Source organism: Papilio machaon, chromosome 25, assembly GCF_912999745.1.
Source record: "Papilio machaon chromosome 25, ilPapMach1.1, whole genome shotgun sequence".
Lineage (NCBI taxonomy): Eukaryota > Metazoa > Arthropoda > Insecta > Lepidoptera > Papilionidae > Papilio > Papilio machaon.
In genome coordinates, this window is record NC_060010.1 from 3,097,046 (window position 1) to 3,241,224 (window position 144,179).

At 32.8% G+C, this 144,179-nt stretch overlaps 7 protein-coding genes and 1 non-coding gene across 10 annotated transcripts; 5 read left to right on the forward strand and 3 right to left on the reverse strand.

Annotated features, from left to right (window-relative positions):
- Nucleotides 1–34,450: 34,450 nt before the first annotated feature.
- Nucleotides 34,451–79,695, forward strand: LOC106716326 (paired box protein 6 homolog). Its single transcript, XM_014509833.2, has 5 exons — nucleotides 34,451–34,528; nucleotides 48,616–48,641; nucleotides 65,336–65,556; nucleotides 76,581–76,782; nucleotides 78,989–79,695. Exons 2-5 carry the CDS (start codon nucleotides 48,629–48,631, stop codon nucleotides 79,672–79,674), a joined length of 1,122 nt encoding a protein of 373 aa, XP_014365319.1. The 5' UTR covers nucleotides 34,451–34,528; nucleotides 48,616–48,628; the 3' UTR covers nucleotides 79,675–79,695.
- A 2,691-nt stretch (nucleotides 79,696–82,386) lies between these two features.
- On the forward strand, nucleotides 82,387–85,654 carry LOC106716328 (protein IMPACT-B). Its single transcript, XM_014509835.2, has 6 exons — nucleotides 82,387–82,529; nucleotides 82,753–82,985; nucleotides 83,314–83,446; nucleotides 83,902–84,005; nucleotides 84,802–85,008; nucleotides 85,356–85,654. Exons 1-6 carry the CDS (start codon nucleotides 82,503–82,505, stop codon nucleotides 85,447–85,449), a joined length of 798 nt encoding a protein of 265 aa, XP_014365321.2. The 5' UTR covers nucleotides 82,387–82,502; the 3' UTR covers nucleotides 85,450–85,654.
- Nucleotides 85,655–85,801: 147 nt separating this feature from the next.
- Nucleotides 85,802–90,570, reverse strand: LOC123720924 (structure-specific endonuclease subunit SLX4). Its single transcript, XM_045684120.1, has 5 exons — nucleotides 90,556–90,570; nucleotides 87,897–90,474; nucleotides 87,401–87,639; nucleotides 86,747–86,899; nucleotides 85,802–86,071 (listed from the first exon to the last, which is right to left on the reverse strand). Exons 1-5 carry the CDS (start codon nucleotides 90,568–90,570, stop codon nucleotides 86,000–86,002), a joined length of 3,057 nt encoding a protein of 1,018 aa, XP_045540076.1. The 3' UTR covers nucleotides 85,802–85,999.
- LOC106716331 lies at nucleotides 90,393–91,006 on the reverse strand. The gene is made up of 2 exons (XM_014509839.2): nucleotides 90,833–91,006; nucleotides 90,393–90,748 (listed from the first exon to the last, which is right to left on the reverse strand). Exons 1-2 carry the CDS (start codon nucleotides 90,958–90,960, stop codon nucleotides 90,577–90,579), a joined length of 300 nt encoding a protein of 99 aa, XP_014365325.2. The 5' UTR covers nucleotides 90,961–91,006; the 3' UTR covers nucleotides 90,393–90,576.
- A 284-nt stretch (nucleotides 91,007–91,290) lies between these two features.
- LOC106716325 lies at nucleotides 91,291–94,186 on the forward strand. Its single transcript, XM_014509831.2, has 6 exons — nucleotides 91,291–91,503; nucleotides 91,747–92,087; nucleotides 92,726–92,915; nucleotides 93,254–93,525; nucleotides 93,912–93,995; nucleotides 94,078–94,186. Exons 1-6 carry the CDS (start codon nucleotides 91,406–91,408, stop codon nucleotides 94,149–94,151), a joined length of 1,059 nt encoding a protein of 352 aa, XP_014365317.2. The 5' UTR covers nucleotides 91,291–91,405; the 3' UTR covers nucleotides 94,152–94,186.
- A 312-nt stretch (nucleotides 94,187–94,498) lies between these two features.
- LOC106716823 (m-AAA protease-interacting protein 1, mitochondrial) lies at nucleotides 94,499–96,224 on the reverse strand. Of its 3 annotated transcripts, none has more exons than XM_045684295.1 (5): nucleotides 96,191–96,224; nucleotides 95,743–96,059; nucleotides 95,469–95,633; nucleotides 95,013–95,131; nucleotides 94,499–94,711 (listed from the first exon to the last, which is right to left on the reverse strand). In XM_045684295.1, the coding sequence occupies exons 2-5, from the start codon at nucleotides 96,043–96,045 to the stop codon at nucleotides 94,570–94,572; spliced, it is 729 nt and encodes a 242-aa protein (XP_045540251.1). In that variant the 5' UTR covers nucleotides 96,046–96,059; nucleotides 96,191–96,224; the 3' UTR covers nucleotides 94,499–94,569. The 3 variants fall into 3 exon arrangements, with proteins under 3 accessions (XP_045540251.1, XP_045540250.1, XP_045540249.1); XM_045684294.1 differs by having other exon boundaries at nucleotides 96,139–96,215; XM_045684293.1 differs by lacking the exon at nucleotides 96,191–96,224 and having other exon boundaries at nucleotides 95,743–96,184.
- A 294-nt stretch (nucleotides 96,225–96,518) lies between these two features.
- On the forward strand, nucleotides 96,519–99,147 carry LOC106716327 (CDK-activating kinase assembly factor MAT1). The gene is made up of 5 exons (XM_045684292.1): nucleotides 96,519–96,773; nucleotides 96,925–97,221; nucleotides 97,582–97,817; nucleotides 98,175–98,353; nucleotides 98,923–99,147. Exons 1-5 carry the CDS (start codon nucleotides 96,650–96,652, stop codon nucleotides 99,020–99,022), a joined length of 936 nt encoding a protein of 311 aa, XP_045540248.1. The 5' UTR covers nucleotides 96,519–96,649; the 3' UTR covers nucleotides 99,023–99,147.
- A 4,381-nt stretch (nucleotides 99,148–103,528) lies between these two features.
- Trnar-ccu lies at nucleotides 103,529–103,601 on the forward strand. Its single transcript has one exon. It is a non-coding gene; the product is annotated as a tRNA-Arg (tRNA).
- The last annotated feature ends 40,578 nt before the right edge of the window (nucleotides 103,602–144,179 follow it).

The window sequence follows — 144,179 nt, forward strand, 5'->3', positions numbered from 1 at the left end:
TAACAAAGAGGATTCCAATAATTGTAGACCATCCTTTTCAGATAATACAAAAGAACAATATCCTCTCTTTTATTCAATTGTTTCTCTACTTTTTCTGCCACGGCGCGTGGTGTCGTGTCAGTAGCCAGCTCGGCCTCCTTGGCAGCGTACAAACTCTCCCGTGCTACCAAGGAGTTTCGATGAGCATCAACATGCGTTATGATCATCTATATTTTATAAACTACATCACTTTACGTTCCTAATATCAGGAAACACTTAATTGTGTCTTCATAAAAAACTTCCGTCGTATATATATTAAAAGTATGTTAAATTCGTGTATTGATGTAACAATGATATAGCATAATTTTATATAACTAAATGATAAACAGATACAGTAGTTTTTACGAATAAACTAATAAAAAGAGCGCTACGAATACGTAACATCATTATTTTCTCATCTATTTAATGTATTGGTATGTATATTTTTTTATATTATAAGGTGGCAAACGAGCAAACGGCCACCTGGATTCGCCGTAATAGCGAGGCGACCGTTGCCCATAGACATCCGCAAATGTAGACGCGTTGCCTACCTTTAATTAACGGAGAAGAGGACGCACAGAAAGAGGATATTTCTCCTTCCTATGCGTCCCCTCTTCCGCCAAATCCACTTCCCCTTCCCATCCTTTCCTATAAAGAAAAGGATGGGAAGGGAAAGAGGACAAAAATTAGACCTCCGGAACCACACTTATCAGACGAAACGCGGAATTGCTTCCACTTCACGCCTGTCTTCTGTGTGGTCGTGGTATTGCACCGGTCGACCCTGCCAATTCGTGCACCCAACAAATATTGTTGTTGCGGGATCTACCACTGTTAATAATGTATTGGTATATAACGCGAATAATCTTACTCATGTTATAAATGCGAATGTTTAGATGGATGGATGGATGTTTGTTTGAAGGTATTTTCGGAACGGCTTAATGGTTCTTGATGAACTTTGGTATAGATGTAGATTGTAGTTCATAGTCTTGAAGAACACATAGGCTACTTATTACGTTTTTTTAATTCCGCGAAGACGGAGTCGCGGGTTACATCTAGTATTAAATATATTTTAGTAGCCCATTACGTATTAAGGAAATAGACGTAACGCCATTTTAAGTAATAGTACAATTTAAATGTTAGTAAACTTTTTTTTAAATATTTATACTTTATACATATTTCACGTAGTCCCGACAGATTTTGTAGATAACATATTGACCTAACTCTACAAGAGTGGTTTACTGTTGTAACATGAATGGGTTAAGTCTAAAACAACTGAAACAATTATATACGTAGTAGTTACAGAGCTTTCAAATTAACTGACTTACCTGATATGACTACATAATATGAAACGAGCAGCTAAATATCATCAGCTCATTGTACGTTCCCACTGAGGGGCTCGGAGCCTACCCTAACTTAGGAGTGACTAGGCCTTAGTCAACCATGCTGGTCAAGTTCGAGTTGGTTAAGTATCTTCTTATACGAGTATTCTGTGCCACTACGACTTATAGAATATCTTTAAGTATTCCGCATGCATTTCACTAGTGCTTGGATTAATTAGACGAGTCGCCGGTACTGGAATAAAATTAAGATGTATTCGCTAGGCGGGTCAAAAGCACTGTACGTTTTAAGTATGTACGTTTGTAAAGGTTAGTTAGATATATTAACTTAAAAAAATTCTCTACTATTCAGTAAACATAATAAAATAATCGCAACAATAAATCCTTTCAAAGAAATCTAATAGAATGATTATAGAAAAGGTAAAATTATTGAGAAATTAAATATAATATCATGGATAGAATTTACAGAAATATTTAGAACAATTAATAGTTAATTAAAAAAACCGACTGACAATAACATTTGTTATGCAAAAGTGTACTAGCGTATGACAATTCACTGAGAAGTCATCTAACATGAAAAGTAAAAGTGTAATAACTACAAGATTTCATTCATTGCGACATTTAAGTATCTATTTCATCACAAGTTATAATATTTTTTTATTGCTCTTAAACAAAAGACTGTAATAAAATATAATAATCGACCTACAAACGTTAAGTTACCGTTAAGTCGTGAAAACTAACCAATATATTGGATTGCTTAATACTTAATGTTACTCGCAATGTCTGTTCTAAGTATAACTGGTGCATAACACGATCTGATATGATGTCTATGTTCTGCACTGGTAGTTAAGGCGCAACAGTTTCAAGGCAAATCTTATGTATTGTTTGGTTTCAACGCTCCCTTGGTTTTTTTGCAACCAAGTTTCAAGATATAGGACGGCTAATGATGATAAATTAGAATCACCATGAATTCCTACACTGTTCAAAAACTTAACGCAATCTCTCACATTATATTTGAAGAAACTGAGATAATGATATATTCTTGTTCGGGTGTTTCGGCAAAAGAAACAATTATTACTTTCATACTGCAGTACTCAGGGTTAATGAGTTACCAAGGAAGCTCTTTAGTGCGAATTTGGTATTAGCAATCTTCGCTTAGCGACTGTTCAAACAACACTTAAAAGATTTTGAATGCAGCAGTTAAAATCGTTTTCATAAGGTTGTACCAATTATTTACCGCGGGTTTTTGAAACCAAAATCTCCGTTTAAAACATATGACTATCTGACTAATATTATTAATGCGAATGTTTAGATGGATGGATGTTTGTTTGAAGGTATCTCCGAAACGGCTCAACGGATCTTGATGAAAATTGGCACTGATGTAGAACATAGTCTGGAAGACATATAGGCTACTAATTACGTTTTTCTTTTTAATTTGCGCGGACAGCTAGTTTGTTATAAATGGTTATTTTGGTCTCAGAAACTCATGGTCAGTTAAATAATTTAAATTTGTTTACAAATACATGTAGTTTTTGATTCGTTAATATTTCAAATGTTTATAATGTGTGCGAGAATAATCTGACCCGGTTTCTAATAATGTATAGTTTAGAATTGTAAACATGGTTATGTAAAACATCGCATACTGACACTGAATTTTCTCGAATGTGAGTTTATTGCTGCAATGTTTTCTATGTAGGGTGACAATCATTTTAATTACACTATTGGACCACTCCTACGTTTTATTAGTATTCATGAAAATTTATCTTTTTATCAAAAACATTCATAAGATTTTTCGAAACTATAATAGATTTTTTAAGTATGTTATTTTTTATTTTGCGTTTTATTTTACAAATTGCTTCTTTATTATCAGCAACGCAAATACATCGTGTGTACGAAATATGTCATTTTTTTCGACATTACATACACACATTTCGATTTAATCAATAGGTAGAGACCCATAAATGCGCCGGAATATCTTTCTTAAATTTGTGTAACATATGGTTACCTTCGCGTACTTCGTAACTGTAATGACTAGGAGTTTAATGTAGGTACGTTATTGGAATAACGTCAAGATTATTTAATCACATAACTATAACCTCATTCGTGTATTGATGGTGCATCTTTAACATACTAAATATAGACGTGTAATGTTTTGTACACGTTGTGAAAGGTTAAATTGTTTGCATGGTACAACATATGATTGTTTTTGCTATATGTTTCTTATATATTTCCATGTATTAAGTTGTTTTATGTATGCTGTTAAAGCTATGCTGAATAAAAGGCTTTTGGAACGAAGTTCCTTATCGCGCGTAGTGAAAGGGGGCTAGACGGAAAAAATTCTTACGAAATATATAACGAAAATTCATAGAAGTAAAATGTACTTCTTGTGAAGACTTAAGTTTTTTATTCATAGAATAAACATTGGTTCCTTCACTAATTAATCGAAAGGAACTTCGTTCCATCCGGGTGTCCCTTGACACCTCTCAAGTTTTTTTATTTTATTTATTTATTTATTTTATTATGTATGCTGTAATGTATGCAAAAATTTAATTCACAAATTCATTAACAAATTGAGACATGGCGGGGAACAAACCAGGACTTACAAATTAAAAGCGCACAACCTCAGGCGTCACCGACTCACTCTGTATATTATTAATAGGATTCAAAATGGAAATAATTAAAATAAAAAAGTTCTCTCTACGTTAACATATGTATGTTCTACCAGAATTAAAGAGGATTTTATTTGCATTAAAAATAAATTACTTTTTAAAAACACTGGTTTGCAACTTTGTCCGTTTGACTAATTTACAATAAACAAATAAGTACATTTATTGACTAAGTTTGAAAAAGCTTAGATACAACTTAGGCACAGTTAAAGTTACTTTTACTGGCCAGTGAAGGGCAAAGACCCCACGTCCTTGCAGTTCCATTCACTTTGCCAACTTATATGTATATATTTGTATGCATTCACGTATGAATCAAATGAGGTCGGCAGAGTTTGGTGCCAGCTATGACATAATTTGAATGTGATAAAATAATAGGAAGAAAATAAACGAGCAATGAATAAATGACTGAATAAAGCTGGCTACACATATGATTATTTTTAATTAATATTATTTTTTTATGACTATTATTTTACAGAATACACGATACTGAGTAACCGCAGCCAAAATAATATATCGGCAGTGGAACACATAGTAAAAGATACCATCGTATAATTTTATTTTAGATCAAAGTCTTTGTAAATCGTTTTCATTGATGTTTAGCTTCGTTCCGAGTTGGAAAAAATAATTTATTTGTCTATTGAGAAAATATAAAATAGTGTACATTGTATAGACAACTTTATTGATAGTATCGTCCACTTCCACGTATTACGCGAAAGTTGTGCAACTTGTTTCCATATTTGCACGATACATAAACATGTACAAGTGGAAGTCAGAACGAAGAGATACTGATCTTTGGCTATTTTTGTTAACCATTTGCTAACTTATTGCTGACTCGCTATCGCCCGCGACTTCGTTAGCGCAGATTAAAAAGTAGCCTATGGTATGCCCACGTGCACAGCTACCTTCCTATCCTGAAGCCGTTCCGGAGATTGCTCGAAACAAACGCGGCCTTTCGGAGAGATATATAGACAGACAAAATATTAAAAATTGTTTTTTTTTGGCTATCAACAACGCATCTTCGATATTACATACAGACACTTCAATTTGATTAACATGTATAGATGATAATGGCGATAGTATTTACATACATTTACGTTTTTTGTCTTTAATTTTGGCAGAGATTATTTCAACATTTTTTTAAAGTTCCTCTTGACGTTTGATCTCTTACGCTAAAATTCAAATCCGAATGGAATTCTAGAAGATACTGCCTCAGAGAACGTGTGTTAAACTGTCTCAAACGTTTACAGATATTGTTATCTTTGTCTCTCCCATGAAATAAGCTGATACCACAACATGGTTGTTTAATTATTTTGGCAGGAAGATGTATTGTAATTTCATCTGACGTCAGTTTAAGAAGAATTCTGACAGTTTTCACTGTCAGAATTCTTCTACAAAAACATATTGTCATCTATCTTATCGTACGTGTGTTTCGGCAGTGGAAACTAACCGTGACATTACGATTTTTGTACCAAATTTTAAAATCTAATACAAACACATAACAATAATCTAACCACAGACAAGTGTAAGTAAGCATGCGTAATTGAGTTGTACGATTTAATCACGAGTTATATTCATAGAAAGTAAAAAAGAGCTAAAAATTTGAACAGAGTAAAGAAATTTGAATCATAAATATAAGTCAACAAGGTCTAATTTATTTATATTTTTCAAGCCTAAATATTTATTACGCACAAATGAAAACATGCCATATAACTATCGAGTTAGAGGTCGTTTTAATTTAACAGTTTTTATACATCCGTTTGCAAATGTACACACGTGAAAAAAAAGTTTTACTGGTCGGAAAGAGTAACGGACAAAATTGGTCATATAATTACATTTAATTCAAAGGTTTTATGTGATAATGTAACTTTCTAAACAAAGTCTTTTCCTTGCTATTTTTTTTTTATTTAAAAATACATTCATAATTATTTCTAAATTCTTAATACTACAAATCACAAACAAAAAATAATATTTTACGGATTTTTAGGATTTGTAATCTAAGATATTTCTTCTTTCTAATAATGTAAATCCGAAAGTTAGGATACATATTTGAATTCAATGGAAATGAGAAACTATATTTAACACATGTTCATTTATTGTCAATTATTGTCTATTGATTTATTTTGGTATATTTAAGTCAAAGGTTTAATGTTTAAATTGATTAAACAAAAATGTTCTATTGCATTTGACTATATATGTATAAGGTACCACGTAGTTATTCCACAACGATTAAACGGATCTGCTTTTGATGGCAACTCAGTTTTTATACAGGTATCATACTAATATTATAAATGCGAGTGTTTAGATTAGATGGATGGACGGATGTTTGTTTAAAGGTATCTTCAAAACGGCATGGATCTCGATGAAATTTGGCATATCTGTAGAACATACTCTGAAAGAACACATAGGCTACTAATTAAGTTTTTTTTTTAAATCGCGCGCGGACGGAGTCGCGGGCGACAGCTAATTAACAATAAAAATATTTTATCCCGTGACTTAAATAGACCACAGTCTTTTTTATGTTGCAACTAGAAATCAACGATATGTTTAGCTATAGTTTATCTTTACAATAAGTCGATAGTGACATCGTACCAAATATTGTCTTGATCTAGGATTGATATTAGGGAAGCATTTTATCTGCACCCATTAGTAAAATACTGTAAAACCAAACGTAATAAATACCGGTCACGTGTTTAAAACTATAAAGTTGCTTTATTTATCTATAGTGAAATTTGTATCGATTTATAATCTATGCTTTATCACGATTTAATTTGTCACTGGCCGGTTGTAAAATAATATGAACAGTATAAACCAGTTGGGTTTTACCAATTTCTATTTTTATACCGTTGATTTTCACTGTAGAATCCCTTGTATATAAACATATTGTTATGTTGATTTTTTACAAACGAATGAGAATAATTTTTGAGAAGGGTTTTGATAGTATAAACTCACGTTTATATACTCATTTAAGGTTACTTATATGTACTAATATTTATAGTAGTTGAAGATCGTCAAGTATTTTTTTTCCCAACTATTTTCTATCAAGCGTATAAAAAATTTCATTCTGCGGTTTGTTCACTTATCATTTGTATTAATCAGGTCGATTAGATTGCTCCATTGGGGTGGATTGGGGTGGAATGGCCATTTAAGGGCGGAAATTCAAAGGGTCGGTGAAATAAAAAGAACACTTTTTATCGTTCTCAAAACGTTCATCCCAATCGATTCGTTCACCTGTAGAATGTTGTCAATTAAGTCATTGTTTGTTTAAAAGATTTATAACATGTTGATATTGTAATGATAACAGAAATTGAATTCAAATTAGTTTTAATTAAATAACTAAACAACGTTAACAACCATTTAACAACGCTGTGAATATATTTTACTTGGCTCGTTAAAAATATACACTATTTTAGAGCATTATGCTAATAAGTATGTACTAAGACTGAAACGGTAAATCGACTATCGCAAGACATGTATATCTATGTTCCAATATTTATTATATATTTTAACTGTATTTTTTAACATGAAAATTTGCATTTTTGCGATTCCTCTGGTATTGCAGATGTCCATGGGCGTCGATGAACACCTTGGTGTTCCCGCTGCTCGTTTGCCCCCTTCTCTTATAAAATATATATATATATATATATAACGAATATTAAAGTTTACTTTCAGTTTACAATTGTATTATTATGTTATTTTTTTGTCAATTATTTTTCATCATAAAGGTGTTAATTTTACTAGTACTCGTTTCATATTTGGGCATACAATAATTTCATTAGCTAATGAAATTCCTTGTCCCCTTTCCTAATTAAACTGAGGTGACATAAGTTGTCTTGTCCCCTCATACAGACATTTGTAGCGGCAGAACTTACCCTTGTTGTTGCTTCTATTACCAAGTTATCAAGCGCGATGTGAACGATAACTAGCACCTGTTGAGATCACAGACTTACGAATTGTTTAGAAGTGACAACTTGCAAAATATTTAAAAGGAATAGTCGCTCTAAAATACTCAGAAGATTATTTTTTGTTTCCGTATAAAGGCTGCATTAGCTAACTTAATAAGCGTTAGAAAAATAGGACTAAGCTTGACCATCTCCCAAATTAAAAGAAATTACACAACACAGATGAAGTGTCAATCAGTGAAAAAAAAAATGCTGCAGTGCAACTTACTACATACATTTTTTTAGTATAAAAAATAAAACCATTAATTTAGCTAATTAATGTAATTTACACTGTATTAAGATTAAAAAAAAAGAAAAGTAGCGTCTTGTCTATTGGTTATTAAAGACCTATGTAACTGTAGGTAACATTCCATTATATTTCTGACATTAGAAGAAAATATACCCTGATAAAAATCAACTCATTCCGATTACATTTGGAATTGCGTACTATTATTATCAATGCTGTTGTTGCGTTTTTATACATATTTTTACACATACCTACATTTACATATTGCTACATTATTAAATATTTAACAAAATTCTAATTAATAGATTAATGTCAACATATTACTATGCTAATGAATTAAGTTTTATTAAATCTAAACAAAATAACTACCGTTCGCTTGATTTATTACAATAATCAAATATTTTAAAGTAGCGCCTGTTGTTTTTTATACGGCAAATATTTGCAATCAAAAAATTTAAACCATAAGATGTGAAGAAGACAAACAAATATACAGTTTATTTGCTTTATATCATTAAATGTATTCTCATCCATACATAATGTTTTTGACCAAAGAAAGTAAACAAAAATTAACCAGTCCACTTGTTAAACATTTGATACGGCAACGTCCGATTGTATCTAACAGCAATCAAAACAAATTAATCCCAAGAGGTTTATTTAAAGAATTCCCTTTAACCCTCAGTAAGACATTTCTTAATGCCAAATTAGCTATCGAGATTTTTTATAAGATAAAATCTCTTGATACGTCATCGTGAGAGATTTGGGTCAAATGTTAAGTTACTTACATATGTATAAACACCACAACTAAAAAAAGATCTGAATTTTTAGGCAATGAAAATAATAATAATTTCATATCATTGCTTTTTATCTGTTGTCACTGTTACCGTGTTTTAATTAAAAACAACAAGTTTATGAACAGGTCTTTTGATAGTGGAAAGTCACGGTCATACAAAACGGTCTTTGCACAATATCATAATTTAAAATAGAGTAAGAGGGCTCGATGAAAGAGTGTCCGAAAGTACAAAAAACCTGCCAACTTTTTTTCTACAAAGGAGCCATCAATTTAATTTTTTTCATTTTTTTTTATCTTAAATGGTTTGTAAACGTTACCAAAGATACGGATTGACAGTTATATCTGTCGGCGCCTTTTAATTTGCACCTATCGATTTCCTTGAAGATAATATTTGGCGACAAAATGTTTTTGTGCGTAGGCGTTTATTAATAGGACAAAAAACATACGACTGGCGGTAAAATTATTTCATTTGTTTTACTTTAAGATTCATTATCATATTGTCATCATTAAAGAAATAAGTAGGTTATTAATATTTCTAATAAATGATGCTAAATTCATAAATATAGACAAAAAAAAAATCACAGGACAATAATTTTGACCTTGGTAAGAAAGGCTATATTTTGAACCGAATCCAAAAAAAAACAGTCGAATTGATAACCTCCTTCTTTTTGAAGTCGGCTAAAAAGACGAGATTCTTAATTATTTATTTATTATCTTAAAATTATATACTTTATATTGAAAAGTTGGCTTGACATTTGAAAGTTACCAACAGCGTCAATAACTTTACTTACTAAACCTACTATGACTACTAACAAAGTTTCTTTTAATTACAACTTTAAGAGATCTTTTAATTATCACACTATATAAAAATTAAATTATGCGTTCAACTCGCCATATAACGGATCGTATTAACAACGAGACAATTTATTTACACAAAAAATATATTTCGATCTCCGTATCCTGTTGTAACAAAAACATCTGATCAATGGACTGGTCGATGAAGGGCAATATTGCGCACACAATCCGAGAAATTAATTACTCTTTAAGAACAATCAAAAAGTATACGTAACTGATTTTATGTTGCCATCACAAAGACGTGATGATAGGTCTAAATGTTCGCAACACGACCCCCACTGTTAAACCATGCTCAAGATTTATTTTACTCCTTTCAAAGTTTGTAAGGTTATCTGCTAACGAAGCATATTTATAAATAATACTAAAATTGTAAAGAGCTGATATTTATTGATCTGCCAAATATGAATCTCAAGAGAAAAGACAATGCTGTATAATAAAAAATAATGTTGACGAATTAATGTGACAGAATACTCACTCTTGGAATAAAGGAAATAAGAAACGGATCGACTCGTGTAGTAGAGCCGTGAATGGCTCTCCCGTATGAGAAATCTACTTGAAAGGACTCCAGTAATGATGTATCAACTCTGAGTGCGGTCTCTCCTACACGTATGAGCGGTAATTTATATAGAAATCTAGAAATTTCAAATAGTACAAGTAACTTTATCATGTCAATGTTGCTTTTATCGTGTGTGGCAACCCTAAAGTGAGGATTCGCATGCAGCCCCGTCGGTGACAACTTGGGGGTCGGCATAACTCTAGTTTTTTGGTGTGTGCCATTCAGCCTACAGCAGCGAGGGCGCCCGGGGTGGTCACAGACCGCACGTATGGCGCTAGTGTGCTAAGGAATTCCGTTACGCGCAAAATATCTTGATCACGATTCGTCGTATAGATAAAGCAGCGTAGAAGTCGAAGTTAGTACTAAGTACATATTTCATTTATGAGCTAAAATTAAAAGAATGATATGGGAATTCTCTGTACTGGATTTTGAAGCAGATTTTCGTGAAGTTTGTAACCTAGGGGATGGATAGATTTTTAAATGAAAAACGGAGTATCGGAAATCATATCTTTTGTGTTCGTAATTAAAATTAAAAAAATTGTACTTAATCATTGTTACGGGGCTATTTAAACTTTTTCTCTAGATCTTAAATTTTTTCTTTCGGTACAAACTATCGTTTGACATAAGTATTAGGTGCGTAGTTTCTTCGTAATGCATCAAAAAGCCATAAAGCCTTTTGTACACAGATAAAGTAAATTAATTAAAAATGCAACGCATTGTGACACAGATAAAAAAAAACTCACCTGGTTGTATATCACCAAAAGTAGAATTTAAAGGACGCACGCGTGGAATTTGAGCGAAATGTCAGTATTTCGAATTCACCGGCCCCTTGTTGTGTTTTTTATTGAGACCTCGTTGGTTTTAGAGCTGGGAGTCGCCACAGGGGGCGCTACTGCGGAGATAACTTTTTTTAAACATGCCGTCAGGCAAGTAATTTAGTTATACGGTTTCTTCGGATTAATTTATTGGTGTCCGTCTTGTTTTAACGTTGTGATGTAATCTTTTTATTTATTAGAGTTTTGCAATTATCTGCCGACTTAAGCGAAACGAATATTTTATGAGCAAACACGCCAAGCCTTGGAATATTTTTTTTAATTTACTTAAAAAAATCATTTAAATGGGTAGTAATTCTAATATATGGAATGATGTATGTAATCTTTGCTTAATTATGATCAATTTAACATAATAGTGATTTTAATTTATTTTGGACATTGTACTTAAAAATGCGCGTGCGCAAATAAAATCAGATACCTGTCATTAATATTATAACTCAGACAAGGAAAAGTACACAAATATTTTCTCTCATTTAATCAAATCTTGTACTGATTTTTTGATGATGCGTTCCATAAAAAATAAAACTATAATCTGATTTTAACAAAGGGGGACATAATGAAATAACTATTACGTGTGAAGATTGTTTTGTGGCAATATGCCACCCCTACAACCCTGCTCCCCTGCACTCTTGCACCCAGTCACTGCATTATGAATATACACATTCGATTATTTTTACTACCTTCTGTTATCAAGCATTGTAATCTACCAATTATATCATACGTTAGAATTTTGTGGATAAGACTGTTGCATTTATAACTTTCCGTATTCGTTGTAGTTATTGTAGTAAAACTTTTATTGATCGGAGCTAAATCAAAATTGGTCGAATATTATGTTGAAGTTTACGTCGAAATGTGCCTGGAATTAATATCTAAATTACACCACCAAATAAAAACGTACTAAAGGAATAAATCAATTTAAGTTGATAGCGATAAACAAAGTAGGGAAATGAAGCATCGCTTTTAAATTTGTGAAAGGTAGGGCATATCCACATTTTTCTTTCCGTCGCAATTCGCACTGCACCCCTGTGACCACAAGTGGGGTCAGAAGACCGCAATGTTGTGACCCCGAGCGTCCCAATTATGTGATTATTTATGTGCGACACATAATTATTACAGTACTGTCCTAACACTTGTTACAACGTCCATTTTACCAAGACCCTACGAATTCATCGTTTGTGTTGAGTTTTCAAAGTTTAATGCATTTTAATGGGTCTTGATATTTGGTTCTATTCTAGTAAGCAGATGTGATGACAGGTTAACGTAGTGTTGTATAACCGCAATAATGGTGTTTATGTGTTACACAAATGTGCATAAAATGATCATTGAATACTACCTACTGTAAGAGGGTAATAGTGCATGGATGAAAAGAAAAATCAGCGACTTTTTAACAGTTATATTTAGGGTTCTTAAGGAGTTGGCAGAAGAAGGCCGCCGGAACTTTTCCTTCCTTGTCGCAGAACTCGGAATAGGTACCATCCATACCATCTGGACGGCTGGCATTCCACAACAGTGCGGTTCTCGCGAAATTTCTTGCCGCGCACGGCCGCGTTGTGGAATGGTCTGTCCTCGGCGGTATTTCCAAACCAGTACGACTTAGGGTCCTTCAAGAAGCGAGCATATCACCATCTCAAAGGCCGGCAACACATTTGCGATTCCTCTGGTATTGCAGATGTCCATGGGCGTCGATGAACACCTTGGTGTTCCCGCTGCTCGTTTGCCCCCTTCTCTTATAAAAAAAAAAAAAAAAAATAGACTCAAAACAACAAAAGATGTAGTGCTGAAGGACATAGGCTACTGCTAAGTCTCAGACGAAGATGTTGACATAGCAAAGTTGAAGAGACTAGTAATAAAAGCTGACCCTACCACCATATGTAATAATAGTTAGGGAGAAACAGAGAGAAACAATTCCTTTCTTTAAGAGGCGTGCGTAGGCGCTGCCGTGCCGGGTGGGTGTAATGAGCGAAACAATAATTCTGTCACTAGCGTTCATTTTATTTTATCAAAGGACACTAGAATCGTTTAAACATAATCTTCCGCCGCGTCGGTTTGTGATTGACACAAGTTTTTTGGCGAATGTCGTCGGCCACGCGACACAATTAACTTTATGTAATCCCGAGCTTGATAGTTTGTTATCTAACGGCGCAGTCGGCACTGGGGGTACGTTTTTATAATGGTTAATTCGGATTAGATAATGTCCCACGGGTGGTCGCCGTTTAGGGGTGACTTTAGGGTTGTCAATTAATAGAAAATGAATACTTTCTTTCCCCTAACATAGGACAACAGCGTATCTTTAAACTAGAAGTAGTAAATTTAAGGTAATAAATTTATACCGTAAATAGTGAGGAAGCCAAAGAAGCGGATGTTGGAATAAATCTTTTTTTTTAAATTTGAAGTTTTAGTAGTTAAAATTCTATTAGTGATGTGATCAGTTTCAATGAGGTGCGAGTCCCGTCTTATAGAACACATTAATATTGACATTATTAATATTGCCAATATTATATTGTTTGCAGTCTTTGAATCAATTAGCACTTTTGGTTTTTATAACGGTGTTAGAATTGTTGTCGCAGTATTATTTAACTTGTAGTGACAACCCTATAATGTGGACGCGGAGGGTGATACCCCACCGCGGCGCCGACAGGTTGAGTGGTTGGTGTTTGTATTGAAGAGCTATTGAGATAGACGAGCATTTATTGCTTAAACATTTAGCTCCCATTACCCGAATTCAGATGTGCAATAAATCTTACCGTAATTGTTATTATATGGATATAAACAGGTGTTATTTTTTGCTTAAATTAATAGACCTTATTAAATGTAATAAATTGTAACGGATAGCATTGGTTTCGTCGCGATTTTTCGTGGCACTCAACAAAGTTATTAGAAGTTTTATTTATCAATTCTGACGATTTTTTTTTGTACGAAATAGGTTAGACTTCGTTATGACATTGTTTTAACTCAACAAAGATAATAATTATAGATGTCTATCGTTTGTAATTAAATATTAGAGAAATTCGTATTTTGTAAAACACAGACTTACACTGATCAAAGCGTTCCAACTCCGAAGTCTCTGTCTGCCAACCCAGAGAGGTCATGGCATGAGTTATGTTCCTGTAATAAACGATTCGTTGAGCTTTTTTGTAGTTTCGAATTTCAATTGATAAGTTTAACGTGTGTCCCGCGAGGCTCTCATCTCTCGCCCGTGCCTAAAATTACGTACCACATTAACATACGAGTACCATCTCAATGTTCCCGCATAAGTATTTAGTTTTACGCGTTACAAATTCAATTTCACGCATTCTACAGGCTGTTGATTTTTTTAAATTTAAAATTTTCTTTATTTGAAAATTGTGAACCTAGTTATTTTAAGTTTATTTAACATTATATTGTAGATTATAAGAAAATAGTGGTAATTTTATTTTTTTATGTATATATCGGCCATTTTATCTACAGTCATAAATTACCATTGAAAAGCGCCTGTCAAAAATAATCTAGCAAGATTTATAATAAACTTAAATGATATAAATATAGGAAGTGCTACAATACTTTGTAAACGTTCATGGCAAATTATTTTATCCTAGCGGAATATTATAAGTGAGAAAAAACAATATGCCACTCTTCTGCTACTGTACCTATAGTCTATAAACCAGTGAAGCTATCACAAACTTGTTACAACTTAGAAATCTCTCTTAAAAACACAAGGGGGAACCCTGTACTCAGATCGGCAGCGTTGTATTACAAGCCGCCAAAACGCAGCACATTAATCATTGGGAACCAGTATCTCTTTAAGTCTATGGCCGCGTAACACCATACAATTAAGTACCAACCATCGGTTCCATAAACACGGCTGCCTAAATTAAAGAGGGCGCGTAATGAAGGCCTCTTGCCTTGTAATAAGGAGAGTCAACCCGAAGGGACTTATTAATTCGAATATAGTGTCGGTTGATGTACGTGTGACATTGTTTTAGCGGGATCACTTACAATGTAGGATTAGTCGTTGGTTTCCGAGACCAAAATCTAAGTTTAACTTATATTGTTATCTCTGTTTTGTCAACGATAATGACAGTGTAACTATATGTTTTATATAGAGGTTTTGGTCTCAGAAACCAACGGTTAATTACGTAGACACACTTTGTTAATACATATTGTCGTCCCTTATATTCTTTTTGTTATAACATAGACAAGAATGTATCTATACATAAAAGAAAGTTGTGTTAGTTACACCATTTATAACTCAAGAACGGCTGAATCGATTTGACTGAAAATTGGTAGGCAGGTAGCTTAGAACCAGGAAACGGACATAGGATAATTTTTACCCCGTTTTCTATTTATTTTTTTATTCCGCGCGGACGGAGTCACGGGTAAAAGCTAGTATTTAATACAAGTGACGTGCCAGTTGAAACCCATAGTAACAACGACATTAATTTTAAGTGAGGGTTTGGTCTGGAAGCTAGGTAATTTCTTTTTTAAGATCAAGGGACATAAATTAATTTATTATTATTGACTGATTTGTTTTTTTTAATACAAGAGCTGAAACAATATGCAAAACGATACTACAAATAGATATTAATATTATAAAGATGAAAGATTTTATTCTATGTTTGTATTGAATAAGCTCCGAAAGTACTGAACCGATATAAAAAATCCTTTTATTGTTTGGTAACTACATTATCACCGGGTGACATAGGCTATATTTATTACTAGATTGTTATAAACTCCATGCGAACGAAGACGCGGGCAATTGCTAGTCGTTTATAATCGAGTTAGTTACATGTCAAATGATAACAACAACTTTTTCACTATATTCTCGGCCTATTCCAGATCCTAAAGCCCAGTGAAATGTGCCCAGTGAAATTGGGAAGTATTGCTGGAAATACGCTGAATAGGTATTGTGTGGCAATTTAAAACATCTTCATTTACTCTCGAAATACTCCTGTTGTTTAATTTTAATTTCAATTAAATAATTATGTGAATAAGTAAATCGAAAAGCAACTGGTACAAAGTAAAAAAAAAATTCACGTTGGGAACGATAAAGGAGTAAAACTAGTTCTTTAATGAATGAATGAATGAAAATAATGAAAGAAATCATATTACTATACAACTATATTTAAGCTTTCTTATAAGTTATTTTTCTCTCTTTTATTACAATTATTATTTTTATATCATAAGGGGGCAAACGAGCAAGCGGCCACCTGAATTAGCCGAAACAGCGAAGCGACCGCTGCCCATAGACATCCGCAATTACAGATGCGTGGCCTACTCTTAATCTACGGGGGACGCACAGAAAGAGAATATTTCCTCTTCCTAGGCATCCCCTCCTCCGTCAAATCCACTACCCCTTCCTAACTTTTCCTTATAAGAAAAGGGTGGGAAGGGGTAGTGGATTTGACGCATTGATCAGTTGAAACGCGGAATTGCTTCTACTTCACGCCTATTTGTATTTCACCGATAGAGACTGCCAATTCATGTACCAGATGTTGTTGCTGGCGTCTACGACTGTTAAAATTATTAAATCGTCATTATTAAATTTCTTAACCTTCAATTTGTCTCTGACATGGTAATAAAATGATAATAACGTTCTTTTATTGGAGCCATCTGAATCCTAAACGGCTCAAATCATTTTGAATGTATAAATGAATTCGTACTCTTCCATCATCATCATTCGGATTTATTTGTTTCTAATATTAATCATTACTTATTTTTTTTAAATTTTAAAAAAAGAATGGAATTTTCAGCCAGCAATTTGTTATAGATCTTTTTTTACTATGATAAATATTCAAATAACATCATTTAATAGTGTAGGGTAAAATACCCAGTAGTTGAACATAATTCGCTGATAGTTCATTAGTTTCGCTTGAAGTCTAAGCTAAGTATTTAAGCAATTAATGACACTAGAATGCGACTCACTTATCACCGACGAACAACATCCGTTTGTCACCAACACTTTTATAAAAAATCAATATAATATAAGCTTACAGTAGCAGATATAGATAATGACTGGACTGCATGTACGGTGAGCAAAAATGTGCAATCAAAATTATAGTAATACAATACGATGTGTTCTTTTCTTCTGTACATTTTTACCGTTTAATATGTCTGGTTACAGAGGTCAAAAATATAACTTGAAATATGTGATGCTAGAGTTTTATCACTTTTGAAAAACACGGATCCATTTAAGGATCACTTTGTTGTCCGTCCTGTCAAGATCCTTTTTCTCAGGATCGTGTGGAGGTATCACACTGAAATTTATATCAAATACTCATGTCTACTGTCTCTTGGAGCTGTGATATAATAAAACTTCTAAGCCAATGCAATCAAAAGATATAGCTGTTTATGCCGCAAAATTTTCGGACACTCGTAAGGGAATCGAAATCTACAGGGAACTTCTCGTGAACTCAGAATCTTGAAATTTTGGTACAAAGTAACGTCTTATAGCACAGATAAAGGAAAAATTGTGAAAATAGCATATTTTACTAATAAACCTTAGGTTTGTGTGGAACCCTCGGAGTCCGACTCGCACGTGGCTGTTTTTTTTTTAGAATAATTTTTTGTTGAAGTCTCACATATGATCTTAAAATTATCGTAATCTGCGTGTTGTTAGCACAAATTTTATTTTTCAATGTTATTAAAGAAATTGCTTTGCTAACCGTACAGTAATCGACGTCGCGTTGCATCGAGGTGTAATATAATTCCCTTTCGATCCGAACACCAATCAAAACCGTCGCCGATACGAGGCCTTTTTACTCATCTTTCGAGATGAGGCTTCATCCATTTTTCATGTAGCGGATGAGACAAGACGTCTTAACAAATCAACGATATAACCGACACAAATGAAAATGTACTTTATTGCTAAGACAATACGGAAGTTATTGAGTACATAAAATATGTTTGTTTGTCTGTTTGATCGCAATTAAAGCGCAGAAACGCACGTCATTAGCGCACACGGCAATATTCCACGCTACTTCTTGTCGATAAACCGGTGCATACGACTTGCAACATTTGTTATGACACTCATATCACAAATCCTACATACAATTATAATCCTTACCGACTTAGCAATTAGTAACATATTCGTCTGTGCAGTTTGGTGGTACAGTGATGGATTATTGTCGTCCAGTGTCACCGCGTCATTTCAAACGAGGCCCCGTAACAGATGCCCATTGTAATATGATCCTCCGGTTCGGTATTTTGATGAGATCCTAGCGATTTTATTGCGTCTCGTAATGGAAAGTTGCTTATTAGAGATATAAGTATTAACTTTGAGTCGGGAATTCCTTTTTTGTTAACTGTACTTCATTACGTCATTACTGGTAGGAAGCTTTGATATTGTTATTAAATAACTGTATACAATGCAACACACATGAGATATTGCGAGAAGAATTAACGACGAATATCTTAATAGTATGCTTTTATTATTTTACTCTTCATTTCATACTAGCTTTTACCCGCGACTCCGTCCGCGCGGAATAAAAAATAGAAAACGGGGTAAAAATTATCATATGTCCGTTTCTTGGTTCTAAGCTACCTGCCCACCAATTTTCAGTCAAATCGATTCAGCCGTTCTTGAGTTATAAATAGTGTAACTAACACGACATTCTTTTATATATACTCGTACCTAATAGATAGATTAGAACCAGAAATTGCACCGCCCGAGAGGAACTTACAACTACAAAGTATATTTTCAGTCGGTTTCAATAATATTTTTACTACCACACATAAAATATTGTTCGACGCCATTTAGTTAAACTCGAGTTGTAACCTTTGACCGCCGCTAATTGATATTATTGACGTCAATGTGGTTTTATGTTTCACCATTAATATTGATTACCACAATGCTTTCGGTATAAATACTTCATTATTTATTGGTAAAAATCTCATTTCGCAAGCCTACGCATGATAATGTTTCAATAAACATGATTTGTCAAAAATCCGCGCCGTGCGCTAAAGTCACGGTATAAAAGGGTCGACGTATATTTAAGCTAAAAATTATTTGAAAAACTAAGTTTTTATGGTAAGGCCTTTAGTATTGTCACAGCTAACTAATATAGCTAATATTGTCAGGTCAAGATTTTAACTTTTATGATTTGTTTGGAACGTGACGAAATTAGCCGGCTCTCGAATTTGAAAAAAAAATGTGCGAAGATCTTTATGATGAACTTAATTCCATGCGAATGAAAACAAAGAACCAGATAGGGTTGTTCCTCTACATATTTCATTTACGTTAGATTTGTGTCATTTTATGGTACATTTTATTTTTATATTGTATGTGCCAACCCTCTACAAGGTAAAGGAAAGGCTGATAATAGTGATACAAAAATCAATGGGAACATCGATTCACTGAAGGCCGGCAACGCATCTGCGATTCCTCTGGTGTTGCAGATGTCCATGAGCGTCGGATCAAATAATTTTAGGCGGTCCGTAGCTCATTTGCCCCCTTCCCTTGTAAAAAAAAAAACTCATGGATCGGAGACTCAACTGACATTCCAGAATTCAAACTCTGAATTCTGCTTACTTTTTAAATTAATTAGCTTTTGAATAGGGTTGGTTTTGAACTTCGCAATGTACACAAATAACAAGACAAATCGACACGTACATACCGTGTGTTTCGTTGTATTTTTCGTCCGTTGACTAATTATAGCATGAAGGGCATCCCTAAGTCGAACAATAGGCGGTCGCAATTGAGTTTTTCTAGAATCCGTGAAGAGCAACGTCGAGCGGCAAGCGGTAAGCGGGATATATCTTGTGGGGAGCGTGGCGTCGGTCATTCCACTGCCACTGCGCGCCGCTCGCCCTCGCCAATCATAACGCGATCCCATCGCACACAGGGCTGTCACAAACTACTACTGACGAAAGACTTACTTACTGACGCAAACGATTGTTGCTTAAAGTCTATGCAAGTTTGTACGCCTTTACGGCTCAATTCAGATTACTTAATCAGCCCTTAGACAATTACATGACTGTAATAAATCTGACTGAAAATACAAATGGAATGATACTAAACTGTTTATCAAGTATTTGAGGCTACAGTGTGAAGTGCAAATTGTAATAACCAGAGAACTGTGTCAAGTAGACATTTATGATTTCTGCTCACCCATCTGATTCAAGTCGCTCAAAATTAGTTTCAATGATCGCTTTATATTAGGGACCTTAAGTAAGATTGCTAACCCTAATTGAATGCGGTCAACAAAAACACCGTCCCGAGCCGGGCTGACCTTTTTATGTCTTCTTTCCGTCTCGCATTTTTCGGACAAAACTGATTGTTTACCGGAAAAAATTACGCCTGTTAGTCGAAACGTTGGACATAAATAAAAGATGCGACCATTGGGAATTTTGATTCGTCGCTTTTTGCTGTAAGTGAATACTGGAAACGCGATACCGAGCAAAAACATCGAAGGATGTACGAGCAGGCGAGAGCGCCGACGGATTTATACGATACGATTTACACTATACGTCATCATCCATACATTTATGATTGATACACTGCTCGATGACTAACGTACACACTGACTAAACCACTTGTAATTTTTCTAATCGCAGGCATGGAGGTTCAATTAATTTTTGAGTGTTTAAATACTAGGTTAGATGGAAATTAACCCTTAACTGTTCATTGAAGAAAACTTGTCACTTAATAATGAAGTCATACTTACGCTTTTACAAAAAGCAAATTTTATTTTGAAATCTAACTTGTTTAGAAATGTGAGCACCTACAAAAGTAAGTGAATTGCTTATTACGCTACAGTTATACTAATATCGTATGGTATAAAGTGTCCTATATTATTATAGTTGTAATATTTCAAACGCTTTAATAAGCGGCAAATTCAGTTATGGAAAACTAAACGCAGAACGACCATGAAGAGGAAAAAACTTTGAAACCGCCACACCGGCCATGCATGTTTCATCGATCGCTGACATAGATTATAAAATAAAATTAATACAAATTTTATATATATAAGAAACATTGAGATAATACAAACTTGAAGTTAGTTAAACCATCAGAATCGTGGGTTTTCGAGACCAAAATCTCCGTTCCAAACATATTGTTTTCTCTGTTTTGTCAAAGATAATGACAGGGATGACGATATGTTTTATACAGAGAACTCTCTTGGATTTCAAATGTGATCTGTTAAATTGGCCCTGGCTATTTCTATAGTAACCATCTCATTTAATAAGTTAGGGTTATTTAATGTTTGATTGCCCACATCCTTGGTGTAAATTTATCTCACAAAATGTCTTAATCCATACTAAATTTCTCCCTTAGTACTGACCATTAAACTACTCTGAGTCAGAAAGTTATCCATTTAATCAAGAAAAACACCAAAAATAACTGAACACAGTTTTTAGTCACTGGAATAAATTAAAGGAAAAATCAAATTCTGGGCACGTGTCAAAACTTGTCAGTTTGTGGGCGCTGCAGATTAAAAATATAAATTGCTTTAAACTGCATCGCGTGACCGGACCTACTGGCATTTTTTTTTTTTGTTATTTTTAAGCTCGCTTTGTAACGGAATTCAATCTCTAATAACTATGATTGTACTTCGATAAAGGCGATGTTAATTTAGACATGTTTTTTATTTGCACATGGCTGGATATTAAATGCGTTGCATAATACGAAATGACATCGCACTCTTTAATCACAACACACGTTCACAAAATTTAGACAAAGGCTTACTAACTTTTTATTTTAAAACGAACAATCATGTGTGATAACTAGATGTAGGAAATAGCCCTTATCAGTTTGTTCTCTTCTCTGTCTAATAACGTATCTGTAAATTATCTTCCCGTTGCAAGTACCTATGTAGTCACTTAAGGTCTGGTTGCCAGCTTTTTCATGGGTGAATGGGGCAAAAGAACAACTATTCGCTTATTGTAAGTGATCCGTCGGACATAGACATCCACAATACCAGACGGACTGCAGATTGGTTGCCGGCTTTTACGATAGAAGCACGGTTTTTTTTTAAGAACTCTGACTACGTAGTAATATCGCTGAGGGCCGATGATTAATTACCAGGTCGTTCGTTTGTCACTTTATTCCAAACTATTGATTAAAAATTGATCCAAATAGTGACAAAGAGGCAACTTTTAAAGTCAACAGGCAAAAGCTTTATTCATTCAGCCACTCGCATGTTTATAATTGTGCGCGCGCCGGTCGCGTGCGCCGGGGCACGCCGCAGGCACCCAATGCTACCAATGTACCGAAATTATCCGCTAATCACATACACCCGACAACAAAACTGCTATTTCATAATTTAATTGCAACTTTAGAATACCTTAGCGCTTAAATACTTGTTTGAAATTACTTTTACGTATTCAGTTTCGATTTTACGTAATCGTTTCGTGAACAGTAACGAGTTATTTAAGTGAATCTTGAAACCTAACCAAATAAAAACATTGTCCATCAAATTATCGTAAATTATGCTAAGCGCGGAATGAGTAAAAATCAAAGAAGCTACCATGTGGAATTGAGAATGGACTGTTCAAAACCTTTTGACAGGTGACAATCGAGACAGCTAACTGTGGCCAGGAAATTAGTTGCCATGAGATGAAGATACAGAGATTAAAAGGACTGAAAAAAGTAAACAATTGGCACTTAAATGTTAGGACATCTTTCTGTAGGTATTCTTCGAGTTTCATTCTAAAACGTTTTATGACAAGAAAGAACATAGTAACTTTTTCATCCTAGTTATTGAAAATAAAATTTAAGTAAGTAATATTTAATATGTTAAATGATTTTTAGTGTGTTTTTGGAAAATAACTCCAAGGTCATTGAACTTGAAACAGTTATCTGAGACCCAGAGGTGATCATCGTAAACTTTAGTTTTTTTAGAACTGGAAATATAAAGATATATATCAAATAAGGATTGGAAATCGTTAAACAATATCGTACGTAATCAAAAACCATTACTTTTGGCATTAAAAAGATGTTATCAAGTACATCACTCAAGATTATTAAGTTAAGTGGATATATTGGAACACTCATTCTATGCATAAAGTTTTCTCTAAGGATTTCGTTTTCTGTGCATAATTACATTTTGTCGTTTCCAAACTTTTGTAAAACAAGATAAATATATAAATAAAAAATTAAATATGTCATTAAAAACTTGAGATTTTGAAGAAATATCTTCTATATATATAAAAATGAATTGCTGTTCGTTAGTCTCACTAAAACTCTGCGCGCGGACGGAGTCGCGGGCGACAGCTAGTAGTCTTAATATAAACTTCAATGTCACACTACGGCTCTATTGAAAAAGCGCATTTTTTGCCTTATCTAACATATCCTTACTGTTAATTTATTGCACTTTGCTTGATGTTACATTAAAAATACAAAAATCTTGGACACAACTATACCGTATAATATAGGTGACTTAATTCTGAGCAAATTGGTTTCGCTCTTTTGACTACAGAGAAACGGACTAGGCAAAGAGCCAGCATTGCACTAAATAAATTCTGCCATACTTGCGGAGGGTGAAATAAAGGGTATTAGATATGTGTATTTATGAACGCATAGGAGTAAACAAATTAATAAAGGGAGAATGCACGTTTGACATGTCCCGTCTCTTAAAAGTCAAGGTTTCGTTCCCATAAAATATTGAGAACGTGCGACGACCGGTTTAGAGGCGATGAGCATTTTTTTGTCTTAGAACGGGACGCATCAATGATTTGGCAATTATGCGATGTCGTGATGTTAATTCACCAGGATTTTAATAACTAGTAATCAAACTTCCGAACTCGCTGATTTTTTTCGGTATATGTATTTTTTATTATCTAAGGTATTTTTAATTAACGTTTATAATCCATTGGTTTCTAATTTATCTATATCAAAATTGCAATCTTACTAATATTATAATTTAGATGGATGGATGGATGGATGTTTGTTTGAACGTATCTCCAGAACGGATCATCGGATCTCGATGTAATTTGCCATATATTTAGAACATAGTCTGGAAAAACACTTGGGCTAGTAATTAAGTTTTATTTATTCCGCGCGGTTGGAGTCGTGGGCGACAGCTAGTAGAAGTTAATAAATCTGACCTATCCTTTAAAAGGCATTATTTTACGTGCTAATGATCGATTCTTTCATAAGTTGGAACTCAAACTGAAGTTAGAAGTAGTTTTAGAATGATCTCGCACAGGAAAATTATTTTCAAACAAAGTAATTAGTAACTGTTAATTAATTATTACTTGAAACAAATTATTATGGCGCATTTTTACGTTTAAAATTCAAGCAACTATTATTACAGCAATTATTAAAGGCAATTTTGTGTCCGCACAATCTAACCACGTATTAGATAAGGCAGCGTCTCAAATTGATTCTGCATCGATTATTCATTCGCATACATAAATTATAGGTAAATTTGATGTACGATTACATCAAAATCATTGATAATTTATGAGAGCAAATTAATAACGAGTAATGAAAGTGATAATTATAAATTTCGCCCATTTACCAGTATCAATTAAATTTAAAAGATCACTTAGTATCATCATCATCATCATTTCATCCTCAAAATTGATCTCTACCTTTTTTGTTCCAGACGGGAATGCTTTATGCATACAACGTATCCTCCCCTGGGACATGAAGTAGTTATTTGGGATTCTCCCCTATTTCTGACCCCTACTAGGAAAGACACAGGGAGCATACTCAATAAATCCCTCTGTTCCTTCTACGCATGGTGGTGAGGCCACGGCACGCTTTCGCTGTGGACGCATCTGCGCCAGCTGCCGAAGCAGCACCTAGGCCTTCCCTTTTCTAATCTCTAAAATATAGTTCAGAACTAACACTTATCGTCATACAGTATCTTTTAATTTAATTAATAATATTACATATATATTTGTATAATAAAAACCATCCATACTGTAAATTTCTAAGTGTCAACACAAGTCACAGCTAAATGCACTCACACAAGCGGATGATTCGAATTATTTTATCCCCGAATTATCAGATGTTTTAAATCCGCTTACTGCTTGTCGCGTCCCCTCGCAAGCACATGTGAATCGTGTGAACTGCCCCTTATAACTGAGTGTGAACACGCCTTTCTCATGTCATATCATATCCAAAAAATGTTCTTTTATACTAGCAATGAATTGGATATTCTGCCCCCTAAATGGTCAGATTTATTCAGTATTATTTTTAAAGGTGATTTTAAAATAATACAATATATTTAGACTAGAATTCATAATTTGTTCTCATTTAAACTGTGTTTAATATTGTGTGATATACCTCTAAATATATGGAATAATGGTACTTCATCAAATGACCACACAAACGAAGTTGATATAAACTGATTAAACAACTCGCTCTGGTTTAAACGGTTATGTTTACGGGCACTGATTACTGGGCAGATGACACACCTTGAATTTTGGTTAACGAATGCATTTTAAAGTCCTTGTTCCACACACAATTATTAAATTGAACAATAAAATCAGAACATCTGCATAACTAATAAATTCGGTATGCGTACACATTGAGTATAGTTTATGCTTGAAACAGGATTTTAGATTCTGTACAATGACATTTGTTTAAAAGATAAGACAAGTTAAGCGAAGTTCAGGTTGTGAAACAAAAATAATTCACAAGTCAAATTAAACATTCAAATGTTATAGTACATTTGAATGTTTAATTTGACCGGCTTACTAATGCTTCCACGTTTATTAAAATTTAACATATTTATTTATTACTAGCTGTCGCCCGCGACTCCGTCCGCGCGCAGTTAAAAAATGGGGGGGGGGGGGGTTATTAAAAATAGATGTTGGCCGATTCTCAAACCTACTCAATACGCTCACAAAATTTCAAGAGAATCGGTCAAGCCGTTTCGGATGAGTATGGCAACGAAAACTGTGACACGAGAATTTTATATATTAGATTAAAAATTGTAAGATCAGATCAACACTAACGTTAATTTTATTTACTATGAATTAACTGTAATACTTGTTTTAATATTTTATGGTGACTACCAGAAGAAAGTATGAAAGTAATTTTTGTATTAAATTTGTGGCTAAATTAGATACTAAATTATTATTAGTACTTACTACGACAAAACCCTTGCAAAAATTGTATAATTGATCAATTAAAACATGCAACTACCCTCATGTGTACTTTTAAGTGTTCAAATTTTCTTATCTTAATCTCAGGAACCCTTAATTTAATGATAGGTGTTCACAAACTTCCGCTTATTAGCAAAGACTTCAACGCAACGAGGCATCCTCGCAATGATATAATAAATTCTGCCACTAATTTGTTCGGATAATCGCTCCGTCGTCCGAATTCTATAATTTGACGTAATACTGCTTCGTAAATTCTTATCGGATGAGCAATAATACGCTGATATAGTATGGATATGTCACACATATCAGTAATGATAGATTTAACAGTAATGGACTTTACGGGAAGGATCACCTAAGCTTTGCACAATTTCAATGTGAAGTCAAGGTGAGTATTTCTGCAATTTGTCATAAAAGGTGTGTATTTCTAACTATGGGTTTGTACCATCCTCTCATTCTAATTGAAAATAAAACACGGATACAATATCTGTAAAATATTTACAGACGTTTCGGTTAGTTTTATCATTTAAAATTACGAGAGAATTAAAAGATGTGCTGGGATCGTACTATTCGTACTATCTCTATCCCTCAGGTTTTTATGTATGCTAAAGGTTTTTGTAAGGTCCATATTATGACCAACGAATGCCTAAGGCGGCACGCGTGGACCTGAAGTGATGGACATTATTACAAATAAAATGTCGTGTTTCCGAGCGGCGCGGGCGCAGCGTCGCCGTCTTTATGACCGCGTGTGAGCGGACATCTGCTCAGAAATGGGTGCCTTCGAAAATCTTCGTATGTTCGGCTTATAATTTTAAGTGCAAGTGTAGTCCTGGGAAGTTTGCAATTGACTGCGTTGAGGTTTTATTGCGACAGACGGACGTAAGTATGATGTAATATGATACAGGAAGATGTTTATTTTAAACGATAGCTTTGGGAATATTGTGTCTATAAGTTTACAAAACTAGTTCACAAGCTGTGAAAACTTCACTACAGAAACAATTGTACTACATACTAACTGTCGCCCGCGCCTATCTGCGCGGAATTTAAGAAATAAACGTGATAAGCCTATGTGTTTTTCCAGACTATGTTCTACATCTGTGCCAAATTTCATCAAGATCCGTTGAGCGGTTCCAGAGATACCTTCAAACAAACATCCATCCATCCATCCATCCATGCTAGATGCATTTATAATATTACGAGTAGTATGAATTTCTCTATTTTTTATCTGTTAGTGGAAACTCATAGTAAATTTGTTTTAATAACAATGGCACAAGAAAACATTAACATTGCATAAAAAGGAAAAAAAGCAGAACAAGTGAAGTAATGAACCTAATCACATGGCTATAAGGAACTGGATATATCAAATATGAACAATTAGCGAAACTTGTTAAGAAGCGATTTGTTATCTGATCAAATGACGAAAATAAAGCTCCTTTACACTGTCCGTATTAATTTATACATTATTATTATTATTGATAAGAATTATGTTAGAGAAAACATACCTAAAATGGTGATTTTCGACAATATTTCTGCCCTTATTCGCAGGAGCATATTTCCGCACTGTGTATTTAATTTCGGCGTAGTACATTAAACAGTACGACTGCGGATCCTTCAAAGCGTACCTCTTACTCAAAGGCTAGCAACGCATCTGCATTTCCTCGGGTGTTGCGGATATCCATGGGCGTCAATGATTTAGTCGTTGTTCTCTTTACCCCATAAAATAAAAGGTGGGCGTATCGGTCAAATGGGAAAAAGTTTCCATTGAGCCGTTAGCTAGGTAAATCGATCGATCCAACGGGAAAAACCCATGTTATCTTTACAAGTGTGCATTACACATTATCAAAGAGCTAATGAATGGCATCATTAAGACACGTGAAATGTTTTTGTTAGCGAATCAAAATGGCGCGCATTCCATCGACGACAGCTGATACCTTTGTGACAGATGATATCCAGCAATCATGTTCTTGTGACCGTTATCGTTGTTTTGTTAGCTAGCAATTATAATGCCGTAAAACGATTGACGAAATTTTCATTAAATTTTGACACACTATTTGAAGACGTCAAGGCGTTTACTTTTTTATAGGATAAGGAATCAAACGAGCCGCGGATCGTCTAACATTAATTGAACCGACGGCCATAGACTTCTGTAACACCAGAGAAATACATGACAGAAGAAGAACATAAGAAGATGGTTACTGGCATGTTACTTTGGTACTATTCACAGTGGTAGATTCCAGCAACAACAACATATGCTGCATGAATAGGCCGACTAGCCCGGTGAAATATCACGACCACTTAGAAGATAGGCGTGAAGTGGAAGCAATTTCGCGTACAGTCTGCTGAGTATGCGTTCCGGAGGCCTAATTTTAATCAATCATTAGGCAACGTATTTCCAATTGCGGATGTCTATGGGCAACAGTCGCTTCGGCAAATTCAGGTGGTCGCTTGCTCGTTTGCCATTATATAGTATAAAAAATATGGGTAGATTCAAAGAGGATATGTGTAAAAACGGAGTGAATTCAGATATGATTACTGATAGTAGGGGACAGACCAGGATGAAGAACTCTGGAATATAACTTTGTTTATTGTGAAGTAGCGATTACTGGATAGGGAGGATACCAAGAGTAGACTTACACGGGCCGATGGTAATGATCATGATAATAAGAAGAAATTATACAAGAGAACCTTTTTCTGCCTATGTGAACTTAATGAAGTAACATGCACACGAATGCTTTATGTAAAAGTAACCTAACTTAAAAACGTTACAAACGTAATGTTTTTAAGTTAGGTTATTTCTATATTTTCTTGCGATGAAGTAAGACGATATGATGTGAAGTGAATTGGGAAGTATATTAAATTATTTTTATTACAATTTAAAAGCGAAATAAAACTAGCATCTAAAAACATTTAAGTACCATACAAAATAATCTGATTGTCAAGTTAAAATACCTGTTTCATCTCGCCGTGCTATTGGGGTCGTCATTAGTCTGTAACAATCGTAAATATTTTTTTTATCTATGCGATGGGACATTTTTTCAAAGACCCACGTGCTCGATGACAGTTAGAGAAAAAAATAACATTAATGTAGGCCACCTTTCGCTACCCGGTGTTCACTAATTGAATATAAATTGCATAGTATTGTAGAATTAAGATACGTTATTTGTTTTAACAAAAAAATAAATAAACAAAAAACCTAATAGTCTTATGTTGGTGATAAACATGGGATGGTTTGAGAAACAAAAATGTCAAAGGCTTTTTTACATTTAAATACCTCTCTCTGTCTCTTGAAGGGAATAGAAATGTGCAATCTATAAATTTCCTTGAGACAAGTTTCTAATGACCAAACACTTGCTCACTCTCATCCCTTTAAAAAAACAGAGATAATAATATGTTTTTGTACATGTATTTTGGCAATGGAAACTCACAATCTTTTCTTTCATTAATCACAGATTATACTCATTAAAAACTTTGAGAAATTAGTAGTTTCTGCATCACACCAAATAAGTAACAAGAAATTCTAACCCGAGGTATTCCTTTTATGTAATCTTTTTTCTAAAAAAACATTGTAAACACACCACAGTAATATTCTCATAAAGCATATGTATATTTGTATACTGACATCGAATTTCATCGCATAGTATTTCTACTACACGAACACAGTGTGACAAGATAATAATGTCAATAATTTAACACAATTTTCATAAACGATCTTGTTAGCAATTACCTTTTTTGTATAATAGAGACAATAACGTAAATTAATTGAATATAAAATAATCGATTTTAATTAAAAAAATCGATTCGAAGTTATCTGATTGCAGTTCAAAAATGGAACACAAATTACTTTATTAAATCAATTTGAGACGATTAAAAAATCAGTACACTCCTGTGTTGTCGCAAAGCGAGTGGTAATAATAACTCAATTATATAAAGGGAACCTGGATTCCAATTACCAATCGTACTTTTTTCTTCCATTGAACAGATAAATAAAAAGCTAATGGGATGCGAATTGAAAATGTCAAGTAGCTATCTATTTGGACACGCCCTCATTGAAGACGGAACTTTGGAATATATACTTACTCTGTCTAACAAACATCAGTGTATATACTCTATCCTTTTCTCTTTCGACCGTTGGATTAAATATGATTTATTAATTTTATTTTTATACTTATTGATCCATCTTTTACATAAGAACTGAGAATAGACTTTCATTATTACCGTGTTCTTTTGACACTGAGCTTTCAGAACAAAACTAAGAGAAGACGGAAAAAAATAATAATTTCCAATGATTATTTTATATTTTATTTTGGTTTGTATAAAGCGTAGTGAAATTATTTATCTATATCTTATCTATATATATAAAAGAAAGTCGTGTTAGTTGCACTATTTATAACTCAAGAACGGCTGAATCGATTTAGCTGTAAATTGGTGGGCAGGTAGCTTAGAACCAGGAATAGGACATAGGATAATTTTTACCCCGTTTTCTTTTCTTTTTTATTCCGCGCGGACGGAGTCGCGGGTAAAAGCTAGTTGATAATAAACATAATTGACTTGTCATAATTTTTATAATTATTCTTAGATTAGATATACTTATTATTGTTTATATCATAACTAACTAGGCTTCAACTCATGATAGCTAACAGGAAAGATCGAAAGCAAATTTGTAAAATATTTAGTACTTGATTATTTGATCTGTCTTTGATCGTAAAGAAGGTAGGTATGAAAGGATACTCTGTTTTCGGAAGTTGTTAAAACACAGGGCAGCTTGCTAAAAACATGAAAGTTGTTAAAATGGTGACATTTTGTTGTGTTGGCAGTGTAATTGTGGCGCCGAGACGGACGCGCGCAGATGCGTGGGACAGTTTTTTTTATCAAAATATAGCTGTAAGCTTCATGCACACAATATAACTGATGACTTAGGTAAGAAATAAAGGTTTAATATTTTTTATTATTGATTATTTTAAAACATTGAAATAAGTCTGCTTTTACAGAATAGATCAAAGGACAGAGGTATACGATTTTATTAATTTTGTTTCGATAATAGCTTTTTCCCGTGACTTATTTTGAGCAGAATTAAAAAAAAAAGGGTGAAATGTATCTCATGTGTTACTCGAGACTATGTTCTAAAATCTGTGCCAAATTTCAATAAGATATGGTAAACCGTTTCGAGTTATTGAGTAAACATAGGAATAAAACGTATCCCACAGGAATAGAACACATTTCTGGGATCATAGCCTATGTATTCTTCCAGACTGTGTTCTATATCTATACCCAATTTCATCTAGCTAAATGGATTAGCCGTTCTGGAGATACTTGTAACAAGCATCCAACCATTTCGCATTTATAACATTAGTAAGATGTTTAACACTGGAACTACCGCGCACCATTATTTTAATAAGATTTTTGATATTTTAAGTACAGTACCTAAATGTAACCAAACTCGAATTAGATGATAAAACGCGGAGATGAACTAGAGCCTTACAATAAGAAAATGTTTACTTATAAAAATGGCTATAAATTTGTTTAAATTTAAAAAAAAAAAATCATTTCTTTGTATCCCAAGTCCATTGTTTTCGTGTTGATCCAACAACGGCCAGTCCCCCTATAATTCGAGGGTGCTCATTCGGGTGCAAACGCTGATTGTGACTGAGATAGTCGCACGACGGACGGACGGACGCTTTGACATTTTATATGAACACGACACCGAGACCAGTAATTTAGGAACGTTGTTGCAAACATCTTTTTCAGTTATTATAAGTCTTGCATTTATTACAAGAGACGCAGAATAAATAATTTTTTTATCCTTTAACTTATTGTCCGACTAACAAAAGGCAAGAAATTTGTAATCAGTAAACTAAACAGTTTTATCTTTTTGATGTTTCGATTCTTTTACTTTCACAGATTGTTTATCATTGTAACGTTTTCCTTGCGATCGGTCGACATAGTTATGTATAGGTACTATCTAACATCTTGGTCTTCCCTTCGATTAGATAAATTTCTATTCTATGTGGGGTCGACACACCAGGTTTTTGTCCTCCAGATTGATCTAGTATTAATTACTTTATCCATAGCTCCCTTCGTAAGGTCTAAAAACTGCAATGACGTTACGTAATACTTCTCACAGGTACCATCATCATAACAGTCGTAACCATTATTGTTATAGTAGGCGTATAAACACTTCGTAAGCCTCTAGTCGGTACTAAGTATTACATTACACGTATTAAATGCATTGTCTCGTTAGTAATGATGTTCGATGTAAATCATAATGTTATTGTTGATAACATCACAAGTACCGGTAGTACGGTAATCAGGTCTATGCGAGAAATAGCTATGTAATTGCCATGACTTTTGACTAGCGCTTATTTTACGGTCTATGCTGTTTGTAGTATAAAGGTTGCGACACATCACTATTATGGTTTTATAATGCAGTTAAAAATATGAAAACAATGCGATGTTTCTTTGTTATGTGATTTAAAAATATACAACGAATTAAACTGATATGCTTCCAATAGGAAATACAACATGACTCTATAGAATGATTCTTTTTTAGATTTAAAATATTAATTAAACGGGTTAGAAATCTTACTTTCATTACCATAATCCTATGAATATAAATATTTTTTGTAAAGAAAGATAAACACAACCAGCAATAGGCAATAGACTTACTTTGTTCTCTAGGTACTTATTTTACGGTCATTCGACACATCATTCGGCTCATTGACACTTGTACAATTTTTGATTCCTACCATTGAGGCAATAAGTTGATGAAACGGCTTAAAAAAAATATGAAGTTGACTACATAGAGAGCATTTATTATCACAAAAGTGATGCCAGCCAACGATCTATTTTTTAGGGAGTAAAAATTAAAAAAAATAAAAAAAAAATTATTGTGTAGGAGGGGCGGCAGACCCCCCGACGCTCCATGGCGATGCCCATGTATTATCGCTAGTGTATATACTTCAATCTCACTCGTTAATTATTAGAAAGCGGAAGTTAGTGCCTTCACTTGTTACCGGTCAAATCGGACGTGTAAGGAGCAACCGTCGAAACAACTTTCCTATAAAAGATGTACTGATTAAAGTTAATGTTAAATTTAAAACCTGTTTTATAATAGGGTTGATAACGAAGCTGAAGATTCTAATGGGATATTTCAAATTTAGAACAAAAATAATATTCCTGCTCAGTTTTATATTGTACTTAAATTGTTACAAGAAAACAAAAAAGTAAAGAAACAGAAAATCAATATTATCTTTACGTTACTTTACTTTTTTTATTAAGAATTAGGGTATAAGAGATAAATAAAATAAGAGTTCATAGGAGGTGTGTAAAAGTAACAGTTTTTTTAATTATTGCTTTGAGATTAAGTTAAGTAAATCTTAAGCTGTATGTAATAAATTAATAAAAATATTTCAATGAGTACTTAGGATTTAGCGTATCTGTCCGTAAATATTTTAAATATACATCTAATCTACTAAAAAATGATCATGGTTAATACTTTTTTACAACTTTTTGATACCTCAACGTGATAAAAAAATTATTCGATAACCGTTAAAATTTCACTTATTAAAGTGTTAAGAAATTACGAAATCGTTTTATCACTCGATCCGCATATTTTTCAATTACACAAAACTACAATAATTTAATCCATTAAAACACTCCAAGGCACGAATAGAAACCGTTTATATAGTACGTACTTGCCTACTGTATTCATTTACACGGCCTTATCTTCCCGCCCAGATGTTCCTAAAGTACTTACACATTTATTAATACATTTAACACGCCTTTATTCCAACACGATAAAGTCTAAATTAGCTAAACCAATTGATAGAATGATTTATCAATAATAACCATTATAATATGATCTAAGTTTATAATATGGATTACCCTGCGAGGTCGTAAATTGTGTGGTAACAAAGGGGGTGTGGTAGCTCTTGTTGGGTGGTCATTCTAGTAGGTAGAGGCGAAGTGTGAAGAAGCTAAGAGGTGTATCGTCCCCACCGTTGAGAGGCGGGGCCGGGAGGCGACGACACGGTGACCGGCGCGTTACAAGCTCGCCACGCTTCGGTACGAGCTTACGTTCGTTCGCGCTTTCCAACGCCCAGTGGAATATCGCTACTTTTTAATTTATCGTGTTAGTTGCCAGTGATTTTTAAAGTGTTTTTTTTTTAATAAAAACTTTTTGGTGTGTAAGAATGAACTGTATATGCCTATGATACTGTATTTCAAGTAGCAGTATTCTTTGCTGGTATTGTTGAAAGGTAAGTTTTTATCCACTGTTATCCAAAACATTATTTTTATTTTGTCAACCTTTAGTACTTATCTAAGAATCAGAAAACAATAAGAATAAATTAATTTATAAAGAGATGACGAGATAAACTTCCTTTTTTTGAAGTTAATGAATACAAAACTTATTATTCAAATCAACCCCTTTACAAACATTATATGCCTAGGTTTGTTTCGCCACGATTCCGCGACTTGCTGCTTTTTTAAATTTTATTTTACAGTAAAATTTGTATAGAATAAATTCCGGAGTAAGACTTTTGCTCTTAAACAAATTATTCTTATAAGTTCTTATAAGTTACGGCATTACTTGAAAAGAATGCAAAAGCAAGTAATAATAAAAAAAATAACTTTTAAATGAAAGTTTTTTTTTACATAGAATCAAAATCGTGTTCAGTGGAGGATATTTTTAAATTTTAATTTACTCTTTAATATTAATTCATATTATTCAGTGGAACAGGTAAGACATGTTTTATAACAATCAAGTTTTAAATATCATGTATCGGAAACAAGTCGGGATGAAAGAAAGACAAAAAGTTCTTCTAAATATGTCCAACAAATATATGCTGGAATAAAAGACATCAACGCGACACATCTTCATTATCAACCTGTTTCCATCATAATGTTCGTTGTCTAGCAGCTTATTTTGTGCTTAAAACCTTTTATCGAACTCCGACGGTCTTCATTTTTCTTATAAACGATGAATGTTTTATAGGCAAATCTTCTCGTCCTTTTCAATTACAGTGATAATAAAATGCTTCTTTACAAATGTTAAAGATTGGCCGAAATTCTTTTAGATATGTCTAATTAAGGCAAAATTAAAAATGTGAAGTAACAAAATGATATAGTAATTGGATCGTAAGGACGATAGAAGTGTATTTTATTTAGTTATTTCATTTTATCACACCTACCATTCAGTACAATCCAGTAATAAAAATTCCAAAGCCTATTTTCTAACAAGCCGTGTAAACCCACGGCTAGGTATACTATAACGGAGTATTAGCTATTAAGAAGACAAATTACGTTCCTTTTTTAAATCGCATTGACTTAATGACTGGTATATTTTTCTTTATAACACATAAATAGCTTAATGTACATAAAGTTAAATTTAAAATGTATTTACATAATTTGTTTTAGAATATAATATCCCTATATTTTACACACATCAGGGGTGTTTAATTCACAATTATACTAAATAAGAATATTTATCTTGAAAAAGGTGTTATATTTTCATAATGCGGGTAATTATTAAAATCTACCCCTATGCTTTTAAAAATAAAGTATCGTAATACCATCATATTAAATCTAACATCCAATAATATATAACTTTTATTTACCTTTTTTCTTATTTAATACCGCCAGATTAAATCTAACACCTTTACGTAAATCTTACTAAGATTATAAACTAGCTTTTACCCGCGACTTCGTCCGCGCGGAATAAAAAATAGAAAACGGGGTAAAAATTATCCTATGTCCTTTTCCTGGTTCTAAGCTACCTGCCCACCAATTTTCAGTCAAATCGATTCAGCCGTTCTTGAGTTATAAATAGTGTAACTAACACGACTTTCTTTTATATATATAGATATAGATGGGAAAATTTAGATGGATGGATGTTTGTGTCTCGGAAATGGTTGAACGGATCTTGACGAAATTTGACACAGATGACATAGTCTGGAAGAACACATACAAGAAATTATTCACTTTAAGTTATGCTTTCACTTAAGTTAAAACTAAGTTAGTGTATTTTAATATGTGAGACTACTTAATAATATTTACCCGTCGTGTAAATATATACCATAATAATTGTTCATGACATATATGTAAATAAAAATTTTTAGTTCCATGATAATGGAGTGATAAGATAAAAAATGTATTCCGCGATAATTTAATTGCTCATAATTCTAGTTTTTATTAACATTTATCATTCCTATAAACATCTGGTTATGTTTGACACATAACATAATAAGTGTTTAAATATAACAAAAATTTAAATGGAATAAATTACATCAATCTCCTTACATATTTTTTATTAAAATCTCACTAATATTAAAAATGCGAATGTTTGGGTGGATGGATAGATGTTTGTTTGATGGTATCTCCGGAATATAAACAAATCTTGATGAAATTTGGCACACATGTAGAACATAATCTGGAAGAACACGCATATGTGACAGATTCGCGGGCGACAGCTAGTTTTACTATAAATTGAGTACATGAGGCCATAAAAATATGAACATATAATGAACATTCTTGATGATAGATACATAAGAAGTAATTAGCAACGTTTTGTTGACTTAATTTATGTAAATAATGGGTAATTACACAATTAAAACATAGTAATTAAAAACTCAACAACTAAACGTCCAACAAAAAAATCTGCTTTTATAATACATAGTTTCAAATACGACTTATGTTACTTACTTCCGTTTCATTGTAACCTGTAAGTTTAACAATTTGATCGATTTTCGAGACCGAGATATTCGATATGTAAATACCTAAGAGAAGAGGCTTATGATTCGCTGATATATTTCTTGTAAACGTAGGTTTGTATGTCAATTTCATTGCAACAGTTAGTAATCTAAACGTATGAATCGATTTTGATGAGTCAGATGTCATTCGATCAATTCCCAGTGTGTAGAGCTACAGTCCGTCGGCCTTATTTTTTAATTTCCAACCAGATATTGCTCTGTATATATGTACATACGAGCTGTCGCTCGCGACTCCGTCCGCACGGAATTAAATAAATACTTAATAAATAGCCTATGTGTTCTTTCAGACTATATTCTACATCTGTACTAAATTTCATCAAGATCTGTTTTGCCGTTCCGAAGATACCTTCAAACAAACATCCATCCATCTAAACATTCGCATCTATATATATAAAAGAAAGTCGTGTTAGTTACACTATTTATAACTCAAGAACGGCTGAATCGATTTGACTGAAAATTTAGAACCAGGAAAAGGACATAGGATAATTTTTACCCCGTTTTCTATTTTTTATTCCGCGCGGACGGAGTCGCGGGTAAAAGCTAGTAGAAAATAAAATGGACAATGTAACAGTAATAATAAGTCTATAGTAATTTGTTGCATACAGTTTAGTTATATAACAAATACTTTAACCATTTGTTAAATTAAGTTTTTTAAATTGAATTCTTGTTATATCGATTTCGGCAATCAGATATAAAATCGATTTATGATTTTTTTTGATGTAACATATTATTTGTGAAATCTAAATACAGAATCGGCATAGATCAATCAATGATATGAAATCATTTATGTATTTATGTAACGATTGATTTTAAAAAAGAATGATGAAAGGAGGCAAAAATCTGTTTTTTTTATGTATTAGGAAATTATATTGCATTTGAATATACTGTTATTTGTTAGGGGCTTGACCTTCTTAACAAGGTAATTTAAAATTGCCTATAAAATTTAATTAAAAAATCAACTTCTTACTATAATATTAGGATGATTTGGAACATATTTATAAATAACCCCATTTTCGTACACTCAAATATTACGTAATTTGACATACAAAGACACTTAACCATGCAAATTATTGATCGCGTCAGGTTTTAAGAAAAAACAAAATAAGTCGATCAAATTACTCTCCGAGAAACATTGATTTCACTTTTGGGGAAATAATTAAACAGTGTAAGGTGAGATAATGGCGGGCATTGGTGTGAAGTCGATGTACACATTACTGCAATCGCGTGCTGCCGAGTATAATATGCCTACACACTTTTACACCCAATTTTCTCACCTTCACACTGCAGGAATATGTAATTCGGATCAGTAATTGGCTCGTTATCACCACCATAAGTGCACACCATCCCCTTCCCGCTTATTAAGTAACTTAAAGTGTGAAAGAGATGTAAAATACCGAAAATTGTCGTGAAACATGACAAAAATTATTTTGCTGTGTAATTTTTTATTTGCTTTATTGTTTTAAGTCTTATGTGAATGTATTAAGAGTTATTATATATTTTAACGTATGTAATTTTATGTTGGTGATGCTTCAGGCATCAGCTGGTCTTGGGTACCATGTCAAGTCGCTAATTTGACTGAAGAGGTGCTAAAAGTGGCTACTTACTTTGATGAGCCGTGGGGTGACGGAAAATACTGAGAATTAGTGATTTGGTAACAGCTGATGTTACAAAAAATAACGCAAAATGTTACGTAATAAACGTTTTTATATTTTCCGGTATTTTATTAAATATGTTTTATTTTTGCATTTAATACTTTCCTCTTAGTCAACATTTGTTCTTAAATTCATAGAAGGCTAAAAAAAAATAAGGAAGAAATAAAAAAATAAGCTTATTTTGGAAAATGTCCAAATCATAGATGTGAAGAATGCCTCCATGGATCACTTTATGATGCAACTAACTGTAGCCCGCGACTCTGACCGTGCGGAATTAAATAACTTAATAAGTAGTCTATGTGTTTTTCTATACTATGTTCTACATCTGTGCCAAATTTCATCAAGATCCGTTGAGCCGATCCGGAGATACTTTCAAACAAACATCCATCCATCTAAACTTTTGTATTTATAATACGAGTATTAGTAAGACTAGTCAACGTAAATGACATCAGTAGTACATTTCTTTGCGTCGTGTTTCACTACAATCACAACTGTATAAGAATAATATTGTCTTCCCTTTCATTCTCTTTGAAAAAAATAGAGAAATTCACACATAGTTCAAGTCGTAATTGATGGATTAAATTTAGATAATGATTCTTTAAAACACTAATACATAAATACATAAAACCTCTTCGTTAATTGAATGGATATTGCATAATAAAACAATAGAATCAATTTAATTTGATTAAAAAGCTAAAATTCAGAATAATTTGTTTAAATTTATCAGTAAACAAGCTTATATGTTTTCCTATAGCCCATTACATTGGCTGCAAACATTGTATCGATTACAATGTACGCATTAGAGGTGTGTAAGTCAGAACTGAACTAGCTCAAAAGTTCAGGTCCCATTGACTTGAACTGCAGCTCAACGACTAAATTGGCAGATTAAGTTTCAACGCGATGTACAATAACTATGTGGCTTTGATATCATGTGTTATGGTGACACAAAACATGCCATTAAAAGGTCTGACGACTCGGGGCTTGTTGAAAAAGACCGCGTTTTACTAGTCTTACTGCCCGGTGACACGCAGCTCGCAGCTCGCTTCTCAAAACGCAAATCAAACTACTATGCTGGTAAAAATTGAACTGAGTTGTGAGTCGGTTCACTTATCTGCTTCACACATGAAAACCACGAGGAACATTAGAAACATATGAATCATGAGCTGATCTGCAGGTCGTCATTTTATATTGAGTTACCCATGACTAGTGGGCACGTGTTAAGATGCATTGCATTTACATTAAAAACATTAAATGTCGCTTTAAAACTTTATATCGCGTTACCTGATGAGAATAATGTAACGTTGGTCATCATTATTCATGAACTTGTTACTGAATTCATAACACGGAATGAGCATGAAAGTTCTCTTAAAAAACTGCCCGCCGAAAAAGCGAAGTAATCGCTAATCGTTTGCCCATAAGCTTGCCGCTTGAATCTTTCATGATACTCTTCAACGAAGACGGCGCCATCTTCCGGCCAAGTTTTTTTACATTATATGATTTTATATATACTATGACCTTAAATGACCTTGTGTCAGTAAAAAAAAACTTCATAACGATAAAATAAGTTTAACAATAAACGAGTTATTAATAATTGTTTTGTATAAGATTTGCGAAGGACAGCTTTGCCATAAAGTGTAGCCAACTTTCAGACGTTTCAAACATTTTCATTTGATAGTATTATTTTTTATAATGCGTAATGTAAAATTCGTATTTTAGTTCAAAATATGAATAAATCTTTTACTTAGTTTTGATGAAAGAATTTCGGACAATTTAAACATCATTTTAAGCTCGACATGTGCAAGTGATGCAGAAAATGAGAGACGTCAATTACCAATTTCAAGTAATCGCTTACGTCAAAAAAATAAAGCTTCCCTCATTGTTACCAATACTAATGCAGTTACAGCATCATTCGAGACAAATCTTTAGCGATCAAAGAATATTAATCCTTATTTCATCGTGACAGAGTAGGAAATTGCGCTGGTATTATGGTAACCCGGAGGCGTTCATGAATTGATATGGTATGGGAACGATTCTCGTTGGGGAAATTGGTAATGAGGCGCTTCGGAGGGACAGAAGTCACGTGATCATCGAAGCCTGCCATACAATTACATGGTCTTAAATTAGGGACGCGTCTTCGTACAATGTTTGGCATTTTGATTTCGGTTAAGTTGCTCTGTGATTGCATTTACGTGTGGAAGTTAATAAAATAGTTACGCTTTCACAATATCCGGTTTAAATGTATTGTGGTCTATGAATAATGTTGCTAGAAGAATTGACAATAATAATTTTTATGATTTACACCAGACCAAACCAGAGAAATTTGGAGTAGGAAAGGAATAATTATATTGCTACTGAGATAAATAGATTGGCTTAATCGTTTTGTTGTTTATAAAAGAAAGGGAACATTGAAGTGATGATCGACTCAAATGGACATCCGCCAAACCGGAGGAACTACAAATACATTGCCGACCTTTGTGATAAAAACTTAGTAGTTATTTGTTTCAAAATAAGTATAATTACTATTACCAGTTTCATCGACTTCAACACCTCAAGTGGAATAGAAGCCATCACAAAATATTACACCCTGTGTATAATAAAAGAAAAGAAAACTAAACGTATTTCGCCACCAGGCCCACCTAACTCCAAGACTGTGCTATGGTGTTTGCTTTAGAAAAACACGTTAAAGTATAAACATGTAAATTTTGTTGGTCTCATTAAAATATTTCGAGCTTACACGCTTTATCAGCAAGTTTCATGCAACACGGAAATGCAAATATAACCCTGTAATGCCATTTTTCCTGACGTCCGATTTACTAATGAGTAACTTTTAACGGGAATACCTCAGGCGTGCTTAATAACTAAACGATGTTAATAAATATAGCTGATTATTGCATTATTTTAAGTTTAATCTTGATTAATGTATCGTATAAAAGTTTTATACCTAATTGATTCTATGGTCAACAAAACATAAACCTTAAAGTTACTCAACACACTAAAAACTGACTGCAGGATAGTATCAAAAACAACAATAACCGATGACTACTCTCTTTAAAGATGTATCCTCAACATTATAGTTTTCGAAAGACATAATAGGTAAAATAGCAGTATACAGTATACTGCTATTTTACCTATTATGAATTTACACAAAGGTCTGTGTTTAAAACTAGACGTCTTTTAGGTCATGTTAATAATGTATTTTTACTAACACAATTGTCTATTAAATTATTACTTTAATGGGACTTCAAAAACTCAGGAGTGAAATGGCGATAATTAGTAGCTTTACAACCTTATACGTACATATATAAGTTAACAAGTCACAAAATACGTAGGTCTTTTAAGGGTGGTCTCTCTCTGTGTGGCATATAAATGCAAATGCGCGCCCGTCGGTGTCGCTATCTCTATCTGCCGCGAACGAACACTCGCCGCACCGGCCCTCTATCACACCGTCGCGTAACCAGATTACACACCGCCTGTGGCGTTGTCTTGTAATTTCGGTGCAATTAACTTATCTGATTTGTTGAGTTCAATCGATTAAGCTTTTTTTTATTCGTTTTACCATTTGGAGAATTCAATATCCTTATTTTAATTAGTATCAGATGAAAATACTTTATGATTTAAACATACTTTATTTAACTTCTATATAGAGTTAAACCATGACAAAAACAAAAGGTATCTGACAGATTAACCTAATCTATAATAGAAAATTACATAGTTTAGTTTCTTGATATTGTTAAAACCTATCCTCAAATAACTATTTAAGAGTTCATATTGAAGAGAATATAGAATGTTCATTCAAATTTTACGTGTAACATTTATTACGCTTCGGTGTGACATGCGGCCCAGCTTCTCGCCGCGAACCAGTACGCGGGTAATGAAGATATATTTATCCGTTAATGTGTTCGAATGGCGCTCTTGTTACGGCCGCGAACCAGCTCACTCCTTATTAATTAATCCTGAGATACGCGCTAAGATAGCACTGTTAACACACCTCATTGCCATTTAAAATACTAAGAATATCATACGGTTTTAATCGAACAATCTTAAAATATTAGAAAGTGTCACACAATGTCCCTGTGTACAGTTACAGATACAAAATACAAATTAAATAATGTTTTCATATCTACAAGGGATTGGAAGAAGGAAAGTTATGAAAAATTCTTTTATATTCTCGTTCGGATTACGAGTGTAACAAACATACATACAACGACTTTTTTTTACTATGACAGTTCAAGGCTTTTTATATTACAAGTATATTTTATGGTTTGTTTTAAATGTTTATTTTAAACAGAAGAGATTTATTTGTTGATTAAGTTGATAAGTTATCTGGATTGTTCGGTGTCGGTGTAATGGGCGGTTCCGTTCTCTCTCCAACCCAAAAGATCCGCCTTCTGTTTAATCAAAATATTCATTATATCTTTATTCGAAACTTGTTTACTAAATTTGCATAAATAAAATAAATTAAACAAAAAAATAAATATAAAAATCGATATAACGAACGACTACAAAGTGACTACAAACAGGTAAATAACCAGTATGATGATCAACTAGATCTTACCGTGATTTTCTAATACATCAAAACTAGCTTAAAATATATTGTCATCCCTTTCTTTGCTTTTGGAATAACAGAGATAAAACATGGTTTTTGTATACGTATTAAGACAGTTGAAACTCACAATTATCAAATGCCATCGGATTTTGAAGATCGCAAAATATCCACAAATGTTATTTTAAAACGACTTCAAAAAGGAGAACTTTATCAATTCTTTTGTATTTTTTTATTTCGTCGCATAATTTCGCTCCTGTTATACTGTTTTTTTTTTAATTCGTTAAATAACCATGGCCGGTGTTAACGCCTACGCTATTGATCAGAAAACGTCGTAATGCGACACAAGATCTTTAATTAATTTGTTTTTCCGCGACATCAAAACCTCAACCTAACATATAATGAAACTAGTTATTTTGACCAAAGCTTAATTGCCATTAAATTAAAATAAATAAATGCTTATATATTTAACCCAGCCAGTTTGAATGTACCTGTTTGTGTCAAATTAATAACTAAGATATCGTAATAATTTTATATATAAATCATCAGTTTATAAATTTTTAATTTTTATTTATATCCACACAAGTTCAAAAACAATTTTATACAGTTAGTGTTAATATATTATAGTTTTTTTTTATGAAAAAGAAATAAAAATAACTTTTAACTTTGTTAACTTTAAGCACAGATTGATTCTATACTTTTCTCCCAAATTAAAATCAAGACGGATTGAATAAAAAAATAAAATAAAAGATATTAAGACTATAAGCATCTTTAAATTATAAAGTTTAAACACCGAAAGGTAAAAATTAAATCGAACGCCTTAAAGTGTCTAGTATAAAATTCAACAGAAAATAAAGTTAGGCAAGCAATCGCGATAACACGCTCGCCCACGGAGCTAGCGCGAAAGGACAAGTGGCTTAATTGAGAGCTGACCTGTGGGGGGTCCCTAAGGCGTCGCTTATGCTAATCAATTCAACTACTTAGTTCTTTTGTCAACAATCGCTACAGGAATCGAACTGTGCACTTTTTATACGGGTTCCGCGGCCGGAAAATGCGCCATGTAAGAATTCACTCGTTTCGAGTTATCGGAATTGTTACCAAGTTTTAGTATTTTCTTATGTCATTTACAACATGACTGTCAATACGTGATTTGGAAATGTAATGGAGGGAATTTGAGAAATATTTACTTGTTGATGGACGGTAAAGTTGAAATTAAATTAGGAAACTCTCATTAAAATTAAAAAAGCATTATTGAAATTAATGCCGTACCTTTCTCCATTTTGGAAATATTTGAAACATATTTTGCGATGGTTGTCATGAGGTATACAATGGTTAGGCATCTAAAAATTCGTGAAGTTTATACGAACTTTTTGACATTTTTTTACGGCTATGAACAAACCGATTATGTGAACAACTTTACTTACAAATTAAGCGAAGACTAACTTATTTCAAAAACTTTTAAATTCCTGATTGATTTGAGATCAATAATTTTCACTTAGTCATATATAAATATTGGAACTTTGGTATTATACGCTTAAATTATAACATCAAACAGAACCCTAACAATTAATTGGATTCTTTATTCGGTTATCTTATAAAGGCAAGCGTATAATTTAACTCTGTCGCATTCGACTTAAGATATCTCAGTAACTTCAAGCAAATGAATATTTCTCTGAAATAAATTATATTTGCATACGAAATAATATGCACCACAATTAAGCATACATTTTACCGACGAAATACATTAAAACATATTCTCATCTGTTTTTATTCAAAGAGAACGAAAGGGTTAATATTGCATTCTTCTACTTCTAGTAAAAAAAGGCACTGAAAAAATAGAATACATACATACATACCAGCAAAATATTTTGCACTAGAATCAGGAAAAAATTAAAAGTACACTACTTTATCGGTACTAGGTGAGCATAGAATTACAGAAGGTAAAGATTGTGGTGTTAATGTTTTTGTTTTGCCATCCAATGGTTAGCAATATTTGAACACGTTTTAGTCGCGTGCGTGGCGAGGCAAGCTTGATAAATTTCACGCATACTGCCGACTACAAAAAAAATATTTGCGCTTTAGCACGATACTACAGCCTTCGTTAAGTGATTCTATAAATCACTATTTTAATAGCGAAAACATCATTACATATTTAGGCAATAAAATTTTAATATGTTTTTCTGTTCCTCAAAGGCCAACATCTGCAATTCCTCTGGTGTGCACGGGCTTCAATAATCATCTCGGTGTTACTATTGCTTATTACCTCCCTTGACTTATATATAAACATACTAGCTATTGCCCGCGACTTCGTCCGCGCGGAATTAAAAAATAAAATTAATAAGAACCGTTTCGGAGATACCTTTAAGCAAACATTCATCCATCCATGGATTTAAACTTTCGCATTTATAATTTTAGTAAGAAGTAATGAAAAGTAATAGATTCACAAATTTTTGCATATCTTTTAGATATTTCATCACATATTTTCGCAGTCTAAAACAATTCTATGTTATTCTTTCTAAAACAAATTGAAATTTATACATTAAAATAACACTTAACCACAAAACATTTGTATCGATTAATTTTTAATAAATTCAAAAACCAAAGCAACACAATCGTAGCTTTAACCCTAACACGTTAAATAAAAGTATATCGTTCAAATTATACGGTGTCACGACCCTGACATGGCAATGTAGACCTTGACTGGTTAGTTAACGTTACAACTTTGAGTATAGAGAAACGGACTAAGCAAAGAGACGCGCGCCGTTGTACTTAATAACTTCTGCTACGTTTCGCAAAAGGTGAGGTATTGGTGACACTTACGTAAAATTGAAACGTCTTTATAAATGCATACTGACTAAAATTCACACACTAACACAAAACGAGTTCACAAGTAAGGAAATTTAGAACTTACTCGTTTTTATTTGACATAGGGAAATACGCGCGCGCGTCATGTCCTGTCTCTTTAAAGTCAAAGTGTTACACTAATAATTGTTAATTTGAACGCACCAAAACGCCTCTACAAAGCTCCCATAAAATGTTTTAAAACGATATACGCACAAATTATTACAATCACGCGAAACTCATTTCAAACCACTTTCAAACGCGAAAACTCAAAAACTTACCCTCGCTTAGATTTTATCAACGACATCCTTGGGTTTATTCAGTACGTGTTTGAATTTGGAATCATATTTTTTTTTAAGTGATAATTTATATTACTTTATTTTAAAGGGTTAGAAGTGGCCAGTATTATTTCTTCAGTTTAATTTTTTTATAGATGAAGATATTTTTTTATAACGAAAACTATTGTCAAAATAAATTGTAAAGCGGATATTCGAAACATTTTGCTACAAACATTTGAATCATAAATGGCAGTAGCGCAAGTCATTAGCAAACATATGCCAATTCACTAAAGGGTTGTGTCAAGACTTTGCCGTACTTAGTAGGTACTCTAAATATACTGTTTATGACAAAGAAACCATGACCTAATTATAAAGAAATACTTGAGTTAGGGGGTTAAAAGTACCTCATTTTATAGTCCAATTGTCACGTAAAAGCTTACCGTATCGAAAATATTGCGGCCTCTTATTAACATAATGTTAGATGACAAAACGTAGTGTTACACTGGGGCGTGGGTCTTTTGACACGCCAACTAATGCCTGGCCATAACAAAAGAATTAACTGTTAGAAAGGAAAAATAATTTAAGCTATTAATGAAGGTTTTTCGTTTGCCATAGAGTTATAATTTGTTTTGTTTAAACGTTATTTGTGTGATTTGTACTTTGTAATATCTGCACGCAAAAATACTCGCCGTTTAAATTGGAATTAAAATATGATTAATATTTGTTTTTAAAAATATGAAAAAGATACAAACATTTTAAGATATCATTTTACTGTAATGAAATTGATAATTTTCGTTTTAATATTTTGAATCTTTTAATGAATTTGCTTACAATAATTTATTTTTAAAAAATCTACTAGTGAAAAATGTAATAATATTAAAAAGGTAATAAAATACACGTACCGTTGAAATAAATTATATATCAAAAATATGAAAAAGATACAAACATTTTAAGATATCATTTTACTGTAATGAAATTGATAATTTTCGTTTTAATATTTTGAATCTTTTAATGAATTTGCTTACAATAATTTATTTTTAAAAAATCTACTAGTGAAAAATGTAATAATATTAAAAAGGTAATAAAATACACGTACCGTTGAAATAAATTATATATCAGTGGGAGCAAAAATAAACGAGAAACTTTTACGGTTTAAAAATCACAATGTGATCTTGATTGAATTACTAATGCTTACAAAAAGATCGATAACATTTGGTAACTCAAAAATTCGAATCAATAACCATGGGTCTGAGAGCAAAAAGTACGTTTAAATCATACTGTTATCTCAGTTTTGTCAATAATAATGACAGGGATGACGATATGTTTTATAAAGATATTTTGGTCTTAAAAACCCACGGTTAGTCCGGTAAGTCCCACGCTTTTTAACTTATTATTCGCGTGTTACGCCCGCGCTTTGATTTATTCATAATTTTTTTCGGTTTTCACGGTGATCGAGGCCTCCGATTAGCTCGCTTACCGCCGCGCACGCACCGGTTCACTTAATTCATGACTTACTACCGCATCACTACCGATAAGTATTTTTAATTTGAATAAATTATTATTTAAGGGTGTTATCGGTGCGTTATGGCCGGTTTAATAATAACCGTGTGCTGCCGTAACGTCACAGTTTTAGTGATGGGAAATGAAGTAATTGTAACTGTTTTTGAAGGAAGAGTGATTTGTTAAGACTGGTTGATAACTATTTTTTTTATGTTTCGGTGATAAGGGTATGTCTAAAAACTTTGACGTAAACAATAGTAAAGTCAGCAACAACTGTTAGTGTCCCACATGAGTCCAGATTTGAACAGATATCTTCGCGTATTGAATGAAATAAGTACTCAGGTATTGAAGGAGTGAATGAATCAGACAGCAAGTTAATGAACGAACGACATGTCATTCTTTCATCCTCTTAACTCGGTAATCTGTCAAAAGTGCTACGTTGTGTTTTCGTTGCCATATAGTACTTACAATAAATAACATCACTATGAAGGTTTAACATTACGCACGGTAGGTCTCGTGGCGGTCGCGGCGTTGGCGGGAAACTAACAAAATGGCCGATAAAGATGTCACGCGTTTTAATAATTTCGGTCTCGGGGTACGATCGCGCCACCAGATTGGCATATTTTAATGAGAGAAAAAGAAACTTCTTTTGTAAGTCAATAAATAAGGTCATTAAGTTCATTTGACTACTGGTTTTACAAGTGTACTAATGCTCTGCGATGTTCCCTAAATATGAGTTTTAATTGTCATTTTTTTTTTCAGATTCATAACAGCGATGCCACACACAGGTAAGAAATATTCTTTTAATATTTGTACAAAATATTATAAATTTTCTTTCCATGTTAATACAACCAAGAGACACAACTTAACAAATGCACAATAACAGTGAAAAATTAAATAAAAAAAATTGTGTATTTGCGCAAAGTAAAAATACCCAAGAAACCCGTAATTCTATTATCTGTATATTTAATTGTAAACAATTAAAAACGACTGTACTGCAATGATTTCCATTTGCGATCCAAAACTAAGTGTTACAATTATTCCATGATATCTGTTAAAAAAAAACAAGCTCGAATCTTAATTAAACTAAACGTCTCACATATAAAGCTCGCGCCGACAAACCTCGAATTGATAATGTTTTTAAAAAGAATCCTCGCGCTTGAATCATAAGCGTTTCAAAGAACCCTGACCACTGCCCCTGGACCATAAACGGTAATTAAGGCAATCGGCAGTCGAATCTCGTATTAAGATAATATCGGATCCGTATCGAAAAGCGGCCCACCCGGGCATAAGCGACCAGTTCTCTAATTCATTATACATGCTATAACTTACATTAGTCTCTTACCAATCAAGAATCATTTCATATCTCGCTCGATTTCCTTTAAAATCGTTTTTGACTATGTCGTTGGTATATCCATACTAACTAAACTATACCTATGATAAATGCAACTGTTTGTAACGCTTTTGCGACTTCGTATTATTCGCAACGATTCGTATTATTTAAAGACTATTATTGATTATATAGAAACATTGTAACTTTTATTCCAACAATACAACTGCTTAGTGTGGGTTTTTGAGACCAAAATCTCCGTTTAAGACATTCTGTTATCTCTGTTTTGTCAAAGATAATGAAAGGGATGACGATATGTTTTATACAAAGATTTTAGTCTAAGAAACCAACGGTAAATCGTGCAGAAAATGTGAAAGAAGATCTCTATTTCCCATAAATAACTAAACTATATGAAACATTTTTTTTTTGTAATTTAGTAAGACGCCTTGGAAAATGATATATTACTTTATTGCTAAAATAAATCTGAAATATAAGGCTTTTTCAAGTTAGGGTCACACCAAAAATCATATTCATGTACATTCACTGACACAATATAAATTTCAAAACTTATTAATATTATAAATGCGAATGTTTGGATGTTTGGATGTATGAATGGCTGTTTGAAGATAGCTCCAGAACGGTTGCTTAAATCTCGCTGAAATTCGGCATAGCCTGGAAGAACGCATATAGGCTACAATTAAATATTTCTATAAACAATGACGATACGTTAAAAACATATTTTCCATGTAACTGTCCTACGTACAGTCGCGTGAACCAACTAGTAAAATTTAAACGATGTAGTATTGCTATTAAACATGATATTTATCGTAATTTCTTATAATGTACCCATAAACGCGATGATATCACAGTTATAAACATATTCAATCTCATAGATACGGCATAATATGTTTGAAGACATTTCTTTAAAGGGATCACACACGTCGTTTCCGGATTTTTTTAGACGCCTCTTGACTTTACTTGTATCTAACTAGCTACCTAATAATCTTAATGAGCGTGCTGAGGTTTGGATGCGGCGAGGCTAAAGGTTTATAGATCGATAGAGTGAATAACGATACGATACATTCCAACACTACTTTTATTTAGAGAATTTTATTCCTATTGATGTTGGAGTGAAGATAAACGAGATGGTAGCGACTGGGACAAGGAAATCGAATTACCTGTTATTGATAAATGTTTACTTTGTGTTACGCAGACGCCAGTGTAACATTTGCAAACAACTGAAAATAGCGACGGATATAAAATGCGGGAAAATGCGCATTCGTCAAATGCAACGCCGAATTATTTTGACATCTTGATGAATTGGAAATTATAATGATCATTCGAAAAAAAAGCATTAGATTAATTATATTTTGTCAAAGGAGTTAAGAAGCTTTTTATACTTTTAAAATCATGTTAGTATTCGTATTTTTTAAGATATGACTGCTAGAAATAAACATAAACTCTGGAATGAAAATGTAGATTTGGAAGAGGAGAGAACCTGTGCCAGAAGCGCACAATCTCTTCCTAACCCTCTTGAGTTACGGGCGTGAGTTTTGTTTGCTACGTTTTGTTCTGTATGTTTGATTGGAATGAAATATCTGTTTCTTAAGTATTATACACTAGCTGTCGGCCGCGACTCCGTCCGTATGAAATTAAAAAAAAAAACTTAACTAGTAGACTGTGATTTCCTCCAGACAATGTTCTACATCAGTGACAAATGTTATCGATATCCGTTGAGCCGATGTACAGTTACCTTCTTACAACAATGTATCCATCTATCCATCCAAACATTCGCATTTATAATATTAGTAAGATAGTAAGATTCAAAAGATTGCATATTACGGATACTGATCCATACGTAGTTTCGAAATGATATTAATAGTTGTATGTATAATAATTCATGACTCGACCGGCGACATAATATACGTTATCAATGGTATGGATCTAACGCATCGCAATGAACGCGTTCGTCCGGTTTCTGTGAGTTTTTATCTACGTCATGACGCCGCTGCCGACGGCCGAGCTTTTGACGCCAAATTAACTTATCGGATTTTCTGGGCGGCCGCGATTCTAACCTATGCATATTAGAATAATGTGGATACGATTAATAATAATTGGCAGACTTAAGTCCTAAGTGATCTCTCTTTGCATACATTTAGTATGAGAAAACACCCTTCGTGACTAAATAACAAGACTAGAGCTAATAAATGATGAAGAAACAAGCTATAGATAATAAAATAAAAATGGTAATAGTTTTTTTATTATTATTATTAGAACAAGGAATAAACGGAAGGTGGTTGCAAAATACAGTTACCAGTTATGGATTTTGTTACAACAACAATCTCTTACAAAATTTATTAAAGTACGGTTATTGTTAGACTTTTATTCGTTATTTCAGTCGTCAGTCCCTTTTTGATAGTTTCACATTTCACCGTTTAATCTTATCCATGTTAATATAACCAGTTATCAGTCCTTCTATATCAAACGGATCTAAAACATCACATTCGATTTTCTACTTCGATGTTTACAACTGTGTTACAATTTAACGTCATAAACTTTTACATTTTATTGTTAATTAATTGATTCGGAAAAGAACCTGATCTTCAAGACGTGTACCAACCGAGAGGTGCAATCCCATAATATTTCACACGTATTTGTAATAATCGATTTTATTGTATTCATATTAATAAATATCGTATCGATGTACGAAATATCGAGTCGTGAAAATTGCAATTGTGAAATTATTATTCATGTTAAGATTATTTCTTAATTGAATTTCGAAATTTAACTTCAAATTTGAGATTTCTTACATAAAGTACAAAATCTTCAACTTTACTAATTCAACATTGATTATTTTATTACAAATATCTATCATAAATGAAAAAACGTGTCAAGTTTCATATCTCCTAATTTTATTGCCGAAACTTATATGTAAAAATTTTCCATTATAGATGTCGCCCGCGACTACGTTCGTGCGGTATTAAAAAAAAACTTAGCAGCCAGCATACTATGTTTATGCTACATTTGTGCCAAATTTCATCAAAATCCGTTGATCCGTTCCGGAGATACCTTCTAACAAACATCCATCTAAACTTTCGCATCTATCTATCTATATATATAAAAGAAAGTTGTGTTAGTTACACTATTTATAACTCAAGAACGGCTGAATCGATTTGACTGACAATTGGTGGGCAGGTAGCTTAGAACCAGGAAACGGACATAGGATAATTTTTACCCCGTTTTCTATTTTTTATTCCGCGCGGACGGAGTCGCGGGTAAAAGCTAGTTTATAATATTAGTAAGATAAGATTTTAGTTATTTCAAGAAGAGTGAAAAGGATGTCAATATACTTCCAGGATTGTTTCAACCAGTGGAAACCTACGATATGTCATAAACTGAAATTAGTCAAATTTAAATGTGAAGACGTGTAATAAAGCCCTGAACAATAAGTACCACACATAAATAAGAACTAATTAAATGTGACTTACTGTAACTTCGCGAGTGCGCTTTCATCTTGGCGTTCGCAATAACTTCACCTAATTAAACTTTTATAAAGACAGCTCAGATTTTAATTAAGACTAAGCAATAAAAACCGAATACGGTAACGAAACTTACGTAAAACTTTTTCGTGCTTCACAAAACTGTATTCAGACGACAGGGACGGATTTCTTTTGTAACGGCTTAAACTCTCAAATATACTAACGTGTTTTGTTAAACTAAAAAATATTTTTTTTTATTTTCGTGTAGCTTGTAGAAAAGAAATATAGATTAAAGTAGAAATTGTTTTTGTTTTTGGTTACAGAAAAATTAGATATGTTTGATAGCGATACTGTACCGGTACTGTAAATGTTTTGTACGATTTCCGCAAAATTTTTCAGAAATTAAAAAATAAAATCATTTGAAATAAGCTATCTATAAATTAGAACGTCTTATCAAAATTAAGTTTATGATTTTTTATAGGAAATTGTAGAAAAACACCACTAGTTTATACTAGTCCGTCCCTGTGATGTTTTGATATTGATGAGTTCTTAAAAGCAACGCGAAGCTTTGTAACACGGAATGTAAAAACATTTAGTACGTTGTAAAAATTAAATCGAGACAGATTATATTTTAGCAAATTTTATCTGATTACGAATCAAAGTGAAAATATTTAATACTTTAACTACTTGTGGGTTTCGACAGCGGTTACACTTGTATACATATTGTTGTCTTTGTTTATTAAAACTCACCGTAACACTATATTGTATAATAAAATTGGAGTGTCTGTAATAAAGAAACAAAATCCTATTTTCAAAATTAAAAAAAAATTGTCTATCTGTCTATCTGTATGTTTGTATGCAAGTCGTCGTTTGTTTCGTGTAAATCGAGATTTTGTCTAGAAGGTAGCTGATGTGTGCAAGAAGGAGTTCTTTGGCTATTTAGTGTTTTTTTTTCGTTGAGAAAAAAATAGAAAAATTGTTTTAGAGAATGAAGTGTCTGTCATATTATGTAATATTATTGTGCGTAGAATAAAGATAATCTTATAATAAGTTAGGTTTTCAATTTTGAAGAAAATAAATTAAGTTCTTCTTTATTATCTAGAAGAAACAAGGTATAAAGATGCCAATTCGAAACATCTGTACTAAAAAAATTGTCATCTCATGTCATCATTGTATTTGAAAAAAATAACCATAAGTTTCTACAAGTGTAACAGCAGTGGAAACTTACCTTTAGACAGAAAATAGTCTATTCCATTTCAGTGATATGCTTGATACCCTCTGGTCTATGAAGGTCATCATGGTCACATGGTCAATATGGTGATTAATATGGTATATTAGAATAGTGTAATTTGAATTTTTTAAGTCACGGAACAACTTTTTTTGAGAGAAATTAACGTGTGTGGTATTCGTAAGTTATAAACTTAAGACTTTATAACTTAAGTTGACAACTTAAACTAGTTGCGATTATATTGAACAAGATAATAATCTAAACGTCGTGATAAATATATATTTTTAAGTTACATGATTTTTTTTTTTTTACAAAAAAAGTTGTTTAACATCCTAAAAATCGTGATTGAAAAAATCCAAAAAATAATTAAGACTATTTAAAAGTTAGTTTAATGTTTTGAGAAAGTTTTAATAATTTCATGATTAAAAATAATATTAATTGCCATAGGAAAGTTTGAAATCTGAAATTAATACGAAGAGACAGATAGAATGATTTTTTTAAAAGGCAAAAATTATATTCTGATTACTGTCTTCTAATGATTTTCAAGTAAGGACACCACATCTGTTCGACCTTGCGTCTCTCAATCGTTTTGGGATCTTCGGCAACTTGTTTTCGAATTTTAAACGCTTTTGGTTTCAAAAATTTAAGATCATCTCTGCTAACACCTTGTTTTACCCATTTTACACCATATCCAGACCCTGTAATATTATCATTAACTACTGCAATATAACGTAGAAGAGAAAAAATATCTCTTTTCCACTATACTAGTCGGGCATAAATACTATTTCTAATAAGAAAGTGATATTATTTCCACTTGTACGGTTGCTACTACTCATGGAAAAAGGGTTTAAATGTTGAAGCTTCTGTAGATGTTTTAACCTCGGACGAAAAAACCAGTTATGGATTTTGTATGTCATATATACATTCATAAATGAATGTAAGTATATTAAAAAGGAATAATATAAAAATTATGTAAATTATGATAATGAATGTTTTGTTTGCTGTTTTTAACATAAGTGACATTTCAAAATATTTGTCATCAAGCTTACTATCATGATTTTCGATAATATCTGGCCTCAGAGTGCCCAATGTGTAATATTTCAAATTGTCGACTGCCGATGTATACTCCTCGCATCTACACCTGTCCATACTGACAAATATTTAAACATGAAAACATTAAATACACATTCATAACATACGTAATCAAAAACAATCTAAATCGACTTGACAAATTTCGAAATGTCAAATTGCACAATGACGTTTGCGGTAAAATAATAAATAGTAGTGATGTAATCGTAACCGATTTTTAATATCGATAAGAATCGATAATGTTGTACTCGATGCATACTTTTAAAAACGACATAATTCATTCGTTAATTAATGAAATTATAAGTGTTACAGATGAACTAAATAAAGTCACTTATTAGATCCTTCAAGTGATACAAAACGTACTTCTTAATGTCTTATTATTCTCACTTAATTTATTTTTTTCGGACTAGATATTTTTTTGATGAATCTAATCAAATTTTCTATTCTAAGTCTATATTTTTATCAGAAGTAAGCTCCAGATTAAGACAGTAATTTCGTTGTTCATTACACCGAAAAAAAAAACCAAATCAATTGACAAAAAACACTCGTTAAAATCGGCATAACCGTTAAACCATATAATATGATCCCTGTTATTACAAATATGAATATGAAAATGTTTTTAAATGTTCATATTCAACTTTATAATTGTAAAATTCATGAAAAACATATACTAGCTGTCGCCCGTGACACTGTCCTAGCGGCATTTAAAAAACTTAGTTAGTAGATTATGTGTTTTCCCAGGCTATATTCTATATCTGCGTCAAATTTCATTAATATCCGTTGAGCCGTTCTTAAGATAAATTCTAACAAACATGCATCCATCTATATATTCGCATTTATAATATTAGTAAGATAATACGATATCCCTTCCGCAAACATAACCTTTTGACAAAAGCACGCATCGTTTCAAACGCGACAGCTAAGCCGGCAGCCACCACAGCGCCAATTGGCGGCGTTATAAAATCAGTCACAAGTTATAAACCGTGCAATAACTTGTGCGATATACGAGCTATATTCTCGCCAACAACGAAAAAACACTAAACAACCTTTTACGGCCGGCCGATTGTAAAACTGGAAGCATATTAGCGATACAGCAATCTCCTTGCGCGTGCAAATCGTATTTTTAGAGCGATTCCTCGAAACTTACATCATAAAGTGTAAACATTTCGATGGCTCCATCGCATATAGTTGTAAGATAAAAATGCGATTTTTCATAAATGCTTTTAGTTTACGTTAATGTTAAAGAAGTGTTCCATTATAACCGTTGGTTTCTAAGTCCAAAATCTCTGCATAAAACATATCGCCATCCCTGTCATTATCTTTGACAAAACAAAGATAACAATATCTTTTAAACGGGGATTTTACTACCATTTGATTTTAGGAATAAACAAATTTCGAATGGAAAAAGCGCAAAAAAATTCTCAAAAAATTAGTTACTACCTTTTGGTTAGTACCTGTCGGTTTGCACACGTAAAGGTCTCGTTATTTCAAGCCAACGGTGTATACTTAATTATCACTAAGCTTGGATAAAGATATAATCTATTATTATTAATATAAAAAGTATAATATATATAAGTATAATAGTATAAAAAGTTCTTACTATAATTTTATTCACAAATAAAACAAAGAAACATCATTCATTTGTAGAACAGTGGGTCTAGCTCGAATATTTGTGACAATTGCCATTGTATACTCATCGGCAAAATTTCTATGTACAGCGCTCTTATCGGGCGTAAACTACACCGAAGATCGCATTCTAATTTTGACGTAATTGACTTCGTAGTCATATCGTCGTCGATATGAAGGCGATTATCACAAATATAGGTAATATATTCGTGCTAGGTCCACAGCTAGGTACAATAGCTGGAATAATCTCATTTTTGTCTTCACTGTTTTAATTATTGCGACTTACGCCGTTACAATTTAAAGACTGAATAGGTATTTAAGTTCAAATTGCATTCATCATATCATAAAATGATGTCTTCAAGGAATCTTTTAGGATGCAATAAGCCGAAATAAAATCAAAAAGTAAGGCCAGTATTATTCCCTAATAAGACTACATTATCGTCGGTTTCGTTATTTCATACGCGAAGCTCGAGCGTTTAATATTTAAACATCATAGATGGGGAATTTATTTCATTATCCTCACGTTTTTATAGCTTTAAGGATTAGCACACTTAATATGTAATATTTACGAGACAAGTAATGAGCGTGATAGTGGTGAAAATGTTCCGACTTAGCAAGTTGTGTTAAAGTATGGATAAGTCAAAAATATATTGCCCCATAAACAAACAGCGTTTCGATGAACATTAACCTTTTGATGATGTATATAAACATAAATAATACATAGCTTATATACAATCATCTATATATATAAAAGAAAGTCGTGTTAGTTACACTATTTAGAACCAGGAAACGGACATAGGATAATTTTACCCCGTTTTCTATTTTTTATTCCGCGCGGACAGAGTCGCGGGTAAAAGCTAGTTATTAAATGAAAGAAGGAAACTATAACCTGACCAAAAATAACCTTGTCATGAGGGCGCCACAATCTCCATTGATATGGCAATTATTTTACATTAATTAATATTATATAAAAAATTAAATCCAGTGTTTTAAACTTATCCTACGTTAATTGACAATTAATTTTTCTTTTGTATAAATATATTTTCAGCATATTAACACAACAAATTAACAATAAAACAAAATGTTAATAACATGGTACCAAATTTATATTTTTAATCAAATTTCTGTTGCCATTATCACAAATTATGTAGTTACTAGCTACGTAGATTTTCCGCAACAACGCGAGGGTATTTTCATGGTAAAGCTACACCTGATCTTTCTGTATATAAATATAAAGTCACTTTCATGGGCCGTTATTTTTTTTTTAATGAACATAAAATAAAATAATGTATGATCGAGGACGTTTATTTTTACCCATTTCGAATATCATTTGAAGCAATATAAATATGTACATGATAAATACCCCTTATGGTGATTTGGCAAATATTCGATCCCAAGTGGGAAGCAAATTTAATTCTTTTACTGCACATGTATTTTGGCTAATTAACTCACGGTATGACATTTTCATAACATTTAAATGCGTGTATTGTTCATTCTACAAGCATGTTCGTTGTCTAAAATAAGCCATATCAAGAAAGAACATCTCATTTCAACGTCTCGCATCACAACAACACATTTTACAAATAGCAAATAGTTTTTGTGCACGTCTATAAATTGGAAGCTAAGAACAAATTAATATCGTCGTCACGTAATTAAATATGTACAGAAAAGGACATTTTCGCATTTAAATGGCGACAGAAAACAACATTAATTCCTTGAATTAAACTATCCGTTCTTATAAGATAGGACATTTGTAAAGAAACTATAAAAATTCAACGGAGATAGATTCTTGTTGGTGTCGTCTTATGGTAGGTTTTTAAATGCAAATTTGAATCGAAATTGAACTCTACAGTAATTGGAATTAAAGTTCAAATTCATTTAAGTACTGTTTCCTCATTATAGCTCTATCTGGAAGAAGAATCGTAAATTCGAATAGTGATGTGCTGTGACTTTACTCGAATGCAGTTTTTTAATTATAATTCTATTTTTTTATGCAAATGCTAAAAAATTTACACATTTTAGCAAAATAGCAGAATAATCGTCCTTGGTTTGATAATGAAAAATTAATCTATATATATAAAAGAAAGTCGTGTTAGTTACACTATTTATAACTCAAAAACGGCTGAATTGATTTGACTGAAAATTGGTGGGCAAGTAGCTTAGAACCAGGAAAAGGACATAGGATAATTTTTACCCCGTTTTCTATTTTTTATTCCGCGCGGACGGAGTCGCGGGTAAAAGCTAGTAAGACATAAATAGTGATCGAAGAACAGCTTTAATGTGAAACATGTTAAAAATGTGTTAGAAATCTGACCAATATTCACTTCTACACATAATATGAAAGGTTTTCTATATTCAAATCATGGGCATGGACATCTCTCATAGAAATATAAACCTGGGTCTAGTAAATATTTCGTAAAAGTTCAGTTACCTTGTCTTAATATGAATTAAACCTATCGAATGATAAGCAGTCAACAGATCAAAGGACGTAAGAGACAGTCATTCGTTCTTCACAGCCCCATCACTGGGCGTAAAGCAAAAGCAATTTGCATCGGGATCGGCAGGAGGTTTCAATCGACAATAGCCGTGAAATGGCTCACTGCGAAGCCGGGAGCGGTGTCGGTTAAAGAAAAACTCCATAAAACCAAATTGCCCACGGACAAATTAGAACGCTAATTTTATTGCATTAAGGTAATAAATCGATAGGCGTTTGCGGATTGTTTTATTGCTATATAATAGGCAGCGGTAACAGTAGCTGTAAAGGTTGCATACCTAACCTTAAAAGGTGTTATTCTGGACTTCGTTGTGTTTCGATTAAGAATTCTCATCCAACACTTTTGAAGTAATGTCTACTTTAATTTTACACATTATTTTTAATAATTTTTTCCCTAAACTAATTAAAAACGGCTCAACTAGTAATCATTTATCGGCAACGAGTGCTGGACTTACTTAAACTGCTGAACCGTAATATCGTCCGACAAATTGAAATAGACACAAGGAAATATTTTTATTCCATGGAGACAGTGCGAAAGTGTATTCCGTAAATTGTGTTAAAATTTATGAATTTCATTTAAATTTAATAGCTTTTTATAACTTTAGTACTTATAAAAAATAAAGTCAGTTAAAGTCTACTGTTTAGATTGTAACAATTTGTAAAAAAAAACATATTACTGCAGATCGTTATCGTATAATTTACAACTATTGTCTCGAATATTCGAAATAAAACAATCCAACAATACAAATAACAAATGAAACTGGCAGTCATAAAACAAAACAACAATAATTTAAGTTCATTAAATATATTTTTTTCCTTTCAACGAAACATTGAGTTATTTCGCATTAACGTCTTCAATACACCTGTTCCATTTAGTCCTAATATTTATTTGATTGCTAAATCCACGGGGTGAACTTCCCCTTAGGAAATCGCCAATTATAGTTAAAAAAAAAACTTCGTAAAGATCTGATAAGGGCAGTGGAGTGACCGCCGTGAATTTATGTGTTAATACGAAATAATAATGAAGACCTCTTTATTTATGAATGTTACGTGACATGTTAATGGTTCATTACGTAAGATATTACAATAGTTGGATAACTAACTTGTTAGATGTTGTCAAGAAACACTTGTCAAGACGATCGATGTTTTTAACCCTTTGGTCGCCGACCCAAAACAACTCACTCTAAATTATTTATTGCATACAAAATTTTGTCGTTTAAAAGGGTTCGTTAATAGTAATAATAAAATAAAATAAAAAATAAACAAGGAAAAATGCAGCAACCCAAGGGCAACAATTCCAATAGTCCCATGCAAGTTTCGGCCCCCTCCGACAATTCAATCGTTACTCGTCGTAAGGCTCAGTATCTTTCGCAACAAGGAGCCTCCAAAATTACTTTACCTAGCGAAGGCTACGTGATGCGATCCGAGTTAAGGGAGATTATCCGCGAGGAGGTACAACTTGCTGTCAGAGAGTGTATGTCCGAAATAAACATATCCTTGACAAGTACTCTCTCTAAAATTAATGAACAAATATCTACATTCCAAGAATCTATGAACTTTCTTAACGGCGAAATTGAAAAGCTAAAAAGCGATATAAAAACTTGTCAAAGTGACATCACGTCGTTTAAAGAAGAGAAACAGGCCTGCACCAGTATGGGTACACTTTCTAATAAAATCATGGAGATCGACCAAATAATGCGAGCCGCCAATATCGAGTTACAGTGTGTACCTGAGCATAGAGGTGAGAACCTTGCGTCCCTGACGAAGCAGTTGGGCCGTACGGTGGGCTGTCTAATAAACGACACCGACATCTATTATTGCTCTCGAACAGCGAAAATGAACCCCAACAGCACGCGTCCTAGATCGATATTGGTCAAACTAAGCTCTCCACAGTTGAGGGACTCGCTCCTTGCTTCCGTGCAGAAATATAATAAGGCACATCCACAAAATAAACTTAATACGAGCGATCTTGGTATAGCTGCAAAAAGTTGTACCCAAATCTACGTTGTCGAAAATCTATCTCCCGAAAACAAATCCTTGCACGCTGCAGCCAGACTTCGAGCTAAAGAACTTAACTATAAATTTGTATGGGTGCGTGCCGGCAGAATCTTTATGAGAAAGTCTGAGACTACTAATGCCATTTTGGTGCGCAATTTGGATGTTTTAAAAAAGTTGTTATGAAGGTTAAAATTACTGGATGGGGTCAATCTGCTGCCAGTCCGGCTCGACTACAGTGTGGTCTGCTCTTGTGTAACACCCACTATAAGGAGTGAGGTGAATGTATTATACTCGGTACTTCTAATGGTTCTTTTTATGTTAATTTCAAATAAGGCAATACATTTTATGTTCTTTCGCCAAAATTTACCAGTGCATTTATTAATTGTTGATCATATATTTTATTGTTGTTTAAAATACGATTTTGCTCATATCACTATTTTAGTTTTTTTATTTTTTTTATTTTTGTATGTTATTGTTATCACAACTCTGATATCTATAACGTTGTATTTAAGTACAGAAAGATATAGATTTTTTTCCATATGTAAGGCATCTACTCGGTTACAAGATAGTGTATTAACGATTATAATATTATTACACATTCATATAAAGTTTCAAGTTATAACTTATTACAAGGCTACAGGACATTTACATTGCACTGATGGCTAATACAACATTAGGGATTTTTTATCAAAACGTGCGCGGAATGAGAACCAAATGTAACGAATTTTATAATAACGTACTGTGCAATAACTACGATGTTCTACTAGTGACAGAAACCTGGCTTAAAGACGACATATCTAACACTGAAATTTGTGATAACAGGTACCAAATTTTCAGACAAGACCGTGATTTAAATTTAACAAGTAAAAAGATGGGTGGCGGCGTTATGATGTGTATTAAAAATAATCTACAGCCACGTTTCCGTGATGAATACTCTTGTGATTTCTGCGACCTTTTGTGTGTATCTATACCGGCTCAGAAAGCATATCTCCCCACTGACCTTCATATTATATTGACTTATATACCTCCTGACAGTGACAAAATTGCTCCCAGTCTGAATATTATTAAACAACATACACGCAGTCTCGTCGAAAACTACCCTGAACATCCTGTCCTTGTGGTTGGGGACTTTAATTTGCCCTGTCTACAGTGGTTCGATGAGGGGTATACTGTGCTCAACTTAAGCGCTCGAGAAGTACAGGATGCAGCACAATTATTTGTAGATGAATTAACTTACTTAGGCTTATCACAGTTTAACCTTGTCAAAAATGAAAACGGTCGTATATTGGATTTAAGTTTCTGTAATCATTTTCTCACAATTAATAATCAGTGCTCTCCCATTCTGCCTATCGACCCGCACCATCCGCCCCTAGAGGTAATTATAGATGATTTGCGTTTCAAATCCATGAAAGAAAAAGCTAGGATTAAACGTAATTTTCATAAATGTGACTACGACGCAATAAATAAACATTTTCTAAGCTTTGACTGGGACTTAATACTGAATCACGATATTAATACTAGTCTTCAATATTTTTATGACGTCATATATGAAAGTTTTGATCTCTTTGTTCCCACGTCTAAGAAGAGGAATAATAACTACCCAGTTTGGTTCAGTGCGGGGCTGATAAAAGTAATTAAAGAAAAAAGTAAATTACATAAAAGGTGGAAAAAGTATAGAAACCCGCGTGATTATTACGAATTTTCTTTACTTCGGACTAGACAAAGACAAATACAAAAGAAATGTTATAAAAAATATATATTATATACCCAAGAGAATATTAAACGTAATCCGAAAGCGTTCTGGTCATATATAAAATCTAAGCGCGGTGGCAGTCAATACCCTAGCAGTTTCACTTATAACAACCAAACCTTAACGGACAGCGAAAGTGTTTGTGCTGCATTTAGTTCATTCTTTCATAGTGTTTTTATATCTTCGCATAGTTCTGGTTCTGAAGATAATAATGTTGATGATTGCATGTTTAACAACACTTTGAGCAAGGTTCACTTTCAAGAAAGGGAAGTCTTCACTGTGCTTAAAGAGTTGGACAAAACTAAAGGAGCGGGTGGTGATGGCGTGCCGGCTATATTTTTATCTAACTGTGCTAAAAGTTTATCATACCCCATTTGTATCCTATTTAATAAGTCGTTACAGGAGTGTACTTTCCCAAATATCTGGAAACAGGCTAATATTGTACCAGTTTATAAAAAGGGCCTTAAAAATTTAATTATTAACTATCGTCCTATTTCCATCCTTAAAACACTAAGTAAACTAATGGAACTACTTGTTTACAGAAGGATTTATCCCATTATAAAACAAGGTATTTCAGAAAACCAGCATGGTTTCTTGAAATCACGTTCTACTACGTCTAATCTTGCTATATTTTCTGATGATGTTTTTAACGGTATGGAGCACTCTGGTCAGGTCGACGTGATCTACACAGACTTTGAAAAGGCATTTGATCGTGTAGATCACGCCATCCTACTATACAAGCTTAACAAGCTAGGAATCCATGGAGATCTTCTCAGGTGGATCAGTCTTACCTGAAAAATCGTTCCCAGGCTGTTACCATTGGCGGTCATCGATCCAACTACATCGAAATCCCTTCCGGTGTGCCCCAGGGTTCACATCTTGGACCTTTATTTTATTGTGCTTACTTATATGATATAGACAAATGTCTACAGAATGCGAAACACTTGATGTATGCTGACGACACTAAGATATACATGACAATAAGTAATCTTAACGATTGCAAATTGCTACAAATGGACTTAGATTCATTCACTCCGTCAATATTAAGAAGTGTCACTGTATAAGCTTTACGAAGAAGAAGGACCCTATTGTATACCCTTACAAATTCGAAAACGTGGCTGTAGAACGAGTTGACGAAATTCGCGATCTTGGTGTTATATTCGATTCTAAAATGGTAATGCAAAAGCACGTAGAATATATCCGAAATAATGCTTATCGTAACCTAGGTTTTATCGCTCGTACTTGCAAACCATTCAGTGACCCCTTTGCCCTTAAAGTCGTCTACTACGCCTACGTCCGAAGCCTCCTCGAATATTGTTGTTCAGTTTGGTCTCCGCAATATAAAATCTATATTGATACCATTGAACATGTTCAAAAGAAATTTGTGAAAATTCTCAATTTTAAATGTCATAGGCAACGTTCCACTTACCGGGAGGATTGCAAGCACTTTAAATTACTACCGTTATCTGATAGAAGGCTCCTATTAGATATGGGTTTACTTTACGACATCTTACATAAATTAGATCATCCAACATTACTAAGCCGTATAACATTTTGCACTCCTAAAAAACGTACTAGAAATACCGTATTATTTTATACAACATATCACCGAACAAACTATGGAAAAAATTCTATATTAACCAGATTACCTCACCTTTATAATGAAAACTTTAATAATATAGATATTTTTCACTTATCAAAAAAGAACTTTAAAAACAAAATTATTTGTAATATTAATATAACATAAGTCACAGGTATAAAGTAATGTATAATGTCTGTTCTTACACTATCATTTTGGCTACTTATAATGTCGTTATACACACTATTAGCTAAGTTATCACTTGTATGTATTCTTTCCGCTGTTATTACTATTTTAAGATAATTTTAAGCTGTTGTGTATGTAGATAAAAATAAATAAAAATAAATAAATAAAAAAACTTTGAGGTCGCTATCAATTAAATACATCGTTCGTGTAATGGTAACATAGATTGCCTTTGTGTTAAAGAAATTACCGGCGATATATCTTGCAATTAATTTGGCTATAAACTTCGTGGTGACCTCTCGTGTGTAACAACGGTACTTGCTTGTCATCACCTAAACATCTGCAAAAAAACATAGTCATCTCTTTCATTCTCTTTGAAACAAACAGATCATGTTTATGTCATCCCTTTCATACGCTATGACAAACGAAAGGAAGTCGATACCACTGATCTCTGTAGATGGATAGGTCGTTGTTAGGAAATTACAGCTTTCGCTTGTTGAACGCGCCCGTTGATGTTACTTACAGTTAATTCTATCTCTATAATTAGTTCGAATTCTCACCACCACTACCAACCTCTACAGACAGCGCCAAAATGTCGAATATCAAATAGCCACTAAATACCACGTCCCGTAGCCTCTCTATGTACATACATAGAGAATTGTCTATACCAACCAGATATCAGTAATAGAAACAATATTCTTTTTAAAATTAACAATTGCGTTCCAGGTCAAGCTGGTGTGAATCAACTGGGAGGCGTTTTTGTCAACGGTCGCCCTCTCCCCGATGTGGTACGGAAGAAGATAGTGGAACTAGCAATACTGGGCGTCAGGCCATGCGACATCAGCCGACAGCTCCTCGTCTCCCACGGCTGCGTGTCCAAGATACTCACCAGGTTCTATGAAACTGGTTCGATTAGACCTGGCTCTATTGGAGGAAGTAAGACTAAGGTTAGTTGAAACAAGCTTGACAATTATTCATGTTCATTTACACTAAGGTTAACTGTCGTACTCATAGTTGTTAATTGGTCATTATAATATACTTTTATATTGGTCGCAATATTCATTTGAATGAATCTTTATCTGAACAATCCTCACGGCAAAAATTAAATTATTAAAAAAAAAAAAAGTAAACCAACATTGCAACCGTATGGAAGATCGGTCGGGCGCTGACTTCAATAAAAGTCAGAGGAAGCGAATCGTACAGGTCACGCGGCAATCACTCGTAATTATAAACTATAAAATGACCTGAGCTTTCGGCTTCTTGTGCTGGCCATTCGATACGCATATAAATACGACCATTTACTAATACCATGAGGGGTCCGTAGATATTTTACGGATAAAAAATATAACGACTTCGTAAATGTTTTTCATTTCCATGTATTACTTTAGAAATTGGAAAATTGAGAGGTTATGACTTGGGACGCGATTTTTTTTTATTTTGACCAACGCCAAAAACAATGGAATATGCCATAAATACGCTTCGTTTTTATCACTGTTTCTATCTGATACGTTGGTATTTAAGGCTTTTGAGATAATTTATCTCATGTACAGTATAGTCATCCCACTAACAATGGCAGATAAATTCATCTTGTGACATTTCTTAATTCTTAACCGCGTGCATTAAAACGTGCATTAACGGTGATATTGACAATTCTAAAGTTTGCAGTTTGTTTTTATAAGTCTTACTATTGCGTTGTTATAAGGATCTCTAAAATGTTAACATATATCGATTTGAAATAGTAAAGATACACCTACAGACGTAGAGGCGCAGTGAACCCATAGCCATACCGACCTCACCGAATTCGGTACGCCAATAAAACTTCCATTTTGTGGTTCGACAAACGAACGCCGACGTCAAGAAATTGATTACAACAAAATACATCGAAATCACCGAAAACTTTTATTGGAGCTGTTATGGGAACACTTAATTGACTACTAATCAAAGCACCTCGGATTCATCCAGATTGGCCGACGATTGTGTCGAATGTAAATCGAGATTGCCTTCTTGAATAATTGCCGTTTGTTTGATGACCTCATACAAGGTACACGGAACTAAATAAAAATTTTGCGCTCGAAAATTTTCCGATATTTTGCCTTCAATAAAACGATAAAAAAAACGTATACGTAATCGAAAACAAAACAATAGCGTATACGTTGCGAATCATAAATTTGATTTTAGAATAATGAATAATTGATGGAACTTCGAAAGATTCTTTAATTATTAAAGAATCTTTCGAAGTTCCATCAAGACTTTTTGATTTTGACAAGCGTATAATTAAGACAAAATTTTGACTATTTGTTTCAAAATCATTTGGCTGGAACAAATTATTAATTTCATTTAAATATTAAATATTGTAATTAAAGAAACGGTTCCTTGTATATATTTTTTAAAAGATTTCATCGAGCTTAGCTTGGGTAGATTACGTGTAATGATTTCCTTGTTAAAAGAACTTATTATGCGAATAAGATTATAAGAGTCATCATTAACCCAAATGTTCAAGTTGATTTGGTTGATTTGGAGTCTTTTCGATTAGAGTTTAAAATCACCAATTTTACAGGTCACGCTTGTATCTCATTTACAAATTCGTTGTTATCATAAGCATAAGTATACTTGTAGCGTTAGACTTTATCTTAGCTACGTCAAAATTTTAATAAAATATTAAAAAAAACATATAGCGAATTTCAAGATAAACATTACGTATTCAATTGCTTTCGATGCGTAATTGAATTATACGTGAAAACTTTACCGAACTGTTTCAAACAACTATTGTGGGAAAACACGCGAAGACCGCATATCTTCCATATCCTACAAATATTTACCGTTATTAACACCTGTTACGAATAGCGAAAAAAGCACGCTATTATAGCTTTTAACGTAACGATAAACGATGAACAGCGATTTTTTACCTATAATCTATGGTTCACGTCACAGAAGCTTATAACTGTGTCAGTCGATTTGGCTTCCATTTTGTTATAATTGATCTTGAGAATAACGATCTAGTATTAAAGTTAATAGCCAGTATACACGAGATGCATACGATTCGATCGATTAGTAATGAATGAAAACAACATTTGATAATTATGGATACATCGTTATTTTGTATGAGAATTCGTCTTTTTGTTTCGAATCGAATTTACGTAGCGTTACGACTTCGATTCGAGTAATAGATTTGATGCATTTTTTTCATTTTTTTTTCTTAATAATCTGGCGTTAAATTAATATAAAAACTTCATTTTATCCTCTCGTACGCAACACCTCAATCGTTAATGTTCTAAAACTTTGTAAAAAGCTGTTACTGCTTTGCTATAGGTTTAGTCTTCTGTTTCTTTAAAAATAATGAAACGGATGACCACATATTTTTGTACATATGCTTCGCGAGTGGAAACCTAGATATTAATCCACCGATTAACCTCATAACGCATAATTGACTTTATTAAAATGCTTTAATTAAAACAATAAGTAACTGTGTTTTCATCGTTTCGTATATAAAATAAACGTCATTAAATTAATCTTAGACTAAGATAGTACTGATATAGTTGTGTCTGTGAAAACAGAAGTAACTTGTGCACGAAATGAAATATATTTTTTCTCAATAAAATAATAAATCTAGACATAGAACAGTTATCCGTAAAGATTCAAATGAATCGTGCAAATTATATTTTGCACGGTCGGCCCAAACACACGTGGCTTTGCCCCATCTTTACGACTTCGAGTTATGGCGTTTATGATCGATGGCCGCATGTTTATGATCAAATGACCATAATTAGTGGAGCCGACGCCGCTTCAATGCACTTTATGGTCTAGGGCGGTTGTTCATCGTCCACTTTCACGCCGTGTTCCAAAGGCGAATGCATAGATTGCAATTAGTTTGATTTCGAATGTTTATTACTGTTATACTATTATTTTAATTTGTTAATCTTAATTTATTCTTAAATAATAACAAAGGTAATTTAATTTGGAAATAATGAAATAGTTTATCGGGTAAGTTTATACAATCTCTTTTTCGTGGCGCAAAATTATACGAATTCAATGTGCATAATAAACTTAGGCATCTATAAAAATATCGGTGCCATGTCACATTTTTTTTATTATTACACAAGCAGTTTCAGAATACCTGAATAGTAATAACATTTTAGAATATCGTTTAAATATTCCCATCACACGTTCTTTAGACACTAAATATGAAACGTTACGAGCAATTAGTGACTTCGCGCACCTCTGTGAAATTCATTAGTCGATGACATTCGACCAGGGGTTAGGGATACGGCTAACAAAGATTTTATGACAGAATCTCGTATGGCGGAAACAATATACGTACATAATAATATTATAACGCTACTTTTATATAAAAATTTATATGAAAGAAAGATTGCAAAAAATTGCAATCGGAATAGAAGCGCAGTTATCGCGGTAAGTTTTGTTCGAAATTATGAACAACGATACTTAGGCATGGAAATAGACACACAAAACAAGATATGAGAAGAAAGATACTATCCGGTAATTTGCCGACAAGGATAACTGACACTATTGTAATTAAGTTTCCCTTTATTCACCCGGTCTTACAACTTTGTCAATAATTGTATGAAATTTGTCGAATTTATTATAATAAATGCTGAGGTGAATTACAAAAGAGAAAAATAAACACATCCCAATCTGCGGGCAACGGCCAGGAAAAATGTAACACTCTGATATAAAAAATATCGTGTAAATCGTCGTGTAAAACAAATAAAACTAACCCCCATGTTGTTTCCCGCCTAATTAAATGTCATCAATACAAGTTTGTTATCGCTGACGATTTCCGGACATTCGTAGGGATGTGACACGACTAGCAGTGTTACCAGTGTCGCGTCCGGGGTTAACTATTATTATCTAACGTTCAATCTTATTATCACTACAGATATGATTAGAAAAACTATTTTAATAGTTTTATTTAGTGGAATTAGATTGATAATCTTACAGGATGTTTTTTATATTTCAAAAACAAAAGTTTTAGTATTGTTTCCACGAAGCAAAATATTTTAATAGGTGTAGTTGGTAATACATAAATGTACCAAAGGTTAATTAAATTGACAGACTAACCTTTGGTTTCTGAGACTAAAGTCTCTGGAGAAAACATATCGTCATCCCTGTCATTATCTTTGACAAAATAGAGATAACAATATGTTTTAAACGGAGATTTTATCCATATAAAGTTTTAGCTTTGGAATTCGTACTTTTCCGACCTACTATCTTTTTATTAAAAGTTTACAAAATTACAAAAATACTTTTGAACACATTTTTTATTACCATTCTAAATAAGTTTGATACTTGAGCTAGGTTTACTTTAGTAGTCAAATGACCGGATTCGAACCAAGCACCAAAAGATCGGCGATCCGAATTTTTAACCATAAGGCTATTGCCGCTTGATTTTATGTAAGATATAGTGTATATTTTATTCCATTTTAACCTAACCAAGAATATCAAATTACAGAATAAAAAAGGCTTCTATCAGCTTCGTTGTAATGTGCGTACAGAAATTCGTCATAATGCGAGGGTTTTTTTATATTCCTACAAATTACCAGCTAATTAAATTTTATAATCACTGATGGTAAATAGATAGTTGTACTGTGAATTTAAACAACCAAACGGTTTTTTTTTTCGATATTATTGAAAAGTGAGATACGATCGCTACAAATGCAATAACATGCCAAAAGGACATTAACAGTTCTGTCAGACAATATAACGTTGATATCAAATATTCATCACTGGCAACACGTTACCGTGTTTGTTCGCGCAAGCAACACCGAAGCGCGACCATTATTTACAAACTGACCAGGAAAATAGAAAGTCTTGCCATGTTGCGGAAAACTTATCATACTAATTTCTTGTAATAGCAACAGCAACTTTAGTAAAACACTCAGTAGCTTACGTATTCCACTTCTATGCCAAACTTAAGGGAGATCCATACAGCCATTCTGATGATACCAAAATGATATCCAAAGATTCGCATTTATAATATTAGTAAGATTTAACGAAATAGATGTACAGAGTTTAATATCAAAGGGATTGCGACTTCCTCTCGATAGGTTTTCTATATTTCAGGTCAGGCTATATTTCGAAATAAACTCGGTGTTGCGCGTATTAAAAATGATAATAGACGTTTATTCTACACTGGTAGCACACTCGCATTCGTTTGCTAGGAATCGTTTAAACACTAATCATATGTGTTGAATTCAATGTGTTAATGGTTATTTATTGTAGGTACTTACTAGATATGAATGCACGACCAGTCATTTCATATAGAATTATTGAAAGTAAGTAAACTGTAATAAACTGTCTTTTTAAAATAACATTTACAGAAAAAAAAACAGTTGTTTTCTACAGACGAAACTTCTCTCAGTATTTCATAGAAAAGAAAAAGATGAAATTATTTTTTTTTTTTATATTTTGGTAGTGAGAATCGATAAGACTACATAAAAGATTTTAAAAAAGGCGCGAACGAAAGCATTGGTTAATAAATAAAACAAAGGCTTAATTTCGAACAATTAGTACGTTTTCGATGTCACAATCGCGGGACGAATCGGGTGGCAATTTGTAACAGTAATGAGTCGATTGGTCAATCGTCCGGTTCATGGGAGCGACGGCACCTGTCACCTGTCACCCGTCCTCGTCGATTCCGAACTTTAATAACATTGTCCCTAGACAAAAGTGGGGATGGCCAGGTGTAGGAAACGCAAAAAATATGTAAGAGTTAAGTTTTTCTTTCATTTTAGTGGGGATAATTTACTACATCAATAAAAGTCTTAAGTAATGCTATATTACTTTTTTGAGATAGACACTGTTTAGTTCAATGTTCATCGTTTTATGTCGCACAAAGGTCTTAAACATAGAAGATTTTAGGTGCAATACAAGCGTTCTTCTTCGGATTAACTTCGATCACCTAAACGAAAGATGTAACATTATTTTTAAACATTTTAAAGAAAACTAAATTCAAATATCTACTAAGAACTTTTTTCAGAATTTTTCTGTCTGCTAACACTTAATAGATAGTCATATGTTTTTGTCTTCTAATTCTATCTATCATTTGTCACATCCTTCCTTATCATGTCTTCTTTTAAGCTATTCATCCATGTTCCTTCAGTGATGTTCTCAGACGAATTGTTTGTTCGGTTAAGTCAGTCAAACATTACGCATAGCGTTCAGTATCATAGCATGGATTAGTCCATGCGATGCCGGATTTGCAACGATAATATCCTCTTTATGGTCCTCCCGACGGATTACGCTGTCAATATTATTACGCGCCTCTTAATACCGTAAAGCTGATTCATAAAACATATTGGTAATATTTTCCTATACAATCGAGTATCGATGGAAATTACCGCTTTTGTGGCATATCGATATTCCTGTCATAAGATGTCTTATTTCATTTTATATGACCGTTTATCATTTTTACATCATTTTTTTTTGCTTTGCACGTATATTTTTAAGCTATAAATTTAAATAAAAAAAAATTTGAGAGGTGTCAAAGGACACCCGGATGGAACGAAGTTCCTTTCGATTAATTAGTGAAGGAACCAATGTTTATTCAATGAATAAAAAACTTAAGTCTTCACAAGAAGTACATTTTATTTCTATGAATTTTCGTTATATATTGTCACGTCGTTGCCATGGTGAAGTAGCGCTCATTCGTCGTTAACATACTTACTATAGCAAAAAGTGTCGTGACAACTTTTCGTAAGAATTTTTTCCGTCTAGCCCCCTTTCACAACGCGCGATAAGGAACTACGTTCCAATATAAAAAAATACTAAATTAAAACTTTCATACCAACGATTACCATACGGATGATATCAAATATATTCTTCCTTATTTACATTACTACTGTTACTTGTAAAAAAAAGGTCTTCAACGTCATTACGGATCTTGGCCTATCATTAGTAGACCGCTGTACGCAAATTGCGATTTACTGTCTGACACCTGTATCTGACACTTCCCGCAAATATGATATATATATATTTGCGGTTGTCAAATCGAGTCAAAAAGACAACTTTTACAAAATCGATAGCTTGAATTGGGATTCCTCAAATAACTAGACATTTACCCGAAAAGGTAGACAAACAATACTAAAGGTACAGTCAGATATAAACAGTATATAATTATGTTAAAAAAAATATCAATTTTGGTCTACTACTGCTAAGATAAAAAGTCCGATAATCTTACTAATATTATAAATGCGAATGTTTGGATGGATGTATGGATGTTTGTTTGAAGGTATCTCCGGAACGGCTCAACGGATCTGGATGAAATTTTGCATGGATATAGAACAAAGTCTCGGACGGAGTCGCGGGCGACAGCTAGTTTTTTTTAATCCAAAATGTTTCATCACATTTGCCTATACTTTATTAAAATGTTTACTAAGAACAAGATTTTATTAGCGTATACTAATGGATTGCATCATGTTCACTTTAATGTAAACTTTAAACTTAGTAAAGTTATTAAATAAATATTTAATAACAATTTATAACTAACAAAATCAAATTACCATCGAAGAACGCATTCTCTATAATAACGTTATGCAGTAATACACGAACATATTAATGCAAAAACTAGTTAAGTTTGTAATACACCTAAATTGGTCATAACTAAAGCCTTAATTAATGCCTTTAGAGAAACGGTACTTTTTTGATGTCAATAAAAACTCGGCAGCTCCTAGATAACTAGCGAAGGCACCTGCAACACTGCATTAAGCGAATATTAACGGAGAAACGTCACATCTTCCTCCCTCGAATTAATATCGAATCAATCCGTCATTAAAGCAACGGGTCTCACGCCCCGGCAAATTATCTTTCACCCCATCAGGAAGGTGGAAAGTCTAATAGAAATCGGTAATAAGAAACACTAATCGTCCACGCGTTTGTGGACAGTTACGAGCGCCATTTTGTTGCGTCTCGCGTAGCGGCCGGCGCAAAAACCGATATTGGATGTGTCAGAGTATGATTGATGCGCGCGCGCAGCAAAAAGCGTCGCGCAGAGAACGGGATGCCGTGACCGGCCGCCAGAGTCCGCTACCGGCGTACGCGGTCTCAGGCTCCGCACTCTACTCTGTACCGTACTCTACACCGTATCGCCTAAGCCGTTTCAAATCGCAACTAATTTATTGCAAAGAATAGACTAAAACGGTTTTACTATAACTGCACGTAGTGCTTAGAAAACGATCTACTCGTCTGACAAACTATGTATTTGTCTAATGATTTGACAGCAAACAATATTAACACTCTTGTTAATTTTTGAATGTTGAAATGTTTTATGAATATCTTGATTGATGAAACAAATTTGCCTAAAAAGTTTGCCAGCGAACAATACGTCTTACGGTTTTAAATATGAAATAAGCATCAAATGCCTGCATAATTCTAAAATATTATGTTTTGAATAATTTTCATACAAAGTGTTCAAAATATTGTGACAGCACCTTTTGTGAATACGTCAAAATAATTACAGTATGACTGGCAACCTGCGCGGCCTACGATTAGAAAAAGAAAAAAAAAAGATGGCGTTAAAATTGAGCGTTCAATAGGATATCGATTGAGCTTCTAATAGCGTAATCACTAGTTTCCTACCAAAATTAACGCCTACCATATGCGGAGCGGTCTCGCCACACCTTACTACCGAAGGCTACTATTTAAACATTATCTTTGACAGCCTCCTTAAAAGACTAATAATTATTTTTTAAAGCTCGCATGCGAGTGCGTTCATGTAGCAAAAAATAGGATACGTTTAATGGATTTCTGACTTTGAATTTTGATAATTGGCCTATTGAATAAGACAATTTTAAGCGCACGCAGTTTTTTGGAAATGTTTCTGATAGAATTTTGACATTTGATATTAATAATTATGGTAAAAAAAACACAAGTTATATTTAAACAATTCCATTAAAGAAACGAAAATGTAACCTAATAAAAAATGAGCGCACTTATAATTAACTTGGCGACTGGCAGAATAAAAATGTTGCTTTTGACTATTACGTAATTCCGCAAAAGTTTTTTTTATTTTTTTAAATTTTTCACAATACAATCGGCTGCATTCTGCCAAAAAACAACAAATATTTTGATGAAAAGCCCTGGAATATTTCGTGTTATTTATGAGCAGTTTATTAGTGTTGGAATTCTCATTAGACTGTATTATATCTTTAGTACACTCGATGTGTAATAAAATATTGGCAGTGAAATGAAAGTCCGTGAGAATGGGACATCTGCTTGCAATAATAACTCGGCTTAGGCTCATTAGGCGACGTTAGAGTGCGCCTCTATCGGTATATCAGATTGGATACCACTGTGGCCCTATATCAAGATAGACGAGTTTGTTTTTTTATTTCTGGCGTACGTTACTAGATTTTATGTGACGTTTGTTTGTATTCCGGAATTTAGACGAAATAGAAAAAATATAAACTAACAACTAGTCATTACTTTACTCGGATCGATGGATTCTCTTATTTATCTAAATAAAAGAAATACAACTTATCGGTAGAAGATTTTTTTCTCGTTTTTGTGAATTTGTTCATAAATATGTAGATTTTTTTTTCCTGAACCTATGTCTGTTACAATTTTTTTTTTTGTATCACGTCTAAATATTTTGATGTTGTTCATGGCTTAAGCATCAAACCCTCAAGTAGTAAAAAAAATATTTGCAGAACAATGCTATCGAAACTAAGGGACTTTCTTTGTGACTAAATCACAACCATAAGTGCGGTACTAAGCAAGGGTACTAAGGAAGTGTGTACAGACAATACTCGGGTCCCGTTTATCCCCTACCACGATGAACATTTCGCATTTCCCATTATAAGAAAAATGTATGACTTTCACACTTTCGAGGCGGTAAATGACACGTTTCCCAGTAAATACAAACATCACGGTCGAGCGGCGTTATTAAACAGACATTAATGCTAGTTTCACACGAAGACGAAACCCTGAGTTAGTGCAGTAGGATAGTACAGTCAAAACAACAATTGAAATGTCAAAATTGTATGGAAATGACATTAACATTCGATATGTCACATAATTGTCAACCATTCTATTGAGGATATCTCTAACCGAAAGTTACATTGTTTACGGGCTCTATTTTATCTCTGTTTGTTCAAATAATAGCAGAACTTCTTCTACTTCAGATGCCTCTCCGACTAGCGAAGGTCGGCGGTCAGTTCTCCATATTCAACTTTGTCTCTTGCGCGACGAAACAGTTGATTGGCACTAGTAACTCCTGTCCACTATCGGATGTTGCGTAACCATCCGAATATGTCGTATAACATGTTCTGAACACGTGACTGATACCGTTTTTGGTGGACTCGCCACAGAATGTCTTCTGTGTCACTCTCTGTGTCCAACTCATGGCCAACTTGTGCCTATATGGCCACCACTATTACCACTGTCCTATTGCTCAGCCTCACTATTCTGCCTTCGTGTGAAACTAGCATTAACGCGCGTGCACCGCTCATCACCGCCTCATGACATGTTAGTAATTCCGTGTTATTATCGATCTCTACGCGAATATTTACAGCTTTTCATCAACTTTTTTAACGGCGTAACGTTCACAGAAGAATTAATAAGTTGTACTTTTATTTCTCATATTGGAAGTTTTATGTAAAGTTTACATAATTCCAGTTTAAGATCGAATCCGGCGCTGGATAACAATTGGAGAAATGTAAACCCACAAGCAAATCCACAAATGCCTACCAGTGTGTGTTTACATATTTTCCAGATGTAAGCATTGGATTTTTTTTTTGTCAAATTCTTGTAACAACAGATACATCAATCTTTGATAGATTGATAATTAGAAAAACATGTATTGCAAAACATATTATAAGGGGCGCTTTTGTAATTTTTCTAAAAATTTATTCCACAAAATTCTGACATACAATTTCAAAAGGATTACAAACACTGCCTTATTTTCTCTCACGATCTTAAGAAAAATCAATAACATTAACATAATATTTCTTTCCAGCAAGTGGCAACACCAACGGTCGTAAAGAAGATACTGCGGCTTAAGCAAGAGAACCCAGGAATGTTCGCATGGGAAATCAGAGAGAGACTGCTCAGTGCGAGAGTGTGCGAACCCCACTCCATACCCTCCGTGTCTTCAGTCAACAGGATCCTAAGGAACAGCGGCCTCGCCTGGAGTGACGAGGAACCGAGGAGTGGACATGGTAAGCTATACCAGAGATTTACAAACTTTCTTCTCTTCCCTTTAAAAATTTTACTGGTTTCGGTGAACCTTGCTTCATTTCTTCTCCGTCATTACACCCTGCCCGGTCTCGTTTAGACTCCAGGGGTACTGAACCATTTTACCAATCGCTGTACTAAACTAACAAGTTTAGTATGCCTTTGTTACTAAGGGTATGAATGGGGTTTTCGCAACTCCTCAACTAGTGCCAACCCTCCTGGGTTTTGGATGGATTAGGAGTAATGATGATGTTGGCACGACATTGGTTACGGTTACACGATAATAATGTAATAATATTATAGTTCTACCATTCAGAATATATTTGCAAAAAAGCATGCTTATTTACCTTGAGCATCCTCTGCCAAAATAAACCTGTAACAAAAAAATACTGGAATAAACGGAGATATCAATTTGTTTGTTTTTCATTTCTACAATGGAAACTTTCAGAAACGTGTTTAAATAACATATATTTCATACTCTATTTATGGATAAGCTTACTAATTGACATTTACCTACAGACATAAATTATAAAAGTAATAAAAAAATACGTAAAAAAATTTATAACATGAAAGAGGTTATACTAATCCTAATAAATATTACGTTTGGACATTTGCCGTTTAATCTATCTATAGTTTTATCAAAAACAATTTGATATTTAATTATTAAAGTAAACGTATTATTAACACTTCAATGAGACACACCTAATGTTTTCCTTTAGACAGGTGCAAGGAAGTCAAACTTTATAATTTATTTTCTTATTTAATTATTCAGAAATGAGATAATCAAAGACACGTAACTATTAAAATACCTTGAATTACCACCCTATTTTAATTTATTAATACTGATAATGAAAGTTAACAAAATTATTCTCACCAACGAATTGAATTTTTATACAAATTTATAAGTTCATATTAAAAGCAGGAAGTTTGTTGTTCAAACTATTATGTCGTTGCGCAAACAACTATAAATTATGCTGATTATATTGTAATTTGTTTCAACAATTACCAACATAATTTAAATAAATTATAAATTAATTATTTAGGTTTGGTAAGTGATAGGACAATAAAACGACTTTCATTTGAATAGATTTTTAAATTTAATAACCTCAAAGATAACACACGATTACAATAACAGATTATAAATACCATTTACGTTGACATATGCGTATCTAAATGACATATACTTTAGTACTTATTCATCCAGTTCTACTAATCATTTTACGCATTCACTTAATTTCGGAATTATACAGCGTCTTATTCCGACCTTTTGATATAATTTTCTCGTGTCTGTATTGGAAGCAATATATAACCTTAAAATTATATTTTCTCTTATCCTCTATTTTTGTAAAGAGATTTCTTGTCTAGCTTGTTCCGTTTAACTGTTTTTTACTCTGGTGAGTGTTCTAGAATTCTAAAGAAATTGTCTGAAACAATTCTAGTTCGCCAAGATTTATTTACATTGTTCCTATAAACAATATGTCTGTTAAGATGTTCATCTATTTTAAAATAATATAACCGAATAATTTATTGCGTATCCTGTCTATTTCTTTGTCCAAGACACCTTCTTGCGTGTTATTTAGTGTTCTATTATGCGACCAAGTCGTAAAATGTCGACTGTCTCGATTATTTTCTATGCTTTCACGTGTCATTTGCATGGTTATTGATTAATAATTTAACAACACCTGTTTTTCGATTTCTATTCGTTTAAAACTTGTGCTAATATTGACAATACTATAATAAGAATTTTGTTAATATCAATTTTATTATGATATTCTATAATAAAATAAAAGAACCACGTTGGTTAGATAATTATTACAGCGTTTAGCATTTATATTATTAGGCATGTTATAGCGTAGTAGGAGCTTCTCAAATTCTTTGACCAAGGAAACCTTTAGGGAAGCAGTCTTTAACGGAACCTAGACTCTAGGTGATTTTTCTATGGCCTAGAATAATTAAACGCCGATTTGTTTGTAATTATTTTCTCACGTCCCTCGTTCAGTTTGTGTCCTAACTTTTTGTTGATGCGTAATATTCAACTTTTATTTAATTTTTGCTCCAAATTTCCATGGCGCACATTTTTGGAAACGCTTTCATAAATAATAAACAAACGATTTCGTTGAATTCAAGATCATTTTGATTTTAGGATAGAATATTATTAATGTATTTAAATAATATTTTTCTTCATTTCAGAACCATATCCTCAACCGGAGTTATCCCCAAATGTTATGGACTACATGGCATTGAAAACTTCATTAACTCCTACTTCACTACCTCCACAACAAACAACACCGTACTTCGCTCATTCAGCAGTCAGAATACATCCATCGCAGCCGACAGACCCCGCCCAGATCTACGACAGGAGACTCGCCACGTCATGGCTCTTAGCCAACCAAGTCCAAGCTCAGGGACTATTAAAACCTTACCCAATATCTCCTTGGCAAAGGATCATGATGCCATACCATACGGACTCTAAAAACTTTACCCCTTACCTCAGTCTACATAGCGATCTCCTAAACAGAATAAATTCAGATGATGTTAAATCGGAGAATTCCGAACACATATCGGTTGAAGCTAGTGACGATAGCACTGACCGGCCGGACGATGAACAAGACCATAAAACAAAAGAGAAAGAAAAAAAGAAGAATCCATATTCTATTGAAGAATTATTAAAGAAACCAGATAAAATATCCAATCCATACCCAATCGCATTCCAGAATATACCTCGACAACCGAGCGGGAGTATGGTTGAATATAATAATCAGGAAAAAAATTCTAGCGATAGAAGTTCACCAGCCAGTTATTGTTCCGTCCAAAGCGGCGTGTCGAATGACTGTTTCAATGAAACCGTGAGTTCAGAAATAAAGGCGGGAAACTAAACTTTTTTTTTTAATAATATAAACGGCATTGGAATGAATACATGTATTTAGATAATTTATGAACACTTTATATAGTTTAATTTTTATGTTCAAATTATTTTTGTTTTCTTTCTACATATTTTCTTATAAAAAATTTAGTAAACAAAAATACTCTTACTTAGTAATGTTACGCGAATATAGTCTGTAATTGTAATTAATTCTTATAGTTATAGATATACAGTTATTTATTAATTAAAATTTTAATTTAGTTAGCGCAAGAATTTAAACTATTAATTTATATAGGCACTATAATATTAATTAAGATTAAAAACATTCTATGTAACTCGAATTCAGAATTCTAATATCTAGGTAGTGTGATTTAGTGATTTTTTCAGGTAGGAAAAAGTAGATATAATCCGTACAAAGTTCATTCATTAGTTTAGTAAACAATGACGCTGGCCAGTGTGGATTGGATGTCACAATTTTTTTTTCTTTTCATAGCCATGCACAGGCTGCATCAAAATGGTTCCTTTTATTCACACACACACACACGTGATATATAAAATTCGATTAAAAAAACACACACATCGTCACAAGTTGGGATTTAAAAAACATGGCACTTGTAAATAACAATTTAACAGCCTTTGTAACACCGTCGCTTCTCCTCTGTATTAACACATACTGTATCATAGCAATACCTATCCTGTAGTTTATTTGGCACGTCAGGAACAAGAGTGCTCTTGGGCACGGTGTGCCAACGCTTGCATTGCGTACTTATTTTATTTACCTGCTTTTCCGTCGACAATAAAAAAAACTTAAAGAATGGACTTTGTATTATGACTCTGTGATACTGTATATATTTATATTAAGTAAATTTAGAATTAGTACATTATTAGATAGCCATATCAAGTATTGCTTTATGTAATAGATAAATAACCATTTAGATTGTAGTAAATTGTAGAAATTATATATAATAATTGTAAAAAAATCCTCTAGTGTAGTGACAACAGATTTCATTGATACAAAATGGCGGTAATCTTAAAATATTAAAAAAAGGGCAAAAGCAAACTCTTCTCTAAATAACTATAATTCTTAAATGCAAATACTAATTTTTTCAATAATTTCGAAACTTTAACGTAAAAATTGATTCTAAATCACACATAAATATGATATTCAAAATTCGATATTTTAGTCATGTTTATTCGTTACTTTTAATTTTTTTAAATTCACAGTGACGCCATTTTGTTCAATTCGAGTTAATAAATTACTATGCAAATGTTGGAAATACACAACTAGTTGTTTATTACAGCACAATAAACCAAATATTGGAAAAACTGTCTTTTATTTTTCCTTTAGACTTAAAAGATTAGAAATGATGTTGCTATACGTAGGTTTTCTAATCTCATAAATCCACAGAATTAATTAAAATTCTAATAAAGATACAATGGAATTGAAAAAGAAATGGAAATAACATAATGATTATGGTTACGGATTGCCAAAAATAGGGTCGTAGGTTCGAATTCCACATTCGACTTTTGTCGTGAAACATTTTCGTAGCAAAAATTCGAACTTACAATGATGTCTTAAAAGAAATAATAAGTTTAAAATAAAAAATAAAATAGTAAGAAAAACAGTGTTTCATTGAAAACAATTTCTTTTGTATTACGTCATGTGACTGAATCAAAGCTTTGCATGAAATAACAAAGTTTCCGGTCTGCGACATATTTCCATAATACGCCTATTACGTTTTGTATTTGCATACTGTTGTAGCAATTACATCAAGCTTAACAGAAGTTAATGCATTACGATAGGTGTTATTTGACAGGGAATTTTTAATGACTGTGGATTTCCTAATAGCATACCTACTTGACTTTGGTAGCTAATGAATTTACGGGATACAAGATTGAATAGAATTAATATTTTAAAAATTGTAGGCTTTTTCTAATTTCAAAAATTAAATTCAGAATCGGCAAGAGTCAACGGTTAGTTTTATAAAAGATATGTTTAAATTTTTAAACTTAGAGTTTTATTTAAATGTCGCGTTATCTGAATTTAATATTAAAGTCAAACTTGTAGGTAAGTTCAAGTGAAAAGAGCATAGAGTTCTGAACAGTAAGAAGAAAAACTTTGAATTGAACTGATGTATAACTTTTAAATACCTGGCTTTTTGTGATGTTTTTCTTTTCGTTGGTAGATGGCAATGAGGACTAGCACTATCACATACTTTATATCACATATTTACCATTTCTTTGAAAAACCTGTACCCAAGTTAGACTAGAAATTTTGAAAATTTTATTTACACAATGACACACAACTCATCAACACTAACAAAGGGAATTAACGGAATAAAAATACTCTTGAAGCGAGTCCGCCAAATAGAAACCTGGCGTATACCTGAAAGCTGAAGATGTTTCATAAGTTAATTAGAACTAAAACGACTAATTTTGTGAGTCGAAAGATATCTCTATTTTTCATATAACGTTACGTAAAAAGCCAACAATAAAGGCGAAAAAATATTATATGGTATTAAAATTCGCAAAATTGAAAATCATAAATATTTATTTTTTTACTTATTTATTTTAAGCACCCTAAAACAAAAACCAAAGGAACTTATTCATAAGGATTGAAAATAACTAATTTAGAACGAAACTTTTTTTCTATTATTAATTTTGACACTTTTGACATGACATGTCATTACCATGAATGACAATATGAACAACATAAAGTAATTGAAGATTGTACTGATGTGTAACTCTGTGCCTTTTCATTAAATTTAGTCAAACTAACATAAATGAACAGATCTTAAATTGTAAAGGCAAATTGGGTTTGAACTGCTATTAAATGTAATCATGGACGCTGACAATTTAACCAAACAAGTAAGTTAAACTATAGTATTTTGAGACTATATTCGAAAGTATAGCTATTTCATGGTAAGATGAAAAGAAGTTGTACTTTCAAATCACACACATTCACACATTCTGAAACTTGTTTTTTATTCCCCGCAAATCGGCAATATTTTACTGAGTTCAGAGGATGCAACTGAGGACCATAGTACACAGAAATTATAATTTAATAACAAATTATTCTCGCACTTTTTAGATTGAAGAGGTAGAGGCTTTAAGTTCTATTTACGGAGAAGATTGGACAACAGAAAGTGAAGTCACTAGGTCATATAATATAAAAATAAAGGAAAATGACCATGAAGTTATATTGTATGTAACAATGCCTTTGGAGTACCCGGGACAAGCTCCACCTAAATATGAATTATCTGCTCCTTGGATGGACAGGAAAGAAAAAGAGAAACTGCACCAAAGCCTTGATGAAGTATATTTGTAAGTGGTATATTTTTAACAAATTTTTCACCAATAGATTTCCTTTCCCTTTGTTTCCCTTTTTTTTTTTTAAAAGAGGGGAATGCTTTATGCATACGTTTTGTGAGATTCTCACCTCTAAACTCTTCGCTTCACCGTGGGAGGCGACCACGGTTACTAGAGCCCCACTGTCACAACTAGGCGGGAACCGTTGCTGGGGACCTTTGTTTCCCTAACATAACTTTTTTTTTAAATTATTTACATTGATTCCGCCAGAAGACACATTTATAATTCCCCTGTAGGAGTAAGTAGTTTGTAAATATGTTTATTATATATTCACACTTTCCAGAGAAAATATTGGTGAGACAGTTATTTACCAATGGGTAGAGAAAATAAGAGAAAAGCTACTACAAATAAAGCCTAAGGAAAATAAAAAAATTAACAACAATATACAAGTCGAAGAGATATTGGATCTGTCAGAGGTATTGCTTTTTAATATTATAGGTTCAACTAACATTTATGACCTGCAGATCAGCTCACAGCTCAGCTCAATTCATACTTGCATAGATGAGATTGGCATTTCGAGCTGCAAACTGTTTGTCACCTGGTAGCTCTTTGCTAATCAACTCACAAATTTATAGTACATTGCAATGATCCATGAACAGCTTTAGATGTTGAATCACAGCTCACCTGTTTAAGTTTACATGAGCTGAACATTTGAACCAGTTCAGAACTGATGAACACATGACTGAAATAATTAACATATTTCAATTTAATATCAAAATTATGCCAATTTCAAACAGCATTTAACTTCCATATTGAATTTAAATGTGAAGTGAAGGATAGTTATGTTACTACACTCATAATAAGATGAAAATATTTTTTTTTGTTAATTTAAATAGGAATTGACTTCAGATTTTTTTCTTGTTTGTTGCAGCTAGTAATAAATTGTCCAGAAATAACACATGGTGAAGTCATTGTTGATAGAAAGAGTTCATTTCAAGGTCATGCAGCCGAAGTACACAATATTGATGATGTCAAGTGAGTGTCCTAATCTATATATATAAAAGAAAGTCGTGTTAGTTACACTATTTATAACTCAAGAACGGCTGAATCGATTTGACTGAAAATTGGTGGGCAGGTAGCTTAGAACCAGGAAACGGACATAGGATGATTTTTACCCCGTTTTCTATTTTTTTATTCCGCGCGGACGGAGTCGCGGGCAAAAGCTAGTTATTAATATTATTAACATACAATTTATTCTGTTTATCAAGCTTGTGTAAATCTGAGTTTTGCTCTAGTCATATTTTGAGCCTCCTTTTGATGTGACGAATTAATCATCATCAGCTCACTAAACATCCCCACTGAAGCTAAAGCTCAAGGGCTCAGAGCCTACCCTAAGTCAAGGGTGACTAGGCTATAGTCAACCACACTGCCTTAGTGCGGGTTGGTTGACTTCAATCATATCTTTGAATTACTTTGCAGGTTGCACCATAATGTTTTTCTTCAGTGTCGGATAAATGTACGTTTGTAAATCGAAAATCGCATTGGTACATGACGTGATTCGAACCCAGGACCTGCAGATCACAAGTCAAGTGCTTAACCTCTGAGCCACTTGTGACAAAATAAGACCAATGTATTATTTTCTAATTTATTTATAATTACTCATTCACGAAATATGATGTCCACCTATAAACATGGCTGGGTTCATCTATTGCCAAAGAACTTTTGAAAATTGGTTTGAGCCATATCAATTTGTTTACCTTGTCTTATTCCTTATTAACCTCTACTTCGTTTAATCGTATTTTTGAATTGGTTACTCTGCTGTCTATTTCAGTGCAGTATTGGCAAAGTTAAAACAAAATAAGAAGATATTGAACGCGACACACAATATGTACGCTTACCGTATTGAACGGAGTACTGACAAAGGTGTGTCAATATTACAAGACTGTGACGATGATGGCGAGGCTCATGCTGGTGGAAGAATGTTGCATTTACTACAAATATTAGATCAGAAGAACACTTTAGTTGTTGTTTCAAGATGGTATGGCCAAATTTAATATTATAACACCTCTTGTTCCACCAATCCAACATATAATTTCAACATAAAAAGCCGTATACTTTACTTGCTAGACCTAATTGTAGTCTTTTCCTTCCCGCACTTTTAAGGTAAGGATGGGAAAGGGAAATGGATTTTGCAGGGGAGACAAATGAGAAGAGGAAATATTCTGTTTCTGCACGTCCCCTCCTATAGATTAAAATAAGGCAACGCATCTGAAATAGCATATGTCTAATTTTGGCGAAATTAGGTGGCCTCTTGCTTGTTTTCCACCTTATGATATATAAAAAAAACTTTTAACACTATTAGTTTATGTTAATCTTTTTTTGTAGGTATGGTGGCATACAACTTGGTCCGGATAGATTCCGTCACATCAACAATGCCACAAGACAGGTCATTCAACAAGCGGGTCTGCTCAAGAAATGACACCAACTTATATCATAAATGTGATATCTGATGGAAAGATTTAGATTTAATAGGGAGATTATTTAAAAATAATACACATTATACTTCAAGTTTTTGAATATAACCAGCTTAGTAGTTACTGGGGCTAGTTGCTATGGCAACTGCAGAATATTGCTGAATGTATGTATGTGTATATAGTAAATATATTTTGTATATAGTTATATAAAAATTGTGATCTTATTATAATTGAATCTTGACTAATATGATGTTTTTTATTTTATTTATATCAACTTTTTTTTATAGCAGAAATTGAAAATATTAAATAATATTACAGGCAAATTTATTTCATAATAAATTTTCTTAATTACAGTGAATCATAACAAAAAGTAATCATATAATTAAATAGGCTTATAAATAGTTTAAAAACGTAATTGAGTCTCTATGTCACAGGCAAATTGTCAACATCGTCATATATAAATCAAACTAGCCATGTTCTATTTTAATCTGTACACAGAAATTAACTTGTCACATGATGTTATATATTAGTTATAGGTTAGAATAGTTAGATAAATTATTTATTATTTCTTGTATTATCAGCCGTTTTCACAGTAATGCATTTTCTATCCAAAAATTTTAGTAGATCCTGAAACAAAGGTTTGGTTGAATAAATTGTGCATTATATTTTAACTAGATGTCGCGCTTGACCCCGTCCGCGAGGAATTAAAAAAAATAGCCTATGTGTTCTTTCAGACTATGTTCTACATCTGTGCCAGATTTCATCAAGTTTAGCCATTACGGAGATACCTTCAAACAAACATCCATCCATCTAAACATTCGCATTTATAATATTAGTAAGATAAACGAAATCAGTAACTTGCATAATATCTATTAAATTATAAAAAGGGTTGACCGATTTTAAAATGTGAAGTACTGTTTTCGCCGAGTTTCGTCATCGGACGACCCGACAGACCGCCAGATACCATCCATACCATCTGGACGGCTGGCATTCCACAACAGTGCGGTTCCCGCGAAATTTCTTGCCGCGCACGACCGTGTTGTGGAATGGTCTGTCCTCGGCGGTATTTCCAAACCACTACGACTTAGGGTCCTTCAAGAAGCGAGCGTATCACCATCTCAAAGGCCGGCAACGCATTTGCGATTCCTCTAGTATTGCAGATGTCCATGGGCGTCGATGAACACCTTGGTGTTCCCGCTGCTCGTTTGCCCCCTTCTCTTATAAAAAAAAAAAAAAAAAATACTTCCCTGTACCGAGGTACAATTAATTTAGCTTCATGATTTGTTTAATTTTACTAATTACCTTAGGATTGTATTTAAATCCACATGAAACAAGATCTTTATGTATAACATCTATATTAATGGGTTCATAACGCAGTATTGCCTCCCGTAAATGTCTTCTACACGACACATAGTTGTGAAATGCTATGTGTAATGGTACTGGACAGGAATACACCTGAAGTATGAAAATATTAATTTAACCCTTTGAATGCTATCAATGTAACATTTGTATTGACACATTTTGTTGTATTTTTTTTCAAAGAAAATAAGAGTGTCGTGGTAGCCGAAACTCACAGTTAATTTAACAGTCTAAACATGGTTAAGCGAGAGTTCAAGAGACCTTCCTTTCCGAGGGAGGTTCCTCTCTAACCCACTTTTCTTGCTTATGGAGATTGTACAGGTTCGACTGTATCCATTGTATTTGCACTGTCCTATAAGGCAGACTTTTATAATTCTACTAGCTTTTACCCGCGACTTCGTCCGCGCGGAATAAAAAATGCACACAAGATAAAAAAGTTCTTATGTCCGTCTCCTAGTTCTAAGCTACCTCCCCATCAATTTTCATCTTGAGTTAGAAATAGTGTAACACGACTTTCTTTTATATATATAGATTTATATCATGAGATTTATAAGGAAAGATCAAAACATACTTTAAAAATATTTGAATTTAACAAACCTTAGCTTTCTCTCTCTTCTGAAAAACCCAATCATCAGAACAACATTCAATATTTCTAATATCAGGATTAGTTTTTGTTTCACTATAAATATTTTCTTTATCCAATATAATATTGTTTTTTTGTGAACTATGTATCTCTGGTGAATTAGGTTTAAATTTTTTAAATGGCACAGGATCTTCTGAACATTGCTCTATTATTGGATGTGTTTGGTTGTATAAGTGTGTTAGAAGTTGTATGGCTGAAAAGATAAAAAAGAGGATTAAATAAAAAAATGCACTCATACAATATCCTTCAATTAAAATGGACATCAATGTTTCATTTCTTCGTTTAGAATCAAGAATCACTACAATTTAAAAAAAATATAGATTTATGTTACCAGTTATCTTAGAAATAAGACAAAAGAAATAAAGATTTAAACTGTAAATTATTCTAACCTGATCACATCTAAGTTCTATGAAAATTATCTCAAAATTACATTAAAAAATTAACACTTACCTCTTTTCCGTTTAAATGGTTTTAAACCATATTTCTCTAATTCTTTATTCCTTTCCGGACTTGACATAGCTTCATAATCTAACATTGGTGTAACTTCACCCAATTTAACAACATATTCGGAATTAGTTGGTGTTTTTATTGAAACCCTATCATTTGTAATAGTTGCTTTAATTGGAGTAGAACAAGCTGATTTATTCAAAGTTATATTGTACTGTTTATCTTTGCAATTTGTTCTATCATTAATTGGAAGATCACTCTCACTTAATGATCGATTTATAGTATAATTGTTATAACAGGTTGTACTTTTTGACTTATTAATGTAATTGACGTCATTGTTAGTATCAACTATTGAAATACCTTCATAATCAATATCTAGTCTTGATTTATATAAAGAATAGTTTAACTCTCTATCACAAAGTTCAAAATTATCTGAAATATTCAAATTGTTAGGTGATTGAGAAAAATTTCTTGCCCTTGATTGAATATGTTTTCTTTCTTCATCTATTGGACTAACATTTTCTACAACTTGATTGATTTCATCATAATCTATAGAAACATCGCCTTTCTTACCAAGGCTATCACAATCATTGATTTGTAAATTTTCAGATACATTACCAGTAGAGCTTTCATGGTAACCATCTACAGTGGAATCTGATGATTGAGTCAAATCAATGTTATCCCCATTTCCTTTATTTGAACTTGTTGCAATTTCTGAACTAAATGATTGACTTTCTGCAAAATCTTCAGTTCTATACTTTGAATTGTGAATGATAGTTGACCTATTTTCTGTTCTAGAAGGACTTCTTCCAGTTAAAATATCATTCGAAATATCTAGAAAATCTTCATTAACTTCTATGACATCATTATTGAGTTTTATAGAATTTGAAGGTGCTACAATATTTGTTTGAGGTATGTCACCACAACCATCATATTGTACAATAATGGTGTCATCTGGGGAAAGTTTTTGTGTACCAGGAATGTTCACTACGGGTAAATCATCATTAGAATTAGATGATTGTGTAAGATCCATTGTTTGCATGTTATCATCTCTCAAAGAATCTTCTACTAACACTTTTGGACCACAATTCTGAGTAAGATCAATATAATCATCCTTCAGAATAATAGTATCATCTGAAGAGTAGTCTAGCTCTTTTTCTAATTCAGAAACTACAGCTGGGATACCATTGCGTGTTTTATCTTCTTCCTCTAAAGAAACACACTCTTCAGTACTCAAAGAATTTTTCGTTTGTTCTTTGCTATTGTTACTATCTTGTGAAATGGGATTTACACATTTTGTGAATTCCATACTATTATGTGCTAAGTCAACTTTGTTTGTTGTTTCTAGTAATTTTATTTTACAATGTGATTTTACAGGAACACATTCTGTTAAATCCATAAAATCATTTGATTTTCTTTTAGTTATGTTATCTGAAGATTGAGAACATGCATCTACTTTATTAGTAACTTCTGTTGATGTCAAATTTAATATACTAACATTGCTGTCTCTAATTTTGGTACTTTCTTTTTCAACATTTTGATTATCACTAATTGAATGATCAATTATTGATGTGTCATCATCAAAAATATCTGGTGAATTACTTCTATTTTGCTTATGTTGCATTGTTAACAGATTATCTTGACTGCTTTGTAATTCATTCAAACCTTCATTATTTTTTGATTCAGTGTTTTCAGAGGTAATATTAATCTCAGGAATACTGGAGATTTGATTAATTGTATTGAGATATGAATTATTTAATTTTGATTTTAAAATATCTTTTGCTGCATATAAGGGTCCACTTAAAATTATATCAAGTTCATTTTGGGAGCATTCTATATCTTGCATAGATATAACATAGTCTTCTACAAGTTTAGGGCTTTCTGGTCGACCAGGTATATCTGACCAATCTCTAAGTAGATTACCTTTAGAAACTGAAATTTCATGCAATATTTCTGTTATGTATATTTTATTTGTTCTTATAAGGTCATATGTTGTATTTGAAGCTAAGTGATAAAGTTTACTATCAATATTACAATCATTTGTATCTTTTTCAAATGATTTATCTGGATTGTCAAACAATACTTGTGAATATCTGTTACAAATCTTTTGAAGTCTCTCTTCTTCAGTTATCTGTAACAATTTGTATGGTTTTCTATACTTTTTAATTCTTTTACAAGCTTCCAATTTTATCTTAGCTTGTGGTATTCTGAATCCATATTCTTGCAATGTTCTTCGGATCCTATTTGTTCTCTCTTGTGAGGTTAAATTATTAGTTGGAAAATCCTCAGTTTCTGTCTGATCTGACTGCTGAAGTGATTTTGAAAGAGCTATGGCTAGCTGCAACTGCTGGGAGTCAACATCTATGCCACCTTGAGCACACACATTATTGAAATCCTTTGTAAACGTCAAAAGTTCGTTTTTCTTTGGTCTTACCAATGTTCTAATATCTTTTTGACCTTTTAATCGTTTCTTGGAAATTAGCTTCTTCACTCTAAGTTTATTAGTTTTAGGTCCAGTACAAATTTTTTTTCTCTCTTGAAAGTCTGTTAAGCTTTCGTCCATTCCAGATTTTTGGAAATACTTGCTATTACATTAAATATATCCAAAATTAAAACAAACATAAGTCCTACAGATTTATTAACTACTGCTGAATAAATTTACAAAAATTATATACATTTTCTCTTATTTATCAGGGGTATCAGGCCTGGCTTCCTCTTCTCTAAGTTTACGAATCATATCACCCGATCTATTTCTTAAGCCGCTTGCTATCATCAGTCGTCTTTCTACTTCTGGTTCAGAGTCCTCATAAAATGGTTCCAATTTTTTACGAAAATTTGCTGTTATACTTGAAAATCTGTAATGTAATTTTGAAATGACAACATAACCTCTTGCTACTATAAAAGCAAAAATTTCATTAACAAATTTAGTATATACTTACTGGTAAAATACACCACAAATCACACCGAAAGTAACTACACTTATTCCAATTATATTACTGACTTTTGCAGCGGGAGTTCCTTTTAACTTTCTAGGTTTCCACTTCGAAGTATCAACACCTATAGCCATTTTTGTAAACAGAACGAGACGACAAGACAAATTGATATGACATTTCTACATAGAGTGTAAAGTCAATAGGTGTTTCCATTCCAAGAAAAATAATTGCATATTGCATAAGTATTTGGGATAACCGTTTTCTAAAGAAATACTTATAATGTTTATGAAACAAATAATAAAACTTCATGAAACGTTCACCTACTTGGCGACCACGACCAGCTGTAAAGACTGAAGCGACTGAGAAGAATGGAACTTTGCTTCCTAATCTGTGATCCGTAGCTTGTCATTGTCATGTCAAAGTCAAAACTCTATTTAAAAGTCTATTTATTCCAATTTCGATCAAATCAACGACGAAAATGAAAAAAAAAAAAAAAAACGACGGGGTTCACTCTTAACTAAAAGAAGAAGAGGAAAATTAATATTGTCACTATTTTGCTTCACATTTTAGATTCTCACAATGTCACTATTACAAACAATATCCTACGCTGAATATCAAAGAGCTTTAGCACTTAATATTGAATCATGTGAAATCTTAGCAAAACTTGCAAATTTGAAGTAAGTAATGTATCGTTAGTTTTTACATATTTGTTTTATATATTTACTCTAACAGCGTAAGACCTATCTATCTTGCTAAGGTTGTTTTGTTTATGAGGGACAGTGACTTTTGTTACAAAAAATTGTTGAAGATTTGAAAAGTTAAAAATTTAAAAAGGTTTTAATTGATCAGAGTTGATTTTTGCATTGACGATATAATCAAATCCGAAAATTTTACTTATTTACAACAATGTTTTTTCACAGATTAAATTTCCAAAGTAGTAAAAAACCGGGAGAGATTTTGATGAAAACTCTGGACCGGCATGGTTACTCGGTGCAACAATATAGACAATTATTGACCACAGCATTGAACACTAAGACAATTTTGACTTACTACAGACCTCAAAGCAAAGTTGCAATACTCATAGGAAATGATAAATATAGACAATTAACAAAACTTGTAACACCAACAATTGATTGTGACTCTTTAGCTTCCAATTTAAAGAAACTAGGCTTTATAATTGTTACTTTAAAGAATTTGACTGCGGCTGAATTGAAATCATATTTAACAAGAATATTTCAATTGATACCAGAAGATTCTTATAGTAAGTTATATTTTATGGCTGTTAGATATTAATAGTATTTAATTTTATAGTTATCATTTAATATTATGGTTTTCCGATATCTCACTTACTTAACTTTGTGTGAGTTTCTGCGCAGAACACAATTTAGGTGTGTACAGTAGGGCACTGAGCTATGTACCAGTGACCTTAAGTTGCCAAGATATTTGAAAAGGATAATCAAAGGATATTAAACTTCTTTTACATAAAATATCTTACCAATCTTGCCAATGTGGTCTAATGATGGTACACAGTAGTTTAAAAAGTGACTATTCTCTCACTCTTACTCACTCACTTCACTCTTACTCTTGAAGGACACTTACTTAGATGGAAACACTGGTGCTGACAACTTGTTCCACTCTTTCTCTACAGCAAGTGCCAGTTTCATTGATGCTATAAATAATAATAATAATCCTCTGGTATTGCAGATGTCCATGGGCGTTGATGAACACCTTGGTGTTCCCGCTGCTCGTTTGCCCCCTTCTCTTATAAAAAAAAGCAGTTTTGACTACTCAAATCCAATTGGTATTTACTGAAATACAAACATTCAAATCTGATTTCTATATAAATCTTTGTGTTTCTTAATGAGTTGTGGTGTGACTTATTTGATTAAAAAATTGCAGCTTTTATTTTCTATGCTGGACATGGATGTGAACTATGTAATACAAGATGTTTGCTCTGTGTGGATTGCCCTACGGAAGATATAAGTGTAGAACATTGTGTGACAGAGAATTGGCTGCTTAGAGAGGTGGCCAAATGTAAACCCGAACTGTGTGTTTTGATTTTAGACATGTGCAGAAATGTTTTAGATAGGTAAGATTTAAATTAAATAATGTTAAGAAACCAGTTGTAACTTAATTTAGTTTACAGTGAGTTCATAATTTACTTGATTTAGATATATAAATAATTTATACTAATATTATAAAGAGATTTTGTTTCTTTGCTTTGAATAGGCTCGGAAACTCCTAAACCAATTTGAAAAATTCTTTCACTGTTAGGTACACTATACCAAGCTGACATAAATTATACTTATTACTAGATTTTTTTAATTCCGCGCCTACGAAGTCGCGAATAATTGCTATATTAAATTTTAACTGATGATAGAAGAGATAGGTTCCAATGGAGTAATAGTTATTAATAATGTTTTCTAGGTTTACCAATCCTAAAATCTACACATCTATGACTACAGTGGAAGACTACACAACCCATTGTAACCTGCTTATAAGTTATTCAACACAATCGTCTGAAGTTGCTTACGAGTTGTTACAAATTGAATGTTCTACAACCATAGACTGTACATATGAAGTAAAGACTGGTGATACTGAGAGAATAATACCCGGGGCTAGTTTATATGCTAATGCTTTATGTACAAGGTTGGTAGAGAACTTGGACGTCAGCTCAATGTTGGATAGAGTACATGGTGGTAAGTGTAAATTTAGTAATTTATTTGGTGAATAACATTTATTAATTGAGATTATTGCTTGGAAACGCAATGTCAGCCGGCCAGAAGGTGGGCTCAGTATGTACTAATCTTCCATACATCTCTATCTGCCGTCATATCTAATTTCCTTATCCACAATCCATGCTTTCTTCAGTCTTCCTCTACCTTTGTAACCCATCACAGTTTCTTCTTTATATTCTCAACAACTCTCCACATGATATGTCTAAACTTATGCTATAAATAATTTCGTTTAATTCAATTACTTGTAAACTAGTTGGATTTATAGTTATTCTGCGATGCATATGCATCTATCATTTTGTTAGCATCCACAAAATTGTTCAACTTTTAAATTTTTTTTTAAATTCTAGATATGGAATCTTGTAGTAAACGACAAAGACCTATAAAGGTACAATGTGGAGTTGCCAAGAGGTCATTATATGATCCTGCAAAAGGTAAATAGTTTTTTTCTGTACCATTCAAAGGTCCTGTTCTTACCTTTGTTAAGTCTATAATATACAATTATTTTATTTTTAGGAGATTCACAGATAATCTTAAACAAATTGAAAGAAGCATTGGAAGATGAAAAGGATAATTGTGCTGTATTTTAACACATTCAAAATAATATTAAAATTTAAAAATAATTGTGGCGTTGAATGTGTTAAGTTTAAAAAAAATCGTGATAACTCTCTAGGGAGTGACTTATTTAAATTTAAGTAAATTTTTTATTGTATATAGATTAAGAAAAATATTTTTATTCTTAAAAATAATAAAATGCTCCTAATCTTTGTATTGATTAAATTTTAGAAATGTTGGACAGAAAAAAGACATTTATTTTCAACCTTTTGTTCAGCGGAAAAAGGAAAATCTGAACGAAAAATTTGCATTAAAGATAGATAGATTAGATATGCAGTTAGAAAGTTTAAAACATTATAAAAGAAAAAGAAAAACATTTAAGTATACTTTATTTTGAATCAAACACTGTACTGCTTCATCTATAAACAAATTACAACTTCATTATTGTCTTAACTAAAATGACTTCTTGGCAATTGACTGCGGCTGAAAGTGATTCACAATATTTACCCACCAACTGTCTTCAACACCTTTCGTAAACTCTCTTATAAATCTGTAGTTAAGTATAAAAATCTTGTCACGAAATTCCGGTTGTACACTGAAATAGGAATATACATTTTACAATATTTAATTCAGATAAAATGTACATATTTTTCTGTTATGGTGAAAAGGTTATATAACTATGGGTTTTCATAGTTTGAACCTTATACACAACAGACTTGAACTGTTCAGCTGCGGCTTAACAACTAAAGTTCATTGTGAAGTACTATGACTATGTGTGCTGAATAGCCACCAGCTGCCTGGTGAATGCAGCTCAAAACACAAATCATAACTATGCAGGTATGAGGTATGAGGTAGTGAACTGTGAATTAGCAGAGCGGCTAGTTTGTTTCACTCACCCTAATGTAATAGGTGGAATATCCCCAGTTTCTTGCATTTGTTTCAGTCCTTTTAAAACATGATAGCACATTGTTATCTCAACCCATCTCTTATCTGATTCATCAAACATTACACCTACCTGAAATTTAGATAGGAATATTTATAGTTGTTATATTAATCTTCATCTATTATATATTATGATATAACCACAAGTGGAGAAAGTAAACATTAATTTTTGGTATATGTGATTCTATATTATTTTATAACATGTATAAATTCTTCAAAGCAAATTTACTGTAATGAGCCAGTTAAAAATAACATACTCATTACAAGCGAAGACAAAATTTAGGTTGAATTGTAGCTAATACAATGTAAATATATTAGTCCATGAGTAAACTATAAGTTTTCATCCCTTAAAAAACAGCAGTTCGAAAACAAGACGTTTTTGTTTACATTTTATAATCTGTAATAATTACCTGGTAAGGGAAAGCATAAAAAATATCTTCCTTATCTATAGACAATAATTGTCTTTGTGAGACTGAGAGCTTGGTTACAGCATTTTTAAGAGCGGCTATAGCATCCTTTTCAACTAAACCTTCTAATGTTTGGAAATCACTCTTTTGTAGACATTCTGAAACAACCTGACACAATATCTTAGTGAAATTTAATACTAAGTACTGGATAGACACCCTTTCAGATAATAGGATGAAAACTTTACACAACAAAAAGCACAAGGTTATGAAAACAAACCTGAACTGCACGCTTAGAAGCCTCAATGAATTCGTTCAAGCTAAATTCCTGGTCAAAATAAGGCCTGATGATGAAGTTAGCAAACATCCAGTTTTTGATATATTTTATAAAAGATGGCCACATTACTGGCGGGAACTCCATCAGTTGAGGCAGTTTCCTTGATTCCGCATGATCTTGGCAGTAAGTTCGTTGATGTATAGGAGGGCATGTTGAGGCAATTGGGAGTTGAATACTTTTTGGTGAAAACTTCTCACATAACCTAAAAGTCCTTGCACTTAGGAGCTGCCTAAATGCTAAATTCATTGTCGTAAATTTACCTGAAAATATAAAACCTATTTAAACTATGAGTTGCTTAAATTTGCTTCAAGTTTCACAAATATTGTAAAAAACACAAACAAAAACATTTGTTTTTCAATCTTTGTGAAAATGATTACGCCAAAAATAATACTCTATTTTTGATTGGTCAGAAAAACAAGTGCCTGAATTCCTGCATGCGTATTGGATAATAAATCAGAAATTGAAAGACGTTCAATAACTCAGTTCGGAACAGATCAAAATAACTTTATTTTGGTTGATTTATTATTGTCTATAATGTAATAAAAATAAATTAATTTTGTGTGAAATATGATTCGTAAGATAAAAATCTAATGGCAATTAACCCCCTCTTACAAATTACACAAAATAGGTAAAGTCCTCAAAATCGGAGTCGATGTAACAAAAAAAAATATGACATCTTAACTCTCTGTCAAAGCAAAATGTCATTGTCAAAAAAACTGTCTCAAGAGAAACTGTATTCAAGGGGCGATTTTTAAAGTTCTCAATATTAGAAGATTTATACAAATTAAAAAATAAATGGAATAATTTGTCGATATATATATTTTTCATATTATCCGAAACTAGTACAAAAATGGACGACCAAGCGTGCCCCCGTTGTAAAACAACAAAGTACAGAAATCCCTCACTCAAGTTGATGGTAAATGTATGCGGCCACGCTTTATGCGAAAGTTGTGTGGATTTATTATTTTTAAAAGGTTAATTCATTTATAGTTATTTAAAAACATTGCTTTTACTCTAATTAAATTGTTTTTCAGTATGAGTTACGTTACGTTATGAAACATTCCAGATCTAGAAATTGTTCTAAAATTTTGATTTTAGTGAAAATATTATTTTCGTATATTACAGGTTCTGGTTCTTGCCCTGACTGTAATGTTCCCCTTCGTCGAAGTAATTTTCGAGTGCAGCTATTCGAGGACTCTATGGTTGAAAAGGAAATAGACATAAGAAAGAGAGTTCTTAAGGATTACAATAAAAAAGAGGAAGACTTTGCTACTTTAAGGGAATACAATGATTATTTAGAAGAAATAGAAACAATTGTATACAATTTATGTAACAATATAGATGTAGTAGGTACTAATAAAAGGATAGAACAGTACAAGAAAGATAATAAAGAATTAATTATGAAGAATAAAGTGAAAATAGGTATGTTTTTTTATTTTACAGCACAAATACATGTGTCCTCAATGTCAGTGAAGTGGATTAAGGTTTTACAATAATCTAGTAATCCTGCAAATATTCTAAATGAAAAAGTTAAGATGGACGAATGGATGAAGAGATACTTGATATACCCCAGAATGGTTGAACAGATCTATATGAAATTTGCAACTGAGTTAGTAGATTAAAAGCTCTTATTTTATGCCGAAAAATTAATAGTACCTGTGAGATAGACTTTTTTAAAATCCACACAGACAAAGTCCAGCTTCTGTTACATATTTAAAAAAAAAAATCTTAAATCTATTTATATATAATATAAAGAATCAACAATATTTTTCTTAATTCCAGGTAGAGAAGAGATAGAATTAGAGGAGATTTTAGAGACAGAGAAGCAGATGGAAGAGTTACGGAGAGCAGAAATATCTAGACTAGAACAGGAAGCTAAAAAGCAGAAGATCAGAGAAAAGGAAGCACTTATTGATGAATTAATGTTTGCGGAGGGTGATGCTAAAGAGATATTAAATACATTTGCTCAGAATATTGCTAAAAAGGAAGAGATTGATGTAGTTCCAATAATTCCCAAGGTATGCATTCTGGTATTATCTTTTCATGTCACTCGATTATTGTCATAAACTATGTCATGTCAGAACATCCTTTAAGTGAAACATTTTATAAATCTTATATATAAAATTCTGGTGTTAGGGGGTTCGAACTTGAACTCCTCCGAAACGGCTTGACCGATTCTTATGAAATTTTATGAGCATATTCAGTAGCTCTGGGAATCGGCCAACATCTATTTTTCATGACCCCCCCCCCATTTAGTTTTTTTTTTAAATGCCGCGCGGACGGAGTCGCGGGCGACAGTTAGTTGGTTTATATTGAGGTTCTCTGAAAATTCATCAGCTATCATCAGTGCTATAGTTTCTAAAATTATTTTTCAGGTGACTCAATTTTCAACGGGAGTTAAATTCTCGAGAGGTTCGGGAAGTCAACAGGGTGTTCCAATATTAGAAGAAGGGCCTTTATACAAATATGAAGCACCCGTAATACCAGACAGATGTGGTCCTGACCCACCTTCTATACAGAATATAATCTCTAAAGGGTATCTGCAACATGTGAGGTAAGTATTGCTTTATATTTTGTTCCAAAGTAACTTGTAATCAAAAAATTACGCTACATAAGTATTTTATGGTTAAATTTGATATATATAAAAGAAAGTCGTGTTAGTTACACTATTTATAACTCAAGAACGACTGAATCGATTTGACTGAAAATTGGTGGGCAGGTAGCTTAGAACCAGGAAACGGACATAGGATAATTTTTACCCCGTTTTCTATTTTTTATTCCGCGCGGACGGAGTCGCGGGTAAAAGCTAGTTTGATATAAAATCCAATTATTTGTATAAATGAAATATTAGTCATTAAATTTACATTTCTTTTGACGCACTAAAATTTCATTTCTAAATTTATAAAAAAACTAGCTTTCGCCCGCGACTCTGCATCATTTAAAAAAAAACTAAGTTTTTTTTTAAGTTTAAGTTAATTGACATCTGTGCCAAATTTTATTAAGATCTAGTAACCCATTCCGGAGATTCTGTATTATCTGTGCCTTTTTTTGAACTGTAATATTCTTAACAATATGTTTTTTTACAAATATTGTGTCAGTGAAAATTTACAATTGTATTCACAGAGCAGAGAATGAAACAGAGAAAGCGGGTGGGTACACCTCTACATTACCTTGTCTGCGCGCTCTACAGGATGCTATGGCTGGTCTGTATCATGCAAGCTGACATGAGAATGGTGAAGAACCTGTTATTGTATTGGAGTAGAATGTATACAGGATGTCCAGATACTTAGATACCATATACCAGATACTAAGTGATTAGAGAAAATGTATTGTTGAACACGCTGTATATTGAATATTAAAGATATTACTGGTCATTGTTCTAAACATTTGTACATCCATTGGATTGTTATACATTATACAGTATGTTCGGATATTATTAATTGAACGTAAATTATCTTATTTTTGAACACCCTGTGTTTGTATAATAAAATTGTAAAAGTTTAATATCAGAAGGTATTGTATATAAAAAACAGATGTAAACATATTGAAGAAAAGTTAATTTTTTTTTAGGTTTTTATTATCCGACTGCTCAAATGTATAACAGTTTGAAACCACATTGTAACTTGTTTCTAATTAGTCTGTTTGGTTTCATTTTAAGTTCATTTGTTAAGGAAAAACTTAAGTTGTTAGTTTAAAGAAATAGGTGCAAAATATATTGTTTAAATTAACATTAGTATTGTTTAGTTTTCTTTGAAGTAAATGTATCTGTTTTTAATTTTTATTATGTCTGTTCTATTAATTCTCAAGGTAAATTTTTTGAACTTAATTATCCGAGGCACATTTTGTGAACGTAATCTCCGCGAATATGATTTGATCAATCGTTGCGTTTATCTTACCGTCAGTTTCTGAGACCTAAATCTCCGTTTAAAACAGTGTCTCCCAAAGTGGGCGATAACGCCCCCTTGGGGGCGTTTGACTCCTAGGAGGGGGCAATAAGGGGCCCAATGAAATTAATTAATGAAATTGTGGTTTTTAAATTTTAGGGCTGAATAAAAATTAGGGGGCTCTGAAATTTTCAAGGGGGGCGGTGAAAGAAAATAAGTTTGACAATCACTGGTTTAAAACATATTTTTATCTCTATTTTGTCAAATATATATGTTTTATACAGAAATTATGGTCTCAGAAATTCATCTTTAATAAGTAAATTTTTCCTTTTCAATTTTTTCCGTTTTTCAAGCAATGTTTTATTTTCCATAATTAAAAGTTATTGAATTGGTTTTACTAAAAGATAGTCGATTTAAAAATTTTATTTTCAGATACAATTTTATATTTCGAAGTTTGTTATTAATTAAAAGAAATAATCAAAAACTTTAATTAAAGAAGGTTCTATCTTTAGTTCACATTAAATTCTTTGGCTACGTCTGTCTGTTGATTTTTCATGTTGTTTCAAGTAATGGATGACAGAGGTATGTTTTGTAAATATGTCGTTAATGTTTTGTAAAGGATTTTGAGCTGTGAAACCTAATTAAAAGTAAAAAGTTATGAGTTTTTTTGTGTTTTATTAACTACCTTAATAACTGTGTAGTAACTAGCTGGCGCCCGCGACTCCATCCGCGGGGAATTAGAAAAAATCTAATTAGTGTTCTTCCAGATTATGTTTGACATCTATGCCAATTTTTAGCAAGATACATGCAGCCGTTCTGTAGTTACCTTCTAACAAACATCCATCCATTTAAACTTTCGCATTTATAATATTAGTAAGAAGTATGACAGGATTTAATTGTTTTATTTTTTAGATTTATGTCCATTGTCGTAAGGCACAGCTGCGCATACTAAACTTTTTTGATAGTCTTTTTTTTAGATTGCAAAGCTTTTTAGGAAGGTTTTATCGTGCGATTTTCACTGGTGAAACATCAAAAATTTATAAATCCTTATAATAACATCAACGAGGTCTGTGTTGAAGCCAAAAGATGCTAACAGGGGTTACCTAGGTAACGGTAAATTGAGAGTGACGATTATAGAAGTCTATGCTTCATAATATCTCTTCGGTCAGATTAAAGTGGTATTTTTATGTTCCCGCCCCTTCAGCCGCGCCGGACGCACAAACGAGCGGGCAAATATTGTCGTTGCGATAACGTGTCAAAGCACCGACCGAGGCTTTGAGCCACGACAAATAATGCAACGACGTCGCTGCGCCGCGCCGGGCATGCTCGCTGTAGGGCTACCATAACTATACCAAAATGTCGGACATCAAAATATTTGAATTTATAAAGTTATCTTGTATTTTGATTATCTCTTGAAAGCCGGGTCGATCAGCTTTCATAGTTTATACATCACATTTTGACAAAAAATTTGATAGTTTATAGAGCGCTTTTAACGTGCCTCGTAAGAGAAAAGACAAAATTCATTATGCACGTCGAAAAACTGGAGTATTATATGAGAAGCGAACACGAGTTATTACAACGCTTCAAAATATTCACAATAATAACAAAGTCAAAATTATTTGATGGCACGTCTATAACCTCATTGTACATTTCTTTAGAAAAATGGCATGTTAATACGTAAAAGTTCGCCACCCCTAACATATGTTTGTGCGTCCACTACATATGTGCGTGCGTCATGTAATAATAAAAAATGAAGCGTCTAACTATTTCAGCCCTAAAATATTCTTTATTCATATAATAACGATTATTATCGATTAATCTAAAATCCTTGTGACCCTATCAATGGATGTGTCGAGACATCGCGGCTTAGAAAATACTGTTTAGTTTGTTGTGGAGATACCGTTATTTTACAATGTTCAATGCCTGCGTTTCCGAACTAAACAGATTATGGAGAAAACTTGTAACGTAATTTATTTTCAAAGTACCTTCCCTTGATGTTAAGAGTATATACGACAGTAAACATAATTCACTAAGTCTACAAGCTTACAGACAAGTAAAGTCTATAATAGAATATTAATAATATATAATTTATGCAATCTTTCTTCTTATAAACGATTTCATATTTCTGGAATAAATACTAATTAATAAACGTGGTTACTTTGATAGTAACTTTAACACTAGAAACATCAAATCGAACATCAGTACCCCGCAACTGTTAGTGCAAGCCACTGCTTGGAAATTGATTAATTGAACTGTAAGTGCTGTGTTAAATAAGGGGTAAGTAAGATCTAATCTTACTTACTCCTTATTTAACTTAAGAATTTTATTACTTGAATGTATTGTATTATATGTGGTATTTATACGGGAAAGTCAGTTGACACTTGCGTTGTTATCTATCTATATATATAAAAGAAAGTTGTGTTAGTTACACCATTTATAACTCAAGAACGGCTGAATCGATTTGACTGAAAATTGGTGGGCAGGTAGCTTAGAACCAGGAATAGGACATAGGATAATTTTTACCCCGTTTTCTTTTCTTTTTTTTTTTTTTTATTCCGCGCGGACGGAGTCGCGGGAAAAAGCTAGTTAATAATATATAAAAATTAACGTAAAAGAAACGTAAATAACTTTAATAACCTTTAATTTTAAGATTGTCCATATTTTAGTTTGTACTTACTTCGTTAGCAAAGAATCCTTTAATAATCTGAAAGTAATGTAGACAATTACAAAAATGTTGTTAAGAGCATAAAACCACAGACAACTGTTACTTCTTTTAATTTTAATAAAATATAGAAGTCACGTTATCGTTCGGTCGCAGACAAAGACAGTTTAGGAAAATTATGTTTGTGTCGTCTAAAGTTTTCTAATACTGCGGAGATAGCGAGTCGTATCTATTACTCCGGGAGGGTACAGGGTACGGTACATCGTATAGGGTAGGGTACAGGGATACAATTAGCATGTGAACAGGCTGCGTTGTGCGGCGTAGCGCCGCGGGCGCGCACTAATTGGCTCTGTGTAAACTTGCCCTGTTATCGGACTGCCCGAAGCGGTTATAATATGGTCGGGTAATATGGAATTAACTTTTCTATTGTGTTCTTGACAATTTAATTGATTTTTGGGGTATTATGGATGATCTTGGAAATTAAAGTTTCAGAATATTTTCAACACTGTATCCATAATTTCGCATAAAGCATACGAAGGTGATTTGCAAGTCTATGATCTCGTCTAGATTGTGGGGGGGGGGGGGTGAGTGAGTGTAATCTAACCTACCATTTATATAATCTTATTCGAAGTAGTTTTTATATGTATTTAACATATTTTGATTCGCTGGTCTCGCTAGGCCCTGGCGGCGCACTTGGATTTTTAATATCGGCAAAAAATTATTCGAATAACAATTTATCATGGTTAGCGAAAAAAATCTTAGCAGACTAACCAGTCTGCCAATTGAATACGGGTCAATGCAAGAAAATTTTTGAAGAAGCTAACAAGGACTTTTGTATATAATTTTTTTTTTTAATAAAATTTGAATTGAATATAATTCCTTTCCACACTTAGCGACTTTCAAATCCGCCCGCCCAGCACACTAATATTGACTTCTTATTACCGTTCCGACCGCAGCCACGTCCACGTCGACATCACGTCAGATCGCTACACCCAGCACCAAACACGACACGACAAATTGTTACCATTTCACCGTCTTTGTTTTTTTTTTCAACTTTTCAATTCAACAGCAATTAAATATGAAAAACATTGTCTAAACTTTCGATTTATAGGTTGATAGATAAACCGAGTAGCTCTGCAATTGATTTTTTGTTAAAAACGATGTTTAATTCAAATTGCTAACCGCCCCTGTGGCCTAATGGATAAGGCATCGGCCTCCTAAGCCGGGGATTGTGGGTTCGAGTACCACCAGGGGTAAAAACGACATAAAATTTTACTTTTAAATAGCCAAGTTAATGAAAAAGAAGTTAAATTGTGCGGATAATAAGATAATTTAAAGATTTGATTTAATCAAATTGGTGAATACTTTCCCAGAGGTTTTGAAGATAATCGTTGACAAGAAATCAGATAATATAACGCAATACAGAAAAAAACAGAAACGACCTCGACTTTTCTTTAAAGTCAAAATTGGTTTTCAACCTCAGTTATCAATAATGTCGCTTATCGTTTGTTTTAAAATAGTTTGTGCAATTACGAAAGTTGGTGTTCCGTAAGCCACAGGACGTATAATTTTATGTTCAGCAGATAGCATCCGAGTCTTTGAATTTTAAAAGACAGGACTTGTCAAGCTCACACATTCCCCTCTTTCAAATAAAATCGATCAGAAAGTTTAAGTTCAACACTTTGTTACATGTGTGCTAGTTTTGTGTGTGTACATAGTTGATAAGTTAGGAATTTATAAAGACCTAACTGGCATCATATGCAAATGTGTAATTGTCATCTTAACCTCACCTTTGCGAAAAATGGTCGAATTTATTTAGTACAATGGTTAATTTTACAGAGTCCTTTTCTCTTTAGTCAAATATCCGACTAGACGTGGAACCAAGCTCTTTGGTAACATTTAATTTGTAATATTGTTTGAAATTTAGTGGAGATACGCTCAGACTGAAACAGTTCTAGCTAAACCCTGCACGGTTATTATAACAAACAGTGCACACGTGAGCTTTCATAAGATTAAGGGAAAAGGACAAAAGAAATATAAGAATTTATAGAATTATTTTAGTCCTCTTTTCTTTTCTACCCTTTTCTTTATGAATGAAGTGGATTTGATGAAGGAGGGGACGCCTAAGATGGGGAAATATTTTCTCTCTGTGTGTTTCCTCCTCCGTCAAGGTAGGCACCACATTTGAAATTGCAGATGTATATGGGCAGCGGTCGCTTCTTCATTTTTGCGAATTCAGGTGGCCGCTTGTTTGTTTGCTACCTTATAATAAAAAGAAACTTTTTTACCTTTATCAAAGGTTATTCGGTATTTCACTAACGATCGTGGCTTAGAGGGGTAGGCAGGGATTACGGTTTTCGATTAGCTCGGTCCAGGTACACCACTCTCGCCTCTTCCATTTTCATACTTCCTCTTTTACTACTCATGCATGATTGTTGGTTTCGATTGTTCTTAATATAAATAGAAGACTAAAGTAGTTTGCTATAAAAAAGCTTTTAATTGCATATTCGGTATAATCAAAACAATAATACACCTTAGCTACGCACGATCAGATAATCGATCCCCTTTACGCCAGTAGCTGTTGATACTAAACACAAAATTAGCATATTGTGCATCGCAATCAATATAATCTTCGATATCCATTTACTACCCATTGTGTTGAAACTGGAACCCCTTTGTTCCGTGCACGGGTTTCGGAACGCAACCCGAGGCAACATGGCGTCCAAACGTCATCCAAAACAAAGATGGCCGCCACGCATATTGTTAACAGTTTTGCATTTCGAACGGTGAATTTAACTTTTATCAATCTCGTATAAAACTACTTTTAATGATTGTAAAATGATTATTACTTTAAAATAGATTTAGTTTGTTGGTCTGTTCCCATGCCATGTTTAACTAACTCATTTTCTTTTTTTATATTTATGAAGGAAATGCAGATCTTATAATCTCTAAATAAGTTAAAGACGTTAAATGAAATCCGCTTTACGTAGCGATTATAGGAATTGTTTCTTCTTCATTGCATATGAATTAAAATCAATATAGTACGTGGCAAAAATAATAAGAATAATTTGTTTTATAAGTTTTGCAATCAAATTAGGTTGTGTTGTCGTTGATAAAATATCTAAATAAAAAACTAACAAATTAATCTGTTAATATTAATGCGACTTGATATTTTAGTGTCTATTTCCACTAATCGCACAATACTGCTATACTTATTGGAATATTGAGCAAAAAGGATATAAAAGACTATAGTTAATAAATGATATCTGGCCCGGTAAGAGAGGCGCTACTATCGCTGTTAAATTTGTCAGAAGTATTATGTGAAACCTACATAAAAAAGAACATGACACTTTTGATGTATGACACGAGGTTGCTAGTGAGCTATCATAATTTAGTTAGACTTATGCCCACCGGGTCACATAATATTGTCAGCCTATAATATAATTTAATATTCATCCAAAAGTTTAGTAGCAATCGTAGTTAATATGTTAGTTCTGTTCAATGAAATATCAACCTTGTAACTAAAGTAATAAAATTTGATTAGTTGGAGATAGCAGTTTGTAATACATTGACTGGCAATTACGTTTGATACGAGACCAGACGGAACGACGGCCAAACAATAACATAAAAGAATCGATATTGCGAGATACAAATGAATAATCTATAAATGCCTTTAAGACATTGATAGTGTGAGTTATGAAACTCACAGACAGTAACTTATCAGTTATTTTACTTTAGCATCGAATTTAATTTTGTATGAGTCGTCAGCTCATATTATACATATATGTACCCATAGAGGGACTAGGAGGGTAAAAGGTAAAGCTTTTAAATCTGCAAGGACAAGTACTTAGGTGTTGATCTTTTGAAATGACTGGGTTTTCAACTTTTAACTAAAAACTAAACTAAAGATGTGTGTTTTTTTTAGAAAGTAGATGTAAGAGTCTATTGAGATAAATTAAGTTAGATACATACAATTTACATACTAGAATCGTGGCGTGTCTAAATATTGTTAGGTCTACGTGCAAAGTTAATACGATCCGGTTATTAGGAGTATAATAAGTCGGCATATTCCATACTCAGCTCGTTCCGCAGATATCATCTCGCGCTATTTTTATTTTATTCATAGAGAGAGAATCTTTATTCTTTTGTTTACTCCATTTCAACGCCAGAGGTCGCTACTGCGCGACACACATAAATTCCCTTTTGTTTAGGGTCCCTTATAGAAAGCTCTATAAATCAATATATAGATTTTCGAGTAGTAACTTTTATTTATATTACTAGCTGTTGCCCGCTACTCCGTCTGCGCGGAATTAAAAAAAAACTCAGTAAGTAGGACATGTCTTCTTCCAGACTATGTTCTACATGCCGTTCCGAAGATACCTTCTAACAAAAATCCATCTAAAATTTTAATATTAGATGCTAGCTTTGATCCGCGATGTTTTCCACCACAACTATATTCTTCAGTTACAAACATAGTCGTAGTATGATGCTATAAGTAAATCCTTAACACTAATATTGATAATAAATAACTCTATGATAATCGATTATTCTTAATTGATAAGTGGAAGAAACACTATCTATAATATAATAGAGAAATAATTAATAAAATCGGCTAGTAGCTAACTATAATTGTAAAAGGAAAAACATATGGAACCCACGGAGAATGTACCTGGCTTATGTTATTGTTTTACTGTTAAATGGCTCTTACTTCAACTAACATGTTGAAGGTCGAAGAAACAAATACATCATGTTATATTTATGGTATTGTTTAATTAAAATAATTTGCTTTCATTGTGATTTATATTATGTAAAGGATGTCTACGTAAATAAATATATATATATATATAAAAGAAAGTCGTGTTAGTTACACCATTTATAACTCAAGAACGGCTGAATCGATTTGATTGAAAATTGGTGGGCATGTAGCTTAGAACCAGGAATAGGACATAAGATAATTTTTACCCCGTTTTCTTTTTCTTTTTTTTTTTATTCCGCGCGGACGGAGTCGCGGGTAAAAGCTAGTGTTACATATTTTTAATTGATCAGTGAATAATTAATGCCCATTGACAATGTTTGAGCGGAATTAAAAAATGTCTAGTATAAAATATAGTCTATGTTACTCGGTAATAATGTAGCTTTCTAATGGCATTAGAATTTTGGAAATCCATCAAGTAGTTTTTGAGTTTATTCGTTACATGCATAAAAAAATGTTTCCTGCTTTAGGCGTTAAGACTTGAAGAAGTTTTCAGCCTTAGGTTAGGAGTTACTGGGAGCAAGTTCTCACTTCCTACATTTAATTATTTAAGTTAAGCGTCTAATTATTATCATAGACATTATAAGCTCAACTAATAGATTAAGATCGTTTATCTATATGCTGTCTAGATCTAGATAATATGAAGTAGGGTAAAACAAACTGGCACAATAGATTAGTTATCTGTGGATCTCGTGTTTTTATGAAAAAACAAACTTCAAGCTGTAATCGATAAATGTCAAAAACGTCAAACTTCGAAAAAAGAACGCGGTCGGCGGAAACGGCGGCATTAGTGCGTTTTATACTTTTTAAATTGATCATTTGTTAGCGGCCTGGCGCAGACGTCATCGCCCGCCGAGCGCGCGCGTTTAAAAACATCGCGGTTAGGTAAACGCGCTTCGTTTACACTAGACTGATCTTTTTAAAATAGTGATGTTACTCTTCGTTTCGATATTTGGACCGTATTAGATAAATTCTGATCGTACTTATAACTGCTCAGAATGTTCAGTCTTTATCTGTCTCTATCTGTGTTATAATACAACATTCTTTGCAATGACTGTTGTTCTATATTCATTTATTACTTTCCTTATCTGCCTTTACCTCTGTTCTAGATAGAGACATCAGTAACGCATCTATAATGTCGTCTAAAGGTATGTATACTTGTAATTCTTCATCAAAAATAATCTTTCAATTTTGTACATGCCGGTACAGCAATATTTTTTATTACATAAAAAACATTTTATACGTATTCAAGAACCTAACGGGCAAAATTTTAACATGACAATGTTTTTAGGATTCCGTACCTTGAAAGAAAAAAAATGAAACCCTTAAAGAATCATTTTATTGTCCGTCCGTCTGTCTGCCTGTCAAAACACCTTTGTTTTCTTCATACATTATTTTTAATGCATTTAAAGTTAGATTAATTTCACTCAATATCACTTTATCGATATCGACAGAATATCATACATAGTCATCCCTTTTATGTCTATTTATTTATCAAAATACTGGTTTGTATCAGCGGTCAATCATCACTGTGTTTTCAGATCACTCAGCGCTAAAACTCCCGAACCATACGTCTCTATAAAACGTAGCGTAAACTCTAAAGTCTATATTGTACATTTTTACTGCGTATTAATTTGTTTATCTACTATTAACATGCTTTAATTTATGGCAGTAATAAAAACCGCACGGTATGTTTTGGAATTTGCTCCCGTCTGTTGTTTTTTTTTTTTTTGTTTAGTGCAGTGGAAATATTTTTTAACGTATACAAAGGTTTTATAGTTTTAAAACCTACGTGGCATTGTGAAGTTAGTTTTTTACCTATGCCTATTTATAATGTTTCTAGAAAATATTAATTAATATAATCTAGATAGATTAAGAAATAATCATCTGTTCAATTTATTATTTGATAAGGGCAAAGTTGTAAGCAAAAACTAGTATCTATTTCAAATAAGTATACTTTTATTGCTTTACTTTTTAATTTTGTTTTTAACAATGTCTTTTTATTGGTCGTTTAAGGATCGCTTTAGGCGATAAAACCGCAAGACATTTATACGGCTTTATATCATCCAAGATCGAGGGAAGGCAGTTCTCACGTCTTTAAACTGATCTTTAAAGTGTATTTAAATCTCAATTGAGGCAAATCAATGTCTATCTTACATCAGGAAAGACATGTGTAGTCCGACAAATTTATCTGACCCGATGGGTATACGTGAAACTAATTCTTGTTGAACCGTATTGTGTAAGTTTTTTATAATATCTGATCGAAGTAACTGCTATAACAGCGCCACTCTCGCCGGGACAGTAATGTTTGTAGCAGTATAATATGTAATTCGTGCGGATCTCTCAACTGGCGAAGTCTTAATGAAATAATGTGCAAAACAATTGAAAATCGCCATTCTAACGTTTAACGTACATTGGCCGCAATAGCTACAATTGAAGTCGCTGTTAAAATGTACGTAATAGTCGATAGCATTTAAACTATGGTTGGAAATAACTCTGCTTCTTATGACCTGTTTCTCAATTTACTATTAATCAATACTTGAACACTGTTTAATATAATTTAGTATTATTAAAGTGGCATTGACAAGGGGATCTTTAAATATGAATTGGGTATATCGAGGTAGGACTAGGAAGAGATGGATTGCGTGAAAGGTGACATGATTGAGAAGAAAGTGAAGACTAAAATGACTATGATAGTTCTCTCTGGATGGAAAAGGATAGGGAGATAATGATGTCTTCGTTCTTTTTCCAAAAGGAGGTTCTTACTTCGTCTGTACGTTTATGATTGTTACTTGTTAGCTCTGCTCCTGGCCATCCGGTGTAAATGATACTTAATTTATTGGAAAGGTAGCACGTGTCATGTGGTTCTTTTTTGAATTAAAAAGTATTCAGTTGTTTTTCTCTTAAACCGTCTTTTCACTTTAACTACTTCTTGCTTAAATACAAAGATAATGCAATAATGTTTGCTCAATTTCGCTTCGTATGTAAATAAAAGCCGACAGAAAGAGCTTAATGGATTGGATACATCGGTAACAGGGCTAGTTGCATTCATAATCTCGCGGTATCAAGTATTCTATGGCTTCCGGCTTACTACATGTTAAAATGTCGACTAAAGTTTTATAAAACATGCGGATAGGATATGTAAGGACGAATATATGACATAACATCAGTAATCGTGTAGTAAATTTTGGTTCATTTACGATCTTTATATTTACTGCTATTCATATGCAGCTACAAAACGTTAACTTTACATTGATACAGAAACAAGAAATAACTGGAAACTTTTTATAATTATTAGAAAGTTGTATACAGCAGGGGTTGTTAATTATATATATAAACAGCTGATGCCGCGGTCTGTCGGTCCGCTTGATCGGATGCAATTACACTTTAGTGCGGCCGTAAAAATGGGGTAACAAAATGGTCCGCAGGTAAAACCCCATTGTTGACCACAGCTTTTTTTTAGGCCAAGTTTTAAATAAGTTTCACTTAAGTGAACATCGGTTTTAACAATTCTAGTTTATTTTCATTTCTAATCACGACTGTGGTATTTAAAACGGATAGTTAAACTAAATTAAAGTTTTACAAAATGAAATTCTTTGATTTCCCCTTCAAGTAAAGTATCTTAATACTGTAAATAGAGATCTTTTTCACAGATTAGCAGTTCACGGTCCTCATACGCGGATCACAGTTTACATTCGTCTATGAAAAGGCTGCTTTTGTAGAAGTAATGATAAACATTTTAAAGCTGTTACACCAATTCATTTATTGTAGAAATTGTTTATTCTATCTGACTTAAATAAAGAGGTTAGTTGATTGTTGATTCCATGTAATGGTAATCTTGTGAAATGTTTTGCATAGTTGATAAGATTGAGACTGTCATATTTCTAATTCAACTGACTGCAAATTGGTTACATGATTAGATACGTCCGAGTAGTAAATGGAATTTCTAGTAACCTTATAATTTGAAATGCACCGACATTAAGACTGATTCGAGTTTAATAGTTGGATAAAATGAATATATATCTTTTAGAGAAATCAAATAATTTCAATCTAGTATTAAATATCTACTTGACCGTGTAAAGTAAATTGTATTGTTAGAATTCATTGTTTTTACATGACGTTGTTATGAACATTTGAGGGTCTATTACGAATTTGCTTATCGTATTTAACAAAATTTGTTTGAGATTTGTGGCCGTACTTTACGCCCGATAGAGTGCAAATCGCGGTGTAAATCTAATACACAATTTGTCGATGACTTTACGAACATTTTCTCGAAAATTTTCGTGCTAGGCACCGCCTTATAACAGCTTGACAATTCTTTTCGAAAATGGACATCAATAGTGGTTAGTTTTTTGCAGTTATCTATAGTTTTTATAGACTTTCAATGAGTTTTGAAACGACAATGCTTTTTTTAATTAACTATAGACTAAGTAAACTCATCTGCATCAAATGTTTGCACCCACTATTGGTAAATGTCAACTTTAGAAGGTTTATAGTCAACTTTATGTTTTAAATAAATACAAGATTGTTTTCAAAATGATATAATAATTTTGATAATACTGTTAAATCAACCAGGAGTTTTATCAAAGGTTTTTGGATAGTGTAATATTAAACAATTTGTTGGGCTGCGAATCTCATTTCAAAAATGGTGGCAGCCCAAAGAAGTGAAACGCCTTGACATTTTGAAGTGCAGCGCAGTGGATGGTGGCCCATGGTAGGGCTTTTAAAGGATGAACTCGTGCTTGTATTGCATTTACGCGCCCTCCAGTACGACCCTTCCCCTTACCGGCGAATCCTATGGAATACTTACAAACGATTCAAAAGCAAGCCAGTCTGGTTTTGTATTTCCATGCGCGCGGATCGCAGGCGCGTCGCTCGTCCAAACGTAACCGTTCCAAAGTCTCTTTCGAATTTTGAAAAAGGAACACTACAGCTTCTTTTTGTCTATTCATTTCTTAATATGTCTGGCTATTGAATTTTGACGTTTCGTTATTTTTTTTTTCGTGTACGAATTTTGCGTGAAAGCCATAAACTTTTAAGAAAGTTTTTGAAAAGTTATTTTTTCTGTTCTATATTTGAATGTAATTAGAAATTCTTTGTGATTGAAATGTTTTATGTGTAATACTGTTTCGTTTGGTTCTTTTTGAAAAAGATGCAGATTTATTTTTTTGTTATTGTTTTGATGTTTTGCTGTGTTTTTGTGAAGTGAGCAACTATTTTTAAGTGATTTAAATACACAATAGGACGATTTGAAGTGTTAACGGTAAATTCAGTTTTGGCTAACATTGGAGCACCATGAAGCTATTTTGGAAAGTTTTGTGTTTTTTTATTCTCTTCGTTGAAGCTGTCATCGGTAATTGGTGGTAAGTTTAATTTGCATTTAATTCCATTTTTTAAGTGAATTAAAAAAAACTAACTTTTATATTTTTAAATTAGTTAATAATTCTAGTTGATAGAGTCTTAACTCTCTCTAAGCTAGACAATAATAATAATACTTCTAGTTTATATATAATATTAGTTGGTACATTGCATAAGTACAATCTTTTGAAAATCTATGTAACTGGCAGTTTTTTTTTAGTTATCTATAAATAGCGTTTCCTTAACATAAATAACGAAATGTTTACCTTTAGCTTTGTTCTCTACATTGTTGTTTGATACGTGATGTAAAAACATACAACATTTTATAAAACTCACAACTTTATTTTTAACAATACATATTTTCAGAAGTTCCTATTTTAAAGTTGACATCATTAAAATCTAAGTTGTAGTTTAATTTAAAATTAAAACGAAAAAAATTTTTTATAAAAAATAAATTACCTGTCTAATGATTATATTTTAGCAACAATACAATACAACTTATTAAAACTATGCTATCTTTCTAACGAAATCAAATTACATAAATTAACTTCAATTCAGTAGGTTTACAGTTCCTGGACGTGCAATTAGAATTTTATATATGTAAACTTTTTAATATAGTTTGCGCGTTTTTTTAAACTTCATTCATAACTTCATGTTGATATACAGAGAGAAAAAAGCTAGGATTGCACTTAAGTCGAGATTGTCTACACCAGCCTTGTGGAGTCCTCACTCCTATGTTTGCGGCTAATTAGTTACGAGATTTTTATGACGTTCATTTTTTTTTACTTTTTTATTCTCACGGAATGCTGAGTGTAGACTTCATTTGAAAATGGAATTTCATTTTTCTTTATAATTTTGTATGTTTGTCAAAAATTTCATTTGATACGAAAATACCTATTATGTCTTTTTTTGTCACAAACGTTTCATGGCTTCTTCAAAATATCCTGCCAAAGTTTCATAAAAATCTGTCCAGTGATTTAGGAATGCAAAGGGAACAAGCACATCAACTTTTATTTTTATTTTTATAGACACAATAGTAGGTGCTATCCGTGCTGAATTATAAAAATCTAGTAACCAATATAACCTATTTCACCCTGGAATAGTGTAGCTTCCCAACAGTGAAAGAATTTTTCAAATCGGTTCTGTAGTTTCGGAGTCTATTTAATTAAATCAAACCTTGTCTAATATATAAAATTCTCGTGTCGCGGTGTTTGTGGTTAAACTCCTCCGAAACGGCTTGACCGATTCTCATGAAATTTTGTGAGCAGATTGAGTAGGTCTGAGAATCGGCCAACATCTATTTTTCATACCCCTATTAAGTTTTTTTTAACTACGCGCGAACGGATTCGCGGGCGATAGCTAGTCTCTATATAATATTAGTAAATATGTAACTTGTGATTTTAAATACTTGTTCTATTTATTCATTGATTATCCTTCTTATAAACATGTATGTGTGTATATTTAAATACAGTTAGACATTTGTGTCCGAGAAATCGATTTAAATTGTATAGAAGCGTAGCCAATCGATCTATTAATCGATACGCTACTTGCTAACGAAATCACTCCTAAGCTACCGTTTATATATATAGATGTATAAAATGTGCGCCGTTATTTATAGTGAATTTCCACTGCCGAACAACCCAAATAAAACTCAACAAAAACATATTTTTGTCTTTGTTTCTTAAAAGACTACGTGAAGGATGAGATTATGTTTTTTGTTCGAGTATCAGCAGTGGTAATCCACTTCTTATTTATAACTAATATTATAAATGCGAATGTTTAGATGCATGTTTGTTTGAAGGTACCTTGGGAACGGCTTAACAGTTCTTGACGAAATTTGGCACAGATGTAGAACATAGTTGGGAAAACATATAAGAACATAGCGCGGACGGAGTCAGCGACAGCTAGTGTTTTATAAAATCTGTGTTAGCCTATAACACGTGAGTGGTATAAGGACAGGGAGATGAAAGCTATAAGAGGTTATTATTATTATTTTCATTAGTATTAAATAATTACAAGATGGAATGTAACATGAGTACTAAAACATATCTATTTTACTTGTTTTAAGAAAACATCTATGTACATATTAACATCCTTTACATATTTCTATCAACATTATATTTGCCAAGTTTAACAAATATGTTTAGTTAAATTGCCTTGCAACGGTAAGTATTGTTTGTAATCTTTGTTGTCTTAGTGTCTGCATACGTTTGTTACTCAGTTTGGTGAAAATTGAAGTGTAAAATCAACACGTATTTATATGAAAGGTTATCTTATTGTAGAGTAGTAAAATTGTTTTCAATATTTTTTTATTTCACTATGCCTACCTATAATGTTTTAAGTTAGCAAATTTAAACGAAAACTTGTTAATGTACGGGTATAAGGTATTTACTTGTATGTTTATAGCTAGTATGTTTGTTAAATTATGCTTTCATAAACCACTGGATATTTTTATGAAACTAATTAATGTCCGGAGGACTTCAGCGGACATTTGTGGTTAAAAAACCTAAGTAAAATTAAATATTCAAGCTATACTGTAATTATTATCATAATTGTTTGTGTTGTTCTTCAGAGTGTGATTTTTAATTCCTTTGAAACGTAAGTAGCTTAAGAAGGCAGGTGTTGTTTATAATTTCTTGTAACATGTCACACCGAACATTCTTACCTATCCCGCGAATTCGCATCGCATACATGAAACGCGATCCCCGTCCGTAAGTCAGTACAGTCGCATGCGTTGACATCGAGGAAGGAAATAGTTTTTTATTTAAGTTTTCTATATTTTATTGTTGATTGATGTGATGGATTTTTGATTCGAACGGTTGAATAAATTCAAGGTCGGCGGGTAGAAAATAATAGCTGAATTTTTGGACCTTCTAATGAGTTGACTAGTCGCGTTTCCTGCCGCTGCGCTATAGTAAGATCCTATATGTCATAAGTGTTTTTTTTAATAAAATATAGCTTTAGTTAATAAATTAATCTATCAAATGCAAAAATCGTTATTAGCATTAGAGATATAGTTTTCGAAATTAAAACCTTTCAAAAAGTTTTCAAACATACAGATACTTCCGTGTTGTAAGCTTGCTAAATGAAGGAATGTTCTTCATTAGCATATATGTTTGATTTCTTTTGTTTTAATTGAAAGTAATAATTTTTAAATTTAAGTAAATACTGTTTAATGTGACTGTACCAATGCATTTGTGCGGCACACGAGTGATTAATGGGAAAGATCCCGTTGTTTGCAGGTCGTGAGAAGAGGCTAGCTTTCCACAGACACGAGAAAACTTATGCCTTGTCTACCCTTTACAGGTACTATAGGGTTTCATTTAAAAATACCATTTAATTGAAAATGTATCTTGATGCAACAAGTTTAGTTTTATTTTAATTTAACTTACCAACGGCACGTAGGTATAGACTGGTAATAGGAGTGCATAAAATTAATGAGTTTATGCATACATATACAGTAATATATATGTATTTTTTATATTGAACATTTATAGAACATTAGCAAAAATCATAATTCATGAGAAAGGTTTGGCAATTTAATGTATGACAATAACATTTTTAGTGTATAAAATAATTTTACTAATGTTATAAATGTGAATGTTTAGATGTATGGATGGATTCTTGTTAAAGTTTAGTACCTCGAGAACAGTTGCAGTCTAAAAAGACACATATTAATAATTAAGTTTTTTTATATTTCGGCGTAGACGGAGTCGCGAGCTACAACTATTATAACCTAATTTAACTAAATAGTGATTTCTCGTAGTTTATAATTGATAATATAATTGTATAACTTGCACGTTAATATATCGTAAACATTGTATTTGATATCTTGCTTGTTTTGTTAACATGTTACTCGTTACATATAAGATAATTTCCTATTGTTCAAAGTTGATTAACATTCTAATAGTTCTTTGCTTGTTATATGTCGTTGTAATTAGAGCATATTCAATTTGTACCTATTCAATATTAAACCTGTAAAAAACTTGAGAGGTGTCAAGGGACACCCGGATGGAACGAAGTTCCTTTCGATTAATTAGTGAAGGAACCAATGTTTATTCTATGAACTTAAGTCATCACAAGAAGTACATTTTATTTCTATGAATTTTCGTTATATATTGTCACGTCGTTGCCATGGTGAAGTAGCGCTCATTCGTCGTTAACATACTTACTATAGCAAAAAGTGTCGTGACAACTTTTCGTAAGAATTTTTTCCGTCTAGCCCCCTTTGACAACGCGCGATAAGGAACTTCGTTCCAAAAAACGGCAAAAGATTAGTAATTGGTTTCTGAGACCAAAATCCTTGTATAAATTATCTTTGTTTTGTCAAAGATAATCAGATGGATGACGACATGTTTTATACATATTTTGGGTCTCAGAAACCAACAATAAATGACGTTGCGTAAAAACGTGTGATATTTTCATATTTTTGTTCGCACATTGGTGTACGATATTGGTTATTTGTTTGTCTATATTAAACTAAAACTAAACAATTGTAAAAGAAACTAAGAAAACTAACTAAGTAAGCGAAAATAAGCAATAAGTGAAAATATCTATTTAATTTTCATTTTTTCGATGGTTCCTACGAATAAGGGTCAATGTGTAGATTGACAACTTTACAGGAGAGGCTCTCAAAGTTTCAACCATATAGGAAAAGATGCCGCATATTCCCTTTTACTTCAGCAAAATAACACGTTTACATCCGTAAATGTGTATTTGTATTTAGTGCATGTTGTTAACTAGACTAAGACGTAAAAAAGTTAAAATCATCAATTTGTTACTTTGGCCCTTATACATAGGACCCATCGATTTATATAATGTTGCAATTTTTGAGAAATTGTAAGGAAAAACTGAAGTTGTATGTAATTATGTAGTTGTATATTGTATGTGAATATTTTGTAATTCAAAAGCGTTAAAAAACTTTCCCTTTGTTTACAAATTTTTAGTTTTGGTTTGGATTAGACTGTACTAGGTTGCTAGGAACGTTTTCAATGTTTGTCAACTGGCGTTTGATGTCGCACGCCGCGATTTCCGCACCGGCTCGCTGTGGCGGCAGTTAAAATTATTTATACCCCAGCCGGCGTACGGAATAACTTTCACCGCCTTTTGCTTGACTATTTTGTAAACATGCTAACAAACGAAAACTTGCATATTGTACCTTATTATTTAATGAGCATCGAAAGAAAACATTTTGGCAATAATTTAATTTACAACGAACTTAATATTACCTACTTCGTTTTACAAAGAAATTCATCTATAACAACAGATGAAGTTGTCCAGTTTTAAAACTACCACTCTCGAAGTAAGTTAAATTTGACCAATAAATAAAAAAAGTGGTTTAAATCAATTTGAAATGTTGCAATGTATTAAAGGGAATTGTTAAGAACCGTGACTCGATGTTTCGTAGACCATTACACTGTCATCGTAATATTAAGTGCAAATGAAAACACGCAACAAGTTTCTGTTATGTTATTTTGTGCAATAAAGTAATAATTATTAAATACTTGTTGTCGCCCTTGACTCCGTCCGGGCGGAATTAAAAAAAAAAATAAGTAGCCTATGTGTTCTTCCAGACTATGCTCTACATCAATGCCAAATTTCATCGAGACCCGTTGAGTCGTTCAGGAGATACCTTCAAACATCCTTCCAATCATCTAAACATTTGCATTTATAATATTAGTAATTATTAAATATTCATATCAACATTTAATATAGTCGTGATTATCGATAAGTATGATAATGTATTAATTAATTATTATAATAAGTATAATTTATTGTCTAACTAGCTGTTGCCCGCGACTCCGTCCGCGAGGAAATAAAAAAAATTGTAGCTTATGTGGTCGTCCAGACTACAATATATATGCTAAAGCGAGAGCCGTTGAACCGTTCTAGTGATACATTCTAATAAACATCCATACATCCAAACATTCGCATTTATAATATAAGTAAGATTAATATACAAAGTAGATAGTTGACTGGATTGTCCAATACAATTATCGATAGTAACTTTTAAAAAATTACTGTGGTTTTAAATTTTAGGGCCTAGCACGAAAATTTGTGAAAATCACCTTCGGATCACTATCAATTATGTCAAAATTAGTATGAGATTTTTGGTATATTTTACGCAGCACAAATTTTGTCGATGGCAATTCTCACAAATGTTCGTGTTAGGTGTACAGTTTTTTGCATTACTTGGAATGACGTCAGCGGTTATTCTAAACCGATGCAACTTACTCAGAGCCAAGAAAATAATTTATTATTGTACACAAGTAACTTGCTTGCATAGGAAATTCAACATAAAATTGGTTGTTTTATTCAAAAATTACGCGAGAATTGAATTAATTTTGTATTAGTAAAATGTGTTAATTACCAGGTCGACATAAATTTAAAGAGTCAACCGCACAACCCGCAAGATAATCAAAGCTATAATGAAAACGAGTTCCAAGCCCGTTCACCTATAGTTGGCCACTTTTATTTAGCTAAAATTAAACTTTAATATACCTGAGATCTTTAACTTTGGAAATTATTCAGATGACGTTAAACATTAGTATTAAAATTTAAGATTTTTGTAACTGAATTGTCAGTAAGTTCAATATAATTTAGATGGATGTATGAATTTTTGTTACCATGTAACTTTAAAACGGCTGAAAGCAATGAAATTTGAAGTGGGATAGGTTACATTCTGAAAGAGTTTTTTTTTTGAGAAACTGACCTACCTCAGTTTTTAAAAAATGTATGATATTGACGACTATCTATGATATTATAAAAAATACAGACACTAATTAAATACGTTTTTTATCCGTTTCTTAACCTTAAATATGTATCACAAAATCTGCTACCAGTATAAATATTGTGTTATATATCGATATGTTAGTTAAAATTAAATCATCAACCTGCCCTTATCCCTATGGAGGGTCGGCACAGTATGTACTACTCCTCCATACATCTCTATCAGCCGTCATATCTGAATTTACCCCCTTCTTACGCATATCCTCTTTCACACAATCCATCCATACTTTCTTTGGTTTTCTTTGAAATAGACTGAAAAAAAAACACTGTCAAGTTTTTTATAGTTAGGCCCTAATATGTTTTCGTATTATGTGTCGGCAGATGAAAACTCACGGATAGTGAAATAGTTAAGCTATTAGATAGATAAACATCTTATGAGATCATAGATGAAAACTTTAAAGGGGCACTAAATAACTAGTGTTGTCATATTCACAAAAAGACCCACAGACACGTGTCTGAATTTGTCGCCAACGTAATAATAAATTGTAGCTAATTACGCCGAGATTTCATTGCTCAGCTTCCTTTAAAGCTCAAGTGAATACATGTTTCTAATAATAGTTCAAAGAAGCATATTTTACGGTTACAGGACAAATGTAGGCAGATGTTAATGTTGACGCTTGGTTGCTTTCAAACGGAGCCGAACGAATCATTTTACTAAGAATTTCAATACAGTTTTTTGTGTTCGAAATGTATCAGTTTGTCAAACATCCGAAATTCTATTGAAGTTTATTACGATATATATGAAAGGGAATTAGGGATGTTCTTTTTATCGATGCAGATTATTTGTGATAGGTTTGTTTACGGATTTAACAGTTGAATAGTAGATATACGAGTGCTTAAGTTTGGTATTTTTTTTAAGGATTTGATGTCTTATAAGATGTTCAACGTTTTTATATGTGTGTTTTGTTTTGTGATGTACCAGTAAGTTTTAGGATAGAAAATGATATTTTACAATCTCAAATGTGATTGAGAGATAGATAGATAAATATCAATCTTACTAATATTATAAATACGAATGTTTGGATGGATGGATGGATGTTTGTTTGAAAGTGTTTTCGGAACGGCTGAACCGATCTTGATGATATTTGGTACAGATGTAGAACATAGTCTGGAAGAACACATAGGGTACTTATTATATTTTTTTTAATCCCGCGCGGACGGAGTCAAAGGCAAAGACTAGTCTTTATATATTTTAAATAATATTTAAAATAAAAAAAATTATAAAACATAGTCACTTCTACACACACCTGTCTTAAATTATTGTTATCTAATTTTTTCAAAGAGTATAAGCGAAAGGGCAATATGTTTTTGTTCTTGTGCACCAGTGGAAACTCACAGTTGATCAGCTTAATGACAACTGCAGTCAGCTGTGCGTAAACAGAGAATGTAAAGACATAATTATCTTTACTGACGAAAGCCTATGATAACAACCGACTCAACGTTACTTGTGTGATTAAAGGCAACGACACACTACTGTTATTTTTTAAATAAGGCGATTTTTTTAATTACCCTTGTATTTTTACTCTTTACTATAAAACGAAGTATTGTCATTTCACGGTAACCATTCATTAAAATATTTTAAGTTTACTTTAAGTTATAGTATAGGTGGCAGGATACTTATAAGGCAATATTATGTAGATACATCCTAATTCGGTGAGAGTAGAGCCTTCAAGTATTTGTAGCCCTTTGCTACGGTTTCTGTTTATTTCTACTAGTATGAAATTCTTATAAAACACAAGTGCTATTTATAAAGTTTATTTGTAACAAACGAGATTGACAAGTCTATTATATTTATAAAACAATAAATATTTTTGTAGACTGGGTTATTATTTTTATGTTACAGTAGCGATTCTTCTTGACTTCTTACTTATAGGGGTTCGGTTTTTTTTTTTCGTTTTTTTACACATCCTTTAACAGATATAGAGTTTCTAAAGCGGTAAGGGACATGCTGTATAGTACATTTTGTATTACTACAAATATATTATGTAGTAGAATTGATGACAATCCGTAACAAACTAATAATAATAACCATGGATACATTTAGAATTTAAACTCATTATAAGTTAGTGTAGTTAGTACAGGGATAAAAAAATCTAGCAATGTAATTTTAAATTCGCACCTTCTTTAACATATTAAGAAGAACAATGCTCTAAGATTAAAAACATAATTGTCATTCCATTCTAGTCGCATTGTTAAGGTTTCCTACCTGATTACATGACACCCTTTTAGTTTTCTAACTAACTAACATGACTTTTAGTTTTCTAACTAAATAACTAATAACAATTAGTTCTAACTCATGCTAAGATTATTAGCAAAATATTTAATTCACTGGTCATTGACATAATTTGATTGATCCAATAAGCTTGAAAATACTATTATAAAAGCATTATTAATTTTAAAACACGAATATCTAATTCCAATCTATTAAAATAATGAATTTAATATTTCTAACATTACGAATAAATAATTAGGTTATAATAATAATAATCTATTTATACTGAGAAAATAAATATTAATGTAAAATTTTACAGTAATTAACATGTGATCGTTTGTTTCAATGTTATGTGGCATCACCTTAATTCTTTCGAAACAATTAGGCAGGTATAGCAACAGGAAGTGATCTATCACTCGCTTCACGCTAATTACATTAAAAGGCATTGTATTCTAAAATAGATTAAAAGGTAAGCGGCTAATTGAAATGCATATAACAAGATATGAGTCAAGATTAACATTTTACTAGAATACAATTAGGTTATTGAATTTAATTGACTTTGAAGATTATAATACTGGTTTCTTTAACATTCACACATGAATATTTGATGTAAGGGATAAAGTGTTGTAATATAGGTGAATTAACGTAGGTTTCTGAGATCTAAATCTCTGTATAAAATATATCGTCATCCTTGTCATTATCTTTGACAAAATAGAGATAAGTATACGTTTTAAACGATGATTTTGGTATAAGGAACCCAATGTTTAGTTTTATAATTTTTAAGTGTAAGATTTCGAGACATTTAAAAGATGTGAAACAATAATCTTGGTATTAATTACGTCAAAGAAACGGTGTAAAAAAATTGTAAAAAACAATAAGATTAAAAGTAAATATTGTAAATAACTTTGAATATTTTTCTTTCGCAATCTAATATATAAAATTCTAGTGTCACAGTTTTCGTTCCCGTACTCCTCCGAAACGGCTTGACCGATTCTCATGAAATTTTGTGAGTATATTCAGTAGGTCTGAGAATCGGCCCACATCTATTTTTCATTTTTTTTTAACTGCGCGCGGACGGAGTCGCGTGCGACAGCTAGTATCTTTATAAAGTCTATTCTGTTTCATTATCATATCAATACCGGTTGCATTTCCCATCTCCCCTTAATCGTGCAGAGTCTGCAAATATGGCAACATTCATTTGTCAGTGTTGCTATATCGCGCCGCGCAGACTTTCCCCTAACAATAAACTACACCAGCGCTTGACGCTAAGTAGGGTGTTACCGGGGTTTTAATTTGTTCAGAACAGAATCATTACTTATGTAATGTGGGGTGGGTTGTTGACATCGATGCGACCGCAACATGCAACTGTATTTTTACTCGTCTATTTATTGGTAACTAGCTTTTACTCGCGACTCCGTCCGCGCGGAATAAAAAATAGAAAACGGGGCAAAAATTATCCTATGTCCGTTTCCTGGTTCTAAGCTACCTGCCCACCAATTTTCAGTCAAATCGATTCAGCTGTTCTTGAGTTATAAATAGTGTAACACACGACTTTCTTTTATATATATAGATTTAAATAAGGTGTGCTTAAAATGTAACCAAAATTATCTTTAGATCAGTGTCAATTTTTATAATAAGAAAGCAACTGAAAATTGTCGAGGGTGCACGATTTTTGTTTTCTAACCCAAAGGTTGAAAACCACTATTCTCTACGTAAGTATTAGAATTATTTACACGCTCTTAAAGTGATACTCTCGTTTTACTAATATTATATGGATGAATGGATGGATTCAAGGTATCTCCAGAACGGTTGCATGGAACTCGTTGAAATTTGACATAGATGTGGAATATAGTATGGAAGAACACACAGTATTTTTTTAAGTCCACACGGACGGTTTCGCGGGCGACAGCTAGTTTAATTAAAGACACTGACCCCTAACGATTATGCTAATATTCTTATCTAGATTAAATCTTATCCGGTAATTAATAGTGTTGTATAAAACTTATGTCTTCTATTAACACCTACCATTTAGTAGATTTCATCTCAGTGATAGTGTTATGAATAAATTTAAATTATTGTTTGCAATGAAATAAATAAATGTTATTTACTAATCATACTTATAAGATACTAGCTGTCGCCCGTGACTATGTCCGTGCGGAATTAAAAATAAATTTTATTAATAGCATATGTGTTCTTCCAGACTGCTCCACATTTATGCCAAATTTCATCAAGATCCCTTGAGCCGTTCTAGAGATACCTTCAAACAAACATCCATCCATGTAAACATTCGCATTTATAATATTAGTAAGAAAATATGTTGTTACTAACAAAATATAAACGCAAGTTTTAAATAAACTACCTTTATTTTATTTGATTATTATTTATAGTGGAACAATATATTTGTTGTACGTTTCTATAATTTTATATGAATCTGATTTTTATACTTTATTTAAAATAAATATAGGGTGTCTCAGTAAGAGTGCACTTTTTAAAATTGGAATAATTTTTTTTTCGTGCAAGTGGCGAGTCTGAAACTTTACAGTTGTCACCTCTGTTTATTCCGATTATTAAAAAAGGTGCGCTTTTCGAAAGAACAACGCGTTATAATTGTGAAAACTTATTACAAAAATGGGAAAAATTACAGCCGAGAAAGTGCACCTAATGCGTCAACCATTCGAAGAGTGATCAAAAAATTGATATGGTAATAAGAATCCTTTGCGCAACGTACCGGTCGGTCTCTGAAAACATTGCTGCTGTAAACGAGAGTGTCGCCGAAAATCCGAAAACATCAATACAACATCGTTCCCAACAACTTAAAATTTCACAATTTTTCGAAAAAAGTCATTTTCTCCGATGATCCATATGGATCCATGAATGGCTTAGTGAATACACAAAATTGTCGAATTTGGGACTCATAAAATTCTCATGCAATCCATGAGAAACAAATGCACCCCACAACGAGTAACTGTCTGGTGCAGATTTTGGTCAGGCGGCGTGATTGGACCTTACTTTTTTGAAAATGAGGCCGAAATTGCAGTGACTGTGAACGGCATTCGTTACAGGAATATGATTACGGACTCCTTGTGGCCTCAACTGAACGGTATGAATCTGGACAACATGTGGTTTCAGCAGGACGGCGCAACCAAATCCAACGCGTCATCGGTGATATACAGCCACATATCTGTGCAAAAGTCATGGAAAAATTCATGAAAAGAGTAATGGCCTGTCATCGGAGCCGTGGGGGTCATTTGCCAGATTTTTAATTCCATACTTAATCGGAACATGTCTTCTTTACAATACAATAAAAATATCACAACTCTGTCATAAAATACTTGTTTTTATTTTAAAATGAAAAAGTGCACTCTTACTGAGACACCCTTTATAATCAAAAACGATTTTTTAACCCGATTCCAAAATATTTTATTCATCGTTCTATAAAAATCTGGTATAAATTTTTTAACAATAAATGAGTTTTAGAAAATTTACTAGCAGAAAGATTAAACTTCATTTCCTATATTTAATTAGAAGGTTACCATAATTAGTAGGTATTTCTAAATTCAATTTAATTGCAAAATATAGGAAGGAAACTATATCTTAGAATGTCGTTTTATCTTAATGAAGTGAACATTTGTAGACGAATCGTTGACCATCAGGTTTGATAGCGTGCGAGTTGCGTGCAAGTCTAGGCCACGTCCGGGAAACTAAGATTGTGATCAACGATTATTATTAGAGATTATTAATACTATTGAAATTGTTCATAGCAATATTTTTGTATACTTTACGTCAAAATTGATAAGTACACTTTTAAATTTTTTTTTTCCAAAATATTTTTTTGTTTTTTCGAGTTAATTTATTTTTACTAAAAATATTACTTTGAAAAAATATGTATGAGTATTTACTATAATTTTTTTTTATAAAATTTCAATACTTCATACTCCGGGTAAATTAAGGAATTGAAATGAAAATGACCTAAATAAATGAATAATAATTATTTTAGGCGGTGAGAATTTTTTTTTTACATTTTAGTTACATAAAAAATCTGAATTGCCATTATTTCCAAATTGTATAACTGTAATATTGTGGCGATGGGAAACTAAGGTTAAATTCCTTTAAAACATGTGATATACTTTTAATTTCCTTAGCCATGTGTGAGTCAATAAATGGGTTAAATCCCCCCCTATCTTTCGTATCCAGGGCCAGGGGTACACAAACTTCACACATGTTACCTCGCTTTGAGCGAGATTGCGTCCAATTCAATTTGGTTAACGTAATATTTTATACTAAACGTGGAACAAAATCATTTATAAAGGCGTTACAAAACATTTACATGTTGATGAGGTTAGGGTTGGCACTAAGAAGTATGTTTCACTATTTTTTAACACGTTTCATGCAACTGTGATTTTTTCATATGAAGATGAACTCGTCAAGAGAGTCAGTGGCATTGGAAGGGTTAATATACTTTTCTATTTTATTATGTTTCCTAATTAGAATGAAATAAATTATGACTAATATTATGATAAGAATGTGGAACAAATATGATTTTCACGTTTAAGTGATGAAGGAATTAAGGAAAGGTAGACATGTCGATAAAAAGTCCCATTTTCAAACATTGTAATAGGAATTCTTTGTATTTACTTAAGATAATGCTTCCTTTTGGGAATACCTTAGTTAGTAACTATTGCGTTGAAAAAAAAAGAAAACAGAAGTGCATAATTTAGTTCAGAATTTTAATTTGTAAATCATTGGATGTGGCAACCCTATTATAGCCTAAGGGCTAGTGCACATTGGCTGACTAATTTGGTGATGTAATACAAGTCGCTTCACTCTTTACCCTGCCTATTACGTTATTGAACTATTGTAGTGCCGTCAAGTGAGTTGTCGATAAAAATAATATATTCTTTTGGGTTAATTAAATACATCCGCCTGCTTTTAAAATTGAAAAATGAAATGATAGATCATCTATACGAGATTATAAGATAGTAGGACCATCTTTAGACATAATGATGAATGAAACAAATAAGTGAATTAAAAAAAAATATTTCTTCTTAATTAAATTCCTTAATCGCCATTCTTATTTTACCGAGTTCCATAAAATGTAGAGCCTTAATTTAAAATGTTTTTTTAAACACCGGAATTAAATAAAATATCTAAGAATTTAATGCTTTATTATTCTCATATCGATAATATTTCATTTGAACGGTGTCACATCACTAGCTATATGAATATTTAATTTCACCCCTTTCGGCGTGTTGTTTATTTATTAGTCGTATATTTCATAGCCCCGGGCCGAATTTGCATACGTTACCTCGTGTACTTGGGGTTGCAACGTACCATGCGTCAATGTACATAGATAAACATGAAATGATTGCTTTTTTACATCGCCATCTGTGGTTACTGAGATAAAATATTACGACGTTTTTATCTGTTGACAGTTGACAAAAAACATCCTTGTGATTTTGTTCTCAAATGGGGTGACGAAAAAAATACTACAATCTAGTCTATAATATTGATTTTGCTATTATTACCAGTATTTCTTAATTCGAAGCTTAGCTAACTTTTCAGTTTGTAGTCCACAGTTAGAACACCATAAATACTAGTAGTATACGGGTGTCACTCATTTATTCGACCCATTCCACATCCTGTTCTTTTCCTCACTGGATGGTTTTTGTAACACTTAGTACTCTTTCATATATCTCTTTCAGCCGTCAGATCTAAATTCCCTTCCTTCTTATGTGTATCCTCTTTCACACAATCTTTATGCGGCCTTTATCTACCTTAGTAGCATTCACATTTATTCTCATTACTTTTTGTTTATTTGCCCTCCATCACCACATAACATATCCATACCACGCTAACCAATATACTCAACCAATATAGCTACAAAATTATAATCGACATATAACATATTGCATCAAGTTCTCAGTATTTAAAAGGTCATCACGTTAACTGTATATCGGCTTCAAAATGTTCTGGGAAATAATTTTAAATGTAGGACATTTATGTGCAGTATTTGATGAAATAAGCTGATGTTGATATAAATTTTTATAAACAAAATTTAATGCTTAGACAATTGCTTATGTTTCCATACAATGTAACATAATAGAGTATTACTTGTTTTTGATTTAGTTCTCTGAAGTAGGTTTTGTGGAGTAGACGGAATCTATTCAGAAGACAACATTGTCAAACCAAATATATCTTACAGTGAAATTTCACTGCCGTAACACATTTATTATTACATCACATTGTTGTCTCTTTTCTTTTCAAATAGAATGAGAGGGATAACGGTATGTTTCTATACTTGGACTGTCATCAATTACTTATTTTCGTAGCCAGAACAGAAATATAAAAACCCTGGCCATATTGTGAAAAAAGTGTAACAATTTTTTTTCTCTTATATTAGAGAGTGATGTAACGAAGATAATAGAGGAACCCCAATTACAGAATTCTTATATTTCTGGTTATGCTATAGTTGTTTTAATGATTTACAATAATGTACTGATTAGTGTTAGAATAAAAACGGTACCCGTACGTGGTCAAACAAGACTTTGTAATTTCGATCACTAAGATGTTCGGTAGTTTTTAATAAGATAAATGCCGAAAGCGCATAACTGTGAAGCTGTCAAAGGCTGGGCATTTAGACGCGGGATAATTAAAAAGGAGGTTGGAACGCTATTGGACGTGTAAAAAGTGGAAACGACGTTTCTTAATGGGCGGCGCGCGAGTGGTTGCTTGACGAGAAAAAAGTAATTGGACGACCATCCAGCCAATGTTAAACATGAGATATCGGTTTAATACGTTATAATTAAATTTAATTCTTTGTAATTAAATTTCCGAACATGTGAACTCGGGAAAGAAAATATCGATATATTCTTACCCGAACATACTTTGTACAGCCCTAGTCCTAAGTGACATTACTTTATTATTTTTTTTTGTTAAAAATTAGACTGAATTTCTTTTTTTGTTATGCGATCTTTAATGTTAAAAAGTAAATAAAAATGGAAGACAGAAAATGATATTAAATAGTTTTAAGACAAATTTTAGCCTTTTTCCCCTTACCACCATTCTAATAATGAAAAGATGGCAGTGGATGTAGATTTAGCAGGTGATGGAAAAAATCCTTTTTCATCATCATTATCATCAGCTCACTACCCTACCCTAAGTTAGGGGTGACTAGGCCTTAGTCAACCACGCTGACCCAGTGCAGGTTAGTGGACTTCACACATATCTTTGAATTTCGTTTCAGATATGTGCAGGTTGCATCACGATGTTGTCCTTCACCGTTAGAACGTCGGATAAATTTACATATGTAAATTGAAAAACACATTGGTACATGGCGGGATTCGAACCCTGGACCTGCAGATTACAAGTTAAGTGCTCATCCTTGAGCAACTGACGCTTAGAAATTGGCTCAAATTTTTAAAATTTTCACAATCTATGTTTTGCTTATTTAATTGAATAGGTATACAATATTTTGCTAAGGTCAGATATTACTAGTTCTGGGCACTATGTTTTGTAGAATGGTCGTCTCATATTCCTTAGTTACATATTAATTTACAATTTCGTTAATGTAATGTACCGTGAGCCACAATACATGGACTGTTCCCACGGCGATTCTCGGAAGTTTATGAAATTATGTGCTAACAAAAAACAACTGAGAACCCCGGGAATACGGGTAGCAATTGTCATGTACTTTAACTATATTGTTTGGTTTATGATATTGGGCTTTATTAGTTAACTTGATTGAAATTTAATATATTCGAAAAAAATTAAAGCAAAAGTTTGATGCTTTATCTTTGGTTTCTGAAATCAATAAAATATCTTGTTATTTCTGTTTTTTCAAAGATAATGTGAGGGATGACGATATGTTTTATACAGGGATTTTAGTCTCAGAAACCAACGATTATTGATTTAATTATAACATAGTATGTTGTAATAAGTTAAAGAGAATAAACCTTATTGCGGAATTCTTATTTTGTACTATGATTTGAAACGTACTTTTTGTTTTTGTAAAAGACCCAAAACTGAACATCCTGTTTATAAATTACTCTGTGCTTTTTATAAACAAAAAATGATAATCAAAATGTCGTCATCATTACGTATCTTTTTACGTGGTCTTCGTCTACCGAAATACATTTTCATAAACATACTGTTATTCTCCATTTTTTTTTGTTAAAAAGAATGAAAGGGATAGCGATACGATTGTGGTGTTGTTTACAAAAAGACGTTTTTCTAATGCTTTTAAGTATTAAAAGGGGAGTCAACGCAGTGAAAAATGCAATCATTTTAACAGTGAATTTAGTGGCGAGAAAATCTCAACGCGTTGTTAGATGGTATATTTTTTTTCTTAGAATAACAATCTACGATTTGTATAAAATATGTCAATAAAAATATAAGATTGTGTTTTTAAGCCTAAGATTTGAATTTTAGATTCTATCCCATACTATATTTCTTTGATCGTTCAAAGGAGCGTCGGTGGCTCGGGGATAATCACTTGAATTGTAATCTGCAGGTTCTGAGTTCCAATCCTGCCATGTACCAATGTGTTTATCGATTTTTGATTTACATATGAACATTTATCCGACATTCTTACGGTAAGTGGTTGACTATGGCCTAGTCACCCCTAATCTAGGATAGGCTCGGAGCCTCTAAGTGGAGACGTATAGTTATGTGATATATATTAGGTCCTTACATATGAAATTGGCGTTTTTCGTACTGGCCACTTTAATCACGAATTTCTCCTCTTTGGTAAGGAATTCCAAATTCAAATTTGTACAGCTATAGACTCATGTATCTGTGGTTCGATGACCGTCATTCGTTTGTTTTTTTTCTTCTGTTTTTTTCTGTTTGCGTCACTCATTTTACAAAATGGAAAACTAAAAATATCGCATTATTTACGAGTACGAGTTCCACGGTGGCACTAGTGCTGCGGAAACGACTCGAAGGGTGAATGATGTGTATGGCGGTCGTGTTGCAAAAGAAAACACAGTTCGTTTTTGGTTCAACGTTTTCGTTCTGGAAATTTCGATCTGCAAAACAAGCCCCGTGGACGGCCTGAGACTCAAGTTGATAATGAAGAGTTGAAGGCTATTTTGGAAGCGGATCCATCGCAAACCACGTCCGAGTTAGCTGCAGGCTGCGATGTTAGTGATAAAACTGTTTTAATTCACTTGAAGCAAATTGGGAAGATTAAAAAGCTTGAAAGGTGGGTACCTCACGAATTGACTGAAGCAAACCGGCAAACGCGCGTCGACTGTTGCGTTACATTACTAAACCGGCACAATAATGAAGGTATTTTAAACCGAATCATTACCTGTGATGAAAAATGGGTTCTTTACGATAATCGGAAGCGCTCAGCGCAATGGTTGGATCCTGGCCAGCCAGCCAAATCCTGCCCCAAGCGAAAATTAACCCCAAAAAAGTTACTTGTAAGCGTTTGGTGGACTAGTGCCGGTATTGTTCATTACAGTTTTCTCAAATCTGGCCAGACTATTACGGCTGATGTCTATTGTCAGCAATTGCAAACCATGATGGAAAAGCTATCGGCTAAACAACCTAGGCTGGTCAATCGCTCTACGCCACTGCTGCTTCACGACAACGCTAGACCACACACTGCGTAACAGACGGCTACTAAATTAGAAGAGCTTCAATTGGAAAGTCTAAGACATCCTCCGTACTCCCCGGACCTTGCTCCAACAGATTACCATTTTTTTCGAAATTTGGATAACTTCTTGCAAGGGAAAAAATTCAACTCCGATGGGGCAGTCCAAATCGTCTTCAAAGATTTTATTGATTCCCGTCCGACTGGTTTTTTTAGTAAAGGGATCAATGAACTACCTATGAGATGGCAAAAGTGCATAGAAAATAATGGTTCATACTTTGATTAATTAAATATATTATATTAAAAAATATTCGACTTTTTTCCTCCCATACAAAACGCCAATTTCATATGTAAGGACCTAATATAACAGTAAAGAAAAGTTCAAAAGAAGTTTCGATTACCAAATGTTATTTATGAATAACAACAGCAATTTGTTGCGGTGCTCATCAAATGAACCACGAGTATCATAACCGCAGAGTCGAACCGGGTTGCCGCATTGCTCTCACAATCATGGCTTACCACAATGCGGTCATAGAGCCCCTAACTCTGAGTTTCTTTAAATTTTTGCTCTAACCTCTTTGTTTCGTGGTGAATAATGATAGAATTGGAAATATAAAAATATTTTTTTTTTGGAATCTTATTGCTTAGAAACTGATTAAGATTACGAGTATATTTTGTTACCAAAGATTGAGTTTTGAGATTTGTGGTAGACAATTTTTGTCATTAAATTTTATATGGTTTCTACGATTATATGTTTGTAGTAAAAACAAGCCATACATTTTGCTCTATTCACGTTCTCGTATCCTCTTCCTTGAATGATGTGTAGCAATATTTTAAATTTCTAAACAAAATTTAAATGAAAACGCGGCAACAAAACATTCCCCCAGGCATCAAGGATTGTAAGCGCGTGGGATATTCAAGTGATTTTAATCACACTAAAACCCCGCAAAGAATGTCTCGTTATAAAAGTATCACGGGTCAGAACATCCGTAGGTATTCCACGTTTTAATTACTAAACATATTTCACACGACAAAATGTTTAAAAGAATATCAAGGGCATTAGATTTTATTTGTTGTTTTGTAAACGAAAACGTGTAAAAAGGTGGACCACCTCTGACTCTGGTAGCCGGATAATGGACGACCGCTATTAATTTTAAACGATGTCAGGGGTTGTCAACAGTTCTCGTTTGCTTTTTTTGTTTGTGTAAGGGATTCATTTTGATGGTTTTGTTGTGTGTCATTTTTATTGGAATTTATGGCGTGATTTATTAACAAAATTAGTTATAAGATTTTAAATAAAATATTATAATACTTAAAAAACAAATTAGTAGCCTTTGTGTGCTTCTAGACTATGTTCTACATCTATGCCAAATTTAAGCGTGATTCGTTTAGCTGTTCTGGAGATATATTACTTGATAACAAACGAACATCTATCCACCTAAACTTTCGCATTATAATATTAGTAAGATAGTATACGTATATTATTCATACTAAAAATGCTTTACTTTCGTAAAATATATTTATTGCTTTTCATAAGATATTTTTTTTACCACTTTATTTAAATTGTTAAATTTTTGACCAAGAAATTTGTCTTTAGACGTACGCATAATGACCAACTATATAAGATATAAAAACAATTTTTCATCAGTTATCTTTCGAAATGAAAAAATAATTAAAAACAATCTTATTTACCTTTCAACAATTATAAATTTACAATATAATTCCATTATCATTATCCTCATAAAAAAACGTCCGGATCGTCTCAAGTCTACGTGTTCGTGTTTTTGTGTCGTTTTTGGACGAGGCTACCAAAGAAGTTATTATGGAGATACCATCTCTCGCCATAATTTACTACACCCTCTATTAACGCAACCTTCTTGAGAATTTTAATACTTAATTTAACTCAATCAAGGAGCGAAGACGCTATTTAACAAAATTGCTCTTTTAAAATTTAAAAAAATTGCAATGAAGTCATTCGAGTAATTAAACGAACGGGACCACGGGAAAGATTCTAGGGATATCTATTTGCCCCCTATAAATAGATATTTTTATATTTTTTGAAATAAAATTCTATAGATGTAAAGGAAAAATCCCGTTTTAAACTTAACGCATAGTCACATTAGCAAAACCTATTTAAAGTTACTTCTCCGTGTTATCAAATCAAAGGTTCCGCAGGTATTTTCAATACCTTGTTTATTCAAAGCCTATTAGCAAATCGATTAATTTGATATCGATATCAAAATAATCGATTCAATTCGTACGCTACCTTGATACAAGAGTTTTAATTTATTCCGTAAATAATTGCTACCAGTCGTTATCTAACCATTCTATGATTCCTATAAAGCCTTGGTATGAAGCGATTAAAGGCAAACATTAGTTCTAAATAGTTCTAGATAATAAAATAGGAGTGCGCGTACTTGAGTTTATACTTAATATTTGAGTACTTGGACGTTTTAAAAGTTGGCACATGTAGTCGAAGAATTAAATTCGCTTCCCACTTTAAATCGAATATCATACCTACAGCATAATGTCACTATAAGAGCATATAGCTTAGCACGTTTGTGCGTCACACGATTCACTAAAATGGGTAGGAAATTAATGTACTTGACTGTAAATGTTTGATTCGTTCGTTTCATTAGAAATTTTATTCCCGCCTAAAGAAAATGTTGAAAATTGCAAATGTTTGTCGATTTTATTACAGTTATTATTTTAATAATGCGCACTATCAATATTAATATTGTAAAGAGGAAAGTTTTGTATTTTTGTATGTAACAAATAAACTCAAAAACTACTGGACCGATTTTAATTTTTTTTTTAAATTAGACAGCTGTATTATCACTAGGTAACATAGGCTATTATTAGGTATGTATTACTAGAATTTTCTTTTTAATTTCGCGAGACAAAGTCACAGCCAAAAGATAATCGCAAATAATTTGAGTACGCCATAATAAGTAAAATATATTTGTGTTTGTATATATTAAAATTAACGAAGAGACGACTTTAATATCAGATAACTATCAACATTTACTGCTGAAATTTATTACATTTAAATTTTTTCATTACACAACCTCTCATTAGTATAATTACATTCTCTTCTCGGAGTAAAGATAATATTAAAATATGTTGTCCGCAAAATCATTTTATCCACTTGAATTCACTGGTCACTGTCAAAAAGCTTTATTTTGTGTTGTAAATTTTTTTTTGTTAATTTGCAAAATTTTTGTGCGATAATTGCAACGAAGCTTGTACTAGGATGGTTCATAACACTCGAATGGTAGGTTAGTAACCCTCGATCACGTGATTGGATATCGCTGTATCCCAAACTATAAGCTGCTTGCTAAAAACAAAAATTTTAAGAAAAAAAATAGCCGACTTCAAAAAAAAATACAATCTCAAACAAAATGCACTCAAAAGCAACCTAAAAAAAAAACAATTTCAAACAAAATGCATTCAAAAGTAACATAAAAAAACAATTTCAAACAAAATGCACTCAAAAGTAACCTAAAAAAACCAATTTCAAACAAAATGCACTCAAAAGTAACATAAAAAAACAATTTCAAACAAAATGCACTAAAAAGAGACAAAATAATGTCATGAAAACTCTCTAAACTCTAGTAGTTAGAAGTAGGGGCTCAGTTTTCCGCAACTCCACGATAAGCGCGTATTTTGCGTGTCTCTAAACTCTAAAGAAAGTTCTCTTCCTTCTTGTAACATGTCTATATTGTATAATTATTGTTATTTCGCAGTCGGTGTCGGCCGAAGTAAATAGGTGACATTTTATATTTGAGATGTATTAGACATACTTACGTTTATGTCCCTACTTAGGCCGAAACCGACTCCAAAATAACAATAATTATACAATATAGACATGTTACAAGAAGGAAGAGAACTTTCTTTAGAGTTTAGAGACACGCAAAATACGCGCTTATCGTGGAGTTGCGGAAAACTGAGCCCCTACTTCTAACTACTAGAGTTTAGAGAGTTTTCATGACATTATTTTGTCTCTTTTTAGTGCATTTTGTTTGAAATTGTTTTTTTATGTTACTTTTGAGTGCATTTTGTTTGAAATTGGTTTTTTTAGGTTACTTTTGAGTGCATTTTGTTTGAAATTGTTTTTTTATGTTACTTTTGAATGCATTTTGTTTGAAATTGTTTTTTTTTTAGGTTACTTTTGAGTGCATTTTGTTTGAGATTGTATTTTTTTTTGAAGTCGGCTATTTTTTTTCTTAAAATTTTTGTTTTATTTCACAATTTTTAGTGAATTTGAAGTTCAATTACAAATTTCCTTAATACATATAAAGACATAAATAAGACAAATAAAGAAAAGGACTTTCCTATTTGATATGTGTGTACTTCAATTCAAAAACTAATTTAGAATGCAGCAGATAACCACTTATCCTTTAAACAATGAAATAATTATCAAAATTGGTATACAAATTGAAAATTACCGAACTAATACATCGTAGCGTGCCTTTAATTTTGTCCAGCCGCGCGCCGCACTAGCATTTTTCGAATGCGCGTAGTTATTAATTATTTAATATCTCCCAAACTATTGATCAGAATTACATAGTTTAAAAGCTAATGTAATCTGCATTTAATACTCTAGCCATAAAACATATTTATTTGGATAAGGATTCATATCGAATATAATATAATAGCGCCGTAAGCTTACGACGCTGTTTTTCGTGTGCATTTTAATCGAAGTTTGTTCACAATAACATGGTTTTTGTGAGACATCCATAGATGATAGATATATGCCACCGAAGACTGTTATTTAGCAAATTTAAGGATCTATAATTACTCCATACATCATTTTTATGTAAGTCATATAGTTTGACCTACGTAAGCCCAGAAAGCAAAATTGTGCTTTTCGTGTAGCATTTTTCGTTTCCGCGTAATTTTATTCTTACGATATCTCCTAAACTATTAGACAGAATGATATAGTTTCAATTGCAAATATAATCTACATTAAATTCTCTTGATAATGAACATGTTTATTTACATAAGGGTTAATACTGAACTCGAATAATAGCGTCGGAAATAGGGCATGAATTTAATTTATGTTTCTGAAGAAAAAAATGGTTATTGTGAGAAAACTATAAAAGATAGATATATGCTATCGCTGACTTTTATTTAGCACATTTAAAGAGCTACAATTCGCCATACATCATTTTTATGTAGGTCCTATAGTTTAGCCTACGTAAGCGCTGAAAGCAAAAATGTCCCTAATGTTCGCAACAAATTTTGAAGCTATATTCAAAATCTACTAGTCTTCTAGTTATTTAAAAAAAAAAACAAAAAAAATGGGACCCACCTGCAAGCACTTCCTTTCGATTAAAATATTTTTCATCAAAATCGGACCACCAGGGGCGGAGTTTCGCGGTAACACACATAAAAAAAAAAAAAAAAAAAAAAATACAGTCGAATTGATAACCTCCTTCTTTTTGAAGTCGGCTAAAAAGGATAGATTAATCTATTGACAGGGTTTCAATTATAGTTAGAAGTCCTCAATAAGAAATATAACACATCTTAAATTCTAATACACAACAATTAAGACGCGCGCAGGAGTTTAAACTTTTGAATGTAGACATTGAAAGCTTTAGGGATGGCACTTCAAATGCATCGGGTAGATAAAATAAACAATTCTATTGGTACATAAATATTGTGTTTCAGGTTAAATCAATGAATTTAATTACTTAGTTATAAAAATATAAAGAATAACTAGCTTTTTCCTGCTAATTTGTTCACTCAAAATTAAAGAAAAACTTTTAGTAAGTAGCCTAATATTGCTCCACGTCCATTTAGCCATTTTGTTGCCAGCTAACATCTATCAATCCATCCATCCAACTATCAAATATTAGTAAGATTACTATATGCATTTTTCGTTTACGTTTTTAGTTTTTACCCTTAAAATGTATTATTCTATTGAATCACTAAAATTACTCCTACTATAAGTGACAAGTTTGTATGCGTATGTATAAATTTAAATGTAAAATTGTAGACAGAGAAAAAAATTTAATTTTAGTTATTAAATCTGAGATTTATTAAGTGAAAGTTATATTGATAATGACTTTATTTTATTACTAGCTTCTATTTTATTTTATGGTTTTCTAATTCGCAATTGAGTTGGCACAACCCTAGATGTAAGAATAGTGCAGGCGGGCACGACGCGGTGCCGACAGCGCGTTATCGCTCTCTCGCAGTCCCAGCCGGCGACGATCTCTTGTATTGAAAGTTGCGAACCAAAATTACAACGTTTTACAATTTTAAATTGAAATTACCTTTAGAAGTATAGCCTTAGATAAACCTGAAGTGTAAACCTTTTAGTATATTTTGTATTTTATGGGAAGTGTTGGTAGTTACACAGATAGCAAAGTTGGTTAGTGTTTTTATTAAGTGTTTATTTGCTTTATATTATTAGAACTATAACTATAACTACACCCAGTTAATAGGTTCATTTAATTTTAGTAGTACTTCTACCTTTATTCGAGATTTCAACGGGGGAAACAATCTTATAGAACTTTTTGTTATCACTTCTCTTACAAAAAAAAAAAAACAGAGACAGTGAAATGTTTTAATACTAATGTTTCACCAGTGATAGTGTACGGTCACAATGTGTTATTTACAATGTAGCAAGTTTTTATCCTACTAAAAAAATTGTAATTAATAATTGAAAAACTGTTTATAAACGATATCTCGTTTTAATTATGACTTCGACTGTAGTATAAAGACATTAATCAAATCGTTTAATCATTCCGATTGCAAAACCAATAATTTAAACGAAACGTTTAATTAATATTTATCAATTAAACAAATCTTATACAAACATGAACCGTCTCGTATAAATTGAAGTTCAATTATTAATACAAGTAAGCGACGTATCAAATCCTTGCAGTGTTAAGTTAAATTAAGTATTATTAGTCAAATAGGCCTAATTTTGGTCCTCTTTCCCTTCCCCCCATTTTCTTATAAGGAGAGGATGGGTAGGGGAAGTGAATTTGAAGGAGGAGTGAATGCATAGAAGGGACAATATTCGCTTTATTCCGTCGATTAGGTAGGTAGACAACGCATCTACAATTGATGGATGTCTATGGGCAGCGATTACTTCTCTATTTCGGCGAATTAAGGTGGTCGCTCGCGCGTTTGCCATCCTATGATATAAAAAAATGCTCTTCGTTTACATAGCAACGAAATCCAATGGCGTCATTTCAATGTTCTTGTGCAGTATAATAGTTTAAGCTACGATATAATTAGGAGGAACATTGGTAACTTATTTACTGAATTTGTTTTCATCTTTCTGCATTTAAGCCCCCCTCAAATCTAGTACACTATCCATTCGTGTTTTGCCTAGACAGATCATAAAAACTCGTAAAAAACAAATGTCGGAAACGGTAAACGGAAAGTTTTTATTTACAAAGTAACGTTAAAACTGTCAAGATCGTTTTTCAATCTGCCACAACCAGGTGCTTAAACAAAAGCGCCCACGCAAATTAACTAAAAAGACCTTAGGGTGATCTTACAATAAGTGCAAGCCGATGTATGCGTCGTTAACAGCTGTAATTTAAACGGTGTTCTATGTTTAAACATGTCGGTTAATCTCAATCGATGTTTGGCGGGAATCGGATGCGAACGCATTCCGTTTAAAGCGGCTATTTTAAACATCCATTGTCAATGTTTAATTAAACACGCCCCTTAAATACAAACAATGACCTACAAATTCAACTTAAATAAACCACTGCTACTTTAACATGCATTTTATTATCAAACTAGATGTTGCTCACGACTTCGTCAGCGTGAAATTAAAAGAAAAAAACACTCTGTGTTGCTTCCGTATACTTCATCTCGGCTACTTTTCGTTAAAAGTCCCGTCAAAGCGGGACCAGCTGTTTCGGAGATTACCCGGAACAACCGCAGACAGATAGAAATATAGACAGACAGACGGACAAAAATTTTAAAAATTGCTTTTTTTTCGTAAAGAACGCAAATACATCATGTTCACAAAATATGTTATTTTGTTAATACAAATACAAATCACAATTAATTAACTGTGTGCATCCTCCGCCAAATTCTCTTCAGAGTACTAAAACAAAGAGGCAGACTCTGGAGTACGCACACTCATTAGACGAAATGTTGAATTACTTCCACTTCACGCATATCTTCTGCGTGGTGTGACTTCATTTTTCCTAGCGATTGAGAGGTATGGTGTGGCAACCCATGGTAAAAACGTAACATTTTAATAAATTAAAGTAGATTATACTAAGTATTAAATAAAAATAAAAGAACATCCTTTTAACGAACCTTATCTCCGGTAATAAACGTTTTAACCATAAAATGTACAGGATGCTTTAAAATATTTATCGTAATATTATTACGAAGGGATTTTATCTATATTACCTCGTAGCCTCGGAAATCGCAATTGATAATTACTTAGTAATTTAAACATCACATTGTTCGATCTCGGAAAATAATCGGGCTTCATACAAGACCTTAATTACCTGCCAACCCTATGGTAACCATTAATTCTGTTCACCATGATGTTAAAATTTGTTTGGACTCTTAATTTTTTTTTTCAGCCTTAAAAGAAATACAAATCTTAACTTTTGTTTAAGTTCTATTGTTCTAAAAACAAAAAGTGTTTTAAAAATAAATTATTTCTTTATTTGAATGTTTAGCAATTAAATTAAAAAGTACTAAAAACATTTTTTTAAATTGGCGAAATAATGTTTTTTTTTGTATATTTAAACACTTCACCCGCAATTAAAAGTAAATAAGATGTTTTTTAGTACCAATTTATCAAGGAAAAGGTTACATTTTTATACAAATCCGGGATTAGTTAGTAAAAATTATGGGAGTCGTACACGTACCCCATAATTATAATAAACAGAGTGCGATGATTAAATGCTTACGTTGCCCCGCCTCTGTGCGAGAGAGACATGAGATTTTCTCATGACATGACACGTTTATTTTAATGTCGATTAGCTGTCTCGCTCTTTTATTTTTTTATTAAAATGACAGGTGGCCGATCGTGGGGGAGATCGAAATTGTTGTTCAGTGTTGCTGTGTTCAAATCTCTATAGTAATATATTAATTTTCGATTTTTTATTTCCGTTTTTCTATATACTGATAGTTATACAACTATATATACATACACAGTATATGATTTGTTTTTGTTTTTATATAATAATAATAATAATAAGAAGCCTTTATTTAACATGCCAAACTACAGTGATTACAATTTTTTTTTTGTATGAATAAGAGGTTGTCATGTCCCCTGCTGGGTATAGGCCTCCTCCATGTTTCTCCACTTGTCTCTGTCTGCAGTTGTTCTCATCCAAGCTTTTCCCGCTATTTTTACTATATCGTCTGTCCATCGGGCTTTGGGTCTTCCTCTTTTTCTCTTGCCTCTACCTGGACAAGACCATAACGTCATTTGCTTCGTCCACCTGGGATCATCGGAGCGCATCACGTGTCCCGCCCATTTCCATTTTAGGCGCTGTTTTTATATACTTATTGCAAATAACGCAACCGTTATATGGTTGAAAAATTAAGATAGAAGTCGGTTCCAATATGGTTTCTAACTAATAGGAGAAGAGGGTGATCGACTTCAAAATCGACATCTAGCATAGTTAAAAATTTATTGCGCCTGCGCATGATTTTATCAATGAGCTTACATGTCGTAAACGAAGTCGTAACTGGACGATAATGTTGCATGAGTGTGAAAGTCGTTACGTAGAAGGTCTCATTGTCAGTGCTGAATACTGTTTAATTGCTGCAGCGTTTTGAATAACATCGGCCATTGAACTATTTAGTATAGTTGTAATAAAAATATGTTTACGATTTTATACACAAACACATACAACATAATATGTATAAATAGACAACATTAAACATACCATTATTCAAGGCTATTACTAGGTAACATGTAAAGTATCACCATGTTCAGTAGCGGCCCAGATGGAGCGACCGATCAGGGCGCCGGGCCTAAAGGGGCGTCGCAGGCGCCAGTGCCCGATGTAAAGGGGCGCCTGCGGTGTTCCTTAAGAAACCCTGTCTTTGGAAGATATCTCCTGATACCAAAAAAGGAGGCGCCGCAAAAATCTCGCCTAAGGCGCCGGAAATGCTAAAACCGGCCTTGATTTCGTTTGCTCTACTGAGATTATGACTAAAGTGTTCGTAGAAAAATTATAGGACTTTTCGCACTATAACGCATTAATTTGCGTAATCTTTTTATACGTCATTCTATGATAAAAAATGCTTTAAGGAAATAAAAACAAATAAACATAGTCGAGGAAAAAGATGTTGAAGTTTTGTTCGAGTACATTTCGCGGTCTAAGACTAGAGAATCGGTGGAACGAAACATTCAAACAATATTGTGCAATTGTATTGTAGGAATTATTTAGAGGGCTTTGTTACTTCGTAAGTAGGTAATATTCACTTCCACGAATCGTCGGCACAAAGATAAAACTTGCTCGATGTTACCTGGGAACTGATGAGTAAGTACTGTGCAGAAATTCCTTTCATGCGAAGTATAGGATATTGTTGAAAAAAAAAATTTGCTATAAAACTAAGAAAAAATAAATGAGGTTATGGTATGCGTTGAATAAATACAAACTTCGGTTGATCGACGTACAACCGGCAATATTTTTTAGCGGCGACCACAAACTGCTATCCGTGTATGGCAAACGTCAACTGTTAGCTTTCGGCATCTACTGTTGAAGCGGTTCGTGTATGCCGGCCTTAAAATAGACCTGAACAGAAGCCTTTTTTGATCTAACTAGGTCACGTGCTACATCTTTTCTCAACGACACAAAATGAAACGTGGATTTCAAATTTGGAACACCAACATAGCTGACTTTACAATAATTGCCTCTCCAATTTCAACCAATCGGCTAAAAGATGTTGTTAAAAAAATTAGGTAACGTCGAGATTTTGACATTTATGTATTTATTTTTGGGAGGGCTTTTTATGTCCCGTACGTAACGTGATCTCAGAATGTTATATGAGACATAGTATTTATATTATGTAGAAAGGATATTTTTTAAACAAACAAGCAAACGGCCACAAGACATCCGCAATTGCAAATGCGTTGTCAACATTTAATCTTACCATAAAAGAATAGGGCGGGTAGGGAAAGAGGACCTAAGTTAGGCATCCAGGATACAAATTAGACCAAACTCGGAATGTCTTCCACTTGACGCCACTCTTCTGTGTGTGGTATTACTCCGGTCCAGTCACTCATGTAGAGTCGACGCAGATTTACGTCATTTCAGTTGTCTCTTAATCGGCAAGGTACTTTGCTTTACAATTTATCATAATAAATTATTTTCAACCTTTAATTTAATTCGCTTACCATAAACTGGTGGTGATTTTAAGAATTGTGATCGATGTTCGAGTCAGACTGATTTACGAGAAAACACTCCGGGTCAACTCTGGCAGCGTAAAGCGCTTGAATTATAGCTGACCACTCGCCGACTGAACGTCTGATGAATTGCATCTTCGATACGACAGCTTATTTAAAGCGCTAACTTATTGAATGTACATGTAGCGTGCATTGATTTATTTTTAATCGCTTTATTGGATACATCTTTATGTGTTTTATTACGATCGGATTAAAAAATAAATGCAATAACTTTAAGCGGAAGTCATAAATGTTTGAATTTAATGTTTGTTTTATTTTAATTGTAAAATAAAAGCATAAATTAATGTACAAAATCTAAATATTCTCAATTTGTCACTATCTTTTTTTTTCGAAGTGAATGAGACTGAAGGCTATAGTGCTGGTATTTTAACAGTGGACGAACGCCGTGAGACAGAACTTCGTCGACACGCGGTCTAGTCTGTCCGTGGTTACCCAGAATTTTAATTATACTTCTCAATGTATTATTAAGCTGACAAGTCATTATGATGCTTGTAATTTGTACAAATAGAAATTCCATCGTGTGCTCGGCTTTAATGAGGTTGATAATTACTATCGTAATGACTACAGGGTGCGGGCGCAATGGACAGAACAATACCTTTAACGATTAAACACGTGTGTACTTTAACTATACATAAACGGACTAGGTAAGGAGCCGCATATGTTCTAAATAAATTTTGACACTTTGTCACTTAACTCTAGGACGTATACTACGTATGAAAACATTCGAAGTTGGTTTTTGTAGCCCCCTCTAGCGACCCCATCCACTAGCATGCCAGCTAGAGTTTACACTTGCCTGTGGCTGGAACGTTCGCGACTTTACACAAAACTACCATGTATTCGAGCAAGTTTAGACAGAGGGATTACGCGCGCTTGACAGGTCCTGTCTCTTAAAAGTCAAAGGTTATTTACATAACTAGAATAGTACATTGAATGAATATGCACTTTTTTGACCAACTTAAGTATTGTTATGATATTAGCTCATTTTGAATAAGCATTTTCGACTTGCAGTTATTTTTTAGTGATTCTTTTAAGATTCATACAAACGCCTTAGTGACGTCATCGTCTTAAGAGCTTCTAAATTGTTTTGTGTGTTAAAAAATTAAATCAATTAATTTTATGTCTACAACTTTTAGTTCTTAAAGATAATAAAAAGATTGATTTATTGCTCGCTTACCGTTAAAAATTATAGAGTGATTAAAGCGATAGACATTCCTTTCTAAGTGGATTAAATTTTGTCGCCTTTTAAACGGCTGTTTATCTTGGCACTTAAGTTTAAAAAAAAAACTAGTCAATAATGAAGCTTAATTTCCTTTAAATAAAGTGCATTATTCTTTAATCTATTATTAGGATTGTATTGAACTTGACGTATTGTCCCAACACCATCAAGAACCTTCGTTTGATGTATTTGTAAAAGGTATCGACGTTTTCAAATGAGCCAATTTAAAAAGACCTCGATGTACATATATTTTTAAATGTCTTTCGATTCAATCTATGTTTGACATTTCAATGCATTGTGTATTTTATCATTTGAAGGACTAATATGTAAACAGATAGAATGGCGTTGAGTGAAAGTAAACCACGGGCTAAGGTTTATAATCATGGATGATTAGATTACATTTTGGTTTACGAATATAATACTTATTATTAAATAAATGTTCCGTAAGTTTGTAAGTTTACATTGATATTTATTAAAGTGAAAACAAAG

Coding starts and splice junctions, on each gene's coding strand:
- LOC106716326 (XM_014509833.2), top strand. Junction 65,557..76,580: donor TTGGAGGAAGTAAGACTAAG/GTTAGTTGAAAC, acceptor ATTTCTTTCCAG/CAAGTGGCAACACCAACGGT. Junction 76,783..78,988: donor GGAACCGAGGAGTGGACATG/GTAAGCTATACC, acceptor TCTTCATTTCAG/AACCATATCCTCAACCGGAG.
- LOC106716328 (XM_014509835.2), top strand. CDS start 82,503: ATGGACGCTGACAATTTAACCAAACAA. Junction 82,986..83,313: donor AGCCTTGATGAAGTATATTT/GTAAGTGGTATA, acceptor CACACTTTCCAG/AGAAAATATTGGTGAGACAG. Junction 84,006..84,801: donor CACAATATTGATGATGTCAA/GTGAGTGTCCTA, acceptor TGTCTATTTCAG/TGCAGTATTGGCAAAGTTAA.
- LOC123720924 (XM_045684120.1), bottom strand. Junction 87,640..87,896: donor ACCATTTAAACGGAAAAGAG/GTAAGTGTTAAT, acceptor TTATCTTTTCAG/CCATACAACTTCTAACACAC. Junction 86,072..86,746: donor GATTTAAATACAATCCTAAG/GTAATTAGTAAA, acceptor CCTTTGTTTCAG/GATCTACTAAAATTTTTGGA.
- LOC106716331 (XM_014509839.2), bottom strand. CDS start 90,960: ATGGCTATAGGTGTTGATACTTCGAAGTGGAAACCTAGAAAGTTAAAA. Junction 90,749..90,832: donor ATTTGTGGTGTATTTTACCA/GTAAGTATATAC, acceptor ATTACATTACAG/ATTTTCAAGTATAACAGCAA.
- LOC106716325 (XM_014509831.2), top strand. CDS start 91,406: ATGTCACTATTACAAACAATATCCTACGCTGAATATCAAAGAGCTTTA. Junction 91,504..91,746: donor GCAAAACTTGCAAATTTGAA/GTAAGTAATGTA, acceptor GTTTTTTCACAG/ATTAAATTTCCAAAGTAGTA. Junction 92,088..92,725: donor GATACCAGAAGATTCTTATA/GTAAGTTATATT, acceptor AAAAAATTGCAG/CTTTTATTTTCTATGCTGGA.
- LOC106716823 (XM_045684295.1), bottom strand. CDS start 96,045: ATGAATTTAGCATTTAGGCAGCTCCTAAGTGCAAGGACTTTTAGGTTA. Junction 95,132..95,468: donor TTTATGCTTTCCCTTACCAG/GTAATTATTACA, acceptor TCTAAATTTCAG/GTAGGTGTAATGTTTGATGA. Junction 94,712..95,012: donor ATTCCACCTATTACATTAGG/GTGAGTGAAACA, acceptor TTCCTATTTCAG/TGTACAACCGGAATTTCGTG.
- LOC106716327 (XM_045684292.1), top strand. CDS start 96,650: ATGGACGACCAAGCGTGCCCCCGTTGTAAAACAACAAAGTACAGAAAT. Junction 97,222..97,581: donor GAAGAATAAAGTGAAAATAG/GTATGTTTTTTT, acceptor TCTTAATTCCAG/GTAGAGAAGAGATAGAATTA. Junction 97,818..98,174: donor TAGTTCCAATAATTCCCAAG/GTATGCATTCTG, acceptor ATTATTTTTCAG/GTGACTCAATTTTCAACGGG.